At 44.9% G+C, this 144,179-nt stretch overlaps 3 protein-coding genes and 1 non-coding gene across 8 annotated transcripts; 3 read left to right on the top strand and 1 right to left on the bottom strand.

Annotated features, from left to right (window-relative positions):
- Window positions 1-18,755: 18,755 nt before the first annotated feature.
- trnae-cuc (transfer RNA glutamic acid (anticodon CUC)) lies at window positions 18,756-18,827 on the top strand. The gene has a single exon. It is a non-coding gene; the product is annotated as a tRNA-Glu (tRNA).
- A 40,201-nt stretch (window positions 18,828-59,028) lies between these two features.
- Window positions 59,029-104,639, top strand: LOC132388477 (NACHT, LRR and PYD domains-containing protein 3-like). 3 transcript variants are annotated; one of them, XM_059960816.1, is made up of 15 exons: window positions 59,029-59,152; window positions 64,001-64,168; window positions 81,933-82,025; window positions 88,244-88,410; window positions 89,309-89,480; window positions 89,579-89,644; window positions 93,043-93,206; window positions 94,096-94,267; window positions 94,367-94,432; window positions 100,355-102,092; window positions 103,106-103,192; window positions 103,340-103,510; window positions 103,666-103,836; window positions 103,992-104,159; window positions 104,324-104,639. In XM_059960816.1, exons 3-15 carry the CDS (start codon window positions 81,965-81,967, stop codon window positions 104,409-104,411), a joined length of 3,291 nt encoding a protein of 1,096 aa, XP_059816799.1. In that variant the 5' UTR covers window positions 59,029-59,152; window positions 64,001-64,168; window positions 81,933-81,964; the 3' UTR covers window positions 104,412-104,639. The 3 variants fall into 3 exon arrangements, with proteins under 3 accessions (XP_059816799.1, XP_059816798.1, XP_059816800.1); XM_059960815.1 differs by lacking the exons at window positions 59,029-59,152; window positions 64,001-64,168 and adding exons at window positions 71,253-71,320; window positions 87,777-87,886; XM_059960817.1 differs by lacking the exons at window positions 59,029-59,152; window positions 64,001-64,168; window positions 81,933-82,025 and adding an exon at window positions 82,914-83,016.
- LOC132388478 (zinc finger protein ZFP2-like) lies at window positions 78,090-122,427 on the bottom strand. Of its 3 annotated transcripts, XR_009510245.1 has the most exons (3): window positions 122,366-122,410; window positions 95,723-95,839; window positions 78,090-80,916 (listed from the first exon to the last, which is right to left on the bottom strand). XR_009510245.1 is itself a non-coding variant. In XM_059960820.1 (2 exons), the coding sequence occupies exon 2, from the start codon at window positions 114,105-114,107 to the stop codon at window positions 113,145-113,147; it is 963 nt and encodes a 320-aa protein (XP_059816803.1). In that variant the 5' UTR covers window positions 114,108-114,507; window positions 122,366-122,427; the 3' UTR covers window positions 111,784-113,144. The 3 variants fall into 3 exon arrangements, 2 of the variants coding, with proteins under 2 accessions (XP_059816803.1, XP_059816804.1); XM_059960820.1 differs by lacking the exons at window positions 78,090-80,916; window positions 95,723-95,839 and adding an exon at window positions 111,784-114,507 and having other exon boundaries at window positions 122,366-122,427; XM_059960821.1 differs by lacking the exons at window positions 78,090-80,916; window positions 95,723-95,839; window positions 122,366-122,410 and adding exons at window positions 111,784-114,507; window positions 121,182-121,411.
- Window positions 122,428-128,089: 5,662 nt separating this feature from the next.
- On the top strand, window positions 128,090-137,306 carry LOC132388481 (zinc finger protein 585A-like). The gene is made up of 4 exons (XM_059960825.1): window positions 128,090-128,281; window positions 129,239-129,406; window positions 135,269-136,261; window positions 136,346-137,306. Exons 3-4 carry the CDS (start codon window positions 135,671-135,673, stop codon window positions 137,231-137,233), a joined length of 1,479 nt encoding a protein of 492 aa, XP_059816808.1. The 5' UTR covers window positions 128,090-128,281; window positions 129,239-129,406; window positions 135,269-135,670; the 3' UTR covers window positions 137,234-137,306.
- Window positions 137,307-144,179: the final 6,873 nt, after the last annotated feature.

Raw genomic sequence — 144,179 nt, 5'->3', positions numbered from 1 at the left:
TTTGGTCCTGGAATGCGAAAGTGCGAATAGCTTTACAACCCTGTGTAACTGTGCCGCAACTTTCATTGAATTATGGACCTTCATTCCGAGATTAGTTTGTTCTATCGTACCCCTCTGTGTCTTGTTTCTCATTGTGTCAGACCGACCCAGGCTGTTCCGCTCAAAGTGCAAAATCCAACGCTTGTTTGCGTTAACTCCGATCCTCTATTTCTGAGCCATTTTTCCAGCTGTTCCAGATCCCGCTTCATGCTCCGGTACTCTTTCCCGTTGCTGACTACATCGGAAATATTGTTGTCATCGGCAAATTTGCTCATCCGGTGAACAACATTATTATCCAGATCGTTGATATAGATTAAGAATAACAACGGCTACAGCGACGATCCCTGGGACACTCCACTCATCACAGGTCCCCCGTCAGAGAGTCAATCATCCATTACCACACTCTAGCTTCTCCAACATAGCCAATGGCTAATCCAATTTACTACCTCATCGTGAAAGCCAAGCGACTGAACCTTCTCGAGCATCCTCCCATACTGAACCTTGAGAAATTCCTTTCTGAAGTCCCTGTTAGACGGCATCCACTGCCTTGCCTTCCACACCATTCCTGGTAACTACCTCGTAAAGCTCTGTGAGATTGGTTAGACATGACCTGCTACGCACTGGCCCATACTGACTATCGCTAATGTTCCTGTGTGACCAGATACTTCCCTTCATTACCCATGATCAGCGTAGTCTGAACACCGAGGACAATTCATCATTACATAATACTTGGCGAGTCCCTTCCGAGCAAAGATATCGAGATCATCCAGTGTTCGGTACTGATATTTATGGCCTATTATTTCTTTAAATTCTCCTGCACTTTATTATCCGACGCACTGAGAGTAGTCTAGAAAAGGAAGGCGTCATAGCTTTAAATCGACTTGCTTAACTATAGCAAGATACGGTACGCTCGATCGAGCACAGAAGATAGAATATTACAGCACAGTACACGAGGTTCTGATAGGCTTTCAACTAATGTAAGTTCGATCTAACACAACCCCGCTGCATCTGAATCAGAATCAAAGGTTTCAATGGTAAATTTAAAGAATCAGAACCAGATTTAATATCGCAGACACACGTCGCGAAATTGTTAACTTTACGGTAGCAGTACAATGAAATACAGGATAAATAAATCTAGAGAAAACAAAACTGAGATACAGGTGGCAGCGGGGAAAGAAGCTGTTCCTGAATCTCTGAGCCTGAGCTTTCAGGCTTCTGTATCTCCTTCCCGATGGTAACACTGTGTAGAGGGCACGTCCTGTTCGTGGGCAATGTTAATGATGGACGCCAATGTGACATTAATCATCCCTTGTAACAATGATTAACGAGATACAGATAATCTGTATTTACCAACAAGTATCTTTTACTACTTATACTAAAAGCACATAGATTTACACACCATCTTCCTGTGTGCACCCTACTGGAAACCCTGACACTCCATGAACAGTCAATGAAGAGAAAAGGTATTATCCGGGAACAGAGTCTACGCTGGGAAGACATAGAAACACAGAAAAGATAGAAAATCTAGAGAACAATACAGGGCCTTCGGCTCACAATGTTGCGCCGAACATGTCACTACCTTAGAAATGACTAGGATTACCTATAGCCCTCTATCTTTCTGAGCTCCATGTACCTATTCAAAAGTCTGTTAAAAAGACCCAATCGTATCCGCCTCCACCACTGTTGCTGGCAGCCCATTCCACGCACTCACCACTCTCTGAATAACAAAAAACTTACCCCGATATCTCCGCTCTGCCGCTACCCCACACCTTCAACCTGTGTCCTCTTGTGGCAACCATTTCAGCCCTGGGAAAAAGCCTCTGAATATCCACACGATCAATGCCTCTCATCATCTTCCTATCCTCATGTTCCCGATCTCCACGTGTCCGTGTGGTCCTACTTTTCGACAATGGTTGGTCTCTGGCCGCTGGAGAGTTATCTCCCCTGCCTATTTGAAGCTCCGGAATCTTATATTGTTCCTCATCAATGGAACCATTGGATCCCCAAACCATTGGCTCAAGGTCACCAGACCTACCTGGGTCACCTGTTTACTGATCATTTTACAGAGCTACAACAAACATATTTTACGTGGCTCTGCCCACCCCAGACTTATGTATTCGTATCTTTACACCCTGACTGGTCCAAACCAGTTAAATGATGCAACCTGGACAGAGTCTAACGAGACTACAGATTGCTTCTTTGACATGTCTGGCATTTTACATAACAAGTAGCTGCTCCTCTGAGCATGGTCTCTGGTTTATTGCTCTGATTAGATTGTCCCTGAGTCAAGAAACAGTTCAGAGTCCACGCCCTTCACATAACAAAGGCGACTTGTTTGAGAATGGTCTCAGGTTTAGCAGATCATTACCTGAAGCTCCCTGTGTCCACATTCAGTTCCTCTGATTAAATTATTCCAGTGCAAGAATCAGTTCATAGTCCAGAAAATGGGGGGAAACAGAGAAAACTGGTTTGACTGCTTTCCTGTCCTTGATCAGACTGTAGTTTCTTCTGGCCAACAGTGTTTAATGAGCCATTCAATCTGACACGACGGTATCTTTCTCGGGTCTGCTGTCGTCTGAATGCACCAGGGTGGATGATGGAGGTTTTGCTGAAATGCCGTGTAATGTAGGGGTTGGAACGGTTTTGTTACGTACCCCGTAACGGGTTAAAAGAACCAACAGAAATGGAATACACCTGGAGTCTGGTATTGCTACAAACAAAACACTATTCATTAGTATCTACGTAATGTAATGGTATAAAACCAGATACATCAAACAAGTTTGCAGAGTTTATACGTTTATGCAAGAATCAGTTCACAGTCCACAAAATGGGTGGGGCCGGGCGCACAGAACTGGCTTGTCTGCTTCCCCAGTCCTTGATCAGTCTGTAGTTTCTGCTGGTCAACAGTGATTTATGAGCCATTCAATCTGACACGACGGTAACTTTCTCGGGTCTGCTGTCGCCTGAATGCTCCAGGGTGGATGATGGAGGTTTTGCTGAGATGCCGAGTGCTGTAGGTGTCGAAGGGGTTTAGAGAAATGCCCTGTGATGTGGGGGTTGGAACGGTTTTGTTATGTACCCCGTAACGGGTTAAAAGAACCAGCAGAAATGGAACACACCTGGAGTCTGGTATTGTTACAAACAAAACACTATTCATTAGCATCTACGTAATTAAGGGAGATTAAGGGAGCTGGGGCTTCTCTCTTTGGAGAGAAGGAGGATGAGAGGAGACATGATAGAGGTGTACAAGATATTAAGAGGAATAGACAGAGTGCAATGCCTGCGCCTTTTCCCCAGGGCACAACTCCTCAATAAGAGGACATGGCTTTAAGGTAAGGGGGGGGGGTAAGTTCAAGTGTGATATTAAGGGAAAGTTTTTTACTCAGAGAGCGGTTGGTGCGTGGAATGTACTGCCTGAGTCAGTGGTGGAGGAAGATACACGACTGAAGTTTAAGAGACTACTAGACAGTTATATGAAGGAACTTCATGTGGGTGGGGGTGTTACATGGGAGGCAGGGTTTGAGGGTCGTCACAACATTGTGGGCCGAAGGGCATGTAATGTGTTGTACTATTCTATGCTCTATGTTCTATGTAATATAGTAATATAAAACCAGATAAACCAAACAGCTAGCAGAGTTTATGCAAACACAAGTGTGTAAATATAAAACCCCAAACTTGTTTATCTTAGGTGGTAAATGATACAGTCTTACGATGGTACAGGAATAACGTCAGTTCAGCTCTTGACATTAAGTTGAGTTGAATTGAGGAGGGAGAGCGAGAGAGAGGTGATTTGTTTTCCAAGTAAGCCGATGCCGTCGAACTTTCCCTTGTCCTCCGAAGTCCTGTTAAGGTCACCGATTGTGATCACACAAAAGGGTACCGTTTTCTCGCGGTAAAGCTATTAACACAGTCCAGGGTTAATCACACCGAGAGCATTCCACCCGTCACCCCTTTTCCACACTGCGAGCAAAACCCACACTTTAGTGGACAGTGAAAGCTCAACCAGTGTCTATTTCTTCTGTATTTCTGTCCTTGTCTTCCGTGTGTCTGTGTGAAAAGCCAGCTGATCTTGTACGTATCCCAAACATGCTGAACGCGAGCTGTCCATTATATAGCCCCGACTTTCCGTAACCATGGAGACTCACGAGCTGCTCGGTGCTCTCTCACTCCCTGAATCAGTGTACACACACACTCTCTCTCTTTTAAAGGCACATTTCATATTGAATAAAGCTTAGGATCTCGTCACACCTCCCTACTGTTGGGGAAAAAAGTTTGAACATGGAGCAAAATTTTTGTCTAACTTTAGATTACAGAGTATAAAGCAATGCTTACCTGATTAACATGTAGCACACTACAGAAGCGTATAAAAATACTAGCTTCTATATCGTTCTTAAACTTAACATCCAGACAATCAATCCACCATGTTATTGTCTTCACCTTTCACATACTTTGTTACAAAACCAAATCCTGTTATCTTCAAACTAGCGTTTGATCTCACATTTTCTCTTTTCCACATCACCACAGAACAATTAACCATCACGTGATCAGCTCCAACAGCGCTTTCAAGGGCGGCCTGAACTTATTCTGCACAGGTGCTAATTCCTCACTCATGTTTTCTAAACTAAGCCCATTCGCTGAACTTCCAAAGAAGTCCTTTCTTCCAAACAAGTCATTAATTCCACCTCCAAGATCTTTAGTTCTATATGTTTCCATAAGAACACCTGCAGAAGGCCTCTCTTGGTCAAAACAACACTTCCCTTTGTTTTGAGAAGTCTCCGGACCCTGTGTCTCCAATTCACAAACTTGAACAACATCACCAAGGTATTTATCGTTAAATTCCAAAATATAGCTAATCAAATCAACGTGTACTGTCTCCGCATCTGAGAGAACTGGTTCTGTCAGCAAGGTCAAAGGTCCTGAAACCAATCCAGACTTCACAGTTACTTTGTTCAAAAGTCCAGAGACAGCACCCTTCTCAATATCTTCAATAACATTCACCTCACCAGTGTTCATCTCATCACAAACTTTTAGATCACTGTCTACTCAAGTGACCGAGAATCCTCAATATCCACTGCTACCAAGGCTAACCCATTATTCACTGAACCAAGTCCATCTGACACAAAAGAACTGCATTCCTTTTCAACCGGATCAAACACCTCAGACCTTAACTGAGTTTCAACACAAGTTTCAGCACCCTGTGAATTCACAGGTGCTTTAACAACCTGAACACAGGCAATCGGGCCAACCTCCTCTTCTACGCTTTCATTACTAGTCCCAATTCCAAATTCCAGTTCACCCTGGTTAACCCAGCTACTCTTTTTGAGGCTCTCATTCAGGGAAAACTTAACCTCATGGGTTAAAGCAAACTCGCCTGCTGACTCTCAGCCACTTTCTCATCATCCCATTAATTTTTCTAAGCGAAGCTGAACCTCAGCCTCAGTAGGTTTACTTTCAACAACATTTCCCGCACATCCTCTTGAAACGTCCCCTTGCATATATAATGCTCTGCTATTAACGGTTGTATTATCGAAATCCTAATTCCAGTGCTCACCTTAGGTTTTAACTTATGAGTAATTCCCAACAGCAAATCCCTCTTAGATCATCTCATACTTCAGGGGATGGTTCCACAGAAACCTACCAACCTCAATGTTCATTGGTGCTGATTTTCCACTCAAGTAAATAAAAGAGTTATTCTACTATAAGATCAACCACTAATCACTCAATTAAGCCCACATCAAATTTAAAATGGCTACCACAAATTTTGTTATTTCCCAGACGAGTCCGCAATTTTGTTACATATTGCGTAACAGTTTAAACGAACTATCAGAAATAGAACAAACTGGAGTCTGGTTTTAGAACATAGAACATAGAATAGCACATCACAGTACAGGCCCTTCAGCCCACAATGTTGTGCCGACCCTTAAACCCTGCCAAACACCTTAAATTGTAACCCCAGATCCCTCTGTTCCCCCACACTGCCAAATTTCCTGACATTTACTTTGTAATCTGCTTTTTAGGTTGTCTTTCCAAAGTGTGCCACCTCACACTTTTCCGTGTTGAACACCATCTGCCACTTCTCAGCACACTTCTAACACTTTGGGTGATTCCAGTAAACCAATCTTCGATCCGTGCCGGCATCTTTCCTGTAATACCTTGAGTTGTGATCTTGTTTGGCAGCCTCATGTGCGACAAGACGTTAAAATCCATCTGAGAATCCAGGAGAAAAACAACAACTGCCTCTACTTTGTCTATTCTGCTTGTTATTCTGTCAAAGAATTCCAAGAGATTTCTCAGGCAATATATACCCTGAAGAAAACCGTGCTGAATTTGGCCTATTTTAGCATGCACAATGTACCCCGAAAAATCAGCCTTAACGTAATCCAACCACTGAAGTTAGACTATCTGTTCCACAATTTCCTTTCTTCTGCCTCCCTTCCTTCTTAAAGAGTGGGGTGATATTTGCAACTTCCTAGTTTGGCAGAAACATTCCAAAATCAAGACAATCTTGAAAGATGATTACTCATTGTTTAAGAGAATCATGAGGGGGAACATCTTCACTGAGAGGTGGTGAGAATATGGAATGTGCCGCCAGAGCAAGTGGCAGGGTCGATTTTCAACATTTCAGAGAAGTTCCGATGGGTATATGGATGGGAGGGAATGGATGACTATTGTCCCGTTAGAATTTGCTTGAACGAGGCAGATTAATGGCTTGACACAGACTAGACTGGCCGAAAGGCATTTTCCAGCGTTTTAATGTTCCATGACTCTAATACCTTCACAAGCTCTTCAGCTACCTCTTGCTGTACCCTGGGGTGTACATAATCTTGTACAGATGTCTTATCTACCTCCTGTTGTTCCAGCTTCCAAAGCACATTTCCTCATTAGTAATGGCATCTATACTCACTTCTGTCCACGATACTCTTGAATTATTGTTTTTTTTTTAAAGGAAGATGATAAGTCAGAGTAAGTACTGTAGGGGGCAGTGGAGGAAGAATAACATGGAGGTACTTCACCGGTGAAACTGGGAGAAGGGGAGTGTTGTAAATTTAAAAAAAAATCTCCTCAAGATATGTTTTTCTTAACGAAACCAGAATTAAGCACTGCATGCCGGCATGTGTAAAACTAAAACAAAATTCACACCACTACACTCAAATGAGAGCACAATCCAGAAAAATGAAGAAATGGTCTCTATGGAAGATCAAGTCAACCACTCATGTCCGTCCATAGAAGACATCCCAGCGATTTGAGCACATAATTTCCCAACAAATTGAGAAATGCGTGTGTTTCGCGACCGCTGTACCTCAGGTTGTACCAGCTCGAGCTAAGAAACAAGTAAAATATAATAATAATTTTTAGAGGTTGACAATCCCTGTGTAGAGAGTCGATAGCTCCTTCATTATTAAAGGTAGAATAATTAATTAAATAGTTGAACTATATTCTAAAGATATAATCATGAACTTTAGTCAGGATCAGTGCAGAGCAACGTTATGAAAGTTGCAATAGAGCTGGTAGTGTATGAACCAGATCAGCCAAATACAATGCAACTTAGAGATGGATATTAAACATAAGACTAAAGACGTGGGAGCAGAGTAAGGTTATCGAGTCTGCTCCGCCATTTCATCATGGCTGGTCCAATGTTCCTCTCAGACCCAATCTCCGTCTTTCTCCCTGTATCCCGTCATGTCCTGATGTCAAGAATCTATCAACCTCTGTCTTAAATAAGCACAAAGTCTTGGCCTCTACAGCTGCCTGTGGCGACGAATTCCACAGATTTTCCACTCTCTGGCTAAACTCATCAATGTTGCAAATGGGCGAACCCCTAATTAGAAATAGTCTCCACTGGTCCCAGACTTTCCCTCCATAGAACACAGCCCCCACCCCCCGCACCACATTCAGCCCATCGAGGACATTCGATAGGTTTAAATTGTATCACCCATCATATACTCTTCATATGACAAGGTACTCAATCCTGGAATCACTTTCATAAACCTCTGTTAAACTCGCTCAAATGTTAGCCCATTTTTCCTAACATCAGCCGCCCAAAACAGCTTACATTCGCTAAGGGAGTTGTCAGTTCACGGCTGGTATGTGCAGACCAAGTGAGGTCCTCGGTGATGTGGATGGCAGGAACTTAAAGCTGTTTACCCTCTCAACCCCAGATCCATTGATGTCAATAGGGGTTAGCCCATCTTCATTCCTCCTGAAATCCACAACCGTCTCCTTCGTTTTTGCGACACTGAGGGAGAGGTTGTTTACTTAACACCATTGTGTCAGAGAAATAACTTCTTCCCCGTAGGCCACTTCGTTATTTTTTTTAATATTAGGCCAATAAATGTAATGTCGTCGGCAAACTTAATTAACAGATTGGAGCTGTGGGTGGCGATACAGTAAAGGGTATACAGGGAGTGAAGGAGTGGACTCAGTATATGGCCCTGAGGGGCTCCTGTGATGAATCAGAGGGGTGGAGGTGTGGGAGCCCACTCTCATTACCTGCTGGCCATCTGAGAGGTAGGGTCAAGGACGAGAACTCTGAGCTTCCTGTTGAGCCTGGAGGGGATTATGGTGTTGGATACTGAACCGTAGTCCAGGACCAGCATTCCTACATATGCATTCTTCTTCTCCAGATATGTAAGGACGGTGTGTAGAGCAGTGGCTATTGCGCCGTCTGTGGATCGGTTGTGTCGATAGGCAAATTATATGGGGTCCAGCACCGTCATTTCGTAAAAAGGGTTACATACACTAATCAGACAGGTCCGCGTTCGTCACCAAATAATCTCAATGCCCCGCTGTGACCCCACAATCTCGAGTCATTCCCCATGCCGATCGCATTGCCCCACGCTCTGCACACTGCCCCGTGTCAGGTTTCAAGTTAATCACTCTACCCGCTCCAGTCTCACGGCCCCATGTCAGTTCGAAAAGTGTCATTTCCCAATGTAATTAACTGTGCAATTGGAATTATGATGATATTAAACTGGAACATCGAAGCATAAATCAGGAATGGATATGTCCTGGGAAATGTCAGTGTTTTTTAGGCTGCACTTCCATGGGGTTCTGGATAGGTTTGCCTCATTCAGGCAGGGAAAGTACTGTAGGGTGAAAGAACCATGGTTGTCAGGAGATGTGAAACATCTTGTCAAGATGAAGAAAGAAGCTTTAGGAAGCTGAGCTCAGTATTAGAAAGCAAGGATCAGACATGACTGTAGATTTACAAAGTAGCCGGGGACAAACTGAAGAATGGAATTATGATAATTAGAAACGTCTACAGAAGGTCTGCAGTAACTTTAAGGAAGGCCCCAAGCCATTCTAGATGTATGTGAAGAAAAAGATGACTGGAATGAGTATAGGACCTGTCGGGGATTGAAGATGAAACAAGCCCCTGAAGTCGGGGGCAGAAGGGCAAGTCCTGAATGAAGACTTTAATTAAGTATTCGCCAGTGAGAGGGAATTCTTGCGGGGAGAGCTACTTCAGTGATGGGCAGATTATTGGAGAACATTCTGAGAAACAGGATTTACGAAAATTTGGAGAAGCATTAACTGATTTGGGGGAATCAGTATGGCTTTGTGAGGGGCAGATCATGTCTCACGAGCCTCGTTTAATTCTGTGAGGATGTGACGGTCATCCTTCTGTTAACCATGGTAGGTCCTTTCGAAAGGTTTGGCATCTTTGCAAAGTTGGCTTCTGGATTCAGGACTGACGCCCAAGAAGGTAGAGGATAGTTGTGGATCGAGCGTTTTCTCCCCGGATGCTGGTGCCAGCGGTATCCTGCGGAGATCTGTTCTGAGACCCCCGGATTTCTGTGCTTTAAAAATGATGTGACCAAGGAAGTGGAACGGTGAGTTATTGCATTTGCAATGATGTGGAAGTTGGTGGAATTATGGATAGTACAGAAGATAGTCAGAGTTTACAACGGGACAGTGACAGGACGCAGAGCAGCGCTGATAAGTTACAGTTGGTGTTCAACCCGGAACGTTACAGACTGATTCACGTTGGAAGGATGAATTTGAAGGCAGAGATGATACTTTCTCCAGTCAACCGACGGCCGCACATTAGTACGAGTTCCACAATTGAAACAGAGTGATGAGACTTTCTCCAACAAGCCGTGCATATCCGAACGAGAATCACAATCGGCACGGAGCGGTGTACTGCAGGAGCAGAAGAAAGTGTGATTGTCAGGTGAGGTTAACCACATCCGCTGTTCTGCACATACTCATAGTGACGCTCGAAAGGCAATATACCTGACAGTGAATCAGGGGGGAAAAAAATACAACTTCGTTACAAGTAATAGAACAACCTGGGAACCTGCAGATAGTTTGCTGATTTCACTTGCTAGTTTTGTTCAAAGACCGAATGGATGGAGAAATAGTAGCAGAATTATGGCTGGTTTGAGATTAACTTTAAAGTGAAATATACTGCATGGCACGTCACGGGTGTGGGGTGTCAAGTCATTCACAGGCAGAGGTCAGGTTCCTGCCAAAATTTGTGCGCTGGAAAACCTGCTCTTCAAACTGTCCACAGCCCTCGCTAATTTCCTGAAGACACGCTCCCTTTTTGCTCAGAAGTCTCTGGAATATCGCTGTGGATCTTTTAAAGTGTTTGGAGGAATATGTGCAGTGTATTTTATTGTAACACATGTCAGCTGTCACTGTGATTTCCATCACTGAAACCGTCCGGAATGACTGAAAAGAACGAACGAAAAGATGAACAAGTGTTCCCCTTTAATAAAGAAGTGTTCTCCATTTACCCTCCCAGAGTAAACTCCTTCCCTCAATTTCAGAAGCGAATGTGCTCCGTCAAATGTTACAATATAAATAGACTTTAAGATAAATGCCTACGTTAAAAGCAACACAGATATAAAAGCATATCCTATTTGAATAGCTGAAGCCAGGTATCATGGAAAATTCGCATCATATGTTGTTTTAGAGTAAATTGATTGCAATATCCCAGGAGGAGTCAAATCCTTAACACGGGAACGGTGAGTAAAAATAGTTTAATGTAAGTGTTTGTACATTTGGTTGTCACTAATGTCCCTGACGTGATCGCCATGCTAATTGCCTCAGTGGAATTGCTCTCACCTCAATAAAAGTCTGCTAAACCGATCACCAGTCCATCTGAGCAGCTGAAACGTTCCGTACAACTGAACGCTGCTTCTGACGGAATATGGGATATGCGGCAATTTACTACATCGCGGCCATTTTCTATCCCACAATTGTAGCGGTTGGTGTCCCCGGTAAGATGCCGGAGCTGGTTACTTTATGTATGGTGCCGTCGTTACTCTGCTGCGGTATCCGCACTGTTACTGAGCGCAGATGCTACAGTCGGCGGAAACGTGTTTCCGGAATGGAGGATTCAGGCATCTGATTGTTTTATTTTGATTTTCATACTTTGATCGAAGTGATTATTCTTTTGTCAAATACGTATGTGCCGATATTGACAGGGTTTCATTATTTCCCCTCGCTAGGCTTTCTGAAGTTATGCTGGTCTCAGCTTTTCTAGGTTGGAGTCTCTATCAGTGCAGACACTTCGACCTTATAACAACGTGGCAGCTTATATAAATGACGGTCCAGTCTATTTTCGACACGTCGATCTGTTCTTATATAAATCAGTAAATGATAAATTGTTTTTCTAACTTTTAATTCCATTTTGTCACCGCAGTAAACAATCCCTTCAACTGTTTCACGCCGAATAATGGAAATGGTGTTCTTCACCATTGGTGTTCCGTGGAACTTAGATTTTTTGCTCTAAACTGTCCAGCCGGAGTGCAGCGACGGAGACCGCACACACTGGACTCCCGCTTTCCACTTCCAAACAGACCGTGCTCTTGGGGGCATTCAGAAATTTGCTGCTGACCATATTTCTATTTTGCTTTCAAATTTCTTGCAGTTAATTTAACGGCGATTGTGACCCTATCTCGGGGAAAATGCGGACTCTCCAAATGCATCACCCGTTACCTGGTTGGAATGGCAACAGCGGATCTGATGGTGGTTATCGTTTCTGCTTTAGTGGAACAGACCAACTATATCTATATTTATTCCAGATCCCTGCTCATCACTCCTGTATGCGCTCTGACACTTGTATTTGCGGCTGTGACGCGGGACTGTTCTGTTTGGTTCACGGTCAGTTTTACCTTCGATCGCTTCATCGCAATATGTTGCCGAAAGCTGCGGGAACGATACTGCACCGAGAGAACAGCAACGGCGGTTATGTTGACCGTGGTTATAGTGAGCTGCGGGAAATGTGTCCCGTTATTCTTTGCCATTGAACCTTACGTCATCATTGACAACACGCCGTGGCGGTGCACCGTCACATATGAATACGCTACTTCACCTGTGTGGAGAGGGTACACATTACTGATCAGCATTTTAACACCATTGCTACCCATCGGATTAATCCTGGTGTTTAACGGGTTAACCGTAAGACATATCGTTGTGGCAAATAGAGTCCGCAGAAGGCTTCGGCACAGCACCGACAATCAGAAAGATGCCGAGGTGGAAAAACGCAGAAAATCGATGATTTTGTTGTTTTCTATATCAGCTAATTTCATATTATTTTGGATTCCCCATGTTGCCCGTTCTCTAAAATGGCAAGCGCAAAACTATTTTTATGAGGATAGATATTTGAATTCCCCAGTATATATCCTACAGCAATTTGGGTTCATGATGCAAGTACTCAGCATGTGCACCAATACTTGTATCTATACACTGACACAGAGGAAATTCAGAGGAGAACTAAGGAATGGAATGAAGTATGTGTTTACATTAAATGGCCATCTGTGTAGATAACGCCCGCGTTTAATGACAATTCAGCGGAGTTTTCAAATAAAGCGGTTTTACAATGAACAGGTTTGGCAAAACAATAGTCGTGAATTCAAACATTCATATGCCTGGTCATCCGGGAATTGCAGAATCGGCGGAAGATTGCTGAATTCATACAGTTCAGGTAGGTAGCAATACAAACGCTCATTGCTGCAGGCGTGATTGTTACATTGGTTGAAATATGTTCCAAACTATCACAGACACTCGACTGTCATAATGGCAGGGATGACTTCAGGAATTACCGTGTTTTAGATGTTTCGAAATGGACAGGGTTGGGTAACAGCGTATAAAAGGAGTGAGATGGGAAACCAGGGATAGTATCGCAGCTGCAGAGCGTTCGTTTGTGAATAGACTGTGAGACGAACACAGAAACATGACAACCTCATATACAGCCGTCCCTGCAACGGGAACAGTGAGGAACCGATCGGGAAGCGGGACTTGGACATTTGCCATTTTATTGGCATGGGGACCTGAAACTTCCACAATGTTCTTTGGCATCTCCCCAGGGTAAAAGGTTTAATTATGGCATAATTTCTCAGTTGTGTCCAGGAATTATTCATGTCACTATGTCGACAGGCGCACTATCGAACAGTGCGTACTGGATCTAATATTAGAAAAGGAAACGGGTCAGGTGACAGATCTCTCGGTGGGTCAGCATTTCAGAACAATAGGACAGGACTCCGCTCTTTTGTCCTTGTCCAGGGATAGGACCAGAGAGTAGGGAATATGTTCAAAAGTGCGTCTGGGAATTATGGCGCTACCTGGCAGGAGCTCAGGAACGTACATTGGGAAATGATGCACTCCGGGTATTGCGCAACAGATATGTGGGGATTGTTTAGGGAGCACTTACACGGGGTTCAGTATAGGCTTGTCTCAGTGACGTAGGGAAAGGATGACAATGTAAAGTAACCCTGGGAGACAAGAAAGTTGGAACAACACGTCAAGAGGAAGAAAGAACGATACTTACAGAACAGGAAGAAAGGATCAGGTAAACCTATAGCAAGTCACAATGCAGACAAGTAGGAATTTAAGAATGGACTTAAAAAGAGTGATAGTGGGATCTGAGAAATCACTGATGAGTTCCACTGTGAAAAACAGGAGGAGACTGGGGAGAAAGTGTGTGCAGGTCAGAGGTAAAAGAGGAAAACTTGTGTCTGGAGCCCAAGGAGGCGGTGAAGCTCCTCACTGAATACATTGATCAATGTGAACACAGCGAAAAAAGGCAGATATGCTCGAACATGCCAACGCTGAGAAAGAGGATGCGCTTGAAACTTGGAAAGCATTATGACAGATGATCCCACGATGCCAGAAGGGATATAGTCTTTGTAATAGATGATTCCCTGATACCGGAAGAGACATTGTCCAGGTAATTTTGGAAAGCGATCCCGGATATTGCTGAGCTTTTGGACAGGATATTTGTGCCTTCGCTGGCCACAGAAGTAGAACTAGATGATTGGAGGGTGGAAAAAGGTATTCATTTGTTGACAAAAGATATTAGGGATAGTTTTCCGAATTATCGATCAGGGAGTCTTTCAACAGTAGTGGGTAAACTACTGGAGAGGATTATTGAAGAAGTAACTTATGAGTATTTGTAGAAACGTAGTCTGGCTACGGAGAGAAAACATGGCATGTTGTCCTTTATGGGTCAGATTGAATTATTTGAAAAAGTGAAACTAAAACAAACAGAAGAATCAGGGCAGTCGATAAGAGTGCATTAATCATGGTCAGGCATTTCATCAATTCCCCATAGTAGACTCATTCAGAAAGTCAGGAAGCATGGGATCCAGGGTTGCTTTGATTCAGAATTGGCTTCCTGACAGAAGGCAGATGACGTAGTAGACAGTGAATTCTGGCTGGACGACAAAGGGCAGCCGTGTTCCGCATGGAGAGTGGAAACTTCGGTACACTTTACAACTCTATTGCGAGTCTGCAGTTACAGTGCTGCAAGAAATAGGGCTGAGGAAATAATCGATTTAATCTGATCACACAGCAGCCCCTGGATAATTAATGGAATTAGTGCTGACGATATAAACAAACCGCTGAGCGACTGACTGCACCAGAGCGTTTTCTGAACTGACCTGTCATTTACTTATTACAGGGAAGATGCTACAATGACATCAAATTAAAACCCTACAAATTAAAACCAGCATTTCACAGTGTTCAGCAGCAGCTCCTGTTGCTTATTAAATGAACCAGCCTTCCAAAATGCCAAATCCAATTTCCCAAATTAAGTACACACCAATTTATCCTGATGCCAATTTACCTGTGAATCGCAGAGCTATCGTAACGAGTGCAGATACGTTCACATTTCGATCCATTTAACCCTGAATCCACATGGCCGGTGTGGAATCCGTGTCTCCCTCCGAAATCAATAATAAATGAAACATTCAAAACTGCACAAACTGAAAACGCAGCGAAGGCAAAGCAAATACTTGTCTTCCTTCAAAACCATCGCAGGCAATTGGAGAATATACATTCTCTATACACGTCATAATGTTGTATACCTCTATCAAATCTACCCTCACTCTTCTACCTGCTCGGGAATAAAGTGCTAACTTATGTAAACTTTCCTTTTAATTCAAAACATTCAGTCCCGGCAATAGCCGTGCAATATTTTTTCTGCATTCTTTCAATCTTATTTGCATGTTTCCTGCAGGTAGTTGAGTCCAACCGCACACAATATTCCAAATGCGGCCCCAATAAATCCTGAAACCACAGCAATGTAACGTCCCGACTCCTGTACTCAGTACTTTGGTCCAGGGAGGCCAATGTGCGAAAATCAGTCTTTTCGACCCTGTGTAACTGTGTCACAGCTTCCATTGCATTATGGACCTGCATTCCCAGATTCGTTTGTTCGATCGTACTCCTCAGTGCCCTATTTCTCATTGTGTCAGACCGACCCTGGCTGGTCCTTCCAAAGTGCAAAATCCAACGCTTGTTTGCGTTAACTCCGATCCGCTATTTTTCAGCAATTTTTCCAGCTGGGCCAGGTCCCGCTTCATGCTCCGGTACTCTTCCTCGCTGTGGACTACACCCATTATGTTGTTGTCATCGGCAAATCTACTGATCCAGTTACCGACATTATTATCCAGATCATTGATATAGATGACAAACAACAACAGGCACAGCGACGATCCCAGGGATACTCCACTCATCACAGGTCCCCAGTCAGAGAGACAACCATCCATTACCACACTCTTGCTTCCGCAACGTACCCGATGGCGAATCCAATTTACTACCTCATTGTGAAAGCCTAGCGACTGAAACTCCTCGAACATCATCCCCTATGGAACCTTGAGAAATTCTTGGCTGAAGTCCCTGTTAGACGGCATCCACTGCCTTGTCTTCCACACCATTGCTGGTGACTACCTCGTAAAGCTCTGTGAGATTGGTTAGACATGACCTCCTTCGCACTGGCCCATACTGACTATCGTTAATGTTCCTGTTTTTCCAGATACTTCCCTTCATACCCCATGACCAGGGTAGTCTCGACACCTCATTTCGTAGTTCTTGACAAGTCCTTTCCAAGCAAAACCATCGATATCATCCAGCGGTCGACACTCACATGTATGGCCTCTTGTTTTTAAGTTCTCCTGCACTATTATCAGACGCATTGGGAGTAATCTGGAAAAGGAAGGCGTCGTAGCTTTAAATAATTCATCGATTGGACTTAAATAGTAAGATACGGTACACTAGATAGAGTACAGAACATAGAATATTACAGCTCAATACAGCTCATTGTCTCACAAGGTTCTGATAACTTTTCAACTAATTTACGTTCAGACTAACACATCTCCCTTCATCTGAATCAGAATCAGAACCAGATTTAATATCCTCGGGATATGTGGTGAAATTTGTTAACCTTACTGTAGCAGTACAATGAAACAGAATATAAATAAATTTAGAGATAAAAATAAACATGTGTTGCAGGTGGCGGAGGGGGAGTGTCTGCTCCTGAATCGCTGAGCGTGAGCTTTCAGGCTTCTGTATCTCCATCCCGATGGTAACACTGTGTAGATGGCGTGTCCTGTTGGTGGGCAATGTTAATGATGGACGCCACTGTTACAAGAATCACCCCCAGTAATAATGATCAGTGAGGAACAGAGAATCTGCATTTGCCAACAAGTAACTTTTATTATTTCAACTAAACAAGCACGTAGGTTCACAAGCCATCTTCACTCCATGACACTCCATGAGCAGTCAATGAAGAGAAAAGTTATTACCGGGGAAAGGAGTCGACTCAGGCCAGCAGGGCGGGAGAGAGTGACTGCGGAGAAAGTGACCGGGACAGAGACTGGTGAGTTAGGGAGAGATAGAGGAGGGTAGAGAAAGACCATGGGGAGGGAGGCCGGGGAAGTCGAGGGATCTGGTGTGGCGAGAAATCGGGGTTGGTGAAAGATTTTAGATGGGGAGAGAGATCGGAGTCAGGTGTTTGGTGTCGGTAGAAAGCAGGAGGGGGATAGACAGGAGAGAGATAAAGTGCGAGGTGATGCATTTTGTAGGCTCAAGTCAGAGCGGGATGTCTATATTATTGATACGGCTTTAGGAATTTTGAGATTTGATTATAAATCCAAAGATCCACGATGGCACTGGCGATACACGCGACGTATTGCCGACAGCTCGCAAAATGTCTGGATGTATTTCAGCAGAACCACTGTGGCTGCAATCTGAAGCCCCTAGTTCCCCTTTAAGAAACGTACTGTTGAGCTGTCTAAATTAATCGGCAGTTTAACGAGCTGCTGAAGGACCAGATGGATTTGACTCTCGGGAATGCAGGTGCGGCACCTTTCAGCGATCAGCGAAGGTCAGCCATTACTATTGCCGGAAAAGAGGTCGGTTCGGAAGACCTCAAGCCGGGCTAAATCGACGGGCTATGAAGCATCCCCTGCCCGGCATCTTCTTCGCGAAAGGCCAATTATTTGAAAACAAGATGCATTACGTCAGCGCAACATTGCAGTTTCGGAGGGAAATGAGGGGCTGCTGTCCTCTCTGTTTCATGGAGACATGGCTCAGTTCGGTGGAACAGCCGGAAGGATTCTCGATCCACCGTTCGAAGAAGATAAGACGGTATTGTGGTGCTGGTGGGGGGGGGGGGGGGTGTGGAACAGCGGTGTTGTTTCATGACTAACTCTTCACCTTCTCCGTACATAGCGGTCTTGCCGCACCAGTGTTCCCCCAATCACAACACCCAATGATTGAGTTCTGTCGGTGCTGCTTACCGAGAGGTTCTCTTCATTGATCCGGACGGCACTTCACATACCGCCAGAGCAGATGTTAAGCAAGCAAACCATGTACTGAGTGCCGCAATCGGCAAACAAAGAACTGCCTACCCTGAGGACTTTCAAATCATTGCGGGGGTTTCTATCAGGCTTGTTTAATGAAATCTAGGCTCATTTGTCACCAGCACATCATCCTCAGTACCAGCGGCTCTCGCACACTCGACCACTGTTAGGGCACGATCAGGAAAGCCTACCATTCCACCCCCAGACCATATTTCGGGCATTCTGAACGTCTGGTTTTCTTTCTCCTACCTCCATCCAGGCAGAGGGTGAGGAACAAGACTCCAGATGTATCGCCAACAATATCGCGGGAATCGGAGGGCCGACTACTGAATTGTTTCGAGGCGATAGACAGAAACAAAAATGACCCAGGGCTCATAAGAGAATATGAATGTTACCATCTTTATAAAGACACTGGCGAACGAGTGTTTCCCACCGATTCATACAGTCCAGAGCGTTGCTTAACCGGAAGCACTGGGTGAATACGCGGTATGCAAAGTGCTGAGCAGTAGATTCGTGACAATATTTATCACATTCATTCATTATTATTATTTATCCATTGACTTTGTTTTGCATTTTTCTGATTTGATAGTGTATGTTGCTCTGATCAGCGCTTCATCAGCTTCCCTGGTTGTCTAGTAGTTAGGATTCGGCGCTCTCACCGCCGCGGCCCGGGTTCGATTCCCGGTTAGGGAATGAAAACATTTCCTGCTGTAAATTAATGTGTTGATTTTAAATTATTTTGTGTGTTCATTGCTTCCACAACAACCCCATTCCTGTCTGTGTTTAACCTGCATCCGCCTGATTCAGCGCCATAAACCCACAAAATATAGGAGCAGAATTGGGCCGTCTGGCCCATCGGGTTTGCTTCGACATTTCCTCTCAGCCACATTCTACTGTTTTCTAATGTGTGTACTACCTCTTTCCGTCTGCAAATGCTGCCTGACCCGCTATACACTGTTTCTGCAGCGATTTGTTATTTGTTCTGTATGACACTTGTTAGACAATGAAAACATGACTTTGAAAAAGAAATATCGCAGGTGCAGTCTCAATAAAGTTGGAAATAACTGTGCGAGGTCTTACAGACAACACCCTGCAATCGATACAATGTAGGTTTGATCTTCTTCACTCCTCACTGCACCTCAATCCACTCAGAGACGCTGTCTCTCTGTAGAAGAGGGTGACCATACATTTCCCATATTGGACTCTGGTCCTACTCACTCAGTTTGCCGACATCTCCTTGACTCATCTGCCCGGGGTCATCACTGCTCAAATCTCAGTGAGTATTGTCAGGTCCAGTCGGGTTTATTGCCGTGTGCACAGGGACGGTGAGGGACAGGTACAATGAAAGACTTGCAGCTTCATTACAGGCACGAAAAGACAGACAGTACGCAAAACATAAATTGTACAATTCTGCATCATGAATAAACGGTAGATATAAATCTTGTGCCAATTTCAGACTTGGAAATGATTCATCAGGCAAACTGATAACATAGATTGCGAACTATTATATCCACGGGGTAGCATGCAGACCCAAAAAAGGCCTGTTTATTCCTTTTCTTTAAACAGACAGACAACAGAAAGAAGGGCGAGTCTATAGTCATCTTCAGCCAGCCCTGGCATTCAATAAGATCAGGCTGGCCCGGACTTTTTCTCAATACTCCCCCCACCCCCATACCGCAGCTGCCGGACAAAAGTCGGCCAGTGTCCTCCACCAAATCTTCTACCGTCTCCCCAGGTGAGAAGAGATAAACTCCTGTCGCCCGCCTTTATTTCGACTCCCTGACAGCGTCCCCGGTTTCGATCTGAAGCATATGGATATGAAAGCTGTATAATGGGACATTGTTCTGAGTTTTGCTTAGTATTGATCGGACTTTGGGGAGGCAGAAGCAGTCAGAGTCTGTGGGAGGGAACAACTCTTGGGTGAAACCCTTTCCGCAATTGGATAACACATTGGATTGACATCTGCATACACGAATGGGAGCTAGGTAGTTGCAAATAGTTTGCCGGGATTGGTTGATGTCGGACCATGACACCGCGTCAGTGACAATTGGCGAGGTTGATTTGACGGAAGGTCAGCGAACCGATTTGTCTATGGCAATAGGCCGGGTCGCTCGCTAGACAAGAGAGCAATGGGGAGTCTGTACAGTGAGTGATATGAAACAGCAAAAGCTTTTCGCATTCAGAGACGGTGCTGCCCACTTCGACGAATCAGTCACAATCTCAATCCCCTCTTCCAGCCGCGGCTGAACAACATATCTTATTGTATATGGAAATATTTTTATAAGTTGACAATTCAAGTGTTTTCAGTTAACCGAAATTTCACATGGTGGTCGTGTCATAACGGAGCACTGAAACAAAGTCCAGGAGCAGATTTGTTTAAAAAATTGCTGCTCCTTCATGTCATTTTACCTGTTCGCCCCGACATTTCAGCACCAGTTTACACCCACTCCCCTGCGCTCCACCCGAGCTGTCTTGTAAAGGAAAATCTATAAACGTCCAACTGCATTCACGCAGTCCTTTCACTGAACACGAATATTGACAGCTAAGCGTTCGCTTCAACTTGGGAGGAAAGTGTGGGAGTGAGGGAGTGAGATGTGGAGAGAGAATGAGAGAGAGAGAGAGAGAGAGAGAGAGAGAGAGAGAGAGAGAGAGAGAGAGAGAGAGAGAGAGAGAGAGAGAGAGAGAGAGAGAGAGAGAGAGAGAGAGAGAGAGAGAGAGAGAGGGAGGGAGGGGGAGAGGGAGAGGGGGAGGGGGAGGGAGAGTGAGAGGGAGAGGGAGAGGGAGAGGGAGAGGGAGAATGTGTGTATGGGTTTGTTAGAGAGAGAGGAACATGGAAGTGAGGCAGGGTAGTCACATCGTAGACAGAACAAGGGAGATTTGAAAGGCAGTTAGAGAGAGAGAGTTGACGGCAATTTATCAATTTCATGTTCACTTTCGGCACTGTTTTCCTCCCAGTGTTTTTTTGACCACCAGAGTAACTCACCTCACCGACAAACCGAAGTGGATATTTCCGTCCCTTCACTTAAACACGAACGCTGCAGGACTCGTAAGTATTATCACCGTTTGTACTGAGGAGGAGAAATGGTTCATGCGTTTACACATTGCCCTTTAACAGAGGGAGCAAGAGCACGTTATACTTATTGATGCCATTCTCCCAGTTTCTTCAATTATAAAGGCAATTAACATTAAATTAGTGCCATTAATTCTTAAAATTCCAAAGTTAGTTCTGATTTAGATAGCAAACACGAGGAAATCTGCAGAAGCTGGAAATTCAAACAACAACAGACACAAATTTTGTGTGCGTTGTTGTCTGATTTGGACGCAAGGATTCTGCTCAGTGCGATAAATCGTCCGCTGTCTAACTTAAGGAAGTACGTTGGTGAACGAAACGGGGAGCTCTGCATCCGTACAGTTGTAGAACAGACCGGCATCAATCGCCCTGTTTCTACTCAGAATCTATTGTTAGACACTCGGTTGCAAAGTGAAAATATCGTAGCGAAAAAGTCTGTATTGGCATGTTGATTTGGCTAGTTTCCACCTGTCCATACCCATCAGCAAGTGTATGTTTCATTGCGCTTGTGTGTACACATAGATGTGCGCATAAATATAAATTTGAGTTCACTTTGACGTAATCACCAATTGCGTATAATGCATGATCCCCTCGGTTACATCCCTCACCAGATACAGATGAATTGAGTCACTGTCAGTTATTTTCGTGTAGTAAAAACTCAAGACGTCGACACCACACACCAGTGAGGGGTGTGTGGTGGGAGAAATTTTCAATGTTTTGCGTTGAAGTACTGAATCAGGACCTCCTAATCTGGTACATATTCTCAGCTAAAAATGCTGCGAAAATTGAACTGACAGAAATATGGGATGTCAACTCCACAAATCCTCGAAACTCCTCAGCCGAAGGAACAGGATTTATTGAAGAACGTGTTACCGGTTCCAGATCTGTGCTGGATACGGTACCAGAAATCAGTACCTCGAAATCCATGTCGTTAGTGAAAATCGAATCGTTAAAGTACCGCGTTGAACAGAGAATCAGAATCAGGGTTATTATCACCGGCACGTGACGGGAAATTTGCTAACTTAGCTGCAGCAATTCAATGCAATACATAATCTAACAGAGAGAGAAAATAATAATAATAATAACAACAAATTAAATAAAACATAATAATAATTACATGAGTAAATCAATTTTCTATATTGAATAGATTATGATAAATACGTAGAAACAGAAAAACTGTATATCAATAAAGTGAGGTAGTGTTCTAAGCTTCATAGTCCATTCGTGATTCTGATTGCACAGGGGAAGAAGCTGTTCCTGAACCGCTGAATGTGTGTTTCTGTTTCATAACCTTAGACTCCCAAGGTCTTCCCTGATATCCGGTGCCATCTGTGTCGACGTTGCTCCTTTGCAGATTGGAAGAATTTTCATCGGCAGTGTCGTGACGGTCTATTATCGCCCCTCATTTATGAGCTGTCCTTACTGTGTGAGGCTGATGACGCGACGTAGCCGGACAACGGGTTGCAATGAGAATATTTAGGCTGCAATTGGTTCGTTCAGTGAGGGCACAAACTGGACAAAAGTGTTTATTTTGAATAAACAGGAAAGCAGGAATGTGTGAGGTCATGTACTTCGTTGGGATTTAAAAAAAAGGATGATCGGTTGCGGTGAGACTGTCAAAGGAAACTGTTCACGAAACAGAGATGGCGAGCCGATGGGTGGATCAGGTATTTTTCAAGGCAACTGCAGATTGTCAACTGAACACATTTGGGGGCAGCACTCAGATAGCATCCAGCGTGTTAAATTTTATTGCTGCGCTGCAAGCAGGGTTCGAACCTGGCGGGGAATCCCCACTGAATTTCAAGTCCAAAGCCTTAACCACTCGGCCATCGCAGCTCCATCAATATTCAGTACCTACCGTAGCACTGCACCTGAAGTGAGCGTTGTACTTGATTTATTTTCGGTAACGGAAATGGTGAATCGATCATGCTTTGGGCTTGTCTTGCAGCCAGTGGCACAGGGAACATTTGGCTGGTAAGAGGAAAGAATAAATTCAATTAAATACTAACAAATTCTGTAAAAAAGCTGAAGATGAAAAGAGGATGGCTTCTACAACAGGATAATGATCCTAAACACACCTCAAAATCCACAAAGGTCTACCTCAAGAGGTACAAGCTGAAGATTTTGCCATGGCCCTCACGATCCCCTGACTTAAACATCATCAAAAGTCTGTGGACAGACCTCAAAAGAGCGGTGCAGGCAAGATGGCCCAAGCATCTCACAGAGCGAGAAGCCTTTTGCAAGGAAGAATGGACACATATCCTCCAAACAAAAATTGAAAGACTCTTAGCTGGCTACAGAAAGCCTTTACAAGGTGTGATACTTGCCAAAGGGGGTGTTACTAAGTACTGGCCACGCAGGTGGCCCAACCCTTTGCTTCGGCCCCTTTTCCTTTTTTTCTTATTTTGAAACTTTAAAAGGTGGAAATAAAAAAGTAATCTTGTTTAAAATATTAAAGAAATGTGTTATCTTTAACTTTATGCCTTTTGGAAATCAGGTCATCTTTTACTCGCTTAGCTGTTGACAGTAACAGAAATTTTGAGCATCGGTGCCCAAATCTTTGTATCCCACCGTATCCTTCCTTCGAATGTGCATCACCGTACCACACGACGATCTATTTGACAAATCCTCCCATTCTCCTCAACTGTCTTTGATCTTAAATGTGTTTTAATCTTTTGAGTTTTTGAACACGTTGAAGTCAGGCTACCTTTCTTATATTTTCTTTTCTTTAACCTCCCTTCCTTCTTTCAGAGTGGAGTGACAATCCCAATTTTCCAACCATCAGGATCTATTCTAGAATGTAATGATACATGAAGGGAAACTAATATTGCCTCGAGAATCTTCAGTTCCCACTTTTAGAACCCTAGGGTGTGGTCCAACTGGTCCCGTTGACATACAGCTTCAGAGCTTTCAGCTTCACAGGCACCTTCTCCAGGTGATAACATCCACCCTCACTGATGCCCTCTGACACGTGTTCATCGGTGCCATTATGCTGGTGTCTTCCACAGAGCAGCCTGGCGCAAAATATTCATTCAGTTCGTCCCTTTTCTTCCCCCGCCCCCCATTACTGCTTCTTCCGCGTCATTTTCCAGTTTTCTGATACCCATTCCGCATCCCTTTTATTCTTCATATGTCTGAAAAAATGGTATTTTCTCTATAATTAGCCATTTATTTTTTCCTCTCATCAAATTTTATTTGCTTTCTTTTTATTTTGAAAGCATCCCAAACCTTTGGCTTCCCACTAATGCTTGCTATATTATAAGCCCTGACTTTTGCCTTTATTGTGCCTTTACTTTCCAGTATCAGCCACTGTTGCCTCATCCTCCCTATCGAATATTTATTCTTATTTGTGATGCATCTAACCTGCGTCTTTCCAAATGCCCCTAGAACACCAGCCCTGCTGGATCTGCCGTTAACCCTGCTCGTTCTCCTTTCCAATCGACCTGGCCAGCCCTAGACTTTGGTCGCTGTTGTTTACTGCGAGTGACAGGGTCCAGGACTGTTATCGTCCCTGACTTTTTTCTCTGCGAATGACGTGGTCGGGAACTGATATTGCTATTGTGTTTCCATGCGAGTGACGGGGTCGAGGATTGTTATCGTCCCTGACTTTTTTTCTGCCAGTGATGTTTTGGGGGACTGCTATTGTCGCTATATTTTTTTTTTTTTTGCTGCGGGGGAGGAGACAGTTTGGGGTTTGTGAGATTTGTTTCATTTCCTTTTTCGTGCCAGGGTTGATGTCTGTCCTTGCATCAACACCCATGGCCTGTTTGTATTCAGTTGTTGTCCGGAGCAGACAAACATCAGAGTTGTATTGTACATGCAGGCTTTGAGAATAATATTAACCGTTTGAACCTTTCTATTCTCCTCACTCGTGCCACTGCAGTTCCACTTACTGCATGGAATACTCATTCGTCTAATTTTAGATTCTCGCTCTCAGACTGCAGGATAAAATCGATCACATTACAATCACTGCCTCTGAAGCATTCCTGTATACTAATCTACCTGGTCAAAGCACAACACAACACACAATCCACAACTGCCTTTTCCTAATGGGCTCAACCACAATGTACTCTAAAAAACTATTCAGTAGGCATTCCCAAACTACCTGCATGTTGAGATCCGACAATGACCATCGTAATGTTGCCATTTTCACATGCCTTGTGCATCTCCCATTGTTATTTGTACGCAAATTCGACTGCTAGAGGCCTGTATATAACTCCCATTCCCTGATCCTATGTTAACTCTCACTTATGATTGTTTTTTTAAATTTTCTGTACATCACTATAAATTACAATAAATAAAATAAATAGAAATTTAAAAAGGGAATTGTTAGGGAGAGTTCATGTGTTCATGTGTTGAGAAATGACTAAGCTGAGCAGAAAAAGCGGCTTTTAATAAAAATGTGATTTTCTATTTTCAGACTCCTCTACATCCACCGCCCCACGCCACACCCCCACTCCCCACTCGCATGGGTAGAAATCTGTAGAGGGCATGTTTGGTCTGGTGACGGCCCTGAATAATGCACCCAGCCTTCTTTTGGCACCATATTGAGAACATGTCCTCGATATTGGCAAGGCGTGCCCGTCACTACAGCACTCTGCCTATTCTTTCGATCCTACCCGTTGGATCCCCGCCCCACACTAGACTGTGAGGCAACGACTCACAATGCTGTCCACGTACGCCCACAAAAATGTATCTGATTCTTCGACAGCACTCTAAATCGCATTAATGAACAATTATGAAGTCTGCACAGTAATCGCGTCAGCATGTTGGGACCAGGATGCAACCGCGGAGTTGTCGACGCCCAGGAACCTGAAGGAACCTAGAAGACCATAAGACCATAAGACAAAGGAGCAGATGTCGGCCATTCGGCTCATCGAGGTTGCTCCGCCATTTCATTATGAGCTGATCCAATCTCCCCTTTAGTCCCATTCTCCCGCTTTCTGACCATAACCTTTGATGCCCTAACTACTCAGAAACCTATCAATCTCTGCCTTAAATACACCCAGTGACCCGGCCTCCACTGCCGCCCGTGGCAACAAATCACTACCCGGAACTCGGCAGGGAATTGGGCAAACCGAGAGTACGCTACTGACACGATGAATGAATCCCTAAACGCTGCCAACTGACAGGGGTGGAGGATCTTCATTGCTGCCCCGAACAGTCAGCGGAGAGACTGGCAGTAAGTTATGAAATTAGTCAGCTCCGTCCTGGGGACAAGCCTCCGTTGTGTCCAGGACATCTTCATGTAGCGGTGACTCAGAGAGGCGGCGACCGTCATTAAGGAATTCATCACCCAGGACCTTCCTCTTCTCACTGTTACCGTCGAGAAGGAGGTACAGAAGCCTAAAGCCACACAATCAGCGATTCAGAAAACAATTCTTCCCCTCTGCCATCCAATGCCTAAATGGATATTGAACCTATGAACACTGCATCACTCTTTTATCTGTTTGTCCTTATTTTTAATTTAACAATTTATTGTGTATGTTTATTTACTCTAATTGAATTTTCATGATTGCACTGCTGCCGCTAATTTAACAGATTTCTCGACATCTGTCCGAGATATTAAACCAGAATCTGATTCTGATTCTGAAGTAAGTCACATCCGTAAGACAGATGCTGGTGTAGTTCGGAACTGAGACTCTCAATCCGGATCAGCAGAAAATCAGTTCAGTGGGAAGATTCCAGCTCTCGAAATCCCAAGCGTTTGGCACAACAATGTGACCGGAGTGAGCAGTTTCGCTTGTCACTTAATTTCTGCCCGCACCGATTCGCAACCCGATGAAGTGTATAAGCCGATATTCTATGCAAGTTAGAGGCACTTGTGTTCTGGTCGGAAAACGAAAGTGGTAAAACTACGAAAGTTCACTTGACAGTTTCTTGTTCTTCCACATTAATGTCGACATCGCTCATCAACATGTAGACCCATCGTTTTCCAAAGACTGCTGCGCTGTTTCCATTTTACACGTATTTGCACAACAGAGTGTGACAGCAACACAGTCTCCCAACTCCTACACTGACCTCCTGAGGCCAGCGCGCTGAACACCTTTCCCACAGTCTCTCTGCACATGAGACGAGTTTCAGCAAACTATGCCCTTCTCCGACTCTCTCTCCCTGCTGATTTGCACACCCCGGTGCTCAAACCCTCACAGAATAAACTCTCAGCTGGTTTGGCATTCCAAAATGTGACACCTCAAACTTACCTGCCTTGAAAACTATTTGCAATTCCTTCTTCAGTGTTTCTGTTTGATACAGCGAATTATCTCGTGTGTCAATGCAAAAAGATAGTGAAGCAAATCGCGGATAATATCCAATAACGTGGCTCGTCGGGGATTTAAACTCGCATATGCTTTTTCACCCGAAGCGAGAATCATACCACTAGACCAACAAGCCTGCATTCGCAGATAGCGTCACAACTGAACTCCGAAGCCATTTGAAGTTAATTGGTAGAAAACCCATTGTTCTTTCCATTGTAGAGGGGAGAGCCTGATGTCCAAATATGTTGGGCCCGTATTCCTTTGAGATTCCAAGAGTATTCGTTACTTGATTCAGTCACAATAAGAATATAACTGTCTCTGATATATTGCACATCAGAATGCGTTTGCCAATGGAAAGGTCCCAAACAAGGGACGCTTGTTGAAAACTCAATTCCGAGCATATTTTTCTTGCACAGGGTGCTGATGCTGTTGGACTTTGGATAATTAGAATTATTCCAGGCGGGCTTACAGAAGTATTTGCTCCATGAACAGAGGAGACGTTTGATAAATGGCACACAATAAGAACTGACAAGAGGATGAATTTTCACACGTGGACTGTACTCTTTTCCAGAGATGCTGCCTGGCCCACCGAGTTCCTCCAGCATGTTGGGCGTGTTTCGCAAGTTCGTCTCACATTCGGCTGAGTTATTTTGATTATCCTTTCACTGACAAACATTGTTCCGTCACGTGACCTTCCAACGCATGTCACGTCACCTCCCGAATTTACTATCAAAATTTATCCCTTTTCGGTGCTTCTAAGTCGAAACTCACAAGAGGATTCCCATTCAAAATGTACAATCTGTCATCCACATGGCCCCACTTCACGTCGACTATGATTGCTATCGCCGATGCCATCACCACATTGCTGTTTGGGTAAAAACTGGTATGGAGCTAGAATGAGAGAGAGTGTGTAAAGGATGAAACATATCTTTCTGACAGCCGAGGGGAAAGGAGAAAATCGTGAAAGTCAACAGACTGGGGATATTTGCTCAATGACAGAAACTTCCCTTCAGCCGTACTGGGTGAAAAATGAAGAAAACAAGGAACGAAAGGGAGGCAGTATGATGAATTGTCATGGACGGGATTGGAAATTACCTCTCCAGTGGAAACTGTGACTTAAACACAAAGTCTTAAATCACCAATTTATCCTAGCCATGGTGGATGATATTGTTGTTAATTTCATTACTGCAGCCAATCAAAGGATCTATGTACTTTCAAGCTTCCGGGGATGGGGTCGGAGAAAAGATTCTTTTTCAGCTTGCTGGTACTGTTTAGAAGGAGGTGTTGTTTGTTTTGACAGAGAAGCTGAGAATAGAATGAAATGAACTTGGTGCGAGCAGATAGGATTAGTCTAATTTAAAATTGTGTTCGGAGAAGACGGGATGTTTTGAAAGGTCCTGCCGATGGTGTTCACCACTGTTTTAGTCAACATGACTACTGCCGACGGTGTTGTCGGTGTTAACTAATTTTACACAATTAGTTCCGCATATGGTATAAAAGTCGAACACATTAAGGTTGTTTGAAATACGTTCAACAAAGTGATACTTCTCACAGTTTCACAGTGAGACGGGGCAAGATACGGGACGACACAGCGTCCGCACACTTGAGACTGAACCCTGGCATCTCCAACCCTATCAGTCTGTCATCGCCAATCATACTTCCTTCACGCTTCCTTTTCTTTCCTCGTCACTCTCCTTCTACCCTTATCCCCCCCCTTGTCTCTTACATGACACTCGCTCCTTCTCAATCTCTCCCTCCCTCCCGACTTTCTCCCAGTCTCTCTCTTTCTTCCTGCGCTTCACTTTTTCGCTCCTCGTGTATCTCCCCGTCTCTGCAAGACTCTCTTCCACTAGTCTCTCTTTTCCCCCACTCTGTCTTTCCTCTGCCCCCTCTCTCACTCTATAACACCTTCACCCACTCTCATTCTCTCTCCAACCAATCTTCCTCCACCGTAGTCTTTCTGACAAAAGAGTCTGCTTCCTTGAAATTTCTTTTCCCTCTAGTTCTTTCGCGTTCCCTTCCCTTGCTATTCCTCCGTCTCTCTGCCTCTCGTTTTCATCTCAGTTTCTCTACCCATCTCTCTCTTCCCCGAGTGTCTCCACTCCGCTGTCCACTGTGCTCTCATTCTCCCGTCATTGCCTCCCCCACGTCCGGTTTTCCTCCAAGGCTTGGAAAATGTTTAACACTCCGGATACATGCTGAAGGTATTAAGTTGCTGCATAAACACGTTTATTTATGGGGTAACTCAGTCTAAATTCAGAGAGCAGTTCGCCAGAGCAGCGAGATACCGGTGATGCCAATTATTCAACTAATTAATAAATAAAATGTCTAAGTTCTTCTCAGTGGTGGTAGAGTGCTTTTTTTCACCTTCTCAGTCTTCAAAGTCAAATATCTTTAAAGTTAAATCGACTGCATTGCAGGTCAAGGGTATGGGTTGGTCAAGTCATTAGAGAGGTCAGGTTCCTGCCAAACGGTCCATGTCTGCGCTGGAAAATATTGTTCTTCAAACTGTCCACAGCCCTCGCGAATTTCCCGAGGACACTCTCCCTTTTTTGATCACAGATCCCTGGAATATCGTTGTGGATCTTTTAAAATGTTTGGAGGAATATAAGTGCAGTGTTATTGTAATGCATGTCAGCTGTCATTGTTTATTCCGTCACTTACACCGCCCGGAATGACTGGAACAAACGAAAGAAAAGAATGAACGAATGTTCCCCTTTAATAAAGAAGTGTTCTCCATTTCATCCGCCAGAACATACTCCTTCCCTCAATTTCAGAAACGAATGTGCTCCATCAAATGTTACAAAATAAATCTATTTCAAAATGAATGCCAACTTTAATTATCATATTTAAATAGTTCATGCCAGGTATCATGGAAAATAACATAGAAAATTCACATCATTTTTTGTTTTAAAGTAAATAGACTGCAATATCCCTTGAGGAGTCAAATTAATAACACGGTGACAGAGTGACTAAAAATATTCTAACTTAAGTGTTTGTGCAGTTGGTTGTCACTAATGTGACTGACATGATAGTTACGCTAATTTCCTCAGTGGAATTGCTCTCACCTCAATAAAAGTCTGCTAACCCGATCCCCAGTCCATCTGAGCAGCTGAAACGCTCCACACAACTGAACGCTGCTTCTGACGGAATATGGGATATGCGGCGATTTACTACATCGCGGCCATTTTCTATCCCGCACTTGTAGCGGTTGGTGTGCCCGGTAAGATCCCGGAGCTGGTCACTTTATGCATCATGCCGTCGTCTTGCTAATTTATACTTCTGCGTAGCAGCCTCAGCTGAAGCCTTCGTAAGTGGTCTGCGCCATTGTGAGCATTTATACCTTCAATTCAACGCCAAAACGTTAGTTGGCGATGGGGTTTCTATGGCACCGTGTAGAGTTTCTTCGTGTACTTCAAACAATGGTGACTGAGCGCATCATGTTGGAGTTGGAGCTGATGAATGTTGAACAAGAGTTACTTTTATTGGAATTACTGCAACGCAGAAAAGAGAGAAAACGTCGGGGTAGATTGTATGTACGACCATTGAAGGGGACTGAAGGGGAGATTGGATTAGCTGATGATGAAATGGCGGTGCCGACCCGATGGGCCAAACGGCCGACTTCTGCTCCTTTATCTTATGGTCTTATGGTTATGGCCTTATGGAGTGAGGCAGGAGGGTGAATTTCCTGTGCTTGTCCGGCCACTGAGAGACATGGACGAGGAAATGTATTTCAAATATTTTCGGATGTCGGTAGGTAGATTTGACGATTTGGTTCATCGTCTCCAACGATTTATTTCGCATCAGTGTACGCACAGTATGCCTACAGACAGCAGGAAATACGATGCAACCAAGCGGACCAATCACAGTTGTTGCCGTTTGAGTCGCCGCGACGCGCAGTTCGATTTTTGGAGAAGTGCGCGTCAGGCTATGGCGGAGAGTAGGGCGTAGTGTACAGCGTGCATGACGCAGCGGTATAAATCAGCCTTTACTCTACTACGGTATCCGCACTGTAACATAGCACAGATACCATCGGCTGAAACGGCTTTCCGGAATGGAGCATAGAGCATCTGACTGTTTTATTTACATGTTCGGTACATTGATCAAAATTATTTTTTATTTTGTCAATTATGCTGATGCCGATATTAACATTGTTTCATAATTTCACCTCGCTAGGCTTTCTGAAATGATGCTGGTCTTTGCTTTTCAAGGTCCAAGTCTCTATCAGTGCAGACACTTCGATCTTATAACTATGTGGCAGCTTATTTAAATGACGGTCCAGTCTATTTTCGACACGTAGGTCTGTTCGTCTGTAAGTCAGTAAATGAGAAATCGTGTTTTATCTCTCCTTAATGCTACCTGGCCACCGCTACAAATAATGGCGTCTGCACTTGCATCACAAATAATGGAAATGGTGTTGTTTGTTGTGGCGATCAACTGTTCACCGGTACGTGAGTCGTGGAACTCGGATGCCTCGCTCTGAACTGTGGGAATGTCGCCAATCGACTGACACTCACATCCGTCATTGTCCTCCAGCCGGAGTGCAGCGACCGAGACCGCACACACTGGATTCCCGCTTTCCACTTCCAAAGAGACCATACCCTGCATAGCATCGGTAGAATGGTGGCAATCAGGGAACTGACCGTATTTCTGTTTTGTTTCTAAATTTCTTGCAGTTAACTTAACGGCGATTGTGATCCTCTCTCGGGGAAAGTGCGGACTCTCCAAATGCATCACCCGTTACTTAGTTGGAATGGCAACAGCGGATCTGATGGTGGTTATCGTTGTTGCTTTAGTGGAACAGACCAACAATATCTACATTTATTCCAGATCCCTGCTCGTCACTCCTGTATGCGCTCTGACACTTGTATTTGTCACAGTAACGACGGACTGTTCTGTTTGGTTCACGGTCAGTTTTACCTTCGATCGCTTCATCGCAATATGTTGTCGAAAGCTGCGGGAGCGATACTGCACCGAGAGAACAGCAACGGTGGTTATGGTGACCGTGGTTATAGTGAGCTGCGGGAGATGTGCCCCGTTATACTTTGCCACTAAACCTTACATCATCATTGACAACACGCCGTGGCGGTGCACCGCCACATATGAATACGCCACTTCACCCGTGTGGAGAGGATACCAATTACTGCTGAGTATTTTAACACCAATGATACCAATCGGCTTAATCTTGGTGTTTAACGGGTTAACTGTAAGATATATCGTTCTGGCAAATAGAGTCCGCAGAAAGCTTCGGGACAGCAGCGACAATCAGAAAGATGCCGAGATGGAAAAACGCAGAAAATCGATGATTTTGTTGTTTTCTATATCAGCTAATTTCATATTATTTTGGATGCCCTATGTAGCCCATTCCCTGAAATGGCAAACACAAAACTATTTTTACGAGGACAGATATTTGAGTTCCCCGGTATACATCCTACAACAATTTGGGTACATGTTGCAGATTCTCAGCATGTGTACCAATACTTGTATCTATACACTGACACAGAGGAAATTCAGAGAAGAGCTGAGGAATGGAATGAAGTATGTGTTTACATTAAATGACCATCTGTGTAGATAACGCTTACGTCTAATGACAATTCAGTGTTTTCAAATAAAACCCTTTTAGATGATCAGGCTTGGCAAATATGTCATTAATTCAAACAATCATATGTCTGGTCATCCGGAAATTGCATAATTGGCGGAAGATTGCTGACTTCATACAGTTCAGGTCGGTAGCAATACAAAAGTTCAATGCTGCTGGCGTGATTGTTACATTGGTTGAAGTATGCACCAAACTATCACAGACACTCGACTGTCACAAGGGCAGGGATGGCTTCAGGGCTTTCCGGGTTTTAGATGTTTGAAAATGGCTAGTGACAAGTAAAGCACACGATTGGAAACCAGGGACTGGATCGCAGATACAGAAAGGGAGGACAACGTGGAGCGTACGTTTGTTAACGGACTTTGAGACGAACACAGAAACATGAATCAACCCATTTGTAATATTCTGTACAGCCGCCCACGAGATATAGAAAAAAACGCGACGGGAACAGTGAGGGAAACGGAATTTGGACATGTAGCATGTTGTTGACTCGGGGAAATGAAACAACTCCAACATTCTTTGGAACCTCCCCAGGGTAAGAGGTTTCGGTATGGCATAATTTCTCAGTTGTGTCAGGAAGGATTCATGTCACTATTTGAAGAAAGGAGGACAAGCGAACAGTCCATACCGGATCTAATATTAGAAAAGGAAACGGATCGGGTGACAGATCTCTCCGTTGGTCAAAATTTCATACGATAGGGCAACATTCCCCTCCATTCACCTTGCACAGGAATAGGACAAGAGAGCAAGGTCAGCGATGCATGGCGCTACCTGGCAGGAACTTGAGAAGGTAAATTGGGAAATGTTGAAATCAAGGAAATGCGCAGGACATATGTGGAGATTGTTTAGGGATCACTTACACGGGGTCCAGTATAGGCTCGTCTCAGTGACGCAGGGAAAGGATGACAGTGTAAAGCAACCTGGGAGACAAGAAAGTTGGAACTACACGTCAAGAGGAAGGAAGAACAATACTTACCGAACAGGAAGAAAGGAGCAGGTAAGGCTGTCTCGAGTCACAAGGTAGACAGGAAAGAATTTAACAACGGACTTAGAAGAGGTAGAAGGGGAGCTGAGAAGGCCTTGGCGAGTTGCACTATGAAGAACAGGAGGAGTCTGGAGAGACTGTGGGCAGATCAGAGAAAACCGAGGTAACGTGTCTGGAGTCAAAGGAGGCAGCGAGGCTCCTTACTGAATACATTGATCAATGTGAACACAGCGTCAAAAGGCAGATATACTCGAACATGCCGACGCTAAGAAAGAGGAAGCGCTGTAAAATCGGAAAATATTATGATAGATGATTCTCTGGTGTCGGAAGGGATATACATCTGGAGATTTACCAGGATGCTGCCTGGTTTAGAGTGAATGCAATATGATCAGAGATTAAGTGAGCTAGGGCTTTACACTTTGGAGAGAAGGAGGATGAGAGGAGGCATGATAGAAGTGCACAAGATATTAAGAGGCATTGACAGAGTGGACAGCCAGCGCCTCTTCCCCAGGGCACCACTGCTCAGTACAAGAAAACATGGCTTTAAGGTAAGGGGTGGGAAATTCAAGGGGGATATTAGAGGCAGGTGTTTTACTCAGAGAGTGGTTGGTGCGTAGAATACACTGTCTGAGTTAGTGGTGAAGGCAGGTACACTGGTGAAATTTAAGAGACTACTAGACAGGTATATGGAGGGATATAAGTTGGAGGATTATATGGAAGGCAGGGTTTGAGGTTCGGCACAACATTGCGGGCCGAAGGGCTTGTACTGTGCTGTGCTATTCTATGTTCTATGACATTTGGGAAAGTAAGTGAAGGGATTGGTAAGCTTTTGGACAGGATATTTCTGACTTCACTCTCCACGGAACCAGATGACTGGAATGTGCCAAATGGTATTCATTTGTTGTAGAAAAATATTAACGATACTCCTTGGAATTGTAGACCGGGTCTTACGTCAGTAGTGGGTAAACTGTTGGAGACGATTATTGTGGAGGGAATTTATAAGTATTTGGAGAAACGTAGTCTGGCTACGGAGAGTCAACATGTTACGTTGTCCTTTATGAGTCAGATTGAATTATTTGAAAAAGTGAAAATAAAACGAACAGAAGAATCAGAACAGTCGATGTGGATGTATTAATTTTGGTCAGGCGTTTGAACAGTTCCCCACAGTAGACTCAGTCAGAAGTTCAGAAGGCAACGGATCCAGGGAAACGTGACTGGTTGGTTCAGAATTGGCTTACTAACAGAAGGCAGATGATTAGAGTGCATTCCGGCTTGAAGACAGAGGGCAGCCGTGTTCCGCAAGGAGGGTTGAAGATTCGGCACACTTCACAACTATATTTGGAGTCAGCAGTTACAGTGTTCGGAGGAACAGGGCTGAGGGAAATGACGGATTTAATCTGCCCATACAGCAACAGATGGATCATTTATGGAATTAGGGCTGACGATGGAAGCAAATCGCTGAGCTATTGACTGCATCAGCGCGATTTATAAACTGACCTGCCATTTACATATTACAGGGCAAATGCTGCAATTACTTCAAAGCATCTTTTCCAGTGGAACCCTACAACTTAAAACGAGCATTTCAAAGTGTTCAGCTACAGTTTTTGCTGCTCATTAAAAGAACAATTCTCCCAAAATACCAATTCCAAATTTCCAGTTCAAGTACACACCAATTTATCCAAATGCCTATCCACCTCTAAATTGTGGTTTTAATGTATCTGAAACATGCAAATCTACACAAACTAAAAACGCAGCGACAGCAAAGCAAGTATCCGGGCTCACACTTGTCTTCCTTGAAAACCATCGAAGGCAATTGGAGAATACAGAATAAACAATTTCCAAAGCTTCTGTTATCTTAAGCTGTAACTATCCATTAACTCAGTCTCCATGCTTCAGTGTGTGCAAGGACAGAGGGATAAAACAGGATCAGCGACTTTCTAGATTGGTCGGTGCTGTGAGACACGGAAGTTCTAACCCAGACATACAGTCAGACAGCCAGAGGAAACCACTGCACAGAAACAGGGTCTTCAGCCCGTCCAGTTAATGAGGAATTACTTAAACTGCCTACTCCCATCGACCTCACCCGGACCGTGGTCATCCGTATCCCAGTACTTATCCAATCATCTCTTAAACGTTGACATCGAAATCACAATTGCTATTTGCCTTGGCAGCACTGTCAACACTCTGACGACCATCTGTGTGAAGACGTTCTCCCTCATGTTTCCCTTAAACATTTCACATTTCACCATTCGTCCAGATCTTTAGTTGTATTTGCCCAATAGCAGTTGCGAAAGCCTGCTTGCATTTATACTCGCCATCCGCCTTATATTGTTGTATACCTCTATCAAATCTCCCCTCAGACTCCTACACGCTCGGGAATAAAGTGCTGACATATGTAATCTTTCCTTCTTATTCAAAACGCCCAGTCCCGGCAATAGCCGGTAGTTGAGCAAAATCGTACACATTATTTTTCCAAATTAGGCCTTAATAGAGTCGTAAATGGCATCAACATAACATCCCAACTCCTGCACTCAGTATTTTGCTCTATGAAGGCCAATGCGCGAAAAGCTGTTTTTACGACCCTGTCTAACTGTGCCGCAACTTCCATTGAATTATGGACCTGCATTCCCAGATCCGTTTGTTCTATCGTACGCCTCAGTGCCCTATTTCTCATTGCGTCAGACAAACCCTGGGGCCCTCTCAAAGTACAAAATCTAACACTTGCCTGCGTTAAATCCGATCGGCCATCGTTAGCCCATCTCTCCAGCTGGTCCAGATCCTGCTTCATGCTCCGTTAATCTTCCTCGCTGTGAACTACACCGGTAGTGTTATCGGCAAATAATACGTCGGCAAAGTTAACGACAGTATTATCCACATAGTTGATATAGATTACAAATAACAACGGGTACAGCAACGATCCCTGGGACAGTCCACTTATCAAAAGTACCCCGTCAGAGAGGCAACAATCCATTACCACACTCTAGCTTCCTTAACGTACCCAATGGCGAATCTAATTTATTACCTCATCGTGAAAGCCAAGCAACTGAACCTTCTCGAGCATCCTCCCACACTGAGCCTTGCAAATTCCTGGCTGAAGTCCCTGTTAGACGGCATCCACTGCCTTGCCTTCCACACCATTCCTGGTAACTACCTCGTAAAGCTCTGTGAGATTGGTTAGACATGACCTATTATGCACTGGCCCATACTGACTATCGCTAATGTTCCTGTTTGTCCAGTTACTTCCCTTCATACCCCATGACCAGCGTAGTCTGAACACAGAGAGCAATTCTTCATTACATAATACTTGGCGAGTCCCTTGCAAGCTTTAAATAATTAATCGACTTACTTAACTGTATCAAGACACGGTACGCTCGATCGAGCACAAAACATAGAATATTACAGCACAGTACACGAGGTTCTGATAGGCTTTCAACTAATGTAAGTTCGATCTAACACAGTCCCCCCTGCATCTGAATCAGAATCAAAGATTTCTAAGGTACATTTTAAGAATCACAACCAGATTTAATACCACAGACATACGTCGTGAAATTGTTAACTTTCCGGGAGCAGTACAATGAAATGCAGGATGAATAAATATAGAGAAAACAAAACTGAGATACAGGTGGCAGCGGGGAGAAAAGCTGTTCCTGAATCGCTGAGCCTGAGCTTTCAGGCTTCTGTATCTCCTTCCCGATGGTAACACTGTGTAGGGGGCACGTCCTGTTAGTGGGCAATGTTAATGATGGGCACCCTTGTACCAATCATCCCTTGTACCAATGATCAATGAGATACAGATAATCTGTGTTTACCAACAAGTATCTTTTATTATTTCTACTAAAAGCACGTAGATTTACACACTATCGTCCTGTGTGCACCCTACTGGAAACCCAGACACTCCATGAATAGTCAATGAAGTGAAAACTTATTACCCGGGTAAAGAGGTCTACGCTGGCAAGGCATTCCATAGAAACATAGAAAACATAGAAAATCTACAGCACAATGCAGGGCCTTCGGCCCACAAAGTTGTGCCGAACTTGTCGCTACCTTAGACATGATCAGGCTTACCTATAGCCCTCTGCTTTTCTAAGCTGCATGTACCTATCCAAAACTCTCTTAAAAAGACCCAATCGTATCCGCCTCCACCACTATTGCCGGCTCCTTATTCCACGCACTCACTACTCTCTGAGTAAAAAACTTCACCCTGACATCTCCTCTGTACCGACTCCCCAGCACCTTCAACCTGTGTCCTCTTGTGGCAACCATTTCAGCCCTGGGAAAAAGCCTCTGAATATCCACACGATCAATGATTCTCATCATCTTCCGATCCTCATGTTCCCGATCTCCACGTGTCCGTGTGGTCCTACTTTTCGACAATGGTTGCTCTCTGGCCGCTGGAGAGTTATCACACCGGCATATTTGGAGCTCCGGAATCTTATATTGTTCCTCATCATTTGATCCATTGGATTTCCAAACCATTGGTTCAAGATCACCTGACCTACCTGGGTCACATGGTTACTGATCATTGTACAGAGCTACAACCAACATATTGTACCTGGATCTGCCCACCTCAGCCTTGTGTATTTGTATGTTTACACCCTGACTGGTCCGAACCAGTTAAATGAGGCAACCCAGACAGAGTCTGACGAGACTACAGATTGCCTGTTTGACATGTCTGGCATCTTACATAACAAGTAGCGGCTCCTCTGAGCATGGTCTCAGGTTTATTGCTCTGATTAGATTGTCCCTGGGTCAGGAATCAGTTCAGAGTCCACGCCCTTCGCATAACAAATGGCGACTTGTTAGAGAATGGTCTCAGGTTTAGCGGAACATTAACTGAAGCTCCCTGTGTCCACATTCAGTTCCTCTGATTAAATTATTCGAGTGTAAGAATCAGTTCATAGTTCACAAAATGGGGGAAAACAGAGAGAACTGGTTTGCCTGCTTCCCTGTCCTTGATCAATCTGTAGTTTCTTTTGGCCAACAATGTTTTATGAGCCATGCAATCTGACACGACGGTATCTTTCTCGGGTCTGCTGTCGTCTGTATGCACCAGGGTGGATGATGGAGGTTTTGCAGAGATGACGAGAGCTGTAGGGGTCGAAGGGGTTTACAGAAATGCGGTGTGGTGTAATGGTTGGAACGGTTTTCTCACGTGCCCCGTAACGGGTTAAAAGAGCCAGCATAAATGGAACACACCTGGAGTATGGTATTGTTACAAATAAAACGCTGTTCAATAGTATCTACGTAATCTCGTAATATTAAACCACATAAATCAAACAGGTTAGCAGAGTTTATGCAAATGTAAGTGTGTAAATATAAAACCCCAAACTTCTTCCGCTTACGTGGTAAATGATACAGTCTTATGATGGTATAGGAATGACGTCAGTTCAGTTCGTGATATTAGTTTGAGTAGAATTGAGAGGAGAGAGAGAGAGAGAGAGAGAGAGAGAGAGAGAGAGAGAGAGAGAGAGAGAGAGAGAGAGAGAGAGAGAGAGAGAGAGGTGATTTGTTTTCCAAGTAAGCTGATGTCGTCGATCTTTCCGTTGCCTTCCGAAGTCTTGTTAAAGTTTTGTGATCACACAAAAGAGTATCGCCTTCACGCAGTAAAGCGATCAAAGGTTAAACACACCGATAAACATTCCGCCGGTCACCCCTTTTCCACACTGCGATCAAAACCCAGCCTTACATGGGCACTGAAGATTCATCCAGTGTCTATTTCTTCTGCATTTCTGTCCGTGCCTTCTGTGTGTCTGTCTGAAAAACCAGCTGACCTTGAATAAATCCCAAACATGCTGAACGCCAGCTGCCCATTATATAGCTCCACCCTTCCGTAACCATGGCGACTCGAGCTGCTCGGTGCTCTCTCTTTCTCTCTCTTTCTGAATCGCTGTACACTAACTCTTTCTCTTTTTAAAGGCCCAGTCTATATTAAATATACATTAGGATCTCGTCACAGTTTTACAGACAGCGAGGGGTGTCAGCACACTTCTCCACCAATGTGGAAATGTAGTTTACTTGTAGTACCAAACTGGCATTTTTGTCTGTAACAAAATGAAACCAGTATTGTGTCGGAGTGTTTTGCTAATAATGTTCGTGCAACATTATGCTGAGTGAACCTGAGTACCTGACTGCAGACCGCAGTCCCTACACTGTATTTCATCTGCCACTTCATTGTCTGTTCTTCAAACCTGTCTGAGTCCTTCTACAGACACCCACTTTGCTCTAAGCTGCCTATCCGTCACCTACCTTCGTAGCAACTGCAAAGTCGGTCACCAAGCCACCAACTCTGTAATCCAAATCGTTGATTTTAACATGAACAGACGCAATCTTCTTACCGACTCCAGAGGAACGCCATTGGTTTCCGGTAGCAAACAGAATAGGCTCGCATTGTTCTAACTCTTTGTCTCATGCCAGTGAACCAATCTTAGATCTGTGCCAGTATCTTTCCTGTAAAACCATGAGTTGTGATCTTGTTTTGCCGCCTCATGTGCAGCAAGTCGTTAAAAACCATCTGAAAATCCAAGAGACAAACATCCACGGCCTCTCCTTTGTCTATTCTGCTTGTTACTTTGTAAAATAATTCAGAGATTTGTCAGGCAATATATACCCTGAAGAAAACCATGCTGCATTTGGCCTACTTTAGCATGCGCCGTACCCCGAAAAATCATCCTAAACGAAATCCACCCACTGAGGTCAGACTAACTGTTCTATAATTTCCTTTCTTCTGCCTCCCTTCCTTCTTAAAGAGTGGGCTGACATTTGCAAATTCCTAGTTCGTCAGAAACATTCCAAAATCGAGACACACTCGGCAGATCATTGCTCATTCTTTAAGAGATGCGTGAGGGGGAATGTCTTCACTCACAGGCGGTGTGAATATGGAATGTGCTGCCAGAGCAAGTGGTAGGGTCGATTTTCAACATTTCAGAGAAATTTGGATGGGTATCTGGATGGGAGGGATGACTATGGTCCCGTTAGAGGTTGCTGGAACTAGGCAGATCAATGGCGTGACATAGAGTAGACTGGCCGAATGGCATTTTCCTGTGTTGTAATGTTCCTTGACTCTAATTACTTCACAAACTCATCAACCACCTCGTTCTGAACCCTGGGGTGTATATCTTCTTGTCCAGGAGTCTTCTCTGCCTCCAGGCGTTCCAGCTTCTGAAGCACATTTTCTCATTAGTAATGGCATCTATACTCACTTCTGTCCACGGTACTCTTGAACTATTGGCTGTTTTGAAAAAGTTGGTAAGTCACAGTAAGATGTCCACAGTAGTAGACAGGAGAGGAGGAATAGCAAAGAGGTACTTTATCGGTGAAACTGGGAAATGGGGAGGGGTGTTAATTTAATAATTTCCTCAGGATATATTATTCTTAACGAAACCAGAATTGAGCACTGCATGCCGGCATGTGTAAAACTAATACAAAATACACACCACGAAACTTAAGTGAGAGCACAATCGAGAAACATGAAGAAATGGTCACTATGGAAAGTTTAGTGAACCACCCATGTCCTTCCACAGAAGACATCCCAGCGATCTGAGCACACAATTTCTTAGCCAACTGAGAAATGATTGTGCTTCCCGACCGCTGCGCCTCAAGTTATACCAGCTTGAGCTGAGAAACAAGTAAAATAAAATAATAATTATTATAGGTTAACAAACCTTGGATAGATAGTCGATCGCTCCTTCACCATCAAAGGAAGAAAAATTAATTAAACAGTAGAACTATATTCTAAAGAAATAAACACGAACTTTAGACAGGAGAAGTGCAGAGCAGAATTATGAAAGTTGCAATAGAGCTGGTAGTGTATGAACCAGATCAGCCAGGTACAATACAACTGAGAGATGGATATTAAACACAAGATCAAATGACATGGGAGCAGAGTTAGGTTATCGAGTTTTCTCCGCCATTTCGTCATGGCTGGTCCAATGTTCCTCTCAGACCTAATCTCCGGCTGTCTCCCTGTATCCCGTCATGTCCTGACAAGTCAAGAATCTATCAACCTCTGTCTTCAATATGCTCAAAGTCTCGGCCTCTACAGCTGCCTGTGGCAACGAATTCCACAGATACACCACTCTCTGGCTAAACTCATCAACGTTGCAAATGGCCGACCCTCAATTCAGAAAATATCCCCTCCGGTCCTAGACTCTCCCACCCATCGGACACGGCCCGTCCACATCCAGCCCACCGGGGGCATTCGATAGGTTTAAATTGTATCACCCATCAAATTCTCTTCATATGACAAGGTAGGTATTCAATCCTGGAATCGTTTTCATAAACCTCTGTTAAACTCAATCAAGTGCTAGCCCATCCTTTCTAAGATCAGGGGCCCGAAAATGCTGACAATCTCGAAGTGAGCTGTTGTGCCTTTTTCACTTCACAGCTGTTATGTATAGGCTACGTGAAGTCTCCGTTGATGTGGATGCCGAGGAACCTAAAGCTGTTTATGCTCTTAACTTCAGATCCATTGAGGTAAGTGTAAAACTAATACAAAATACACACCACTAAACTCAAATGAGAGCACAATCCAGAAACATGAAGAAATGGTCACTATCGAAGATCAAGTGAACCACTCACATCCGTCCATAGAAGACATTCCAGCGATTTGAGCACACAATTTCCTGGCAAACTGAGAAATGAGTCTGCTTCGTGACAGCTGTACCTCAAGTTATACCAGCTTCAGCTAAGAAGCAAGCAAAATATAATTATTATTATTATTATTGTAGATTGAGAAACCCTGCATTGACAGTCGATCGTTCCTTCATCATCAAAGGTAGAAGAATTACTTAAATAGTAGAACTATATTCTGAAAATATAAACATTAACTTTAGGCTGGCTAAGTGTAGATTAAAATTATGAAAGCTGCAATAAAGCTGGTAGAATATGAAACAGATCAGCAAGAAAAAGCTGTTCACCCTCTCAACCCTAGATCCATTGATGTCAAGAGGGGTTAGCCAGTCTCCATTCCTCCTGTAATCCACAACCAGCTCCTTTTTTTGCGGCATTGAAGGAGAGGTTGTCAAAGAGATAACTTCGTCCATGTAGTCCTCCTCGTTATTTTTTTTTTAGATTAGGCCTATCAATTTAGTATCGTCGGCAAATTTAATTAACAGATTGGAGCTGTGGGTGGCGATACAGTAATGAGTATACAGGGAGTAAGGGAGGAGATTCAGTACATGGCCCTGAGGGGCTCCTGTGATGAAAGTCGGAGGCGTGGAGGTGAGGGAACCCATTCTTACAACCTGCTGGCGATCTGAGAGACAGGTTCAAGGACGAGATCTCTGCGCTTCCTGTCGAGCCTGGGGGGAATTATAGTGTTGAATACTGAACCCTACTCCAAGAACAGCATTCTCACATAAGCATCCTTCTTCTCCAGATGTGTAAGGACGGTGTGCAGACCAGCGGCTATTGCGCCGTCTGTCATTCGGTTGTGTCGGTAGACAAATTATAAGGGGTCCAGCACCCTCCTTTCGTAAAAAGGTTACATACACCAATCAGACAGGCCCGCGTCAGTTACCAAGTAATCTCAATGCTCCGCTGTGTCCCCAAAACTTCGGGTCATTCACCATACCCATCTCATTGCCCCACTCTCTGCACTCTGCCCCTTGTCAGTGTCCAAATTAATCACACTACCCGCTCCTGTCCCACAGCCCTGTCAGTCCCCAAACTAATTAACTGTGTAAGTGGTATTATGATGATATTAGTCTGGAACATCAAAGCATAAATCAGGAACGGATATGTCGTTGGAAACGCACAAGGAAAATGTGAAGGTATTTTAGGCTGCACTTACATGGGGTTCTAGACAGATTTGCCCCATTCGGGCAGGGAAAGGACGGTAGGGTGAACGATACATGTTTGACAAGAGATGTGAAACATCTGGTCAAGGGGAAGAAAGAAGCTTCAGGAAGCTGACCTCAGGATTAGAAAGCAAGGATCAGTCATGATCGTAGATTTACAAAGTAGCCGGGGACAAACTGAAGAATGGAATTAGGATAACTAGAAACGTCTACAGAAGGTCTGCAGTAACTTTAAGGATTCTAAATGTCTTTCTAGATGTCATCCAAGCCATTCTAGATGTATGTGAAGAAAAAGATGATTGGAATGAGTGTAGGACAGGTCGGGGATAGAAGATGAAACAAGCCCCTGATGTCGGGGGAAGAAGGGCAGGTCCTGAATGAAGGATTTAGTTCAGTATTTACAGTGAGAGGGACATTTGTTAGGAGAGGGTTAAACAAGCCGATGTGCGACAGCATATCGAGGTTAAGAGAAAGGATGTAATGGAACTTTTGAAAAAAATAATTAGGATAGATAAGTCCTCTTGTGAATTCGGGAGAAACCCTGGGTGACTGCGGGAAGCGGTGAGTCCTAGTTCAGTGACGGGCAGATTATTGGGGAACATGCAGGATTTACAAGTATTTCCAGAAGCAGTAACTAATTTGGGAGAATCAGTATGGCTTTGTGAGGCGCAGATCATCTCTCACGAGCCTGGTTCATTTCAGTGAGGATGTGACTGTCACATGACGGATTAACATGGTCGGACCTTTCAGAACGTTAGAAGACGTAGTATCCTATAAAATGTGGCTTGTGGATTCAGGACTGACGCCCAAAAAGGCAGAGGATAGTTGTGGATGGAGCATTTACTCCCTGAATGCTGGTGCCAGTGATGTCCTGCAGAGATCTGTTCAGAGACCCCCGGATTTCTGTTCTTTAAAAATGATGTGACCAAGGAAGTGGAATGGTGGTTTATTGTATTTGCAATGATGTGGAATTTGGTGGAATTATGGATAGGATAGCAGATAGTCAGAGTTTACAACAGGGCAGTGACAGGACGCAGAGCAGCGCTGCCGTGCATTAGTACGTGTTTCACAATGGAAACAGAGTGATGAGACTTTCTCTAATAAGCCGAGGCCCGCTCATCGGTACGAGAACCACAATCGTCACGAAGCGGTTCACTGCAGGAGCAGAAGGAAGTGTGATTGACAGGTGAGCTTGAACGCATCCGCTGTTCTGCACATACTCATAGTGAGCATTGCTTAAGAAAACAGGTTGCGTGAACCTGGCGTTATCTCCTTGCAGCGACGGAGGATGAGAGGTGATCTGACAGAGGTGTACAAAGTGATGAGAGGCATTGATCATGTGGATAATCAGAGGCTTTTTCCCAGGTCTGAAATAGTTGCCACAAGAGGACACAGGATTAAGCTGCTTGGGAGTAAGTACAGATGAGATGTCAGGGGTAGGTTTTCTACGCAGAGAGTGGTGAGTGCGTGGAATGGGCTGCCGGCAACGGTGGTGAAGTCGGATACGATAGGGTCTTTTAAGAGATTTTTGGAGAGGTACATAGAGCTTAGAAAATTAGAGGGTTATGGGTAACTCTAGTAATTTCTAAGGCAGGGACAATTTCGGTACAAATTTGTGAGCCGAAGTGCCTATATTGTGCTGTAGGTTTTCTATGTTTCTATGTTTGTGTGAAAGACAATATACCTGAAAGCAAATCAGGAGAAAAAAAAAACAGGCAATTTCGTGGCAAATAATAGAACAGCCTGACAACCTGCGGAATGTTCACAGATTTTACTTGATACTTTTGTTCAAACTGAGAAAGGATGGCGAATTACTAGTAGAATTGCAGCTAGTTTGAGAATAATGTGACATCGACTGCATCGCCGGTCACGGATATGGGGTGGTCAAGTCATTCACTGGAAGACGTCAGGTTCCTGACAAATGGCCCATGTGTGCGCTGGAAAAGATTGTTCTTCAAACTGCCCACAGCCCTCGCTAATTTCCCGAGGACACGCTCCCTTTTTGATCACAGGTTTCTGGAATATCGCTGTGGATCTTTTAAAGTGTTTAGAGGAATATAAGTGCAGTGTTATTGTAATACATGTCAGCTGTCATTGTCAATTCCATCACTCACACCTCCCAGAATGACTGGAACAAACGAACGAAAAGAATGAACGAATGTTCCCCTCTAATAAAGAAGAGTTCTCCATTTCACCCGCCAGAACAAATTCTTTCCCTTTATTTCAGAAGCAAAATTGGTCCGTCAAGTGTTACAAAATAAATCGCCTTCAAGATGAATGCCTACTTTAAAAACAACATAGACATTAAAAAAAATCATAACCTATTTAAATAGCTGGAGCCAGGTATCATGGAAAATAACATGGAAAAATAACATCATATTTTGTTTTAAAGCAAATAGTTTGCAATATCCTTTGCGGAGCCAAAAAAAACGACACGGGGACAGTGAGTAAAAATAGTTAAAACGAAAGGTGTTTGTGCAGTTGGTTGTCACTAATATCCCTGACGTGATCGCCACGCTAATTGCCTCAGTGGAATTGCTCTCACCTCAATAAAAGTCTGTTAAACCGATCACCAGTCTATCTGAGCAGCTGAAACGCTCCGCACAACTGAACACTGCTTCTGACGGAATATGGGATATCCGGCGATTTACTACATCGCGGGCATTTTCTATCTCACACTTGTAGCGGTTGGTGTCCCCGGTAAGATGCCGGAGCTGGTCACTTTATGTATGGTGCCGTCGTTTCTCTGCTGCGGGATCCGCACTGTTACTGAGCACAGATGCTACCGTCGGCTGAATAGTGTTTCCGGAATGGAGGATTCAAGCATCAAATTGTTTTATTTCCATTTTGCATACCTTGATCGCAGTGTTTTCTTTTATTTGTTAATTAAGTTGGTGTCGATATTGTAAATGTTTCATAATTTCACCTCGCTAGGCTTTCTGAAGTGACGCTGGTCTCTGCTTTTCTAGGTCCGAGTCTCTATCAGTACAGACACTCCGACATTATAAAAACGTGGCAGCTTATTTAAATGACTGTCCAGTCTATTTTCGACACGTAGGTCTGTTCTTCTGTAGTCACTAAATGAGAACTCATGTTTTATATTTCCTTGACTCCACTTTGCTACCGCTACCAACAATCCCTTCAGCTATGTCACCTCTAATAACGGGAATGGTGTTGTTTACAGGAGCGATCGACTGCTCACCGGTCCGTGAGTCGTGGAACTCGGATGCCTCGCTCTAAACTGTGGGAAGGTCGCCAATCACTGACACTCACATCCGTCATTGTCCTCCAGCCGGAGTGCAGCGACCGAGACCGCACACACTGAGTTACCGCTTTCCACTTCCAAACATACCACACCCTGCACAGCATCGGTAGAATGGGGGTATTTAGGAAGCTGACCGTATTTCTATTTTCTTTCCAAATTTCTTGTAGTCAATTTAGCAGCGATTGTGATCCTATCTCGGGGAAAATGCGGACTCTCCAAATGCATCACCCGTTACCTGGTTGGAATGGCGACAGCGGATCTGATGGTGGTTATCGTTGTTGCTTTAGTGGAACAGACCAACAATATCTACATTTATTCCAGATCCCTGCTCATCACTCCTGTATGCGCTCTGACACTTGCATTCGGGATGGTAGCGACGGACTGTTCTGTTTGGTTCACGGTCAGTTTTACCTTCGATCGCTTCATCGCAATATGTTGCCGAAAGCTGCGGGAGCGATACTGCACCGAGAGAACAGCAACGGTGGTTATGGTGACCGTGGTTATAGTGAGCTGCGGGAGATGTGTCCCGTTATACTTTGTCATTGAACCTTACGCCATCATTGACAACACGCCGTGGCGGTGCACCAACACATATGAATACGTTACTTCACCCGTCTGGAGAGGATATGAATTACTGGCCAGCATTTTAACACCATTGCTACCAATCGGATTAATTCTGGTCTCTAACGGGTTAACCATAAGACATATCATTGTGGCAAATAGAGTCCGCAGAAAGCTTCGGCACAGCAGCGACAATCAGAAAGATGCCGAGGTGGAAAACCGCAGAAAATCAATGATTTTGCTGTTTTCTATTTCCGCTAATTTCATATTATTCTGGATGCCCTATGTAGCCCATTCCTTGAAATGGCAAACACAAAACTATTTTTACGAGAACAGATATTTGAATTCCCCGGTATACATCCTACAGCAATTTGGGTTAATGTTGCAAATTCTCAGCGTGTGCACCAATACTTGTATCTATACACTGACACAGAGGAAATTCAAAGAAGAGCTGAGGAATGGAATGAAGTATGTGGTTACATTAAATGGCCATCTGTATAGATAACGCCCGCGTCTAATGACAATTCAGCGGGGTTTTCAAATAAAGCCGTTTTACATTGAACAGATTTGGCAAATATGTCATAAATTCAAACAATCAATACAAACGCTCAATGCTGCTGACGTGATTGTTACATTGGTTGAGGTATGTTCCAATCTATCACAGACACTCGACTGTCACAAGGGCAGGGATGGCTTCAGGGCTTTCCGGGTTTTAGGTGTTTCAAAATGGACAGGGTCGGGTAACAGAGTGTAAAGTGGGCGCAATAGGAAACCAGGGATAATATCCCAGCTGCGGAAAGGGAGGACAACGTGGAGCGTTTGCTCATTAATAGATAGCGCGACTAACACACCAACATCAAGCTGATCACTCCGTTTGGAGTATTCTAAACAGCCGCCCACCAGATCAACCAAATAAGTGCAACGGGAACGGTAAAGATCCGATCGGGAAGCCGATATTTGACATTGGCCATGTCATCGGCACGGGTAACTGAAACTTCCAGAATATTCTCTGGCATCTCCCCAGCGTAAAAGGTCTCGGTATGGCATAATGTCTCAGTTGTGTCGAGGAAGGATTCATCTGAATATATGAAGACAGACAGACTAGCGAACAGTCCATCCGGGATCTAACATTAGAAAAGGAAATGTATCAGGTGACAGATTTCTCCGCGGGTCAGCGTTTCAGAGCAATAGGGCAGATCTCCCCTCTATTTACTTTGCACATGGATAGGACCAGGGAGTATGGAATGTGTTTAATTGGGGGTCTGCTTTGTATGGCGCTACCTGTCAGGAAGATGGGAACGTAAATTAGGAAATGATGTACTCTGGGAAATGTGCAACAGATATGTGGAGATTGTTTAGGGAGCACTGACATGGGGTTCAGTAAGGGTTTGTCTCATTGACACAGGGCAAGGATGATAGCCTAAAGTAACCCTAGGTGGCAATAAAGTTGGAACAACTCGTCAAGAGGAAGAAAGAAAGGTTCTTAAGGTTTAGGGAGAAAGGATCAAGTAGTGTTATGGAAGGTCACAATGCAGACAGAAGATAATTTAATAATGGATGTAGAACATTTAGAAGGGGATTTGAGAAATCCTTGGCGAGTTGCACTGTGAAGAACAGGAGGAGACTGGAGACAGTGTGGGCAGATCAGAGGAAAAAGAGGAAAACTCGTGTCTGGAGTCCAAGCTCCTCACTGAATACATTAATGAATGTGAACACAGCGTCAAACGGCAGATATGCTCGAAAGTGCCGACGCTGAGAAAGAGGATGCGCTGGAAACTTGGAAAACATTGTTATAGATGATTCCCCGGTGCCGGAATGGATATAGTTCAGCTGATTTGGGAAGGGAAACGAAGATATTGCTGAGATTCCGGACAGGATATTTCTTTTTTCCTTGACCACGGAAGTAGAACTAGAAAATTAGAAGGTGGCAAATGTTATGCAAATCGCTACAATGCATTGATATTTTCAAAATATTTCAGAAAGTGACATGCTCTTATTTGTTCAATGGTTAACAAACATCTGTAATTGCAATCATAAACCATTTAATGAAGCCTTTCGACTCCAAGACAAAGAGGCGCAGAAGGTAACGTATCGTCCACGAGTTAATATTCAACACAATTAGATCATGACGTCTCCAAACCTCCAACGACTTGCAGGATTACTGACCTCCAATTTCTGACCAAGGATAGGATTCGGATTAAATGACCCTTTGTTGTATAGTATCGCGGCTAATCATCCCTTTTACCTACTAGCACCTCTGAAGCAACAGATCTGTTCACCGTACTGAGACCACTGTCACACCCACCCCCAAATCGGAACTACAGTCTTCATTTGTTTTCTGTATTCTTTCAAACTTATTTACATCTTTCCTGCAGGTAGATGAGCCCAACAGCACACATTATTCCAGATTAGACAGCAATGAAATCTTAAACAGCATCAACATAAGATCCTCACAACTGTACTCAGTACATTGGCCTATGAAGTCAAATGAAGTCAAAAGCTTTTTTTTTTACGACCCGGACCGTGGGCATCCACAACTTTCAAAGCAAAAGACCTCAGCACCTATTCTAAAGAAGTTAGGAGAGTGAGATGTGGAGATCTGAGGCTCACAAACACTAACGCTTCATAGCTGAGGCTCACATACATCAGCACTTCACAGAATTTCGGAAAGATATGCAGCCTTCGAATTTCCCATCAGTTCCTGCAAATCACTCTCATCCGTGTTTTTCTCCAGTCATCTCTTAAACATTAACATCAGTATCTCAGTTACCATTTGTGTTGTCAGCACTGTCTATACTCTGACCACCCTCTAGGTGAAGAAGCCTCCCCTGATGATTCCCTTAAACATTTCACATTTCACCCTTCACCCATGATCTCCAGTGGTATTCTCACCCTACGTCAGTGAAGAAAGCCGGCTTGCATTTACACTCTCTATACGCCTCATAATGTTGTCCACCTCTATCAAATCTCCCCTCAGTCTTCTACTCGCTCGGAAATAACGTGCTGACATATGTAACCTTTCCTTTTAATTCAAAACATTCAGTCCCGGCAATGGCCGTGTAACTTGTTTTTCCTGCATTCTTTCAATCTTATTTGCATCTTTCCTGCAGGTAGTTGAGCCCAACCGTAAACAATATTCCAAATTAAGCCCCAATAAAGCCTTAAACGACAGCAACGTAACATCCAAACTCCTGTTCTCCGTTCTTTGGTCTCGGAAGGTCAATGTGCGAAAAAATCACGACGCTCTCTAACTGTGCCGCAAATTTCATTGAATTATGGACCTGCATTCCCAGATTCGTTTGTTCTATCGTACTCGTCAGTGCCCTATTTCTCATTGTGTCAGACCAACCCTGGCTTGCCCTCCCAAAGGGCAACATCTAACAGTTGTGTGCGTTAAATTCGATCTGACAGTTTTCAACCCATTTCCCTGCTGGTCCAGATCCTGACTCATGCTCCAGTACTCTTTTCGCCGTCGACTACACCCGTAATGTTGTTGTCATCGGCAAACTTGCTAATCGAGTTGATGACATGATTATCCAGATCGTTGATATAGATTACAAATAACAACGGTCACAGGAAGGATCCCAATTTACTTCCTCATTGTGAAAGCCAAGCGACTGACCCATCCCGAGCATCCTCCCATGTAAAACCTTTCAAGTTCCTTCCATCCACTGCCTTGCCGTCAATACCATTGCTGGTCACTACCTCGTAAAGCTTTGTACGTTTCGTTAGACATGACCTACTACGCACTGGCCCATCCTGACTATCGCTAATGTTCCTGTTTGTCCATATACTTCCCATCATACCCCATGACCAGATTTAACACCGAGGACAATTCCTCCTTATGTAGAATTTGTCGAGTCCCTTCTCGGCAAAACTATCATTAACATCCTGTGGCTGTCACTGATATTTATGGCCTATTGTTAAATGATCCTGCAATATTATCAGGCGCATTGAGAGTAGTCTGGAAACGAAGGTGTCGTAGCTTTTAATAAATAATCGACTGGACTTAAATAGTGAGATGCGGTACAGTAGATAGAGCACAGAACATAGAACATTACGGCATTGTACAGCCCTTCGTCTCACGAGGTTGTGACATACTTTCAACTAATTCAGAATGACACATCCCCACTGTAAGTGAATCAGAATTAGAAACAAATTTAATATCACAGGCATACGTCGTGAAATTTGTTAACTTTACAGTAGCAGTACAATTAATCTCCCTCCCGGTGGTAACACTGTGTCGAGGGCATGTCCTGTTGGTGGGCAACTTTAGTGATGGACGCCACTGTTAAAAAAAAATCATCACTGTAATAATGATAAGTGATGTACAGAGAATCTGCATTTATCAGCAAGTATATTTTATTATTTCAACTATAAAACACGAAGGTTCAGACGCCATCTTCACTCCACGACACTCCATGAGCAGTCAATGAACAGAAAAGTCATTACCCGGGAACCGATTAGAAGCTGGCCAGAGAGAGAGACTCGGGAGAAAGAGACGGGGACAGAGACTGGTGAGGTAGCGAGAGAAAGACGAGGACAGAGGAAGACCCTAGGGAGGGGGCCGGGGAGGTCGAGGTATATGGTGTGGAGAGAGATCAGTGTTTCGACAGTGACATTAGATGTGGAGTGAAATCGGAGTCGGGAGTTTGGTGTCGGTAAAAAGCGGGAGAGAGATAGCCAGGAGAGAGAAACGCAACGGAGAGGGGGACGGAGCAGAGACCGGAGGCCGATAGATTGACTGGATGAGAAACAGACTGGCGGAGTTAAAGTCCAGAGGAGGGCGAAGGGTTGGGGTAGGGAGAGAGAGAGAGAGAGAGAGAGAGAGAGAGAGAGAGAGAGAGAGAGAGAGAGAGAGAGAGAGAGAGAGAAGGAAAAAGAGGCCGAGGTTATGGAGAGATCAGATAGAGATAATGTGAGAGACGGGTGGGGGGAGAAAGAGACTGGGGAATGTAGAGAGACGGCGGCGAGTGTCTGAGAATAGAAGGACGGTGTGGGGGGGGGGAGAAGAGAGATGCAGCCAAGATTCTAGGAGAGGAGAACTGCAGAGGGAGAGAGAAACTGAGCGAGACAGAGTGGGGTGGGGTAAAGGGAGAATTGTAAGACAGAGCTAGTGTAGAGAGATGAGGTAGAGACTTGGGACGAAATGACTGAGGGGAGAGTCTGGGAGAGAGACCGGTGAAATAGAGAGAGATCGACGGGGAGGGGGCAGGGGGAAGTCGAAAGTTCTGGGCTGAGGAGAGATACTTGGGAATCGGGGTGTGGAGGGAGATTGGAAGAGAACTCAGAAGGGGAGATTCCGAGACGCGGCTGTGTGATGGGTAGAGTAGGAGTGACGGCACGTAGAGAGAGAAACTTGTGGGAGGGAGAGGTGGGAGGGAGAAACCAGGATTGGGAAGTCAATGGAGAGAGAGAGAGAGAGAGAGAGAGAGAGAGAGAGAGAGAGAGAGAGAGAGAGAGAGAGAGAGAGAGAGAGAGAGAGAGAGAGAGAGAGAGAGAGAGAGAGAGGCGGGCTTAGGTACTGGTGGCCAGAGGAGTTGGGAAGATGGGTGAATACAGGGAGACGGGAGATTATAAGAGCTGGGGAGGGAACTAGACACTTAGGTTGAGAGAGAGTGTGAGAGAGAGACTAGGATGAGGTAGGGAAGTGTGAGTCAGAGAATACTGTCCAGAAATACACTGAGCGATTTTGACTTTCCTACCTGCGGGGTATTCTGGGATTACAGCGCTTACATTCTATAGTCCCTCTGACCATTTCTCTGACCTCTCCCACCCCGCCTGCTTGACCCGAGTCCTTCCCACACCGTATCCGCGATCTCACTTTCCTCAACCTGTCTTCGCGATATTCATCCTCCCTCCCCGTCTCTGTGACCACAAAATACTGCTGATGTAACGAAAGCGCAGAGTGGTATGATGAAACTCTCATACAGCGTCATGTTAGTAACGGAACACTCTGGGCAATTTCTAGCGTTTGAGGCAGGAACCGAACTCACCCGAGAAGAAAAATACGGAGACTCGAAAGCCGGCGCGGAGACAGCGCCTAGTATGCACAAGAGGTCCAATCGACCATGGTGGTTCAACTCTGTTTTGCCTCAGGATTTAAATTTTGTTAATTTCATTAAAGAACAAATTGTATTTTTCTTTTCAACTAACTCAACGGAAGAAATTTCCAGTGGAACATTATGGGATACCTTTAAACTATATAGCCGTGGGCAATTTTTTTCTACTTTGCAGGAAGAAAGCAGAGGGTAATAGTGGAAGGAAAGTATTCTGCCTGGAGGTCGGTGACTAGTGGAGTGCCGCAAGGATCTGTCCTGGGATGCCGGCTGTTTGTGATTATTATAAATGACCTGGATAAAGAGGTGGATGGAAGTTTGCAGATACAACGAAGATTGGAGGAGTTGTGGGTGGAGCTGGAGGTTATCGAAGGTTACAGGATGCAGAATTGGTTGAAAAGCGGCAGATGGAGTTCAATCCGGGAAAGTGTGAGTTGATGTATTTTGGAAGGACAAACCAGAAGGCTGAGTGCAGGGTTATTAGTCGGTTACTTAAGAGTGTGGATGAACAGAGGGACTTTGGGGTTGAAATTTATATATTCCTCAATGTCGCTGCACAGGTTGATAGGATAGATAAGAAGGCCTATGGGATAATAGGGGGATTGAGTTCAAGAGTAGTGAGGACATGTTGCAAATCTACAAACCTCTGGCGAGAGCACACTTACAGTATAGTGTTCAGTTCTGGTCACCTCATTATAGGAAGAATGTGGAAGCTATGGAGACAGTACAGAGAAGATTTACCAGGATGTTGTCTGGATTTGAAATCAAGTCTTATGAGACAAGGTTAGCAGATCTGAGACTTTTCACATTGGTGCGTAGAAGAATGAGAGGGGATTTGCTAGAGGTCTACAAGACTATGAGAGGTATAGATGAGATGGATATTCAGTACCTGTTCCCCAGGGCACGTATAGCGAACACCAGAGGGCATAGGTTCAAGGTTAAGGGAGGGAAGCTTAGGGGAGACATCAGGGGTAAGTTTATTACACAGAGGTTTGAGAGTGCCTGGAATGACTTGCCAGTGATGTTAGCGGAGGCTAAAACATTAGGGGTATTTAAGAGCCCCTTGGTCAGGCACATGGATGAACGAAATATAGAAGATTACGGGGTAGTGTGTGTTTAGTACATTTTAAAGTAGTATATGGGTCGGCACAACATTGAGGGCTGAAGGGCTTGTACTATGCTGTAGTATTCGAGTGTCTAGTGTCTAGAAGTCCCACTCATAGCAGATAATTCAAAGGTTAATTTATTATCAAAGCATGTATCCATATACAACTCTGATTTTTTTCTCCTCCAGACAGCCATGAAACAAAGAAAGAACATGAACGCCGTTCAGAGAGAAACATAACCCCCCCACACACACATACACAAACATAAATAGAATGGCAAACCGATCGTCAACCTCAAAAAACTCCTCTCCCCTCAAAAAACGCAACAAGAACATCAACACCCCCTCTCCCCCAAAATAAAACCTAACGCCGCACAAATGTGGAGGAGTTGGTGTCACCAGTGTAGAGGAGGCTGCATCGAATTAGGCGACCACAAGGGGATTCGCAACTGAACTGTTGCCTCATCTGGAAGGATGTTTGGACAATGGAGAGATTTCAGCCGTCCGGCTCTTTCACTGTGACATCCCGAACTCCAAACTAAATCCATCCAACCAAGTCTGTGCGAGGTTTTATGACCAATAAACTTAATTCTTTTCTGCGCTCAGCTGTCCAAAATATTCACTGACTTTTAGAGGACGGGATATCTATGGTCCACATGTTAAGGTTGTTGAGTTTACCAGGAGACAAAGACTGCAGGGACGGGAGGTTTTCTGTTGACTAATACACTGTGTGTGGACCCCGCTGCCAATTCTGGTGTTGTGACCCGAATCGAGACAAACACCACGCTGCCCACTCCACCAACAACACGGCACAACCGGACACATAACCGGGGACTTTACATCCCACAAAACTGGATTCAGTGATGAAATCCGTGATTAATGTCGTTGTCCCACTGAAATCATAAGAATCGTCCATTCAGGTGTTTTTAAATACGAGCTCTCAAGTGGCGTCACCCACACACTGCCGTCAACAGGGATTCTGGAGCTGAGCTGTCCCATTGGTGCGAAGTGATATCAATCACTGGTTACACCCAATAGCGGATGGAGAGCATCCAAGAGTGCGGTAACCCCGCTCCCTCAGCGAGCACCCCGTCAAAGCGGAGCCAACCCCAAAGCAAATGTCCCTCTTTTTGATGTATTTCCATTTCCCTCCGAGGGAATTTTCGGCTCTTGTGAAGTCTCTCCTGTGGCCGGAGTCTGATGTATCGCTGAGAGTTTGGAGGAAACCGCTCGGCCCATCAGCTTGAATCAGCTCCCGGGGGAGTTAGGGATCCCGGCAGAAGACGGAGGGGAGGGGGATTTTATTGAAAGGATACCGGTGGTGTGAGAAGGAGCAAAGACGATATCTGTCCCTGTGGGGATAGGAGGGGTTCAGCTTGGAAATGTCTGAAACCATGGTGGTGGTGAGCTGGTGGACAAACACCGAAAGACTGTTGACCTCCAGGACGGGCCAATGGTCTGGGAAAAGTGGGGATAGGAGTGGTGTTGTGGGGCAATGATGGACTGGCCCGGGATCTTATTGAATGACAGTACAGGCTGGAAAGGCCGAGTGGCCTGCTCCGGTTAGTCTGTTGTCTCTGTTTTTAAGGAGATGGAATAACCAAATCCTTCCTGGGTCTCTGAGATGTTTTAGTGTGTGTTGTAATGACCGGTGGTTGGAGCCCAGTTTTTTACAAACTCTATCAGCAATCTGACCGAGGGACCAAATCCAACATTTCTAAGTCTGTTGTAGACATGTAAGTATAGTTATATACTGATAATGACACAAATGTATATTAAGATATTGTTAAGGACCTAAAACTTATATCTCTGCATTGTTGATGGGATTTCTGTCTGTTATTGATACATAGTATTATATTATATATTATTGATGCATAATATATATTATATCATTTCATTGAACCTGTATTTAATGACATAAAACACATTTCGATATTGTTAATGGCACACTTGTTTAATTTATGTTCCGTGTTTTATCTGAATGTACTTGCCTGCGATGCTGTTGCAGTTCAGTGTTTCTCTGGACCTGGGCCTTCCCGTAGTTGTGCACTTCGTAATGAATTCAACAGGACCCCACAAAACTCAGTGAGATTTGATTATCATCTTGTCATCTCAGTGGGTCAAATGTAGAGACAGAACACTGTTAAGTACAAGAACCTGACCATTGTTGATAAGCAGAAGTATCTTGCAGTCCAAGATCACCGCTCCCTGAAAGAGATGACTCAGATCGACAGAGTGGTTAAGAATGCAAATAGTATGCTTACCTTTATAATCGAGGCGTTGATTTCAAATGTCAGGAAGTTATGTTAAAGCACGAGTTAGACCACATCTGGAGTATTTCATACAGTTCTAGTAACCTCATTCTCGGAAGGATGTCGTGGTTTTGGAGCGATTGCAGACGAGCTTTACCAGGAAATTTCCTGGATTACAAGGCATGCATAATTTCAAAGGGCATATGCCAAAGTGTACATTGGTTCGTTCTAGCGTTTTCACTTTAGGATCATTTATATCATTTATACTGTTAATTCAGTAACTATTTCTGTAGGACCATCAGTGATTGTCCTTGATGTCTTCTTCAATCAAGTTCTATCTGCTCATTCCGTGCTGTATTGTTCATATTGTACCTGTATCTTATCAATAATTATACATCAGCAATCTTTCTCCTACTCTCACCTCATTGTGAAGTATTCTGCCTCACTGAGTTATTACCGCACTCCGTGTTTGTTACCTTGAACTAGAAGAGGATTTATTGAACGCCGCATGAGGTAGGGTAAAGGCAGCCATTTCAAATTTTAGTTTCAACGGTATGAAATGGCAGCTGTGTTAATTTTATATAAAGGCACTTTACAGGACAATATCAGGGTAGCAGTCTGTCACCTGAAGTTTAATTGAAGTTGGATAACGCAACAAGACAATGGTCCGAAAGACAGGAGAAAATAAATAAGACAATAATTTCAAAAGAAAATTTCGCGTTTTGGAATGGCCGAGCCAAAGCCCTAACGTTAATCCCATAGGAATGTTGTGGAATGGCCTGAAGCAACAGTTCAGGCAAGGAATCCCACCAACATCCCAGAGTTGAAGCGCGTTGACTGTGTGTACTGAATGAAGAGAAAACTAATGATGATCCCTTTTCCATTCTGGTTCCACCTGCTCATTCCCCGCACATCTTGTTTAAGCACTGTCCAGCCTGTAACCCACCATCCCAATGACATGCATCAACCATCTTGTTGAACCTCTGTCCAGTCTGTGTCCACCATCTCAATGATATGTATCAACCATTTTGTTCAACCTCTGTCCAGTCTGTATGCCCTCACTTCAATGAAATATATATCAAACTTCTTGTCAATTTCTGATCATTCTTTATCGCATCAATAATTACAATTTTAGGTTCAACGTTACAAAATGGCGAAGTGTTAATCTTGACAGCTTTTAAAGTGAGTCTGTTATAGCATTTTTTGTCATTTTTGGAGAGCCACTTTCTCCGTTACCAGGGTAACAGCCCATATGACTTGCAGGGAGTGGTGCACATTTTTATCTCTCTCTGGTCACGGTCCCTCAGTGAGAGACATGGGCCTCGGGAGCAGATGTAACAGACAGATAGTGGGGTGGGGAGGATTTTGTGAGCAGTGAATGTAACGACTGTATTAACTCTGTGTTGTAATGAAGACGAAACTAATGAATGTGGGCATTACATTTCTGCAACTTTGTTCAGGCCGTCACAAACATCCTGTAACCAGTCAATAATTGTGCATAATTTAAAGTAACCAGAGAAAATGCTGGAAACGTTCAGCAAATCAGGCAGCAACTTGGACAGTCCCAGTCCTGATACCGGGTCTTCCACAGTTTCTCTTTCCACAAATCTAATCTGAGGAAACAAATTTCCAGCACTATTATTTCAATTTTATATTAAAAACATTTTATTCCTGTTAGCCTACAGGAAACGTGATGACCAGTTGTGTTGGGCAAGACCTGATTTATCAAAAAGACCATGATAAATTGAATTCGGTTTAGTTGCAGGAGACAATGTGAAACGTATCCCCAGTATCTCGTGACTCACGCCCAGGTTTTCCAGCCTGATCATTGGTCCAGTCAGATGACCATCAGGTTCCCATTCTGCCATAAGTTGACGCAGTATTAGGTTTTGAACTCTGATTGGCCGAAACACTGCATCATATTACTGGTAGCAAGGAGTCCTGGGAGAGTTGCTGTTTGAGCTGTAATCCTTGAAACTATTACTGTCGCTTCATTGTGAAGTTTTTTGCCTCAATATCAGTGTTTGTTACCTAAGAATGGCAGAGGATTTATTGAATGCAGCCTGAGGTAAGGTAAAGGCAAATATTACAATTTTAGTTTCAACGTTATAAAATAACTATGCGTTAATTTTATATCAAGACACTTTACAAGAGAATGTCAGGGTAGCACTCTGTCAACTGGTTTAATTGAATTTGGATAACCCAACAAGTCAATGATCCAAAAGACAACAGTAAATCAATAAGAAAATAATTTCAAAAGAAAATTAGAATGGCCGAGTCAAAGTCCTAACGCTAATCCCATTGGAATATTGTGGGATGGCCTGAAGCAGCAGTTCCGTCGAGGAATCTCACCAACATCCCAGAGTTGAAGCAGTTTTGTAAGTCGGAATGACATAAAATTCTTCCAAGCCGATGTGCAGGAAGATCAACAGTTACCGGAAGCATATGGTTGAAGTTATTGCTGTACGGGGGATTGGGTGCGCGGCGGAGGGGCGGGGGGTCACATCAATTAATGAAAGCCAAGGTTCGCAGACTTATTTTGAATAAGTACATGCAATATTGAATGATGTTAATATTGTCATAACGAGACTCACAGCGTTTGAAATTGACTCTGTTTACATTTTCGGTCATTTTTGGAGAGCCGCTTTCTGCATTGCCAGGATAACAGCCCATGTGACCGGTACGGAGTGGTAAACATTTTTATCGCGCTCTCGTCACCGTTGCTCAGTGAGAGTTAGTGGCGTCAGGAGCAGATGTAACAGACTGATAAAGGGGTGGTGGTGATGCTGTGAGCATTGACTGTGTGTACTGAATTATTCCTGTGTTGGAATGAAGAGAAAACTAATGATGATCCCCTTTTCCATCCAGTTCCATCTGCTCATTCCCCGCGCATCTTGTTTAACCTCTCTCCGGGCTGTAACCCACCACCTCAATGATATATATCAATCATCTTGTTCAATCTCTGTCCAGTCTGTTTCCCACCAACTCAATGATATATAACAACCATCTTATTCATCTACTGTCCATTCTGTATTCCACCACCTCAGTGATATATATCAACCATCTTGTTCAGCCCCTGTCCATTCTGTATCCCACCACCTCAATGATATATAACAACCATCTTGTTCAACCTCTGTCCAGTCTGTATCCCACCACCTCAGTGATATATATCAACCATCTTGTTCAGCCCCTGTCCGTTCTGTAGCCCACCACCTCAATGACAATCTGTATCGCATCAATAATTACAATTTTATTTTCAACGTTACAAAATGGCGAAGCGTTAATCTTGACAACATTTAAAGTGAGTCTGTTATTTCTTTATTTTTTGTCACTTTTGGAGAGCCATTTTCTCTGTTGCCAGGGTAACCGCCCATGTGACTTGCAGGGAGTGGTACTCATTTTTATCGCTCTCTGGTCACGGTCACTCAGTGAGAGACAGCGGCCTCCGGACCGGATGTGACAGACTGATAGTGGGGTGGGGAGGATTTTGTGAGCAGTGAATGTAACGACTGTATTAGCTCTGTGTTGGAATGAAGGCGAAACTAATGAATGTGGGCATTACATTTGTGCAACTTTGTTCAGGCCGTCACAAACATCTTGTAATCAGTCAATAGTTGTGCATCATTTAAAGTAAAAAGAGAAAATGCTGAGACCGTTCAGCAGATCGGGCAGTAACTTGGACAGTCCCAATTCAGATACTGGCTCTTCCACAGTTTTTCTTTCCACACATCCTATCTGATGAAACAAGTTTCCAGCACTATTATTTCAATTTTGTATCAAAATCATTTCAATCCTGTTAGCCTACAGAAAATATGATGGCCAATTGTGCCGGACAACTCCTCACTTAACAATAAGATAACGATAAATTGTGTTCAGTTTAGCTGCAGGAGACAATGTGAAACGTATCGCTTGTATCTGGTGACTCACGCCCAGGCTTTCCAGCCCGATCATTGGTCCAGTCAGATGATCGTCAGGTTCCCGTTCTGCCATAGGTTGATGGAGTGTTAGTTTCTGAACTCTGATCGACCGAAATACCGGTAACAAGGAGTCCTAGAGTTGAGGTTTGGGCTGTAATTCTTAGTACTTGTACAGATGGGACACGATGTTCCTCCTTCCAAATGAATCAGCAGTCTCGGGCATTTGGACATTGGTTGTGGGTATATCCCTGAATACACCACGTTCTGTGAGATGTGTGGACGATGTGCGAGGCTTCTGGCGTCGGTAAGTGACAGGATCATCTGTGTGACACTATGAGGTTGGGTCATGGGATATCCTAGTTTCAGATCAAGTAAAATGGACCCGGGGGGTCAACTTGCCCAGGTTTATAAGGTGTTGAGCGAGTATTTCTGGTCTGTAAAATAATTGTTCAAACCGTGTTTGTAAATTCCCCCTCACTGTCACACGTCTGCCAGGCAGTGGAAATCTAACAGAAACTAAAGATGCTGGAGATCTGCAGTAAAAACTGAAAATGTTTGAAGTAATTGTGACGAAAGGTGTAAACCTGAATCGTCAAATTTGTTCCTTTCCCCACAGCTGTTCCTTACCTGCTGAGTGTTCCTGGTAATTCCAGTTTCCTTTTATTACATTCACCCTGGACTGGTTTATATTTCCTGAAATTAACCTGATTTAACCTGGGAATGGAAATGGCACTAAATTGTTCTGGTATCCATTTGCCTGTTGTTCCTGGGAATCTGTTCAGTGTATTTGTTAATAACAAGGTTCACATGAATAATCTCAGAAATGATCGGCTTTATGAATGAGGAGCATTTGATGGTTCTGGACCTGTGCTCGATGGAGTTCAGAGGGACGGTGAGGGTGGTGGAGGGATGTATGGTTAATAAACCTACCGAATGCTGAAAAGCCTGGATACAGTGGACATGGAGAGGATGTTTCCATTAGACAGAGAGTCTGTGATCTGACAGCACAGTCTCAGAATAAAGAAGCCTACCTTTAAAATTGTGTTGACAGAAAGGCAGACAGACAGACAGACAGACTTTACTGATCCCAAGGGAAATTAAGTTTCGTTCCAGTTGCACCAACCAAGAATAGAGTAGAAATATAGCAAAATAAAACCAGGAATAATTAAGTAATGATAAATAAATTATGCCAGTGGAAATAAGTCCAGGACCAGCCTGTTGGCTTAGAGTGTCTGACACTCCAATGGAGGAGTTGTAAAGTATGATGGCCACAGGCAGAATTGACTTCCTGTGACGCTCAGTGTTACATCTCGGTGGGATGAGTCTCTGGCTGAATGTACTCCTGTGCCGAACCAGTACATTATGGAGTGTTTGGAAGTCATTGTCCAAGATGGCATACAACTTGGACAGCATCCTCTTTTCAGACACCACTGTCAGAGAGTCCGGTTCCACCCCCCACAACATCACTGGCCTTACGAATGAGTTTGTTGATTCTGTTGCTGTCTGCTACCCTCAGCCCGCGGCCCCTGCACACAACAGCAAACATGATAACACTGGCCACCACAGCCTCGTAGAACAACCTCAGCATCGTCCAGCAGATGTTAAAGGGCCTCAGTCTCCTCAGGAAAATGAGACGGCTCTGACCTTTCTTGTAGACAGTCTCAGTGTTCTTTGACCAGTCCAGTTTATTATCAATTCGTATCCCCAGGTACTTGTAATCCTCCACCATGTCCACACTGACCCTTTGCATGGAAAGGGTTCACTGGTGCCTTGACGCTCCAGAGGTCCACCACCTGCTGTTTAGTTTTTTTTTCCACAGTAAGCTGCAGATGATTCTGTACGCACCAGGTGAGAAAGTTTCCCACCGTAGCCTTGAGCTCAGCCTCACCTCCCTTGCTGATGCATCCAACTATGGCAGAGTCATCAGAAAACTTCTGAAGATGGCAAGACTCTGTGCAGCAGTTGAAGTCTGAGCTGTAGATGGTGAAGAGAAAGGGAGACAGGACAGTCCCCTGCGGAGCCCCAGTGCTGCTGACCACTCTGTCTGACACACGGTGTTGCAAGTGCACGTACTGTGGTCTGCCAGTCAGGTAATCAATAATCCATGACACCAGGGAATCATCCGCCTGCATCACTGTCAGCTTCTCACCCAGCAGAGCTGGGCGGACGGTGTTGAACGCACTGGAGAAGTCAGAAAACATGACCCTCACAGTGCTCGCCGGCTTGTCCAGGTGGGCGTAGACAAGGCTCTGCAGGTAGAAGAAGTCATTTTCAACTCCTCGTCGGGACTGCTAGGCGAACTAGAGGGGGTCTAAGTGTGGCATAACCATAGGCCGGAGCTGCTGCAGAACAAGACTGTCCAGCGTCTTCATGATGTGGGAGGTCAATGCCACCCAGTCTGTAGTCATTGGAGCCACTGAAGCGCGGCGTCGTCGGTACAGGGATGAGGCAGGACGTCTTTCACAGCCCAGGAACCCTCTGGAGACTCAGGCTCAGGTTGAAGACATGGTGAAGTACCCCACATAGCTGGGGGGAGGCACAGGCTTTGAGCACCCTGGGGCTGACACCATCCGGGCCTGCAGCCTTGCTTGAGAAAAATCTCTTCAGTTAAAGGATGGCTGCTGTGTGGAAACTGTTGCCGCAGAGGGTGGTGGAGACTGCCCTTTGAGTATATTTATGGCAGATTTTAATATGTTCACGATTGCTCAATAGCAGGGTGAAGGCAGGAATATGGTGTAAGAATAAAAATCATGTTTGAATGGTGGAGCAGACTCGATGGACAGAATCATCTAATTCTCCTCCTACATCTTGTGTCGGACCATAACTGAACGATAACTCCTTCGTATCCCGTATCAGACATTGGGAAGTGCGAGGGGAAATTTCAGATTTGTTCTTTGAGATCGTTATATTTGTCTTCAACATTTAAACTTCGATATACGGAAATAGTTTTTTTTTCTCATTTGTATTGTTAATGTGCTTTATTATCTCCCTAATTAAAGTTAGACCTGCGGTGAGAGATTTATTGGAAGAAAAACCCCAACTGGAAGGAAACCGAGACTGAAAACGAGGGAACAGCAACAAATGAACCAGCCCGAAGACTGAGAGCATCAACTGGACAGAACCCTCCTGACTCAGAGTTTCCATTGATTCGTTCAGCAGAAAGTCTGGTGAGTCTCCTTTAGTCAAACACTGGTCATTTAGACATTACATATCTATACAAAGGAAGGTAGGAAACAATTGGAATGAGACTGAATGTGCCAGTTATTCCTCTGCCAGACCCAGTTGCAATCACTCCAAGTTTGGTAATGTGTTGTCCGCAGCCCAGCTCTTTAAAGCCACTCACATTCCCTCAGTGTTTGCTCCTTTCAAACTTTTGCGTGTTTTGAAGCAGTTTTTGGTCAGTTCTGAGTGGGGAGAGGGAATGTCTGCGGTTTGTTTATACTTACTGTCTTTCAGAAATGTAATTGTTTGAACTTAATTTGTGCCGACTCACTAACCATATCCTGTACCTTCTGAACCAAATTATCGATTTACACGACAGGTAGGAATAGGTGTCACCCCGGGAACATCACTAAGCGCGTAACTCAAGTCCAAGAAACAGCTTCTCACCGTCAGCTTCTACTTCCTAACAACCACCTGTTTGCAGACTCTGGGGCCCTGTAACAAACTCAATGTTAACAACAAGATTAGACAGTATCTAATATAAAGAGGAACTTGTGCTTCCTGGGGGCAGGTCTGGCACATGTGACGCTCGCAAGGAAAACCTCAAGGAGGGCGATCAGCGGGAAAGGAAGAATGGACGAGGGTGTCGCGTAGGGTGCGGATGTGTGGGGTTGGGGGGTAAGGGAAAGATATGTTTGTTGCTACTATCCCGTTTGAGATGGCGAAAGTTACGGAGAATTGGGCGCTGGACGCAGAACCTGGTGGTGTGGTAGATGAGGACCAGAGGAAACCTCTCCCTTGTGGAGCCGCGGATGGATGGGCTGAGGGCAGACGGAAGATGGGCGGAGGAAATGCGGTTTAGGGCAGCATTGCTGGGGAAGAAAGGAAGAAGGAGGACATCTCATTAGTTCTGGAATGAAAAGCCTCATCCTGAGAGCAGATGCGGCGGGGACAGAGGAACTGAGAGAAGGGATGGAATAGGTATAGTGCAGGTAGCTGAGAGAATCAATGGGTTTATACAAGATGTCAGTGGATATACGACCTCCTGAGATGAAGAAAGATAGTTCGAGAAAAGGGTTCGACGAGTCAGTAAATGGACTAAGTAAACTTGAGAGCAGGCGCAGGAAGAAGCACCAATGCATTCTGAAGTGTTGTGTCAGAGGAGTAGGAAAGCGATACCGGTGCAGGCTTGGAACAAGGATTATTCCACATTCCCGGCAGTGGGTAGCGGTTAGGTCGAAGGTACATTGTGCTTATTGTAAATGTTATTGAGTAAGGGAGTGACATGACTTCACTTCTTTGTGCTTTGTTTAGATTGTACCTGTATTAAGGTGTAAAATCCCGCTCCCCATACTAACACTGGTTATCCAGACCAAAGAACAAACTGCCGCAGGAACTCAGTGGGTCGGGCAGCATCTGTGGAGGGAAATAGACCGTCAACATTCCGGGCCGAGACCCTCCCTCTGGAATGAGAGTGGACGGGAAATAGTCAGAGAAAAGAGGTGAGGGGTGGGGATGGGGCAAGAGCCGGGGAGTTAGAGGTGGATCCAAGTGAGGGGGGAGGTGGGAAAGTGGAAATAGTGAAAAGGGTGGGGGTGTGAGTGGTTGGGGCAATACGAGGCTGCAGAAGATGGAATTTAATTCCATAGAGGATTAACAAAGTGGTTAGAGAGTATTTGTTATAGAGAGTGCGATGAAGATTCGCCAGACTGATCCCTGGAGTGGTGGGTATCGGCAAAGTGAAAATTATTTGGGATTTGATGAGATTTTACCTGGAATATGGTGTAATATCCTGCTCCTCATAAAAACACGGGTTATACAGACCAAAGAACAAACTGCGGGAGTAACTCAGAGGGTCGTGCAGCATCTGTGGAGGGAAATGAACAGTCAACATTTCGGGCCGAGACCCTCCCTCTGGACTGAGAGTGGACGGGAAATAGTCAGAGAAAAGAGGTGAGGGGTGGGTATAAGGGTGGGCTGGGGAGAGAGAGGTTGATCATGGTGTGGGGGAGGCCGTGGGGTAGAAGTGGCGACAGTGGTTGGGAACTGAGTGGTGGAGTCAGAACAGAGCTGCAAATGATGGTGCCAAGATGAGGCCACCCTCGCGGTGGACGGTCAGCTCGTTAACTTCCGGCTGGGTTCCCTCACCTCATGGTATGAATATCGAATTCTCAATTTGGTGATCAACATTTCCAATTTCCACACTTACCCTATTCGCCAGTCTGACCTTTTACTGCTTTTCACCTGCCCACTACTTCTTTGTGGAACCCTCTTACTTATCTTCAGTCCAAAACGAGGGTCTTGGCCCGGAATGTCCACTGTTTGCACATTTCTATGAATGCTATCTGACCTGATGCCTGCCTGCTGCATTTTGAGGAAATTATTTTCATAGAGTATTGACAAAGAGGTTAGGGAGTATTTGCTACAGAGAGTGCGATAAAAATTCAGCAGACTAATTCCGAGGCTGTTGGAATTCTTAAATGAAGAGCGATCAAATTCGAAAACTCTTCCATTTGGGGAATTGAGGACTGACAAGTGAACACACTGAAATACCAAACATCTTTAACGAGTGAACTGAGGATCCGAGTCTCTGAGACCGGTGACGACTGTTCGAGACTGAGATGAGGAAATGTCTCCACTTGGAGGGTGGTAAATGTTTGCAAGTCCCCAGCACAGAGGGCGGTGAAGACTCAATGACCTTCTTTACATAAAACAGTGGCCGGCAGATGTGTGGAGCCGAAGGGATCGAGGAAATGAAGATCGGGCAGAAACATGTGGCTGAGATGGAAGAAAAGCCTCCATTTGTTGATGGTTAGACGGGCTGAATGGCCCCTGCTGGTGTTTCTGACTTGATGTTTCAGTGTTCCTGTACATTAAGGCCGGAGGATTGTGAATAGAAATTAGTGTTTATAAACATAGACTGATTTACATCAAACCTGCACAGTTCCATTCTGTGTATAAATTCTATGTGAGCCCGGCATGGGGATGAGCTCTTGACTCTATGACCAGGGAAAGTGGAAAGGGGAAGTGTACAGAGCAAAGCGTTGAAATGTATCTGCTGTCAATATGAAATACTGTGGAAAATGCAGCATGTGGGTCGGGCGGTATGTGATGGGCCATTCAGCGGAGTCACCGGTTCAGTAAGGAGAACCCCCACAAGTCACCTGATCCCGTTTCCCGCTCCCATTTTACCTCAGATCTGCAGCATCTGCGGATCACCCCCCCCCCCCCCCCCGTGTATGTGTAGATTCATTTTCCGTCCGTTCAGACAAGGCAGTGAGATCCCGATCTGTCACGTTCACTCATTGAAGGCTTTTTTTTTCTTGACTCCACTCCACTATTATGACCTGCTAAGCGTAGCCAATGTTTCCCGATGTTTGATCGTATTTCTGAGAGAATTAAGCTTTTTCCAATCATCTGGGCTTCTCAAAAATTTTTAAACTTCTGTTAAGCCTCCCTCTAGAAGTTCAGAAATAGCAATCTAGGCCGAATACCATTTCCACACGATTAAAACGGGCTATCGGTTTATTAGTTTTCTGTTGTATTTTTGCGCTACTTAGTTAATTATATACTTATTGCATTTCATTGTGTCCGATATTGTTATGTATTGCATTCTGGTGCTGCCGCAGATTCATTTAAATGCATTTATCAGAAAATGAAGTTTCCCTCCTGAATTGCCAAAGGAAGACTCCAGCTGTCTTATACTTCCGCACAATTAAAATGGGGAAACAGTTTATTATTTTTGTCATGTACCGAGGTTCAGTGGAAGTCTTGTAATCGGTAAAATCCAGGCAGGTCAATACAGTATATTGAGGTGAAATCGGGTAAATCAATAACAGCGTAACAAATTATTGTGGTTAGAGAGAAAGTGCGGTGCAGGTATATATGTGGTGCAAAGTCACATCGAGGTACATTGTGGGGTCAGGAATCCATCTCGTCACACTGGGAACATTCAGTTCGCTTATAACAGCAGAATGGACACGGTCCTTGAGCCTAATGTTATGTTTCTGTTCTATTTTATCTTCGACCCGATGGGAGGTGAGAAGTGAGAATGTCCAGGTCTGTGGGGATCTTTGATTATGTTGCCTGCTTTACTGAGGCTGCGGGCAGGACAGAGGGAGTCCATGAAGGGGAGACTTGTTTCTCTGATCTGCTCAGCTGTGTCACAGTTCTCTGCTGTCTTCAGTCCAGCAGGTATCTCATCAGCTCAGTGCTATACTTATATCAACAACGTTTCTTCCAACAGTTGTCTTCATTGTGAAGTATTTTCTTCCGCCTTGTACCTCATTGAGTTTTCCAGGAATTGCTTTTTGTTGGCTAAAACTACCAGAGGTTTAACTGAATCAACACGCGGGGTAAATAGAGCCATTAAAATTTCAGTGTTTCTGTTACAAAATGGCTGCTTTGTTAATCTTTGTCACAATGTAACTCATAGCGGATGATGTGGATTTTGTTATTTCCTCTCTCAATTATCTTTTGGCGAGTTACTTCCTCCGTTTCCACGGTAACAACTGGCCAGAACTGCAACAGGAGTTGCACAATTTTATCGCTCTTTGGTCACTGCCTCTCAGCATCCTGTCAGTGGCCTCTGGAGCAAATGCAACAGAGTGACAGTGGGAGGAAAGGAGGCTGTGGGCATTGACTGTGTGGAATGTATTACACCAGGGTCAGAGTGGACTGAGAACTAACATATTAATGGTTGTGGCGATGGCATTTTCATCACACGGCCGAACAGTTTGGGGTGACACAAACATTTCTACAATCAGATTGTATCTGTGTGTTCAATAGAGAGGAAATACTACTGTTGCAGGGAACTTAAAGCAAGAAGAAGAAAATGCAGGATACGCCCAGCAGGTCGACAGCACCTTGAGCAGCCCCATTTATGAAACCGGGTCTTCGACTATTTCTACTTTCACAGATGTAGCTGAGATCCCAGCATTTTCTATTGCATAATTTTACATTATGAACATTTTGTTCCTGCCACACTGTGGAAAAAATGGCAGCTAACAGTGCAGGGTTAGATCCCACACAGCGATGACACAGGGATCAAATGTGCTCGGTTTAGCTGCTGTGGACAGGCTGAAGGACATCCTCATCCTCTGTACCGACCGGGGAACCAGCCTGAGCACCGGCACCGGCAGAGGGTCATTAGGTTCCAATTCACGATAGTTTGTGAATTGGAAATGTCCAGGAACACCACGGCAAATCGCTGGCACCAAACATCGCAGAGTTGTGTGTTATTATATTGGGACGAAGTCTCTGAGAAAATGGAATGGGCTGTTTGGGGCTTCAGTCCACTTGGTAATTATACAGGTGTTTATTGGGAACTTCTCAGTCTGCAGTGAAGCCGAGGATCCGGGCGTTTGGACATTGGTTGTACGGATATCACCGACTACAACACGTTTTATCTGTCAAGCCGACTCGATGACAGGAAGCAGAGAGTGAAGACTGAAGATTGATTTATTGAATGGAGGTTTGTGACGAGTGGCATGCAAGTGATAGCACTGAGGCCTCTATAATTCATTAATCAGGACATTTACTTGAATGTGAATGTGCATGGCATCGTCAGCAAGTTTGATATGAAATTCGGAAGTATGCTTGATATTACAACAGGATACAATGAATTTAAAGAGATCTTGATCAGTTATAGAGTTGGGATGTGGAATGGCAACTGTTTTTCAAATTGGACGAGTGACTGATGGTGCATGATGGACAGTCAGTCCATGGTGGGACTGAAATAGTGAATGGTGGGACACCGAGTGTGTGGAACAGAGAAACCGGGGAGTACAATTGTACGTTTTCCTGAAAGTTCAGCAAAGAAGGCTTTAACCATGCTGGCCTTCATCAGTTGTGGCATTGAGCTTTGGGTTATGGGCATTATATTGTGGTTACATAAATTACTGGTGAGGCTATTACAGGCCTATTCATAGCCAGAGGTTTGGCCAAGCTGGATCTTTATTCCGCTGAGCACAGGAGAATGAGGTGGTATTGTAGAAGTTTATAAAATCAGGAAGGGACATAGATAATTTGGTTGGTCGTGGTATATTCTCTCGGATTCAAGATCCAAGTTATTTAATGTCATTCCAGTACACAAGTGAAAAGGAGAATAACATACTCTGGATCTGACGCAGGAACAATAGAACAAACACAGGAAGATAAAGAGCACAATTATAAAAACACACACTACATATGATAGCTTTAAACATTGAACGTATGTCCATGAAATGATAATAGGAAGAGGAGTGTCTGGACATATGGTGACTGACAGGAAATTTTAAAATAGTGGTGATGGGGGTGTGGAGCGGTGAGTTAGTGGGTGGAGGTGTTGATTTCCTTCACTGTTTGAGAAAATAACTATTTTTGAGTCTACTGGACCTGGAGGTGATGCCACGTAGCCTTTCCTGTTGGGAGTGGGTCAAAGAGTCCATGCGCAAGACCGGGTGGGACTGTTGCCGGCCTCTTTCCCGCATGCACTGCACATAGTCCATTCTTTGCAGCCTTTTTAGAAAGTAGAGATGTTGGGGAGCGAGCATTGTGGAATGTGTTCTGGGACCATGAGGGGTTGTGTGAGATGTGCACGCCCAGGAGTTTGAAACTGCTTCGGGTTTCCACAGCTGCTGATGTAAAGACGTGTGTGAGTGGTGCAAGTTCTCCTGAAATGGACAACCATCTCCTTTGTCTCGTTGACGTTGAAGAAGAGGCTAACCAGTAGTCATTTGCTTCTGAAGGTATAGATTTGAAGACACATGAGTGAAGTGTTGACGATGGCCGTGAAGTCATCAGTGAGCTGGTGTCCACACTGACGGAGTACATGGACTGGGATGTTTTCTGGCCCGGCTGCCTCACAGGGGTTGAATCTCTGCACAGTCCTCTCATCTGCTGTTGTTACATTGTGTGGCTGTTCTCCTCGGAGAGTGCAGCTTTCGTGACTTGCTCGAGTTTCGAGCCTCGAAGCATTGTTTAGAGCGCACGGGAGGGGAACGTGACTCATGCAGTCAGCGCCATTTTTCCCAACGTAGTCTGTAATGCCGTTGATGCCCAGTCAAATATACCAAGGATTCTTCCCCAGGGTTGGGGAGTCCGAAGCCAAAGGCCACAGATACAATGGAGCGGAGAGACCAGAGACACCTGAGAGGCCATCTCAAAACACAGTGCGTGTGAGTATCTGGAACGATCTGCGCAGTGTTTGCATCGTTGGTTCTCTGCCTCTGGTTCAGCTTTCTCACCATGTTTGGAAATTCCCACTCATTTTCAGCTGTCTGTGACTCAAGTTGTAGGAGACCTGAAATCAAATCAGAAAATGTTTGAAGCCATTCCGACACAGCGAGTTGGAGCTGAAACATTAACTTTGTTTCACTTCACAGATATTCCTTATCTATTGACTGTTTCTCGCATTTTCATTTATTTTTAGAACATTACATTGGAATGATTTACGTCTCCTGGGAAATGGAATTGTATAGGACACACAACGTAATCATTCCCTTACAGAAACAGGGCTTTCAGACAATCTAGTCAGTGTCATTCTCCGCCTAGGCCCATATACGTGCACCCAGACCACAGCCCTCAATACCTCCCTTATCCATGTACCCATAGAAAATTCTCTTAAATTTTGCAATTTAACCTGAATTTGCATTCGTGAATTCTGATCGAAATAGTTCCTCCTCAGATTCCCCCTTAATATTCCACTTTTTGCCCTAAATCCATGACCTCACCAAACCTGAGGGGCAAAAAACTACATGAGTTCACGCTATCTATACCATCATAGTTTGTATACCTCAAGCAGGGGTATCCTTTGTAAACCTCTGGCAGGGGTTCGCAGTCTGGGAGCCACGGGCACCACGGTTAATGGTAGGGGTCTGTGGCATAAAACAAGTTTCATCACAATCTCTTGTGCTTCACAGATTTCTAACTTGTTCAATCTACCCCTGTGACTCAGCTCCTTAAATACTAACAACATCCGTGACTGCCAGGCCTCCTGCCATCTCTACACTTGCCTGCCAAGAGCTATTTAGAGTAAGCTGGTCCATCTCTGACGCATCCGTGCGCTTTCCTGATCTCTCCATCTCCAGAGACAGGTTGTTAACCAACATCTTTTATAAACTTACTGATTCCCGTGATAATCTCGACGATAACTCTTCCCAGCCTATCACCTGTAAATTTTCTCAGTTTCATTGCTCCCCCGGCATCTGTTCACAGTGTCCTCCCCCCACTATTGATGCAGGCCTCAGTCACATTTACCGTACTTCCGTGCTCACCCCATCTTCCTACCACCGTAACAGTGATAGAGTTGCTCTTGTCCTTACCTACCGCCCCTTCAGCCTCTGCAACTTCCACCATCTCCAAAGAGATCTTACAGCTAAACATATTTTCAACTTCCTCGCCCACCCCAACCTCTTCTTTCAACAGGGATCACTCCCTCCATAATTCCCTTGTTCATTCATCCCTCCTCACTAATCTCCCTCCATCCACTTATCCCTACAAGTGGCCTAAGTGCTACAACTACCCGTACACCTCCTCCCTCCCCTCCATTCAGACACAAAACAGTCCTTCCAGCTGAAGCGACACTTCACCTGCGAATCTGCTGGTGTCATCTATTTTGTCGAGTGCCCCCGATGCGGCCTCGTTTACATTGGTGAGAACAGCCATAAATTGGGAGACCATTTTGCCGAGCATCCCTGTATCATCTGGCACAAGGGAGACTTTGCAGCGGCCAAACATTTTAATTCTGATCCCCATTCCGACGTCCCGGTCAATGGCCTCTTCTTGTGCCAAGATGAGACCGCCCTCAGGGTGGCGGATCAACATCTTATAATCCATCTGGGTCCCCTCCAACCTGATTGTATGAATAATGAATTCTCCTTCCAGTAAACAAAGCCCCCCCCCCCTCCCCCCCCCCCCATTCTGAACTTTCATTTCTCCCTGGGTCCCCTCATTCCCTTTCTCCTATTGACAACGCTCTGATTCTTTCCTCTCCAGCCCTTGAACTGACCATCACTTGACTTCACCTATCACCTTCCAGCTCCCCACTTTATCCCCACACCCCCCCCGACCTTTGTATTCAGATCACTTCCCCCTCCTGCTCAGGAATGAAAAAGGCTCGTGGTCCAAACTGTGGACAGTTTACTCTTTTCCATAGCCACTGTCTGCTGTGGTGAATTTCTCCAGAATTTTGTCTGTGTTACTCTGGATTTCCAGCGTTTGCAAGCTTTCTCGTGTTTAAGTGTGGCAATGACCGTAAGAATTATTTGGGCTTTGTTAAGATTGTATCTGGAATATGATGTAAAATCCCGCTCCCCATACTAACACGGGTTATACAGACAACAGAACAAACTGCCGGAGGAACTCAGTGGGTTGGGCAGCATCTGTGGAGGGAAATGGTCCGTCAGCATTTCGGGCCGAGCCCCTCCCACTGGACTGAGAGTGGACGGAAATAGTCAGAGAAAAGAGGTGAGGGGTGGGGATGGGGCAAGAGCTGGGGAGTGAGAGGTGTATCCAGGTGAGGGGGGAGGTGGGAAGGTGGAAATAGTGATAGGCGTGGGAGGTGAGTGATTGGGACAACACGGGGCTGCAGAAATGGAATCAAATTCTGTGGAAGATTATCTAACAAGTAAGAGAGAGTTTGTTTTAGAGATTCACCAGATTGATTCCTGGAGGACGTTGAAGTCTCAGTGATCGTCTTCACATAAAACAGAGGCCGGCAGTTGTGTGGAGACCGAAGGGATCGAGGAAATGAGGATAGGGTATAAACATTTTGCTGAGATGGGAGAGCAGCCGCCATCTTGTTGATGGTTTGATGGGCTGAATGGCCACCTCCTCCTGTTTCTCACTTGATGTTTCAGTGTTACTGTCCAGTGAGGCTCCGGGGGAATGTGAATAGAAATTAGTGTTTATAAACGGAAAAGTGATTTCAATGAAACCTGCACAATTCTTCTTCGGGTGGGAATTCAGTGTCGGACCGGGATGAGAATTGATCCAGTAACTCTGAGAACCGGGTGGTGGAGCGATGGGGACGGCGAAGATGCAGAGGGAGATATTAAAAATGTAGCTGGGCTAAATATGAAATAATATGTAAAATGCGGCCTGTAGATCGGGCAGTGTGTGAGGGGCGAGGAGCAGAGTCACCGGTTCAGACGGGAAACCCTCCACCCGTCACGTGATCCAGGTTCTCACTCCCATTTCAAACGCAGATCTGCAGCATCTGAGGGTTTCGCTTCCGAAGCCCCGCCCCCACTCTCACAGTCTCCGGATGGGCGGGGGTTTTCGTTCCGTTCTCTGTTGAAGCGGATCATCGTTTGGGAACCGGAGGACCGATCGCTTTCTGCGGGAACAATTGATCAAGTTCTCATCGGTGGGTATTGATAACCGGTCACTACGGGTAAACGTGACCTACATTTTCCCATCGGTGAGTACGGAAGTCGATCCCGGGGGAAGTTGGGCACCTGATGATGGGCAGGGAGTCCCGTTAACATCCTCGAACCGGTGGTCTCGTCCCGCTTCCAGGACACAACCTGTCGTGGTCGGTCCAGGTTATGGGACCTTTACACCGAACCGCCTGAGATGAGCCGCCGCTCAGCCCCTGGTGTTCTGCGTCCCGGGAGCGGGATGAGGTGGTGATGCCGAGACTGAACCCATCCATTAAGATGTACCTGGTGAACTTTACCTCCATCACCCGGGCCGGTACTGGATCCAAACTTCACTTGTATGGATGCCTGGGGTCGATAATTGTTTTACATATTTGCAGCACACTGGAAGCGGCCGTTCGGCCTATTGTGTTCTTGCAGACCGCGAGGGTTAACCAGAGTAATCGCACCCTCGGGAAACTCCTCCACGTGTATGAGTAGTTTCATCTTTCCCAGTTCAGACAGGACAGAGAAATCCAGATCTCTCACGTCCTCTCGGGGGACTGGGAAGTTTATTTCCATCTTCTTTCCATTACCACAACTTGCCGAAATGCTGACAGTGTTTCCCGATATCTGGCCCTATTAATGAGAGAATTAAGTCTTGTTCATTTATCTGGGTTTCTCGGAAAAGTGTCCACTCCCTCCAAAATTTCCAAAGGAGCAACCCAGGCTGTCTAATATTTCCACACGATTGAAATGTGGAATGTTTTCCATGTACCGAGGTGGAATAAAAATCATGTCTTTGGTATCATCCACAGAAATCAATACATTGCAGCAGTACATTGAGGTAAAACAAATCATTCTGGTTACAGAGAAAGTGCAGTGCTGGTAGTTATGTGGTGCAAGGTCACATCGATTTAGACTGTGAGGTCAGGAGTCCACTCGTCACGCTGTTCGCTTCTAACAGCAGAATGGACACCGTCCTTGAGCCCAGTGGCATGTTTCTGTGTTATTTTATCTTCGCCCCGATGGGAGGGTGAGAAGTGAGAATGTTCAGGGTTGTGGGGATCTTTCATTATGTTGTCTGTTTTACTGAGGCAGTGGGAAGTATAGACAGAGTCCATGGAGGGAGGGTTGGTTTCTATTACGTACTCAGCTCAATCACTGTTCTCCGCTATTTCATTCAATTAAAGGAAGAGCAGTATCCATATGAAGATGTGAAGTATCGAATGGGATACTTTCTGCGGTGAATTGATAAAGTGTGTCGAGTAGAAAATGACATATACCAAAATTCTTATTGTTTGTTCTGGCTTTGTTATATTGGAATCTGTTATCTACCAGTGTGTACTATTATTATCTATTATCTGTGTATTGCGGGAGGAACATCAGAGACCGCCCTTGATCCCATTCTCCCATCTGGCTCCATCTGCTCATCACCTGCCGATCTGGTTCAACCTCTGTCCCACCAAGTCAGTGTTATATATCAGCCATCTTGTTCAACCTCTGCCCAGTCTGTATCCCACCACCTCAATGATATATATCAAACATCTTGTTCAACCTCTGTCCAACCTGTATCCCATCACCTCAGTGATATATATCAACCATCTTGTTAATCCTCTGCCCAGCCTGTATCCCACCACCTCAATGATAAATATCAACCATCTTGTTCAACGTCTGTCCAGTCTGTATGCCATCACCTCAATAATATATATCAACCATCTTGTTTAACCTCTGCCCAGACTGTTCCTATTGCTACAATGATATATTTCTACAAACTCTCTTTTAAACTTTGTCTTCACAATCAAGTTTTGCTTTCCATCTTTTCCAGAATTGTTTTTTTTTTTGACAGTTAGGACTACCAGTGGTTTAACTGAACACAGCACGTGGCAGGGTAAAAAGCAGTCATTTCTATTTTAGTTTCACCTTTACAAAATGGCTACAGTGTTAACCTTTGCCATAATGTAACCCATAGCATCTGAAGTTGTGTTTGTTATTTCATTTTTTGTTTATTTTCAGTGAACCATTTCCTCCGTTTCCAGGGTAACGGCCCGTCAGAGCTGCAGCAAGTGTTGGACTTTTTATCGCTCTGTGGTCACCGCCTCTCAGCGTAGAGACAGTGACCTCAGGAGCAAATGTAACAGAGTGATTGATAGTGGGAGAAAAGGATGCTGTGATCATTGACCGTACGAAATGTGTTACACCAGGGTCAGAATGAACTCAGAACTAACAGAGTGGTTGGGGTGGGATGGTATTTACAGTTTAGGATGGCAATCAGTTACTATCTGTGCATTAAAATGAAGAGGGAGAAAATACTACAGTTGCAGGAAATTTAAAGTAAGGAGGAGAAAATACTGGAGACGCTCAGCAGATCGGCAGCATCTCGGACAGTCTCAGTTCTGGAACTGGGTCTTCCACCATTTTTCCTTTCAGAGATGTATTCTGATGTACTGAGTTCTCAGCATTTTCTACTGTATAATTTTACATTTTGTTCCTGCTACACTGCAGGAAACGTGGCAGCCAGCTGTGCTGGGCAAGATCCCACACAGCAGGAAGATTGTGATCAAATGTGCTCGGTTTAGCTGCTGGGATCAGGCTGAAGTGTATCCGCATCCTCTATACAGACCGGGGAACCAGCCTGAGCACCGGCCCCGGCAGCATTAGGTTCCAATTCCAACTCAGTTTGTGAATCGGAAATGGCAGGAACTCCACGGCAAATCACCGGCACCAAAGCGTCTTTGTATGGGTGATGATATTGGGCTGGTGACTCTGAGGATATGGAACTGGCAGTATACAGGCTTCAGTCCAGGTTGGTATTTCAACAGCTGGGATCGGAATTTTCTGTCTGCAGTGAAGCTGAAATCCCGGGATGTTGGACATTGGCTAACGGAAGATCACCGTCTAAATTGCCCACTAGGACATCATCAGTCAAGTAATTTGGAGATTATTTAAGAGTTAACTAGGGAGTTAGGTGAAGTTGGGCAGTGACTTTGTTCATCTGAACTTTGTTAAAGTCTGTAACAAGATTCCGCATGGCAGCTGATCGGGAAGGTTCGGTCACGTGGGAGTCACGGGGAGCTGGCGAGGTGGATTCACACCGAGCTCGAGAACAAGAAGCAGAGGGAGATGATTGAAAATGGTTTTATCGAATGGAGGCATGTGACCGGTGGGATGTGTGTGTCAGTGTCGAGACCTCTGTAATTAATTCATGACATTGATTTATATATGAACGTACATGGCACGGTGAGCAGGTTTGAATTGAATTAAAATGAATTGATTTCCTAAATCCTTCACATACATGTGGAGTAGAAATCTTTACGTTACGTCTCGATCAAAATGTGCAATGAAAGTAATTTATAATATATTGAACAGTCCATATAATACAGAGTACACTCAATTGAGCGTGAGTTAACTAGTCTGATGGCCTGGTGGAGGAAGCTGTTCCGGAGCCTTTTGGTCCTGGCTTTTATGCTGCGGTACCGTTTCCCGGATGGTAGCAGCTGGAATAGATTGTGGTTGGGGTGACTCTGGTCCCCAGTGATCCGTCGGGCCCTTTTTACACACCTGTCCTTTTAAAGGTCCTGAATCATGGGAAGTTCACAACTGCAGATACGCCGGGCTCTCCGCACCACTCTCTGCAGAGTCCTGCAATTGAGTGAAGTAAAGTTCCCATACCAGATAGTGATGAAGCCAGTCAGGATGCTCTCAGTTATGCCCCTGTAGAAAGTTCTTAGGATTTGGGGGCCGATACCGAACTTCCTCAACCGTCTGAGGTGAAAGACGTGTTCTTGTGCCTTTTTCACCGCACAGCTGATGTGAACAGACCACGTGAGATCCTCGGTGATGTGGATGCCGAGGAACTTAAAACTGTTCACCCTCTCAACCCCAGATCCATTGATGTCAATAGGGGTTAGTCTGTCTCCATTCCTCCTGTAATTCACAACCAGCTCCTTTGTTTTTGCGACATTGAGAGGAAGGTTGTTACTTTGCCACCACTGTGTCAGAGAGATGACCTCTTCCCTGTAGGCCACCTCGTTATTGCTTGAGAGGAGGCCAATCTATGCGGTGTCGTCGACAAACTTAATTAGCAGATGAGAGCTGTGGGTGGCGACACAGTCATGTGCAGACAGGGAGACTAAATTCGGGAGACCGGCTTATCAGGCAACAGGTGACAATGAATTTCAAAGACATCTTGGTCAGTTATGGAGATGGGCTGAGCAATGCCAAATGGTTTTCAACTTGGACAAGTGAGCGATGGTGCATTTTGGACAGTCAAACTAGGTGAGACTGGTGTAGTGAATGGGAACACAACAAGTGTTGTGGAACAGAGCAACCTGGGAGTACAAGAGTACAGTCACTGAAACTGGACGTGCAAGTATAGAGGGTGGAAAAGAAGGATTTAGTCATGCTGGCCTTCATCAGTTAGGGCATTGAATTCCGGATTATGGGCATTATATTGTTGGTGTGGCGACACAGAGTATTCTGTACAGTTGTGTTGACCCTGCTGCAGGAAAGATACTATCAAGTTGGATCGGGTGCAGACGAGATTGCTGAAGATGCTGCCTGGACTAGAGGGCCGAGTCATAGGAAGAGGTTGGCCGAGTTGGATCTTTATTCCAGAGGAGAATGAGGGTGACATTGTAGGAGTTGATGAAATCAAGTGGCATAGATAATATGGTTAGTCGTGTTATTATCCCCAAGGTTCAGGATTCAAGATTGTTTACAAATGTAAAGGAGAACAAAATAATTGTTATTCTGGATCCAAAGCAAGTCCTTGTAAATTTCCTCTGTGCTCCCTCTATCGTTTCCTGTGGTGAGGTGACCAGAACTGAACACAGTACTCCCAAGTGGGGTCTAATCAAGGTCTTATATTTCTGTAACATTACCTCATGCCCTTGAACTCAATTCCATGGTTGATAAATGTCAACACAATATGCTTTCTTATCAACACTGTCAACGTGTGCAGCAGCTTTGAGTGTTCAATCGTCACGAACCCCAAGATCTCACTGATCCTCCAAATTGACAGGAGTATTACCATTAATATTATATTATCTTGAAATTTGACCGAAAAGAACCACTTCACGCTTATCTGTATTGAAATTCTTCTGCCACTTCTCTGCCCAGTTCTGTATCCTATCGATGTTGACCTGTAACATCTGACAACCCTGCAGACGATCCACAACACTCCCAACTTTTGTGTCTTCAGCAAACTTACTAACCCATCCTTCAACTTCCTCATCCGGGTCAGTTGTAAAAATCACAAAGAGAAGGGGTCACAGAACAGACCCAACGGAACACTATCGGTCATCATCATCCACGCAGAATACAAAATATCTACAACCGCCCTTTGTCTTCTGTCGGCATGCCAATTCTGGATCCACAAAGCAAGGTCTCCTTGGATCCCATCCCTCATTATTTTCTAAATGAGCTTTCCATGGGGAACCTTAGCTAAACTCTTACTGAAATGCATAGACAGTACTTCCACTGCTCTACCTTCATCAGTGTGTTTTGGTACATTTCAAAAAATTCAATCAGGATCATAAGGTGTGACCTGCCTTCGACAAAGCCGTGCTGACTACCCCTAATCAGATTATGTCTCTCCAAATGCTTACTGGTCTATAATTTTCTCAGTTATCTACTCCCTTTCTTAAACAAGCGAACAACATTTGCAAACTTCCAATCCTCTGGCACACCTCCCCACCTCATTGATGATGTGAAGATCGTCGTCAGGGGATTAGCAATCTCCTCCCTCGATTCATACAGTAGCATGGGATTATCTCGTTCAGTCCCAGCGACTTATCTAACTTAAAACCTCTCAAAGGATCCAGTGCATGCTCGTTCTTAAAGTCCATACACTCATGTGTTTCAGTCTGCTGTAAGTCATCCCCACAATTGCCAGGGTCCTTTTCACTGGTGAAAACTGAAGCAAAATACTCAGCATCTCAGAATAATCAAATGATCGGCAGGTTGAGAAACATCTGTTGAGAATGTAGCGGTGAAATGTAACCAAGCTAATTTGCCATTGCTGGCGACCCCCCACAAATTTGTTCTACTTACATGACGTGCCCTCAAATCCAATAATGATTGTTACAAATGTCAGTGATAAGTATTCGATCCTTTATTAGAAATCAGTAAACATACAATCTTGAAGCGATGAAACTGATCTGAACCCAAGTTTAAGTTCAGCGTATTTGAGTGGATAATAACAAAATATATGACATCCGTCAGTCCCCAGCTGGGTAGTGTAGTTGGCCTCCGTTAGTCTCCATAGACATGGATTTGCACCTTGGGAAGTTTCCAGGGCGCAAGCCTGGGCAAGGTATTTTTCTTATGGAAGACCGGCAGTTGCCCAAGCTGTAAGTCTCCCCTCTCCACGCCACCGATGTTGTCCAAAGGAAGGGCGTTAGGGCTGTGTACTGCATGGAACAAAGCACAAATATATAACTGACTCCCTTTGCGTGTACTACACCCCTACTGATGCAACTAGTTACCATAAAAACATCATAAATACACAACGCAGGATGCAATGCTGATAGAGAACAGATACATGGCTCCTACACACAAGTTCAGCTCTGATACAGGGTCTGCCACCTGAAATATTAACATACTCTCTGTCTTGTTGAATAACTCCAGCATCTTATTTTACTTATTTTAATGATTTTTCCCAACTTGTTGTTCTGGATGTATGGCATGTTGACATTGTGTTTACCAAGGTGTTTAACTAACTATCTGAGAATAGCCAGGTGATATGCTCAAAGAAATATTAACCGAGTTTTGGTGCTAATAATGGCCTTAAAAGTCCTGCCGGAAAAAAAAAAAACTATAGTGGTTCAGGACAAAATGTTACGATGCTATAGGTAATATTGCATTGTTCAGGATGTCACTCTGTAGACTCAAATCCTATATTGCTGTAGGTGTCAATGCCAGACGATGTTAACCTGAAAGGAGACAGTGAGAATCAGGAGTGACTGAGAAATCTGTATAATCCAGTGACGAGAGGAATCGTCAGCATCGTCTCATCATCAGCAGAAATGTTTCAGCTCACACTGTTGTAACACTTGTCCATTACTCACCACAGCGCCACCAGTGGTAGGAGGACCAAAGCAATGGGCGCTGTCTGCTCAATCTGCCTTGCCATTCCGTAGAAGCAACAGTCCTGGTCCGGGACACAAGATTGGTTCCAAAAAGGGAATTGCCTGCAATGCAGAGAGTAGATACCCTGGAGAATCCTGGTCCAGTGTACAATCCATGGAGAGATCGGAAATGGACATTGTGTGACTGTGGGTGAATGGGCACAGGTGGATCCGGCCATGTCAAGGCTTCAGTAGATCGGCCCAAGATGTTTGGAAGTGTTCGCATCCGTTTAAAAACAATACAGTATTCTCCTGTAATTAATGTCTGACCCTCCTGTTGTTGTTTTGTTTTGTTACAGAACAGTAAAAACTGATCACACCTGTCCCCAAAATGCATCAAGGTTCGAGCAGTGGAGGAGCTCCAGTGACGTCAACATCAGGAAAGGACACGGGTATGTTGGCGAATTATTTAAATTTATAAATACTCTGCGGATTCTGCGTCTGAGTTTAATGCAATATAGGCAATTCACAAAGTATTTGTGAAAACTGAGCAGGGAGATTAGAGAGAGAAAAAGAGAGTTAACATCTCTGGGGGAAACTCAGTCACACATGGAAGGAATACAGTTACCGTCTGCTCCTGCTCCTCTAACAGATTGTGATGCACATTAAAATAGCGAGTTACACCAGGAGACAAGACATTCTGCAGATGCTGAAAGTTTTGGGCAACAAAAAGACACACAAAATATTGGCAGAATTCAGCAGGTTAGGTAGCATCCATGGACAGGAATAAACGGTCAACATTTCAGATCAGGACCACAAGGAATAGAAAGTAATGTGACAATATCTAGAATTTCTGTCTCCTCATTTCCAGTCCGATGAAGGGCCTTGGCCCGAAACATTAATTGTTTATTCTCCTCCATAGACGCTGCCTGACCTGCTGAGTACCTGCAGCATTTTGTGAGAAATCCCAGAGATTTGCTGAGGAAGGGGTTGACCAGGCAGGCAGACAGTAACCCAGAGCAAAGCGGTGGTGATGGACAATACCAGGAGAGTGATGGTGATGGGTTACTATATTCTCAGCAATCAGCAGAGTCCTTTCCAAACAGAGAGGTGTATTCCTGGGGTCACGAAAGAGCAGACTTCAACAGATGGAACTATACTACCTCCTGCACCCCGGCGACCCCTACCCTCTGACCCAAACCTGTTCTCTCCCATATATATATCTCGGACTGTGTTTTGTTTTTTTAAAAAAAATATTGAGTTTTCAAATGATTACAGAAAGAAAAAAATATCTACCCTTTCCCCCTCCCCTTAACCCCTCCCCCCTAACATCCCTATAGAAGAAAAGAAAAAGAAAAAGAAGAAAAAAGAAAAAAAAAAGAAAGAAAGAATGCCTGGATATTGGAAGATCCCACATGCTCCACGGAGTTCATAATAACTTTAGTATATATATTTATTTATTTCCCCAAATAACCAATGTTTTTTATCTTCGGAGCACCTATATAGTTAATCCTGTCTTTTGTAAATAAGGGCGCCAAATGTTCAAAAATGTTTCATATTTATCTCTTAAATTATATGTAATTTTTTCAAGTGGAATACAGCTGGAAATTTCATTCTTCCGACGATCTATACTTAAGTATGAATCCGATTTCCAAGTAACTGCAATAGCCTTTTTGGCTACTGACAGTGCAATTTTTATGAATTCTTGATATTTATTCAATTTGGGTTTTGGTTTTAACCCGTCAATATCGCCGAATAAAAATAATATAGGGTTATGTGGAAGTTGTGTTCCAATAATTTTTTTTCCAGTAAAACTCTTAAATTTGTCCAAAAAGTTGAATTTTAGAACAAGACCAGGTAGAATGTAAAAAAAGTACCAATTTCTTGGTTACATCGGAAACACTGAGCTGATAAATTTGGGTTTAATTAATTTATTTTTTTTGTGGTGTAATATATAATTGATGTAAAAATTACATTGCACTAATCTTAACCAGACACTTATTGTATTTGTCATACTATCAAAACATAGTCTTGACCAATTTGTTTCTTCAATTTTAATATTCAAGTCACTTTCCCATTTTTGTCTTGACTTATGGATGCCTTGTTTAATTGCCTGTTTTTGAATCAAACTATACATACGAAAAATATTTTTTTTAGTTTTTCCTTTTTGAACTAAAGTTTCTATTTCATTAGATTTCGGCAATAACGTTGTTTGACCCAATTTTTCTCTTAAAAATGCCCTTAATTGGAAGTAACAAAAAAGAGTGTTGTTTGATATTTTATATCTATTCTTTAATTGATCAAATGACATTAATATACCTCCTTCAAAACAATCTCCTATTTATCTAATCCCTTTCTGAAAACAATTATATAAAAGTTGATTATCCATTGTAAAAGGAATAAGTCTATTTTGAATTAAAGATCTCTTTGCTAATAAAGATTTCTTTATCTCATCATCAACATTTATCTTATTCCAGCAATCAATCAAATGTTTTCATATAGGAGATTCTTTCTTTTCCCGTATCCATTTAGATTCCCATTTATATATAATATCTTCTGGTGTATTTGCTCCTATTTTAGCTAGTTCTATTCTAATCCATGCCGGTCTATCTTTCTCAAAAAAAGATGCAATAAATCTAAGTTGATTTGCTTTATAATAATTCTTAAAATTTGGAAGTTGTAACCCTCCTAGATCGAATTTCCATGTCAATTTTTCCAAAGATATTCTTGACATCATACCTTTCCAAAGGAACCTCCTCACATATTTATTTAACTCTTGAAAAAACTTCTGGGGTAATTGTATTGGTAGTGATTGGAACAAGTACTGTAATCTAGGGAATATATTCATTTTTATGGTATTTACTCTACCTACTAATGTTATTAGTAATGTCATCCATTTATCAAGATTTCTTGAATTTTTATCAATAATGGTAAATAATTTAATTTATATAAGTTCTTTATATCATTATCAACTCTTATACCTAAATATTTTATACCATTTATCGGCCATCTAAATTGATTTATTAATCGACATTGACTATAATTTCCTTTAGTAAGAGGTAAAATTTCACTTTTATCCCAATTTATTTTGTAGCCTTGTAGCGGTGTGCTACACGCAGCACTACAATAACGACACGGAGTCGGTAAACTTTCCCATATTCTTCTAATCTAGAGGATAATTTACGCAACGAGTACAATGGGTTTGTTAAATAAAACAGAACATCATCAGCAAATAAGTTAATCTTGTATTCCTCCTGGTTAACTCGGAAACCCTTAATATCTGGGTCCATTCTAATTAATTCAGCTAATGGCTCTATCGCCAACACAAATAAAGCAGGTGATAATGGACAACCTTGCCTCGTTGACCTTGTTAACTGAAATGGTGTTGAAAATTGACCATTTGTCACTACTTTAGCTTTGGGATTAGTATTGAAGGTTTTAATCCATTTTATAAAGGACATTCCTAATCCATATTTTTCCAATACCTTAAATAAAAAATCCCATTCCAATCTATCAAATGCTTTCTCTGCATCTAAAGCAACTGCCACACTCATTTCCTCCCACTTTTGAGCCAAATGAATTATGCTAAATAACTGAGTTACATTATCTGCCTATTGTCTATTTTTAACAAATCCTGTTTGATCCATATGTATTAATTTTGGTAAGCATTTAGATAATCTGTTAGGTAAGATTTTTGCTATTATTTTATAGTCAGTGTTTAACAAAGAAATAGGTCTATATGATGTTGGCTTTCAAAGATCTCTATATTTTTTTGGCAATACTATTAAAATAGCTGTCGAAAAAGATTCTGGAAGTTTATGCATTCTTTCCGCTTGGTGTATTAACTCCATAAAAGCAGGAATTAATAAATCTTAAAATTTTTAATAAAATTGAGGTGGAAAACCATCCTTTCCTGGGGATTTATTACTTTGAAATGATCGTAGAGCTTCTTCGACCTCTTTTAATGCAAAAGGCACATCAAATCGCTTCTGTTTTTCTGAACTCAATTTTGGAAGAGTTATTTGTGATAAAAACCTTTCTATCTTGACATTATCATGTTTTGGTTCTGACTTACACAGCTCAAAATAAAAATTCTTAAAAGTTTCATTAATTTCTAATGGTTTATAAGAAATTTCATTTACTCTTGTTCGAATTGCATTCATCATTTTAGAAGTCTGGTCTGTTTTTAACTGCCAAGCAAGAAACTTATGTGATCTTTCACCTAGTTCATAATATCTCTGTTTAGTTCTCATAATTGCGTTTTCTGTTCCATATGCCTGAAGTGTATTATATTGTAACTTCTTGTTAACAAGTTGTCTTCATTTTTCTTCTGTCATATATCTTTGAGATTCTTTTTCTAATTTTGTAATCTCTTTTTCCAATTGATCTATTTCTATCATATATTCCTTCTTAGTTTTAGAAGTATAACATTATCTGATCTCTCCAATATGCCTTCTTTGATTCCTCTTTATCTATTATCAATGTCATTATCAAAGGAGAATGATCTGACAATATTCTTGCTTTATATTCCATATTTTTCACTCTGTCTTGAATATTCATTGTTAGTAGGAAAAAATCTATCCTTGAATAAGTTTTATGTCTATTTTAATAAAATGAATAATCTCTTACTTTTGGACTAATACTTCTCCATATTTCAATCTTTTATCAATGATAAAGTTAATTTTGCTACTTTTGATTTTGTGACAACCTTTGTTGATCTATCGAAAACTGGATCTAGACAAAAGTTAAAATCTCCGCCTATTAATATTTTGTCATGTGCGTTAGCTAAATTCAAAAAGACCTCGTATAAATTTTACATCATTTTCATTTGGTGCATAAATATTCATGAGTCCATATTTCTGAAAAAAAATGGCAATGTATAATTACATATCTCCTCGTCAAATCAATTAATACATTTTGTATTTTAATTGGTAATTTTTTATTATCCAAAATTGCAACTCCTCTCGCCTTTGAGTTAAATGAAGCTGCAATAACATTTTCAACCCAATCTCTTTTTAATTTCTGATGTCCTTTCTCTATTAAGTGTGCTTCTTGTAAAAAAGCTATATATATTTTCATTTTTTTAATGTGTGTTAAGATTATTTTTCTTTTCACCGGTCCATTAAGCCCATTAACATTAAAACATTAAAAATATAGTAAATTAGTCATTATTTTTAATTGGGTTACTCCAATCTATAATAATACCTAATCTTTCAACTTTCGTGGAACCTTGGGGAATCTTCTTAAAATTCTCCATGCTGCTATGTGTGTCCCCACCAAACATCCAGGCAAAAAAAGATAGAAGAAAAATAGAATATAAAGAAAAAAACAAAATTCCCCCCTTCAAATGTTGTGGGTAAAAAAGAACACAACATTACCCCTATCTGTTGTACGGGTCATGGCAATCTCCATGATTACACACGTCAATCCCGTAGCAATCGATCCAAAGCTCCTCCAGCTCCCCCGCGACATAGAAAAGTATATACTTAAGAAGAAAAAAAAAATCACTGGGTTAAATTCCTTTTTTCTCTTCAGAAGGTTATAACTTATATCAGGATAGAAAAGAACTGCTTTCCCTTCTATCATCAATGTCCCTTTACTCTTTCTGGCACAGTGGGCAGCCTTTATCTTGGTATCTTAAGCATTTTATCAAATTTGATTGCGGATTTTGATCAGCTTGAGGTCTTGATCTTAAGGCTCTATGAGTCCTTTCAATTTCATTTAGACTTTCTTCCATTTCCAAGTTTTCAGGGGTCCATTTTTGAAAAAAAACTATTGGATCTTCTCCTTCTATATCTTCTTTAAGTCCAACAATCTTAATATTGTTTCGTCTACTAAAATTTTCTAGCTTATCCACTTTTTCCAACAATGGTTTTCTTTCTGATGTCCAGGCAGAGATATTATCTTCCGTTTTGTTCATTCTTTCAACCACGTCTTCGGTTGTGGCTTCCAAGTCTGTAATTCTCTTTCCATTTTCCTGTCTTTTTATCATTTTATCAAACATAATCTCCATATTTACCTTTTTCTGATTTCTTTTAATGCGTTTATTTTTTCTAATTTACGCATTATTTGCATCAAAGTTTTTTCTATATTTCCAGAAAAACTTTTACCTCCATCTTCGTCTGATTTATCCAGAGAATCTGAATCTGCCGCAGATTCACTTTCACTTCCGGTTTCAATCGTAACTTGGATTTGTATTTCAGGTTGTTCGCGTTTGCGCATGTTCCTTCCTTCACGTTTGCGCAGTTCTTGTTGGACTTTTTCTTTGGAAATGGTCGATGTGGCCGCAGTTTCCTGGTCTGTATCACCGCAGGTAAAATGTACCTGAGCCGCGGTTCTCTGGCAGCAGCGGGCCTTGATTCTGTTCCAACTTGCGTTGTCTTCACGGTAGTAGTTTTCTTCATCTTCTGTTTGTGAGACACAGTTTGAAACAATCCGGAGTAGTTTATAAGTAACTTTTAGAAAGTATTTACTAACTTTTCTTCACGTAAGCATTAATTTACTGATTTTTTACGGGAGAGCTGGTTTCCCGCGTCTCGATCCTACGTCATCACGTGTCCCCCCCCCCCTCCCCCGGACTGTGTTTTGTTGTGATCTTTAGGTTCCAGAGAGAAAGTTACCACCCAGTATGGTGTTGAAATTTCTTTAATGCTCCCCATTTTCCCCACAGGTCCGAGCTCAGTGATCACCAAGCTCCTGGCAAGTTGTAACGATTCCCAGCTGCTGCAGTTGACGGATTTCTACAGGGACAGGCTGGAGCAGGCGATGGAAGGAGGGGGGCACGAAGTGAGCCTGGCGTTAATGGCCAAGAATCAGTTCAGTGTACAGGAACATCGGGTGAGTGAGAGAGAGAATGTGTTTGAATTTTTGCAAATCACAGGACTGATGGGTGCCGGAACTCTGACTCATCGGATATTATATTAGATAAAGGAACAACTGGGAAATAAATAATGTACATACAATCCCAGACATGTGAATCTGAACCAGTGATAGAAAGGGGTGAAAAGACCCCGCGGAATGGTGGGTATCCCCTCAATGTTCAGAGTGAGTTGAGTTGTGTGGGCTTACAGTATTAAATTGAAATATTACGGGAAGTTTTGGTTTGGGAAGAACGTGCAGCGTGATGGCAGGATGACAGTGAGAACTGGGACATCATCTGTGGGTGTTACAAGAGCTTGAATGTGTTCTGTTCTGAGTGGAGATGATAGTGTTTCAATCCGTAACTGCAGCCAGTGTGGATCGGGGAATACTGCCATGTTGTAATGTGTAATCACTGAATAAACCTCCACTGGAAAAGGCAAAGGAAAGGCATCAGGTGTCAGCCGGTAATCCGCTGTCATGTTGGACCCTGGCGGACTGAGGAGATGAATCACATCATCTTTTCTGAAACTTCCCAGAGACTGTTCACGCTGATACAAAAACCCTCCTGACTTCTTTCTTCATCTGTGATCGTTATTTTCTGATTTCTGTTTTACACGGTCAAATCCGGTGAGGAATTATTTATGGATTTGGAGCCACGTTAACAAAGCGGTCACAGACCAGCCAGGATCTCATTGACTGGTGGACCAGGTTCACGGTGAATGTCCCTCTGTGTGCTCTGCACTCAGAATGTACAGTCCATGTCCAGACAGGATCAGCACCCGTCCGGGTGATCCCGTTACAGAGCACATCATTTACTTCTCATTCTCTGTGTGAATCTGTCAGTCCCCAATATGTTCACTGTTACTCTTCACAGAAAATCTCTGATCTCGCTGATAAGGGAGAGCGGGCGGACAGTTCTAAACTCCTCCTGAGCCTGGTGATGGAGAAAGGCTCCCGCGCCCGGAGGGTGATGTGGGAAACCTTTGTGAAAATGAGGATTGGTGTTCCAGAGATGGACAAAATACTGAAGGAAATACAGGAACATGGTGAGATAATATCAGCGATTAATTCAAATTTGGATTGAATACCGTACATGTTACAATTTGACAAAAATGATTTCCTCAATTTGTTTAAATTCAAACAGGTTGTGATCCTTCCCATCAACCAATTCCCGCTCAACATTTACTAAAGGTTCTCAGTGAGCTGGAAGGTAAGTGACCATGCATTGAACATTGAAGAGTATAACACAGGAACAGGCCATTAGGCAAATAATATTCTGCCAAAACAGCTAAGAAATAAATCAAACACACCCAAACTCTAATCTCTCCTTCCTTCACCGTGTCTATCTGCCTCCATCTTCCTTACATCCATGTGCCTGTCCAAACGTCTCTTAGAAGTCTCTAAAAATTTGTCTCTACCACCTTTCCAGGCAGTGTGTTCCAGGCATCCACGACTCTCTGATTTAAAAAAAAACTACCCTCACATCCCCCTTAATCCAACCCCCGCTCACCTTCACTGCACACCCTCTAGTAACAGATATTTCAAACCCAGGAGACTGATTCTCTCTGCCCTCTCTAACTAAGTCTCATAATTTCGGATAGTTGTCAGAGCTCCCTCAATCTCTGATGACCCAGAGAAAACATTCCAATTTTATCCAGGCTCTCATGATAGCACATGCCCTCTGAACCGGCAGCATCCTGGTAAACCTCTTCTGCCCCCTCTCTAAAGCCTCAACATCCCTCCGGTAGTGCGGTGATCGGAACGGTACGCAATGGCCCAGATGAGGCTGAAGCAGAGTTCATCAAGTCGAATCTTGTCCTCTGTTTCCACCAACGGTTGTAATTTGCGTCGGGCGGTTCAGTTGTTGAGCCACAAGGAAATGAGCAGGTAAATGTTGACACTGTGACAGAGAACACAGTGAGACACAGGGAAACGTGTTTGCTAGAGGGAGAGTTTTCAAAGGACATTTTGAGGAAAGAGGCAGAGAGCTGGCGAGTTTGAGGAAAGTGGTCACAGCACTCTGAGTCCTGCAACTACAGATCCCCACCGGAGTCTGAGTGGAGAAGTGGTGATCTGGAGAATGGAAAAATAATCTTATATTTCTTCACACCAAAAAGTCAAAACCTTCTCTTGCCAACCACTGCCCCTTCCTGAACAGCCTCATCCTGAACCATTTTCCAAACTCCCCCAGTTCCCGCAGATGATCTTTTCTCAGAGTTGGGCGTCCACTGAAGTTCCAGTCACAGAATAGTAATAATAGCATCACTTTAATTAGAAAAGCAGGGAACATCCCAACTGGTCTGTTCAACCACAGAGCAGCAGATGAACCCGCTGTGTTCACATCTGCACTCACTAGTGCAAACACTGCTACAGTGTTAGAGAGGGTGAGACTGGGGGACGTATTCCTCAGCTCAGTCCACAGAAGCTGAGATTCCTGTCTGCCGGTGTTGTGTGATGGACACTGTGGAAGGATGAGAGATGGGAATTAGGACAGGGAAACCGAGGGTTCTGGGATTGCGGCAAGGAAGGTGCAAAGGACTGGAAATATCTATAAATAATATTGCAATTAGTTAAATTGTGACCATCTGGATGGGAAGCTGACTACATCCATAAGCCCATCATGTCTGTGAAAATGGAGCCCGGGCCAGTGCATGAGCTCAAGAGATTGTAAGACATCTTCAGCGCAGACTGAGTTGGATTACTCAACTGCACATATAACAGAGGAGAGAGCGTAGGAAAGACAAATATCACAAAACTTATTAATATTGCATCAGACCATGTCCTATCTGATTATTCGAAGCTCTCAACAGAAATATAAGGAATCTCGGCCAGAACCTTGGTTTAGGGTCTCTCATTTACAGGAACAAATCCCAAAGATGATAATTTAAACTCGGGACCAGAGATAGACGAATCAGGAAATTTACAGACTACTCATGCCTCTGTCACTTCTGTCAATGCTGTTCCAGTCCACATCTGCTCAAAGAAACCCCACACTTTCCCAGCAACATGGATTTGGTAAATCACTACAAGCTTGTTCGTCACTATTCCTCATGTTGTTTGTCAAGGGAACAGGCACAGCAGTGAAATTCTCACACCCTTTTCTGAATATGAAGCAGAAACACTTCCCGATTATTGAAGAACATCATTTCTACCACTATCACATTCTCTAAAGTAAATATGTCCACAATCAATGTTTTCCTACGCTCCCTATCACAACCGAGTACATTGAATGGAGACCCCACACTCCCCTGACAGGGTCCTGACACACTGTGAGACCTCACACACCCCTGACAGGGTCCTGACACACAGTGAGACCCCACACACCCCTGACAGGGTCCTGACACACTGTGAGACCTCACACACCCCTGACAGGGTCCTGACACACAGTGAGACCCCACACACCCCTGACAGGATCCTGACACACTGTGAGACCCCACACACCCCTGACAGGGTCCTGACACACTGTGAGACTCCACACACCCCTGACAGGATCCTGACACACTGTGAGACCCCACACACCACTGACAGGGTCCTGACACACTGTGAGACCCCACACACCCCTGACAAGGTCCTGACACACTGTGAGATACCACACACCCCTGACAGGGTCCTGACACACTGTGAGATACCACACACCCCTGACAGGGTCCTGACTCACTGTGAGACCCCACACACCCCTGACTGGGTCCTGACACACTGTGAGACCCCACACACCCCTGACAGGGTCCTGACACACTGTGAGATCCCACACACCCCTGACAGGGTCCTGACTCACTGTGAGACCCCACACACCCCTGACAGGGTCCTGACTCACTGTGAGACCCCACACACCCCTGACAGGGTCCTGACTCAGTGTGAGACCCCACACACCCCTGACAGGGTCCTGACACCCTGTGAGACCCCACACACACCTGACAGGGTCCTGACTCACTGTGAGACCCCACACCCCCCTGACAGGATCCTGACACACTGTGAGACCCCACACACCCCTGACAGGGTCCTGACTCACTGTGAGACCCCACACACACCTGACAGGGTCCTGACACACTGTGTAACCCCACAGACACCTGACAGGTTTCTGACACATTGTGAGATGAGAAAATCTGTAGTATCGGGAATTCTAACCATCAGACACAAAATGCTTGAGGAACTCAGTGGCCAGACATCAGCTATGGGAAAGAGTAAAGAGTCGACGTTTTGCAAAGGATCTCGGCCCGTAACATCGACTGTATACACATTTCCATGGTTGCTGCGTGAACTGTTGAATTCTTACAGCAGCTTGTGTATGTCTCTACTCACGTTTGGATTTATAACATCCAATGTATCAAATATTTATTTACACCCCTAACTCCACGTGACACCACTTTCAATCATTTAAAATCCATGGGGTCATATCCATGTTCCTCAGTTCACTACTCACTGCCCTGTCTTTCGCTGTGAAATTCCTTCTCTGATCTGTCCTTCCAGATTGTAACACTTCTGTGTGTCTATTTCTGATTCTGTTTGGCAACGTGCTGCACAGAATCCCCGTCTTTAGGCTCCAGAGATAAATTTGTGGTCCATTAGGTGTTCGATAATGTCTTTAATTTTCCCCATTTTCCTTCACAGATCTGAGAGTGATCACCGAGCTCCTGGCAAGCTGGGACGATTCCCAGCTGCTGCGGTTGATGGACTTCTACCGGGACAGGCTGGAGCAGGCGATGGAAGGAGGGGTGCACGGAGTGAGCCTGGCGTTAACGGCCGAGAATCAGTTCAGCGGAGAGGAACATCGGGTGAGTGGGAGAGAGAAAGGGTTTGAATTTTCACACGTCACAGGACTGATGGGTGTCATAACTCTCACTCATCGGATCATAAAGCTTAAAACAAATCAGAAATAAAGAAATTCTTAAAAATGTGAATCTCAAGCGATGGTTGAAAAAGTTGTAAATACCCCTGCTGGTGGCTCAATGTTCAGAGCGAGGGGAGTAGGCAACAGTTCTATGATGTTGCAATTAAAGAGCTTAAATGGAAGTACGGCAGGAATCTTTATTTTGGGAAGAGTGTACAGAGTGACGGCAGGATTCACTGAGAACCGGGGCATTACGACTGGATGCCACAGGAGCTCGAGTGTGTTCTGTTCCCGCTGGAGATCATTCTGTGACAATCTGTAACTGCAAACAGTGTGGATCGGGGAATACTGCCATGTTGTAATGTGTAATCACTGAATAAACCTCCACTGGAAAAGGCAAAGGAAAGGCATCAGGTGCCAGCGGGAAATCCGCTGTCATGTTGGGCACTGGCGGACTGAGGAGATGAATCACATCATCTTTTCTGCAAATTCCCAGAGACTGTTCACGCTGATACAAAAACCCTCCTGACTTCTTTCTTCATCTGTGATCGTTATTTTCTGATTTTGTTTTACACCGTCAAATCCGGTGAGGAAATATTTATGGATTTGGAGCCACATCAATGAAGCGGTCACAGACCAGCCAGGATCTCATTGACTGGTGGACCAGGTTCATGGTGAATGTCCCTCCGTGTGCTCTGCACTCAGAATGTACAGTCCATGTCCAGACAGGATCAGCACCCGTCCGGGTGATCCCGTTACAGAGCACATCATTTAATTCCCATTCTCTGTGTGAATCTGTCAGTCCCCAATATGTTCACTGTTACTCTTCACAGAAAATCTCTGATCTCGCTGATAAGGGAGAGCGGGCGGACAGTTCTAAACTCCTCCTGAGCCTGGTGATGGAGAAAGGCTCCCGCGCCCGGAGGGTGATGTGGGAAACCTTTGTGAAAATGAGGATTGGTGTCCCAAAGTTGGACAAAATACTGAAGGAAATCCAGATTTATGGTGAGATAATATCAGAGATTAATTTAAATTTGGATTTAATACAGCACACTTTAAAATGCTACGAAAATGATTTCCCTCAATTTGTTGATATTTAAACAGGTTGTGATCCTTCCCATCGACCAATTCCCGCTCAACTTTTACTAAAGGTTCTCAGTGAGCTGAAAGGTAAGTGAACGTACATTGAACACTGAAGAGTATAACACAGGAACAGGCCATTACACAAATTATATTGTGCCGAAACAGCTAAGAAATAAATCAAACAAACCTGAAGACTAATCTCTCCTTCCTTCACCATGTCCACGTGCTTCCATCTTCCTTACACCCATGTGACTGTCCAAAAGTCCTTTAAAAGCTTCTAATAATTTGCCTCGACCACCTTACCAGGCAGTGCATTCCAGGCAGCCACGATTGTCTAATTTAAAAAATAAGCTGTCCTTCACATCCCCCTTCATTCTACACCCTCTCACCTTCAATATATCCCCTCTGGTAATAGACATTTCAACCACTTCAATATATTCCCTCTGGTAATAGACATTTCAACCGTGGGAAACGGATTCTCTCTGTCCACTCTATCCAAGCCTCTCGTAATCTTGTGAACCTGTGTCAGAGCTCCTCTCAGCCTCCGATGAACCAGAGCAAACAACCTAATTTCATCCAGCCTCTCATGATAGCACATGCCTTCTAAACCAGGCAGCATCCCGGTAAACCTCTTCTGCTCCCTCTCTTAAGCCACAACATCCCTCCGGTAGTGGGGCGATCGGAACGGTACGCAATGACCCAGATGAGGCTGAAGCAAATTTCATTAAGTTGAAACTTGACCTCTGTTTCCACCAACGGTTGTAATTTGCGTCGGGCGGTTCAGTTGTTGAGCCAACAGGATCTGACCAGGTAAATGTTGACACTGTGACAGAGAACACAGTGAGACACAGGGAAACGTGTTTGCTAGAGGGAGAGTTTTCAAAGGACATTTTGAGGAAAGAGGCAGAGAGCTGGCGAGTTTGAGGAAAGTGGTCACACCGCTCTGGGGCCTGCAACTACAGATCCCCACCGGAGTCTGAGTGGAGAAGGGGCGATCTGGAGAATGGAAAAATAATCTTATATTTCTTCACACCAATAAGTCAAAACCTTCTCTTGCCAGGCACTGCCCCTCCCTGAACAGCCTCATCCTTAACCATTTTCTAAACTCCCCCAGTTCCCGCAGATTATCTTTTCTCAGAGCTGGGCGTCCACTGAAGTTCCAGTCACAGAATAGTAATAATAGCATCACTTTAATTAGAAAAGCAGGGAACATCCCAACTGGTCTGTTCAACCACAGAGCAGCTCTTACCAGAAATACAAGGAATCTTGGCCAGAACCCTGGTTCAGTCTCTCTCATTTACAATAACAAATCCCAAAGATGATAATTTAAATATGGGAGCAGAGATAGACGAATCAGGAAGTTTGCAAACTACTGACGTTTCTGGGACCTCTGTAAATATTGCTCCAGTCCAGACCCGGTCAATGAAACCCCTCAGTGTCCCTGAACACGGGTTTAGAAAATCGCGACAAGCTTGATCATCATTGTCCTTCATCCTGTTTGCAGAGGGAACAGACAAGACAGAGAAATTCCCAAACCCATTCCTGAATATGAAACTGATACACTCCCTGATTATTGAAGAACATCATTTCTGCCACTGTCACATTCTCAAAAGTGAATATATCCAGGATCAGTGTATTCCTACGCTCCCTATGACAGCCCAACACATTGAATAGTCACACCACACAATCCTGACAGGGTCCTGTCACACTGAGAAACCACACAACTCTGGCAGGGTCCTGACACACCATGAGACCACACACAACTCTGAGAGGCTCCTGAAACACTTTGAGACACCACACACCCCTGACGTCCTGACACACAGTGAGACACCACACACCCCTGACAGGGTCCTAACGCACTGTGAGACTCCACACACTCCTGACAGGGTCCTGACACACTGTGAGACTCCACACACTCCTGACAGGGTCCTGACACACTGTGAGATCCCACACACCACCGACAGGGTCCTGACACACCATGAGACCCCACACAACTCTGGCAGGGTCCTGACACACCATGAGACCACACACACTCCTGACAGGGTCCTGACACACTGTGAGACCCCACACACCCCGGACAAGGTCCTGACACACTGAGAGACCCCACACATCCCTAACAGGGTCCTGACACACTGTGAGACCACACACATCCCTGCCAGGTTCCTGACACACTGTGAGACCCCACACACCCCTGACAGGTTCTTGTCACACTGTGAGACCCCACACACCCCTGACAGGGTCTTGTCACACTGTGAGACCCCACACACCCCTGACAGGGTCTTGTCACACTGTGAGACCCCACACACCCCTGACAGTGTCCTGAGATACTGTGAGACACCACACAACCCGACAGGGTCCTGACACACAGTGAGACGCCACACACCCCTGACAGGGTCCTGACACACTGTGAGACCCCACACATCCCTGCCAGGTTCCTGACACACTGTGAGACCCCACACACCCCTGACAGGGTCTTGTCACACTGTGAGAACCCACATACCCCTGGCAGGGTCCTGACACACTGTGAGACCCTACACACCCCTGACAGGGTCCTGAGATACTGTGAGACACCACACAACCCGACAGGGTCCTGACACACTGTGAGACCCCACACACCCCTGACAGGGTCCTGAGATACAGTGGGACACCACACAACCCTGGCAGGGACCTGACACACTGTGAGACCTCACACATCCCTGACAGGGTCCTGACACACTGTGAGACCCCACACACCCCTGACAGGGTCCTGACACACTGCGAGACCCCACACACCCCTGACAGGGTCCTGACACACTGTGAGACCCCACACATCCCTGACAGGGTCCTGACACACTCTGAGACCCCACACACCCCTGGCAGGGACCTGACACACTGTGATGCCCCACAAACTCATTTTAGGTTCCTGACACACAGTGCGAGGCCACGCACCCTGCCAGGGTCCGGATGCACTGTGAGATCCCACACACCCCTGGCCATGTCTTGACACACTGTGAGACACCACACACACCTGACAGTGTCCTGACACACTGTGAGACCCCACACACCCCTGGCAGGGACCTGACACACCGTGATGCCCCACAAACTCATTTTAGGTTCCTGACACACAGTGCGAGGCCACGCACGCCTGCCAGGGTCCGGATGCACTGTGAGATCCCACACACCCCTGGCCATGTCTTGACACACTGTGAGACACCACACACACCTGACAGGGTCCTGACACACTGTGAGACCCCACACACTCCTGGCAGCATCCTGACAAACTGTGAGACACCACACATGCCTGACAGGGTCCTGAAACACTGAGACCCCACACACCGCTGGTACTGTCCTGACAGGATGTGAGACCACACACTCCTAACCGGATACTGACACATGCTGAGACCCTCACACCCCTAAACAGGTTGACACACTACGAGACTCCACATATTTCTGACAGGGTCCTGACACACCGTGAAACACCACACATGCCGGTTAGGGCGCTGACAACCTTTACGACCCCACACTCCCTTGACAGTGTCCTGATACACTGTGGGACCCCATATGCCCCTGACAGGATACTGACACACTGTGAGACCCCACACATCTGACAGGGTCCTGACACACTGTGAGACCCCACACCCCTGACAGGGTCCTGACACACTGTGAGACCCCACACCCCTGACAGGATACTGACACACTGAGACCCCACACACCTGACAGGATACTGACACACTGTGAGACCCCACACCCCTGACAGGATACTGACACACTGAGACCCCACACACCTGACAGGGTCCTGACACACTCTGAGACCCCACACACCCCTGGCAGGGACCTGACACACTGTGATGCCCCACAAACTCATTTTAGGTTCCTGACACACAGTGCGAGGCCACGCACGCCTGCCAGGGTCCGGATGCACTGTGAGATCCCACACACCCCTGGCCATGTCTTGACACACTGTGAGACACCACACACACCTGACAGGGTCCTGACACACTGTGAGACCCCACACACCCCTGGCAGGGACCTGACACACCGTGATGCCCCACAAACTCATTTTAGGTTCCTGACACACAGTGAGAAGCCACACATGCCTGCCAGGGTCCGGACGCACTGTGAGACCCCACACACCCCTGGCCGTGTCCTAACATACTGTGAGACACCACACACCCCTGACAGGGTCCTGACACACTGTGAGACCCCACACATCCCTGACAGGATCCTGACACACTGTGAGACACCACACACCCTTGTCAGGATCCTGACACACTGTGAGACCCCACACACCCCTGACAGGATCCTGACACACTGTGAGACCCCACACACCCCTGACAGGATCCTGTCACACTGTGAGACCCCACACACCCCTGACAGGGTCCTGGCACACTGTCAGACGCGACACTCCCCTGACAGGTTCGTGATACACCATGAGATGCCACACACGCCAGATAGGGTCCTGATACTCTGGAATTTAGAAGGATGCGAGGGGATCTGATTGAAATATATAAGATTTTTAAGCGATTGTACACACTAGAGGCAGGAAACATGGTCCTGATGTTGGGGGAGTCCAGAACAAGAGGCCACAGCTAACAATAAGGGGTAGGTCATTTAGAATGGAATTCAGGAAAAACTTTTCACCCAGAGAGTTGTGGATCTATGGAATGCTCTGCTTCAGAAGGCAGTGGAGACCAATTCTCCAGATGGTTTCAAGAAACAGTTAGATAGAGTTGTTAAAGATTGCGGAGTCAAGGGATATGGGGAGAAGGCAGGAACGGGGTACTGATTGTGTCTGATCAGCCATGATCACATTGAATGGCGGTGCTGGCTCAAAAGGCTGAATTGCCTGCACCTGCACCTATCGTCTATTATCAATTGACAAACCGTGAGACCCCACACTCCTGGCAGGATCCTGACAAACTGTGAGACACCACACATGCCTGACAGGGTCCTGAAACACTGAGACCCCACACACCGCTGGTACTGTCCTGACAGGATGTGAGACCACACACTCCTAACCGGATACTGACACATGCTGAGACCCTCACACCCCTAAACAGGTTGACACACTACGAGACCCCACATATTTCTGACAGGGTCCTGACACACCGTGAAACACCACACATGCCGGTTAGGGCGCTGACAACCTTTACGACCCCACACTCCCTTGACAGTGTCCTGATACACTGTGGGACCCCATATGCCCCTGACAGGATACTGACACACTGTGAGACCCCACACCCCTGACAGGATACTGACACACTGAGACCCCACACACCTGACAGGATACTGACACACTGTGAGACCCCACACACCACTGACAGGGCCCTGACACACTGTGAGACCCCACACCCCTGACAGGATCCTGACACACTGTGAGACCCCACACCCCTGACAGGATACTGACACACTGAGACCCCACACACCTGACAGGGTCCTGACACACTGTGCTCTCCCCATACATCCCTGGCAGAGGCCGGACACAGTGCATAACCCCACACACCCGACAGGTTTCGAACACAGTTTGAGATCCGACGCACCCCACCCACCCACCCACAGTTCATGTTCTGATCAGCAAATCTGCTGCTTTGTATTTTGATTCAGTGATGGTGGAAGGGGAGGGTGAGCTGTATTTCCCCGACCTGTTCCTTTGACAGAATGACCACCACCTTCTTCTCTATCTCCATACGCCACATCAACACAAGGGATTAAAAGATACTTCCTTAGGAGCAATGATATCTGTGGCAGTAGTGAGATGTTGTCCAGTACGGGACAGTTGGGGGTCAGTAAACTACCAGCGAAATACTCACCTTCACAGCACAGTTAATGTGGAAATGTGATGATCTGGTGTTTATCTGGAACAGGCCTCTCTGTCCAGTCAGAGGTCTGTTAATCAAATTTACTTTACTGTACGAACAACCATTGATGAATCCATCAATGCAACAGCTCTGAGCTAACTCTTGTGTGCTTAAATACTGAGTTCTGAGCTGAGGCATCTAACAGTTTGTCCACTGTCTGTTCCCATGGAAGATGTCCAACAGAAACACAAGGAGACTCTGCGGGCACAAACTGAAACACTGAGAGTGAACACGATCCTGATGAGGGAGAAGGTGAAGGTTTTCCAGCTGGTTGATCGATACGCTGAGCTCACGGTCATTTCTACTGTTCGAGACCGGCTAATGGTGGAACATGAGCTGCTGGCAAGAGGCAGAGACCACGAGGAGTGGAGAGAAAAACATCTCTGCGGAGAGCTGGAGAAACTCCAGATGGATCAGTTGTTCCAGAGCAGCTTTTCCCAAACTAACTCCAAATCTGGGAGTTCAGCAGCAGTGGCCGGAGTCCCAGGGATCGGGAAAACAACAATGGTACAAAAGATTGTTCATGACTGGGCCACAGGGAAAATATACCAACAGTTCCAGTTTGTCTTCAGTTTCAAATTCCGCGATTTAAACACCATTAACTGCAGAATAAACCTGAAGGAACTGATCCTGAATCAGTATCCTTACTTTGGGAATATCCTGAGAGAGGTCTGGAAGAACCCAGAGGGATCGCTGTTTATATTCGATGGTTTGGATGAATTCAATGACCAAATTAATTTTTCTGACAGTCGGAGAGACACGGAAACTCGGTGCACGTGCACAGATCCTGAATACAAGTGCAAGGTGTCTGACATTCTGTACAGTTTAATCCAGCACAAGCTGCTCCCAGGGTGTTCAGTGCTGGTGACCACCCGTCCCACTGCGTTACATTTATTGGAAAAGGCTGAGATCGGTACCGAAGCTGAAATCCTGGGATTTTCAGGTGAGGAACGGAAGGAATATTTCATCAAACATTTTGAAGATCAGACGGTGGCGGAAGCTGTTTACAAACACGTGGAGGAGAATGAGATCCTGTACACCATGCGCTACAACCCCTCCTACTGCTGGATCCTCGCTCTGGCACTGGGCCCCTTTTTCACACAAAGAGTCAGGGACCCACAGCGAGTTCCCAAGACCATTACCCAACTGTACTCCTACTACATTTACAACATCCTGAAAAACCATGGCCGTGAGATTGAGAACCCCCGTGATGTGTTACTCAGGGTTGGTCAGTTGGCCTTCAGAGGAGTGTCCGAGAGGAAGATTGTGTTTACAGATGGAGATTTGATCAACTACAATCTGCAGCCTTCCCGGTTCCTGTCCGGGTTCCTGATGGAGCTTTTGGAGAGAGAGGATTCTGCCCGGAGCGTGGTGTACACATTCCCACACCTCACCATCCAAGAGTTTGTAGCTGCAGTCGCACAATTCCTGATCCCAGATGGCAGAGATATCATGAAACTCCTCACTGAAGCCCACTGTGTGAAGGATGGGCGATTTGAGGTATTTCTCCGTTTTGTTGCTGGTCTCTCCAACCCAGTGACAGCTCGGGGCCTGGAGGAGTTTCTGGGTCCATTTCCCAATGAAACAACCTGCCGGGTGATTGACTGGGTGAAGGAGGAGGTTAAACGCCAGAGTGGAAACACAGAGAGTAAAGCTGGTAAAAGGAGCCTCCTGAACACATTGCACTACCTGTTTGAGTTTCATAATCGTGGACTGGCTCAGGCCGCACTGGAATCTATGGAAACACTTTCATTCTGTGGAATAACACTGACCCCGATTGACTGCGCGGTCCTGTCTCATGTCATCGGACTCTGTGATACAATAAAACACCTCGACCTGGAGTACTGCCTCATTCAAAGTGAAGGAAGCCAGCGACTGGGACCCGGGCTGCACAAGTGCCAGGATTTGAGGTAACGACTTATCTCTCACTCTGATCTGTGAAACTGTTCCATTTTGCTCTTTCAATGTCAAGGGATTTGGTTAAAACTATAGTAAATGAGCTTCTGAAGAATTGTGACAAATGCCCTTGTGATTGGCCACTAATTCCCCAAGTACAGGAGGTTACTGTGATTCCTTGTGAAGGGCTGTTAGAGACTTTGTCAGTTCAGAGAACACCGGCCTTTGGTTTAATGATAATAAATCACAGGACTGGCCGTGTTTTTCTCAGCCTGTGACACGTCCATTGACAATGTTCCTTCTCACTGCTACTGACACCCAGACCGACACTGACTGCAGCAGGTGGGTCAGAGCTTCACACCCCCTTCCCGGTGAGGGACAAGAGACCGTCAGCAGACTGCCCCAGTGAGAAGTAAAGAAATACCATTGTGAGATTGTCCTCCCCTGCCCGTCCCCTTGTGTGACTATCACCATCAGTCCACCTGTGTGACTGTGCTCACTACCAGATACCCCGACACCATGGGCACATCTTCTCTCCCGACTGTGGCCCTCAGTTCAAACCCACCTCTTCCTTGCAATCTTTTTCTGCATCCTCTCGTCTTGTAGGATTAACTTTTCCCATCCTCCTTCCTCCTGTGGGATCTCTCTTCCCATCGAGTTTTCCTCAGGTGCGGGCTCTTCCACCATTCCCATCGACAGTCTCCCAATCATAAATTTTCCTCACTGTGGGACTTTCTTCCATCATTCATCCCTGCCCCTTCTGATGCTCTCAGGCCAATAACACTTTTCTAACTGCCAGAAATGAGACAGAATATGTGTATTTTACAGGGTCACAACAACAGATTAAATTACTGATATTCGGTGAATACCCTGGAGCTGGGCAGAGAGGGACGTTGACAGTGATGGGAACACCGATCAGTGATTTACTGAAGGGTATCGTGGTTCCTGAAATACCTGATTGAGAGTAATTCCTTCAGACCCTCATCAATTCATCCATTTGTTCAGCAATCTGTCTGTTTGTGTTTAGACTTGCGGGGAATGAACTGGGAGATTCAGGAGTGAAACTGGTTTCTGCGGCTCTGAGGAACCCGGAGTGTAAAATACGGAAACTGGGGTAAGTACCAGTCTGTGGGAGATTGTGTTTACAGTCACTGGGTGTCTGACACTGAACATTAATGTGATCAGTAATTGAGATACAGGTAAACTCTGGGAATTTGTACTACCTCCTCTCTCAGTGTCCTTCACTTTCTCTCATCTCCAGGTTGGACAATGTCGATCTTACAGTTTCTGGCGCTGAGAATCTTGCCTCCGCTCTCGGAACAAACCGATCACTGATGGATTTGAACATGGATCGTAATAAACTGGGAGATACAGGAGTGAAACTGGTGTCTGTGGCTCTGAGGAACCCGGAGTGTAAAATACAGAAACTGGGGTAAATACCAGACTGTGGGAGATTGTATTTACAGTCACTGGGTGTCTGACACTGAACATTAATGTTATCAGTAATTGTGTTACTGATAAACACTGGGGATTTGTACCGTCTCGTATCTCACTGTGTACTTCACCCTCACTCTCTGTCATCTGCAGGCTGAGAGATATCAGTCTCTCAGATTCTGGTGTCGAGGATCTCGTCTCCGCTCTCAGAACAAACCCATCACTGACGGAGCTGGATCTGAGTGAAAATAAACTGGGAGATTCAGGAGTGAAACTGGTTTCTGCGGCTCTGAGGAACCCGGAGTGTAAAATACAGAAACTGCTGTAAGTACCAGACTGTGGGAGATTGTGTTTACAGTCACTGGGTGTCTGACACTGAACACTAATGTGATCTGTAATTGTGTTACTGATAAACACTGGGGATTTGTACCATCTCCTGTCTCTCTGTGTCCTTCACCCTCACTCTCTCTCATCTCCAGGCTGTACAATGTCGGTCTCAGGGATTCTGGCGCCGAGGATCTCGCTTCCGCTCTCATTACAAACCCATCACTGACGGAGCTGGACCTGGGATTAAACTCACTGACAGACCGATCTGTCCCCGCTCTCCGCCGCCTCATATTGACCCTCCCGAGTCTGGAGCGGATCTGGTGAGTGTTTGTGTTAATGTTCAATGTGATGAAATATCAGCGGATCCGCGGGTTTTCTGGTGATATTTGTCTGTGAGTGTTGTTGAAACATTAACCCCGGTCCCCTGTTACTGACACTGTTGTGTAATCAGTTTATTTCATCTTTATTCTCCCATCTGTTTCAGGCTGCACTGGAATCGGTTCAGTCCAACAGGAGAGAGGGAACTGAGATCACTGCAGGAACCCAGACCAGGACTGAGAGTGGAGTTGTGAAGATCTGAATGTGTGAACAGCCCTGCTCGCTGGATGAGGACATGTTGGCCGATTTCCTGCAATACACGTTTACTTTCTAACTGTTCTAACAGATCCTGGCTTCAGCCGAGCTCTCTGTGATCTCAGAGGCGGTGCCGCAGTGACATGATTCCGCGTCCTATCCAGTTCACACATTCCTTAATTTGCATTTGTCATGATGAAATCAATAAACCGCTGTAACTTCCTGCATTCCTGAGTCTCACTAGAGGAGACCTGGAGTTACTGCTGCCCCCCGCATTCGGTGAACTGCAATAATGGTTCTGAGCTCCTCACACTGGTACAGCAGCGTCTCAGAGATTAGGCGCCCACAGACAGTTAATGCCTGTAATGTCTGTAATTCTGTAATGTCAGACGTGATTTCACTGGGTTCCCAAGTACGAATGGGATGCGGGATGGAATACCGGCATTCAGCACAGGGTGAAGCTCCAACCGCATCGTCCCATCACACGCTCCCGGGGTCAGACCCAGAGTGAAGCTCCCTCCACACCGTCCCATCACACCACAGGGAACCACACACACATTGAAACACACACACACACACACACACACACACACACACACATACAGAGGGAACCACACACTCACAATGAAGTGGTACAGCTGCGCCTCAGTTCCAGGCTGAGATTGTCCAGTCCCCTGGATCTCTTCAGTCCCCATCCCCATCAAGGCTGACCACCGCTTCCTCGCACCCGAGATACACCCACTCTCCGGACCCCAACCTTAATGAGCACTCTCCTGGCTTTGCAGACAAAATCAACAAAAGAGACTGGAAGCTCATATACGGTATACTATCAGACTTGCGTCCACAACGGTCAGAAATAGCAGAGGGTCAGACACAGAGTGTATGCCCCTCCGCAGGGCCACATCACGCTCTCCACGGATCAGATAAACAGTGAAGATCCCTCTGCAATGTCGCATCACACAGTCTCTGTGTCAGACGCAGAGTGAAGCTCCCTCCGCATCGTACCATCACACAATCTCTGTGTCAGACAGAGAGTGTGGTTTACTCCACATCGTTCCATCAGAACCCTCCAGGGTCAGACACTGAGTGAAGCTCCTTTTATATCCTCCCATTACATACACCTGGGGGTCAGAAACACAGTAAATCTCCCTCTCCACCATCCCATCACACACTCCCGGGTTCTGAGACAGTGAAGTTCCCTCCGCACCATCCCATCGCACACTACCGGTGTCAGACACAGAGTGAACCTACCTACACCTCGTCCCATTACACACTCCCAGCGTCAGACATTGAGAATCTCTGTCCACACCATGAAATCACCCACTACCCGGGTCAGATACCAAGAGAATTCCCTCCACACTGTATAATAACACAATCGCAGGTCAGACATTGAGAAAATCTCCCTCCAGACTGTCCCATCGCACAATTCCTCTGTCAGACACAGAGTGAGGCTCCCTCCACATCACCCATCACACACTCCCGGGGTCAGACACAGAGTGAATCTCCGTCCACATCATCCAAACACACACTCGCAGGGTCAGACACAGCGTGGAGCTGTTCTGAATGAGCTGGGAGAAATCGGGGAAAATCTGCTGTATAAGTTCGTGAGAAACTTTGGAGATGTTTCGAATTGTCTCTTGGACATATAAGTGAGCGGCTGTTTTAGCGTGGATGCTTCGCTTGGAGTTTTTCTGCCAGTTTGGACTGGGTTCGTTGACGGCTGCTAAATGCCGGGCTCCCAGCTGCAGCTGCTGGCAATTCGCCAGGAGACCGGTTTGCTCCAAACAACGGAGACAAACGCCATTGTTCTCCCATTAACATCGGGACAACGTCCCTCCTCTTTTATTGTCGTGATTCTCGTTCGGTGTTGGAGCCGGAGCATCTGTTGAGAAGTCTTGACTCCTCACGGCCTGAAGTTCTGTAGGACTAACGGAGCCTTTCCTGGCGTTGAAATTTCTGGCGCCGAGCCTGCAAGATACTGTCGAGTACAAACTTTTCCGGCCAGTTACTCCACTCGCTCCAGGACTTTATAACCGGCACATCCGTATATCTCTAGATTTGGACGTAGTGTCAGCATGCCGGTCCGTTCTCCACGGAGTTGCAGGCCTTCGGGGAGTTGGACAAAGGCGGCTGCAACTCCAGCCTCGGACAACGCCTTGTTTTGGTCGGTGAAAGGGGAACGCGAGTGCAATGTATTTTGAATCTAAGAACCGCCCTGCAAAAAATATGTGGCGTCTATGGAGGACTTGTTTGGGAAAGGTGGTATTTTGGCCACAGAGAATGAGTTCGGGAAGGTAGTGTTTTATCTAGAGAATGATGAGTTAGTACACCGGGATCTTAGTTGGGGGGATCACGGTGGAAAACATCCTTTTAAACATGAAGCTGGTGACATTTCCACGCAGCTTAACGGACACGTTTAATCCCCAACGATGTCCTGCTTCCCGCACTAGACAGCTTGGGACAAGTGCGGTCAGATATAACTGACATCAGACTCAAATTTAAGAGACGCACCCTCCGTAACGTAATCTCTTTCCGGCGTCAGGTGTTCATGCAGCTGGAAATGGAGGACGACGTTGAGGGCCGGTTTACTGTCCGGCCCGAGGGGGTAGACTATCAGGTGTATTGGAACTCTGAGTGCCCACGGTACCATGCGTGCGGGGAGGTGGGGCACTTTCGGAGGGACTGTCCTAGCACTCGAAAACCCAGGGAGTCCACTTCGGGAACTAGTGCCTCAGCTATCTCTGCCCCTGATCCCATCCCTGCTCCTACACCTGTGCCGGCCCCTGCTCCTGCCCTTGACCCTGTCTCTAACCCTGTCCCTGTTCCTACGTCTATTCCAGTCTCTGCTACTACCCCTGTGATTCAGGCGGGTGCTTCTGGGGCCCCATGGGTCAGGTGGGGCACTTTCGGAGGGACTGTCCTAACACCCGAAACCCTAGGGTGTCCACTTCGGGCACCAGTGCCCCAGCTACCTCTGCCCCGATCCTATTCCTGTGCCTGCACCTGACCCGACCTGCTTCCTGCTCCTATTCCTACGTCTGTTTCAGTCCTCATCTGCTCTGAACTGGGATCCAGGCACTGGCGCTGTGAGAACCAGCTGCTGGAGGAAAGCCGACTCCGAGCGTTCTTGGTCGCCTGGAGGGAAAGACAGGGTTAATTGTTTTTATGTCGGGAGTACACTGAGACTGAACGGTTTGAGAGAACATTTCCTGACCCAGTGTATCGGAGGGGTCGTGACTGTCACGTGACATCACTGCCCACTACCCGGTCGGAAGGCACGTCACCTGCCAATCAAGGTTTGACCCCTCCTCGCCCATCAATGCACCGTTACGGACCCGCAGGTTTCGTTCACTGTGGACTGTCACTTTAACAGAGCGCTTCAGTGAGGCAGGACTATGATGTTGTTCACTGACCGACTCGCAGCTTGTTTACCTTTAAAACAAGGACGCAGACAGTCACGGTCAGGAGTCGGAAGAAGAGAGAGAGAGAGAGAGAGAGAGAGAGAGGAGCGAACCTGGAAAAGGCAGCAGTTCCAGCTTGTCGAGGCTGGGGATTTGGAACTCTGCTAAACCCACAAGGGTGCGGTGATCATCGATCCGGAGCACTTCGGATGTGTGGCTGTCACTGCATAATCCAAAGGAGTGGATCTGGGAATGTCCTGTGGGGCCACTCGAAGTTACCCCTTGCCTGGGTGTGTGATGTGGGAACCCCTTGAAGACGGCATCCCTGTGACAGATCACTCTGGTGGTAATTCGTGTGTGGATTTGGAACGGCTCGACGGAGGATCTTCCACCACTGATATTTATTAATTACCACCGTGGAATTCGGCGTGATTGCCTTCTCTCTACGTTTTACCTCTCGTTATCATCGCTGTGTGTATGTTATGCTGTGCTTGCCAAACCATTCCGAGCACGTCTGCCTTTCTTTAGTTCTGGACAGTCACATACAGCGTTAACCTTAGAAATAGTTAAGTGTAAGACTTCCATTAAGATATATCACTTTCCTTCTCACTCTGTTACATGTAATGCTTGGCGAGTGGCGTGGATCCGAGGGGTAGACTGTATTGGAGGGGTCGTGACTTTCACGTGACAAACCTACGCACTACCTGGTCAAGGCACACCACCTGCCAAATACACACCTCACCATTGGCCCCTTTAATTAGCCTTGTACTTGGCCTCGAGCAATTGGCCTTTGTAATCTGCTTAACTCTGCTGGCACGGAGCCTTTGGCCCCTCTATAGATTACCTGGGCTGGACCCTCCATCCCTGTGCACTATAAAGGGTGCCGCGTGTGCTTTCCCTTTGCCATCTCCGAGAGACCACCCTGCTTCACTCCAGGCTGAGAACCGTGGAACGGCGCTGGAGAAATTGTTAGTGAGCTGTGCATTGTAGGATGGGAGCGTTGATTACTCTCTTTAATAACACAGAGCTGTGCCTGCACAGGGTCAAGGGCTGGCGGATATCGTATAGAATTTTCCTTTGTGTGTTTGCGTGTGTGCGCGCGTCCACTTTGTTCCCAGGCGATTTTCCCACGTTCGTTAGTAATTGTCCGTGTGTGTTTTATTGCCGAACCGACTTTCCCCACGACTGCTGTAAATTGTGCGTGTTGCTTCTGTTGCCGTTTTCCCACGTTTGCCTTCTGTAAATAAAATCATTTTCTGTCCAAAGTCCTTGCTTCTGAGACGTATCGAATCTGTTTCCCCACTTACAACACTTGCTCAGCCAATTTACATTTTTTTACGTTCATGCAATATGGGTGTTGTTTAATCGGTTTGGCTTGACCAATATCTACGTCATGTACTGCAAACGCGGTTTGCTTGGGAACATCGGGAAATAAATCCTTAAACTTCAGAATTAATTCTTTCAGCTGTTGTTGCTTTGGCTGCAGATGAGCCAACTTGTTATCAATGTTTTCCAGAACAACCGAGTTCATTAGCCTAACTGGGACCACGTTTGGCTTGTGAAAAGTCTCAGACGAGTCGATTGTTTCATTCTCAGGGTTGCCAGATTCATTTGTTTTGACAACAACACTCACAGACGGTGCCTGCTTGTCAAAATTAGGCTTTATCATATTTATGTGTACCAACTGTGTTAGTTTATGTCAGTCGGGCGTTTTAATAACATAATTCACATCATTAATCTGAGAGACTATTTCATACGGTCTGTTGAATTTCGCCTGAAGTGGATTTGTCAACATTGGAGATAAGGTAAGCACCTTATCTCCCACCTGGTATTTTCTTTTGCAAGCCCGCTTATCAAACCAACACTTCATTTTGTTTTGAGAAATCATTAGGTTTTGTCTCAATAGACTACAGGCTTGATGTAGTTTATTTCTGAACTTCAAAACATAGTCTAACAAGTTAACAGGTACATCCCCATCAATCCACTGTTGCTTTAACAAGGTCAAAGGTCCCCTCACTCTCTGAACAAATACAAGTTCAAATGGACTAAAGCCCAGTGATCTCTGTACCGACTCTCTTACTGCGAACAAAAGCAAATGTATTCCTTCATCCCAGTCTTTTCCATTTTCAACATTTTAATGTCATAATCATTGTTTTGAGGGTAGAATGAAATTTTTCTAAAGCCCCTTGTGATTCTGGATGGTATGCAGATGTTGCAATTTGTTCAGCTCCCTGCTGATAAACTACCTGCTGGAATAATCCAGATGTAAAATCACGTCCTTGATCAGACTGGATTTCTTTAGGCAAACCAGAAAATGTAGAAAACTTGGTAAGAGCCTTCACCACAGTTTTAGCTTTAACATTTCTGAGAGGTATTCCTCTGGGAATCCGGATGCAGTACACATAATAGTTAGTAGATACTGATGGCCAGCTTTAGTCTTTGGCAATGGGTCAACACAATCCACTATAAATTTTGAAAAGGGTTCACCGAAAGCAGGTATAGACCACAGTGGGGCACTGGGGTGACCTGATTAGGTTTAGCCACAACTTGACAAGTGTGACTGGTTCTGCAAAAGCTCATAACATCTTTCCACAGATTAGGCCAGTAGAATTATTTCGTAATCCTGTTTACCGTTTTATTCACTCCAAAATGGCCACCTAAGGGTATACTGTGGGCCAAAGTTAAAATTTCAGCCCTATAAACTTAAGGAACTATAACTTGGTGAACAATTGCCCATTCCTCACTCGCTGGTATAGCAGGTGGCCTCCACTTCCGCATTAACACACCATCCTTGAAATAATACCCTGCTGGCACTTTGATAATCTCATCATCTGAGAGAGCTGTTTCTTTTAAAGCTTCAATCTCAGGGTCTTGGTTCTGTTCTGCTATCAGCTCGTCTACATCGGCAGACAATTTAGCCAAACTTCGAGTTCCTGTGCAGGAAGGAAAAATGTTAAAATCCATCTGTGGGTCGTCAGTGGTTGGGTTAGTTGTTAACTGCACTGCAGGAACAACTTTACCATCTGCCAGTTCATTCCCTAACAGCAAACTAACATCTTCCACCAGTAAACTGGAGCATAATCTGATCTTAACAGGTCCTGAAACGAACCCTGACAGTAAAGTTACCTTGTGCAATGGCACGGAAACCATGTCGCCCCCAATGACTTTAATAAGACTTACCTCACCAGTGTTAGAATCATCACCAAACTTTAGAACACTGTCTGATATAAGTGACTGAGAAGCCCCAGTAACTCAAAAAATGTTCACTGTTACCGGGGTTGACACTTCCTTTACTAATATAAACCCATCTGACATAAAATGATCTAATCCCTTCTTAACTCGGTCAGACCTCTCAGACCTTAACTGAACCTCAACAGCATGTTCAGAACCCAGTGGGTTGATAGCTGCTTCAACATACTGACCACGGGCATTTGGGACTGCCTCCTTTTCCTTTTTCATCTTCAGGACAGAACAGTCAGCCATCACATGACCAGCTTTCTTACAATAGTAAGAAGTAACCAGAATATTTCTCCTTCAACTGTTTCCCAGACTCCTGCGAAGTGGCAGCATCCTTTTCATCTAAATATGTCTTTATGTCATCAGGGACGCACCTTTTGAATTCTTCAATTAAAGCCAACTCTTTCAAGCTGTTAAAATCATCATTCACATTTTTATATGTGCACCAGCGGTCAAAACACACAATCTTCTCATAAGCAAATTCCATAAAAGTCTGGTTCACGGATTTCCTCAAATTTCTAAACTTTTGCCTGTATGATTCTGGGACCAACTCGTAGCTTTGAGCACAGCCTGTTTCACTATGTCATAATCAGCTGCTTCATCAACTGTCAAAGGAGAATAGGCTTGCTGAGCCTCCCCCTTAATTACACTTTGTAAGAGAATAAGCCAAACCTCTTCTGGCCACTTTAAACTCTGAGCAACCTTCTCAAAATGATGAAAGTATTTATCAATCTCTGCCTCGTCAAATGTAGGGACCAATTTAACTTCCCAACTGGCCTCAAATTTATCACCAGAGAAAAACGCTGGACTCCTTTGCTGCAACCTCTTTATCTTTTCCAGCTCGAACAGCCTCTGTCTTTCTGTTTCCTCCCTCTATTTTTCTGCCTCTTCTCTGTTTTTCTGCTTCTCTAGCCTCAAACTGCCTCTGCCTTTCCGCAGCCTCCAGTTTAATTTTTCTCACTTGTACTGGAGCTCAAGCTCACTAGGTTTACTTTCAGGAAACACCTCCAACTCCTCCACTTTAAACACACCCTCAGATACATAATGTTCAGCTATTATCCTCTGCATCTGTGCCCTCCTCATTGTCAATTTCACCTTAGCAAGTTTTACCCTTCTAGCAAGGCTCAACAACTCAACCCTTCTGGCATCCTCTAATGCCTCACAGGTTGGTCAGCATCCAGACATCTAACAGCATCCATTGCTGCTGATTTTCCACACACCAATAAATGAAAAGGGATGAAATTGATAATTAATGAATACGCCCCCAAATCTGTTCATATACTGGATGCAGGCCCCAATTTTGTTACGAATCATAACGTTTTAGAAACGAACCAGCAGCAATAGACTATACCTGGAGTCTGTTTTTGATCTTAAAACTATCTGTATTAGAATCTACTTGTAATATAGTAACTAAAGCAAGATAAACAAAAGTTAACAGTGTTATGTGTATATATGTGTTTAAATAAAACTCCCAAACTATTGAGCTCTGGAGAAACAAGGCTTGGATTCTTGAGATAGCAAAGTATGAAAGTTCAGGTGATGAGAGAGATATTTGTAATCCAGGGTAAATGTTGAGAGAAGGCAATTATGTTGAATTCCACAGGTTCCATGGTGGTAAAACCACACAACAGTCGCTGTCGATTTTATTTGTCGTCATTCCAAACCCTCATAAGATTTATCACCGAAAGTGACTTGTCACAAGCGGTATCGTCTTCAAGTGAATTACCACACCACACCCAGGGAAGGGTTAACACATCTGTGGTCTTCATAGGACACCCCAAATCAGATCCACTCCTATGGATCAAACGCGGTGACAACTACATATACGATGTATGGTGAATCGATAATTAACCCACCCTTGTGGGCATAGGAAAGTTCCAAACAGTGACCCTTGGCCTCTAGTTCCCTGGTTTCGATCCTTCCATTTTTCCTCCTTCGTCTCCGTCTGACTCTGATTGTCTGTGTCCTTGGTTAAAAGGAAACAAGCTGCGAGCAATGTAAACAAGCTGCAAGTCAGACTGATTCACCTTCTTAATCTCTCTCGCTCTCTCTTAAAATGACAGCCCACAGCAAACGAAACCCAGAGATTCATAACTATGGCCACTCCCCATTGTGAATTGACTGGTGAGCCAGTAGTTGGGACGACTGAGTGAATCCCTTCCCACAGACTGAGCAAGTGAACGGCTTCTCCCCAGTGTGAACTTGCTGATGTCTCTGTAAGTTGGATGATCCAGCGAACCTCTTCCCACATTTTGAGCAGGCGAACGGCCGTTCCCCTGTGTGAACTCGCTGGTGTTTCAGTAGTTGGAATGACAGAGTGAATTGTTTCCCACAGACTGAGCAAGTGAATGGCTTCTCCCCAGTGTGAATTCGCTGGTGTGCCTGTAGGGTGGAAGATTGAGTGAATCTCTTCCCACATTCTGAGCATTTGAATGGCTTCTCCCCAGTGTGAACTCGCTGATGTCTCTGCAGGTGGGATGACTGAGTGAATCCCTTCCCACATTCTGAGCAGGTGAACGGCTTCTCCCTAGTGTGAACTCGCTGATGTACCAGTAGGCAGGATGAATCCGTGAATCCCTTCCCACATTCTGAGCAGGTGAACGACTTCTCCCCAGTGTGAACTCGCTGATGTTTCTGCCGGGTGGATGAATCAGTGAATCCCTTTCCACAGACTGAGCAGATGAATGGCTTCTCCCCAGTGTGAACTCGCTGATGAACCTTCAGATGGGATGACTGAGTGAATCCCTTCCCACATTCTGAGCAGGTGAAGGGCCTCTCCCCTGTGTGAACTCGCTGATGACTCAGTAGGCTGGATGACTGAGTAAATCCCTTCCCACATTCTGAGCAGGTGAATGGCCTCTCCCCAGTGTGAACTGGCTGATGATTCTGTAGGTTGCATAAGTGAGTGAAGCTCTTCCCACAGTCTGAGCAGGTGAATGGCTTCTCCCCAGTGTGAACTCGCTGATGACTCAGAAGGTGGGATGATTTAATGAATCTCTTCCCACAGACTGAGCAAGTGAATGGCCGCTCCCTGATGTGAACTCCCTGGTGAGCCATTAAGACTGAGTGAATCCTTTCCCAGAAATTCAGCAGATGACCAGCTTCTGCCTGGTGTGAACTGACTGGTGTGTCCACAGCTGGGAAAACTGAGTTAATCCTTTCTTACCCACAGAACAGGTGAATGGCCTTGCCCAGTGTGAACTTGCTAATGTACCTTCAGTTGAAATGACCGAGTGAATCCATTCCCACTGTCTGAGAAGGTGAATGGCCTTTCTCCTGTGTAAAATGATGGACATGCCAGTTGGTCAGTTAACCGAGTGAATCTGTCCCCACTGTCTGAGCATGAAGAATGGTCGATTGAATCCCTTGCTCCACTTCTTAAATATCTAGACAGAGACAACAAAACTGGCGTGTCATGTTTGAGCTTCCTGGAGACAAATTCCTTCTTGTATTTAACCTGTAAAAAGATTTGCAAAATCCATCAATGGGTGTAGGACAACATTTCAGATGAGATTACTTGAGTTGCCAAGGTTTGATCTGGTATCACACTGTTACAGTGAGGTTCAAAACAAGCTGGACAGAGATATCATCTCCTGACTGGGCAGAGTGCTGGTATCTGCAATGACCATCAATTCTCTGATGCTCTTCCTGTCTCTATAAGAATGGGGCTTTTGGCCATCTCCAATTTGAACCCTCGCTCAGTTTGACTCTCTCCATTGGTATTATTACCTCCTCCTGCTGAGCTGCATGGGTGCCTGGCCCCACAGTAACTAAAACAGTCTCACACAAATAGTCTTTCTTGACGTGCAACTGTGATTTTCTTTTATGTATTATTAACTTAACATGCCACAGTTTTAACACCATATAAAAAATTCCTGCTGAGATGAATGGTTGGTCCGCACATCTGTTAAAAAGGATTTAGAGTGAATTTTTGTATTATTTCAAGTTTTTGTCACAGTCATTGAAAATTACAACACAGAAACAGGCACTTTGGGCCATCTAGTTTATGCCGAACTATTTAAATTGCCCACTCCCATACCCTTACCATCCAGGTACCTACACAAACCTCTTAAATGTTGAAATGGATCTCGCATGCACCAGTCGTGCTGGCTGCTCATTCCACACCCAGATGACTGTCTGTGTGAAGAAGTTTCCCCTCATGTTCCACATAACATTTCACCTTTCACCCTTAACCCTTGGCCTCTGGTTGTAGTCCCACCCAATCTCAGTGGAGAAAGCCAGCTTGCATTTACACTATCTATGCCCTCTATCACAATCAAATCTCACCTCAATCTTCTACATTCCAAGGAATAAAGTCTGGACCTGTTCAATCTTTCTTTATAACCCAAGTCCTCCAGACCTGGCAACTTTATTGTGAATTTTCTCTGAACTCTCTGAACCTCTTTTACAGCTTTCCTGTAGGCAGGTGACCAAAACTACACACAATACTCTAAATTAGGCCTCAACAATGTCTTCTACAAGTGAACATAAAATCCATCTATTGTTGTCAGTACTATGGTTCATGAAGGCCATTGGGCTGAAATCTTTTTTTCTGTCTCTATCTGACTGTGATACAAATTTCAGTTAATTAAGGACCTGTACTCCCAGGTCCCTTTCTTCTACAACACTCCTCCGTGCCCAACCAGTAACTGTGGAAGACCTCCCTTGGTAGGTCATACCAAAGTGCAATAACTCACACTGGTCTGCATTAAATTCCATTTTCCCTTTTTCAAACCATTTTCCCAGCTGGTCCAGATCACACTGCAAGCCATGATAGTCTTCCTCACTGTCCACTACACCACCAATCTTGGGTGTCATCCACAAATCTGATGATCCAGTTAACCACACTATCATCCAGATTACTGATATAGATGACAAACAACATCAGATCCAGCACTGATCCCTGTGGCAACCACTAGTCGCAGGTTCCAGTCAGAGAGGCAACCATCTGCTACCACACTCTGGCTTCTCCCAAAGACGGTGTCTCATCCAATTTACTGTCTCATCTTGAACGCTGAGTGACCGAACCTTCTTGACAAACCTCCCATATGAGACTTTGTCAAGTGCCTTGCTAAAGTCCATGTGGACAACATCTGCTGCTTTGCCTTCATCCATTTCTCTGATAACTTCCTCGAGAGACTCTATAAGATTGGTTAGACATGACCTACCATGCACGCTGTTTATCCTTAATCAGTCCACATCGATCCAAATACTTATATATCGGGTTCCTGCACATAACATTCCAAGACCTTTCCCACTACTGATGTCAAGCTCACCAATGTGCAATTTCTCAGTTTATTTTTAGAGCCTTCCTTGAACAGCAGAACAATATTGGCTGTCCTCCGATCCTCCAGTACCTCACCTGCCACTTAAGATTATTTAAATATCTGTCCTTGTGCCCGTACAGTTTTGGCACTTGTCCTCCGCAGGATCCTAGGGAACAACTTGTCAGGCCCTGGGGATTGATCCACACTAATTTACCTGAAGATAGCAAATCCCTCCACCTCTGTAATCTGTACAGGGTCCATGAAGTTGATGCTGCTTTGCCTCACTTCTACAGACTCTGTGTCCATCTCCTGAGTCAATACGGATGCAAAATAAATCTCCCACATCTATTTTGTCTCCTCATATGGATTATCATTCTGATCCTGCAGAGGATTAATTTTTTTCCCTTGCAATCTTTTTGCTACTAACATATCTGCCGAATCCCTGAGGATTCTCCTTCACCTTGTCTGTTGGGGCAACCTGATGCCTTCTTTTATTTCTTTCATAAGTGTTCACTTGAATTTCCTGTATTTCATAAGTACTCCATTTGTTCCTATCTGCCTGTACCTCCTTTTTATCGATCTGGGAGCAGAAAGCCAAAGGGCTGATAGAGCTGCATGCTGGGAGGTGAGGATAAGGATGGTTAAACCAAAGTTGCAGGGGGAATGGGAGCCTGAATAACAGAACAGGTAGTGGAGAGGTTGTGGAGGCAGATGTTGTTCAGTCCTCAAAGACAGGAATGAAAAAGTTGAGCATGGTGCGGTGAATATGCTGAGGCCTGTATATTTCAATACAAGGAGCAGCGTAGGAAAGGTGGATGTGTTCAAGACATGGATCCACACCTGGAATCAACACTAGGATCTGGCAACTGTGGATTGGGACAGGCTGCTTTATGGCAAAAGTGTGCTTGGTAAATGGGAGGCCTTCAAAGCGAAATTTTGAAAGTACAAAGCGGGTATCTCCTTGCCAGAATAAAAGGTAAAGATAGAAAATGTAGGGAACTTTGGTTTGCAAGAGATATTGAGACCCTGGTGAAGCACAAAATGGAATTGCATAACAGGGATCGACAGGCAGTTTCTTATGGAGTATAAGAAATGCAAGAGAACACATAAGAGATAAATCAGGATGGCTAAAAGAAGGCATGAGGTTGCTGTCACAGAAAAGATGAAGGATAATCCTCAGGGATTCTAGAGATAGATTAAGAGCAAAAGCATTGCAAGGCACAAAGTTGGTCCTCTGGAAGACCGGAATGGCAATCCACGTGTGGAACCAAAGCAGATGGGGGAGATCTTAAATAATTTTTCATCTCTATTTATTAGGAGATGGACAAAGATTCTATGGGAGTGTGGAAAAGCCGCATTAAAATCATGGACCCTGCACAGGTTAAAGAAGAGAAGTTAATTGGTTGTTCAACATAGAAATCTACAGCATATTCCAGGCCATTCAGCCTAAGATGTTGTGACAGCCATGTAACTTTCTCTAGAATCTGCCTAGAATTCCCCTCTAGTGTTCTGTGCTATAAGAAATAAATCAGGATGGCTAAAAGAAGATGCCGAGCGCATCATTGGAGCCTCCCTGCCCTCTATTGTGGACCTGTACTCTTCCAGGTTGAAGAAGAGGGCGGGGAACATCATAAAGGACTCCTTCCATCCTGCGCACGGACTGTTTGAACTGCTTCCGTCTGGAAGGCACCTCAGATCCCTCCGGACTAAGACTAATAAGCACTGGAGAAGTTTTTTCCTTACTGCGGTCACTTTGCTGAACAGTTGACTGCCAGTTAACTGTCGGCTAACTATTACTTGGATTGCACTACCTGTATGTATAATCTATATTTTCATTTATATTTATCATTATTATTGTTATGAGCAGGGAGGCAACATCTGCTGGAAGTAAATTCCTTGTGTGTGTACAGGTACTTGGCGATTAAAGTCTGATTCTGATTCTGAGGTTGCCCTCACAGAAAAGATGAAGGATAATCCTAAGGGATTCTACTGATAGATTAAGAGCAAAAGTATTGCAAGGGAGAAAGTTGGTCCTCTGGAAGACCAGCGTGGCAATCTTATGTGTGGAAACAAAGCAGAGAGGGAGATCCTCATTTACTTTCATCTCTGTTTCCTCAGCAAATGGGATACAAAGTCCATGGAAGTGTGGAAAAGCAGCATTAACATCGTGGACCCCATACACACTAAAGCAGAGGAGGTGGTTCCCATCCTGAGGCAGATTAGGGAGGATAAATCTCCAGGGTATGGCCAGGTGCTCCCTCAGACCCTGTGGGAGGCAAGAGCAGAAATTGTAGGGGCCCCAGCAGAGATAATTAAGTCATCTTTAGTGATGGGGGTGGTAATAGAGGATCGGCGAATAACCAAAGTTGCTTTGCTCCTTCACATAGAACAGAGATATCTACAGCACATTACAGGCTCTTTGGCCCACAGTCCTGTGCCGACCATTTAACCTACACTAGAAACTGCCTAGAATTTTCCTAGCGCACAGCCCTCTATTTTTCTATGCTCCATGTACCTATCCAAGAGGTTGTTAAAAGACCCCATTGTATCTGCTTTGTCAACCACTGCTGGCTTACATTCCACGCACCGACCACTATCTGTGTAAAAAAAAACCTTACCCCTGACATTGCCTCGGTATCTATTTCCAAGCACCTTAAAACTATGCCCCCCTCGTGTTAACCATTTCAGCCCTGGGAAAAAAACCTCTGGTTATCCACACGATCAATGCCCCTCATCATCATATGCACCTAAAAAAGGCTCCAAACATACACTAAGAAATTATACATTGGATGGACGACTTGTTAGAAGTATATAGTACCATGAGAGTATAGATAGGGCAAATGCAAGCAAGAGCTGAGTGATCAATATATCCCAAAGAACTGTAAAAATTGAGGACACAACAGTGGCTGGAATGAGAAGCCAGAGCCAACATAAAAGTCAAACAGAGGGCAAACAAAAGAGCAAAAACTATTCGGAAGGTTTTAGAACCTAACAGAAGATGACAACAAAAAAGTCAGATGAGCTCAGTGTGTGGAATTGTGATTTGTAGTCATTAATGGATCTCAGTAGCACCCAACATTCTGAGGCTTTTAGAGGAACAAAATATCCGGGGCTTCAATTTCTCTTGAAAATCAAGGTTCCCTGGACCAGTTACCTTTCAACTTTTACTTTGGCTGGCACATGCAAGCTCTATATCCTCAAAATTTCACTTCTGAAGGCCTCCCACTTGCAAATACTCCGTTGCCAGGAAACAGCCTGTCCCAAACCACACTTGTCAGATCCTTTCTGATACCATCAAAATTGACCGTTCTCCAATTTAGAATCTCAACCCGTGGTCCAGACCTCTCTTTTTCCATCTTTACTTTGAATCTCATGGTATGATGTTTACTAAATTCTGTCAGCAGCCCTGGATCATTTCCTAACAGATTATTGCACACTTCTACGTCGGGAATTCTACGTACTAAGGGCACATTTGACAAACTTTACTTCATCTAGTCCTTTTACAGTATGGGAGTCCCAGTCAATATATGGAAAGTTAAAATCACTTACTGAATTATCCTTTGTTCCTTGGCATGGTCTGTGATCTCTCTACAAATTTGTTCCTCTAAATTCCTCAGACTGTTGGGTGTAAACAAGTCCCAATAATGGCTACAATATCACAATTCCCTGTCCTGAGCTCATCTGGCTTTCTTACGAGGCTTCTTGCATTGTGACATACACAGCTCAGCACATTCATCGCCCCATGCTCAACCATTTGATTGCTGACTCTGCCAGCAATTATTCTGACTGGTGTCAAGAAAACAAACTCTCCCGCACTGTCACCAAAACAAAGGAGCTGATTGTGGATGACAGGAGGAATGGAGACAGGCTGATATCATTGGATCTGCGGTTGATACTGACATCATTGGATCTGCGGTTGAGAGGGTGAACAGCTTTAAGTTCCTCAGCATAAACGTCACCAGGCATCTCACATTGTCTGTACATACCGGCTGTGTTGTGAAAAGGGCACAGCAGCACCTCTTCCACCTCAGATGGCTGAAGAAGTTCAGGATGGGGCGAAATCCTAGGAACTTTCTACAGGGAAACAACTGAGAGCATCCTAACTGGCTGCATCACTGCCTGGTATGGGAACTGTACTTCCCTTAATCACAGGATCCTGCAGACAGTGGTGTGGACAGCCCAGTGCATCCGTAGTTCTGAACTTTCTGCCATTCAGTACATTTACACAGACACGTGTGTAAAAAGGGCCCAAAGGATATTGGGAACCAAATTCACCACAACCACAAACTGTTCGTGCTGCTACCATCCAGGAAATGGTACCACAGCAAAAGGACCAACAGGCCCTGGGACATCATCTTCCACCAGGCCATCAGACTGATTAATTCATGCTGATACAATTGCATTTCAATGTTATATTGACTGTCCTATGTACAAACTATCTATTATAAATTACTATAAATTACACATTGCAGATTTAGAAGGAGATGTAATCCCCCTCATGTTTATGAAGTATTTATGTAATAAAGTCAATTCAATTCCATTCACCCTCTTCACTATCCGTTCTGTCATTCTGGCTCTCATTCCCCCTACAACTTATTTTAACCATATCGCCCCCACCCCCCCACACCACGCTACATCTAGCAAGCCTAAGATATTAGTCGCCTTTTGTTCTGTCCCCCTAACGAATCCCCTATCACCCCTTTGATTTTCCTTTGCCAGTTAATTCCCCCCACAACACATTCTAAAGTGGTCTACCTGTTGTTGTGGGGGATGGCCACGATTATTCAATGATGACCATTTAACCGCATTCCCCTTCCTGACTCTCACACAGTTTCCTGTGCCCTGCACCTTAGGTGCAACTCACCTCACTTCATGTCACATCCATCACCACATCCAACTGCCGGATGATGTGGAATTCATCTACCTCAAGTTCCAACACCTTAAAGTGCAGGGTTACAAGCTGCAGCTGGATGCACATCTTGTAGGTGAGGGCATCAGGGACACTGGATGTCTCCCCTCCTTCCCTTTAATATCTCCTCTAATTTGGAATAACCAGTGTACACATAAATCTTGTACTGTGCATTTTGTTGCCAGTGACAATATGTGCACAGTGAGTTTTATACAGAGAGGTTTTCATCTTAAGAGCTAGCAAATCACTGTCAATAGGAACTTTGATCTCCTCAGGGTTCAGTCCAGTTCATCTGCACTCTCACACAACATATGTAGCAGGCTTGTAACCGGAAATGAAGGATTTTCTTACCAAAGCTTTTGCATACTGTCCTAATGTGGTTTGTTTGCTAAATTATGTTTAAAAAGTCAGATTTCCAAATATAACTCCACTTCTTCCAACTTGCAAATTCTCCAGCAACTTTTCATCACCAACAATGCACACAGGTATCACCAGTTTCTGTATTCTACATAAATATTTTCCCTAAAGTCTCCCCCAAGTGACTGACAGTGATGGTAATGCCAATGAATATGAAGGGAAGGGCAGTAGTCTGTCTCATTGGAGTCCGGCACATTTGTGATGTGAAAGTTACTTGTTGCCCAAGACAAAGGTGTTTGATATCATTATGTACCCAAAGAGAATGGGACAAAGCATATTTTCACCGGTAGAAAAGTCCAGAACAGGAACAAAATGCTGGACGAACTCAGCAGGCCAGGCCGCATCTATGGAAAAGTGTACTAAAGCTGAGTTCATCCAGTAATTTGTGTTGCTTGGATTTCCAGCATCTGCAGATGTTCTCTTGTTTGTGTTTGGAGGTAGAGCAAAGGTGATTTTCTCAACTGGTGATGTAAAAGCTTTTGTTCCTTTTCTCCGAGTTCCTAATCCTTGCGTTTAGATAGCTGGAGCTCAGCTCTGTCTGAGAGATCCATTGGCTCCCATTCCCTCATCAGCCGGAAGCTCCCCGGGGCCCGTGTACGGATCGTGGGGCTGAGAGGAGAGAGAGAAGGACAGTCCCGGGATTGCGGGTCACGGTGTCCGGATTTCACAGCAATCGTCCCTCAGTCGCTGTTTAAGATAAAAACGTAGAGAATCGCTCTTACCTGCACCTGGTGTTTGCAAGGCCTTCTGTGTACTGTGCGTATGCGTGGTACTTGGGGACGTCATCAACCCTGACGCTTGCGCATTTGTTCGGTGCTTCAGAGTAAGCGAAATTTTAAATGCACTGCCTTATGGGTAATCACACTGCCATTAAAGATTTCTGCAGGCACTGTTTCAATATACATACCTCATTTTTTTCGTGTGTGTACAGAAAAATCTGCAGCTGTTTTAACACAGAAAGCGTCTCCCATAAACAATATACTCAATATTAACGTGTATCAAATGCCAAAGTAAAATGCAGTTATAAAACACAGGAGATTCTGCAGTTGCTGGGAATACAACGACGCACACACACACAATGCTGGAGGAACTCTGTAGTTCAAGTAGCAACTAAGCAGCGGAGTACACAGCCTAAGCGTGCAGAAGGGGCTCGGCCTAAACGTTGTCCATTTATTCCTCTCCACATTTGCTTCCGGATCTGTTGATTTCCTCCAGAGTTTTGCAGAAATTAACCACATTTTTTTTTCGGTCAACCAGTTTCCAAATGTTTCTGATCTTTCTTTTGTAGCCACATCCTGCTGGTTTGATTCCTCCTCCTCTTAAACTCTAGACCCCATCTCTCTCTGGAGCCCCAAAGCCCTGACTCAGGCTGGCAACTCTTTGGTTTCTGACTCGAAGTTTCACTCGCTAGTCTGCTGTCAGAATTTAGTGGAGCATTGTCTTGCGAGACCGCAGATTCGTTCACTGTGAATGTCGCTTTAAGTGCCTGAGTGAGGCGGGACTGTGACGTCAGTCACACACTGCGGCAGCGAGAGAGAGAGAGAGAGAGAGAGAGAGAGAGAGAGAGGGAGAGAGAGAGAGAGAGAGAGAGAGAGAGAGAGACAGAGAGAGAGAGAGAGGGGGGGAGAGAGAGTGAGAGAGAGAGAGAGCGAGAGAGAGAGAGAGGAGAGAGAGGGGGAGAGAGAGAGAGAGAGAGGAGAGACAGACACACACACAGGCACAAGCTGTTGGACCTTCAGCTTGCCACTTCTAAGGTTGGAGCTCTTCCACGCCCAGAAGATCGGGTTGATTATCGGCACGCAGTGCACAACGGATGTGTGACTGTCACTTCGTATTATCCATATGTGTGGATTTGCTGGAGTATCCTGTGGTATCACTTTTGTTGGCCCCTACCTGGAATCCGAGTGTTCTGTGGTAACCACTTGGAAACGATATTCCTGTCACTGTCACCTGGTGATATTTCTAAGTGGATTTCGGAACTAATCGACGGATAAGATCATCGGCGACTGTTATTTCGTTTACCCAGCGTGGAATGTGTGTGGAATTCTTCGTAATTGCCTTCTCTCTACATGATCGAGTGGATTTACAAATCTCTCCTCTCACTCACTTATTCCGTGGATTACTGAACATTTCCACTTTACCATCTGGAGACTTTAAGCATTGTTTCCCAAGCTTGATAGTTTGGGAGCTATATATACGCATAACACTGTTAACTTCTGTTTATTTCCTTTAATCTTTTATATTTGGAGTAGATACTAATAAAGATAGTGTTTTTCACATCGAAACCAGACTCCATTAGTGATCTATTGCTGCTGGTACGTAACAATTGCAACAACCCAGCTGTCTGAGGCACAGTCCTTTAAAATTGGTGAAAATGACCCAAAACGTTGAAAAGAGCGGGGAAGAAGGAGTTTAACCAACTTCGTCCGGAGCCCTGAACAACGTCACAACCACAGTGAGCTCATCGTCTTGTTCAGCCCAGAGAAAATCATGCAGGGAATTCATGTAGGTGGATAAGATGATGAGAGGCATTGGTCTGGGGATAGCCAGAGGCTTTTTCCCGGGGCAGAAACGGCTAACACGAGGGGGCATAGGTTTAAGCTGCTTGGAAGTAGGTACAGAGGAGATGTCAGAGCTAATTTTTCTTAAGCATACAGTGGTGTGTGTGTGGAATGCACTGCCAGCGACGGTGGTAGAGGCGGATACAACAGGGTCTTTTAAGAGACTCTCAGATAGGTACATGGAGCTTAGGAAAATAGGTGGCTATGCGGTAGGGTAATTCTAGGCTGTTTTTGGAGTAAATTACATGGTCGGCACAACATTCTGGACCAAAGCAGCGGTAATATGTTATAGATTTCTGTGATTTTATGAAATTCAAGGGAAATCTCCTGTCCCACAGAATGATGATTAGTTGCCACCTGTAATCTCAGGGAGAGTGAGAGGGGAATGGCATATACTGAAATGGAAAAGAAACTTGGGCAGGGACCAGATGGGCCGAGTGGCCTCCCTAGTATACAGTGTGAGTGTGGTAGAGACAGTAAGTACCTGAGACACGGGATTTGATACAGAACTGATTTATCATTCACAGATCCACAATATTAAACACCAGTCTAGTTTAAGGCTAACATCAGCAGAACAGACTCCTCCAATGCTCAGGGACCAGGGTTCAGTCCTGGGTGCGATGAGCAGCCGCAAGAACTGCAGAATCTGACAGTAACAGTCCCTCATGAACCTGCAGTCACCGTGATGGTTAAACATTTAACACGGAGCTGATTTGAACTTCCTCCCTGATGTGAAGTTGCTGGTGTTGCAGCAGCTGGGATGATTGAGTGAAACTCTTCGCTCACTCCGGACAGAAATGTGGCCTCTATTTATTGTGAACTCACCGGAGCATCACAAGGTGGGTTAACTGAATGAGTCTCTTCGCACACACGGAGCAGGTGACGGCCGCTTCCCAGTGCGAAGCTGTTAGTGTATCCGCGATGCCCGACTGAATCCCTTCCAAAATGAGAGCCAGTGATTGACGTCACAGTGCTCGGAACGTCATGGCGATGTATCCAATCAGATCACGGACATGGTCACGTGTTCGGGCTCTCCTTGTAGCGAGTGGGGCGCTGTCTTCTCCAGCATTTCCGCCTCCACATTCAAGGATCGGTGGCATTCAAGCGCTGGTGAACTGACAGATACAGCGGAACTATCGAGCTGTTGTGTTTGTGATTCCCATACACAAATCCTTTGTATTTTCTACACTGTTAAAAGCTTACAAAGCACGTCGGTGGGTGAAGGACAACATTTCCACTAAGATTATTTAGTTTCCATGGTGCCTTCTGAGAAAAACACTGTCACAACTCAAAACAACTTGGGGGGACAAGACTTCATCTTCTAACTGGCCACAGTTCCGGCATCAGGAACAATATCAAACTCTCTGCCTCCCTCTTTGTATCAAAATGGATCATTCCTCCCCTTCATCAGTCTGTGACTTGGCTCAGTTTGTCTGTCTCCTTCGCATTCTGAGCATGCGCCACACACCTACTGAGATCACATTTTATTTACACGGCTGCGACTGGAGACTTTCTGATTATGTCCCTCCCGGCATTTGACGGAGATAAACTCAGAGTTAGCAACGGTATTGAACATCGGGAGTAGGTGATTAGGCTTTTTCGTTGGAGATCGATAAACTGCCGGTCGTGTGTGGCTGTATGAGTGGGTCGTTTTCAGACTGGAAGGGGGTAGCGTTTGGAGTACCCCAGAGATCAGCCCTGACCACAGTTGTTCACAGTTTAATGTCCTGGCGGAGGCAGCGAGATGAGAGATGTCCCAGTCTGCTGGTGAGGCAGAAAGAGTGGAGTTGGGGGAGGGGAGGCTATTCACATGCAATTTCGTAGCTTTGCAATCAGTACATAGTGCACTGTGGGGCTGCAGTGGCGGGTTCCAATCTGCTAATTAAATTTGCTGACGGCACTACATTGATCGGCCGAATCCCAAATAATAACGAGGCAGCCGACAGAGAAGAAGTCATCACCCCGACACAGTGGTGTCAAGAAAACAACCTCTCCCTCATTGTGACAAAACCACAGGAGCTGGTTGTGGATTACAGGAGGAATGGAGACAGGGACCAAATTCAACATTTCCAAGTCTGTTATTGACACAAAATGCACATTTTAATAGTGATCATGACGCAATGTATTTTATATATTGTTGATGACATAAAACATATTTATAGATTGTTACTGACAGAGAATCATATCATTTGTGTTCCGTGTGTTATCTGAAAGTACTTGCCTGTGATGCTGCCACAAGTCAGTGTTTCTCTGTACCTCTACCTTCCCATACTTGTGCACTTGGCAATAAATTCAACAGGACCTGAGAAATCTCAGTGAGATTTGATTAATGATGATCATCTTGGCAGCTCGGTAGGTCGAATGTATGCGACAGTACACTGTTAAATGCAAAACCCTGAACAGTGTCGATGGTCAGAGGGATCTTAGACTCCAAGTTCATCGCTCCCTGAAAGAGACTGCACAGATTGATCGGGTGGTTAAGAAGGCAAATGACATGGTTGTCTTTATTAGTTGAAGCACTGAGTTCAAAAGTCGGGAAGTTGTGTTGCGGCTGTTACGAGCCTGCGTTCCTACTGTGACTGTTTCTTTAAGAGCGCCGGCGTGAGGAGGCGGGACTATGACGTCAGTCACAGGCTGACAGCGCTGATTGTGGACTGAACCATAAGAGAGAGAGAGAGCGATCTGCAGACAGGCAGTCGGCCAGTCTAAAGAGAGAGAGAGACTGGAAAAGCTGATCGCTTCAGTTAGTTGCAGCTGAGGCTTTGAACTCTCCTATGCCCGCAAGAGTGGGTTGATCATCGGTACACGGAAACACAACGAATGTGTGTGGCTGTCATTTCGTATAATCCATAGGAGTGGGTTTTGGAATATCTTGTGTTAATCCTTGCCTGGGTATGCCGTGTGGTAACCCCTGGAAGACGGTATTCCTCTGACAGGTCACTTTCGCTGATAACTCGTATGTGGACGGATTCAACGGATAAGAACTTCGTCGACGGTTATTTTGAAGTAACCGCCTTTTCTCTACATTTCACTCCGGATCACAAATATCTCTCTCCCATCATTTATTCCGTGGATTACTGAACTTTCCTTCTTTACCATCTCAAGACTCTAAGCTTTGTTTCCTCAGGCTCGATAGTCTGGGGAATTATATTTACACATATATCCACTGAACACTGTTAACTTTCGTTAAGTTACTATGTTATAAGTAAATACTAATAAACAGAGTGTTTTAACCATCAAAACCAGACTCCAGTGTGAAATTTATTGCTGCTGGTTCGTTTCTAAAACTTCACAGTTCGTAACACAGCTTTATAAAACTAGTTAGACCACATCTGGAGTGTTTCATATAGTTCTGGTCGCCCCCATTCTCGGAAGGATGTCGGGGCTTTGGAGAGGGCGGGGAAGAGTTTTACCAGGACACTGCCTGGATTAGAGGGCATGAGCTATAACGAGAGATTGGACGAACACAAAGTACACTGCTGATGCTGTGGTCAAATCAACACGTACACACACGCTGGAGGAACTCAGGACTGACGAAGGGTCTCGGCCCGAAACGTTGACTGCTCGTTTCTTCGGATGCAGCCCGACCTGGTTGGACAAACTTGTGTTGTTTTCTCCGGAGCAGCGCAGGCTGGGGTGAGACTTGATGGACGTTTATAAGATTACGAGAGGAATAGACAGAGTGGACAGATGATATATTTTTCCTGGGGGTTGAAATGTCTAACACATTTAAGGTGTGCGTCGATGTGAGCGGCAAGTTTGCTTCTTTCCACAGAGTAGCGGGTAACTGGATCTCTCTGGGGTGGGAGACCAAAACCGGTCACGTGATGCAGTTAACCCCCCCCCCCCCCCCCAAATTAAACCGTAGGTGGGCAACATCGCGCTGCCGTTTCTGTGGCCCCGCCCTCCTGATGACGTACCACACTTCGCGCATGCTCACTGTCTCCGGGTGTGCGGTGTATTCCTTAACGCTCGGTGCTGAAGTCTGCGGGATCGAGAAAGGCTTCTCGTCTCGTATATCCGGGAGCCGGGGCTCTGGATTACTGTCTCCGGGCTGAAGATATCACTTTCCTATTGGTGAGTACTGAGACCGATCCCGAGCAGGGAGGTCCGATGTTGTCCGTGAGCCCCGAACTGAGGGCCAATTACTCATTTATTTTCCAGTTATATGGGCTCGGCAAAAATGTGTCGACTTCACTTAATCTGCATTGAACGATTCAAACCAGGAGCCCAGGCTGTCTGTTTCCGCAGAATTGAAATGGGAGACCAACCAACAGGTCACGTGAGGCTGCGTGCCGCAGATCCGCCCCGCCCTCCGCTTTGTTACGGAGGATCACGTGGCGTGTTGGTAACAAGGTTGGCATGAATAATATCAGGAACGATCGGCTTCATGTATGAGGAGCATTTGATGTCTCCGGACCTGTGCTCGATGGAGTTCAGAGGGACGGTGGGGGTGGTGGAGGGATGTATGGTTAAGTAAACATACCGAATGCTAAAAAGCCTGGATACAGTGTACATGGAGAGGATGTTTCCATTAGACAGAGAGTCTGTGATTTGACAGCACCATCTCAGAATAAAAATACCTCCTGTTAAAATTCAGCTGAGAAAAATCTTTTGGCCAAAAGGTGTCTGAAGTGTGGAATTTGTGAAGTTTGGTAGAGGCTGCCGTTTGGGTATATTTATGAGGGAGATTAATACATTAAAGATTGTTAAGTAGCTACAGGGTTACAGGAGGAAGGCAAGAATATGGTGTTGGAATAAAAATCAACCATGGTTGAATGATGGGGCAGATCAGAAGGATTGAATCATCTGAATCTGTTCCTTCTGCCTGACCATGACTGAATGATGGCTCCTTCTGATTCCATATCGTTTTGTGACGTGTGTGGGACAATAAAAGATTGCTCACTGAGATCATTACTGTATATTTGCCTTCAATATTTAAATTTCAGTGAGTTTTGTTCTTAATAACATGAATCGGAAATGTTTGGTTCTCTTTGTTATTGTTAATATGCTTCAATATCTTTCAATTTGAAGTTAGACCTGCAGTGAGAGATTTATTGGAAGAAAAACCCCAACTGGAGGAAAACCACGACTGATGACGAGGGAGCAGCAACAAGTGAACCAACCCGAGGACTGGGAGCATCAATCAGAGAGAACCCAACTGACTCGGAGATTCCAGTGATTCAGTCAGGAGAAATTTTGGTGAGTCTTACTTCCTGTTCTTTAGACATTTCATACCTGTACAGTGGAAGGTAGCAAATAGCTGGAGTGAGACTGAACATGTCCAGAAGTACCAGTTATGCCTCTGTCAGACCCAGTTGCAATCACTCCAGGTCTGGTAATGTGCATCCAGCAACCCTTTGAAACCACTCCCATTATGTGGAAGTCGAATCTGGATAAAGTCACTGAGAGACTGTATAAGTACAAACTCTTTATTCCAAGCATCGGGCTTACTCAGTTAGTCGCTCAAACAGGAACAGTTGATGACTGTTCCCGCCCAATCCACTAACTGACTAACAATTCCCCTTACACCACTGATATATCCGTCCAGATACCCTCCACACAAGACATGCTGGAGCCAAAGTTATTTACTACATGAGAAGCTGGAGCCCCTAAAGACAGAGAACAAAACAGTCATAATGGCTTACACACACAGAACAGACTGAAGCTGTCCTATCTCTACACATGAGTGCACAATTCAGATAAGCATCCTGAAACCCTAGCTAGCTACCCTCAAGAAGAAATATGGCTCAGCATGGCTTAGCACATCTGTTGATTATCAGCAGTTTCTTTCAGAAAAACAGGCTGCTATTTTTTAACAAAGTGTTAACCCTTTTACACATTTTGTCATTCCCTCCTTTTGATCATTACATGATCAACAAAGCAGTAATTTTTTTGCAGGGAAAGCAAATGAGTACAACATTGACTTATCAGTGGGAAAAAAAAAACAGTGTACAACAGTATTTATAACAATGATATGGACAACTATTAGGTCATAATGCAATATCCTGTTCCATGTATTACTGAACATACCTTCAAAGACCACCACTTCGATCCTTCAGTGAACCGATGTAAATCATGCTCTGCTTTCTATCTAGTAGCTATCAATCACCTTGGCAGTGTGCTTGGAGAGGGATGTAATGTTAGTAGATTCATCAAGGATATAGGTGCAGCATTCTGTGTCAATAATAGCACAGGTTCCCCCTTTCTCAGCTGGGTTAAAGTCTACAATTTTGTTGGACTGTTTGCCAGATTGCAATCATTTCGGTGGATATTTCTGTTACTTGGGCCTGTGTTTCTGTCAGGGTCCCTGCAGTGTTGTGGCCAGCTCCTCAAGTGCTGTAGGTAAATTGATGGTCTCTCGTGAATTCCTGGCTGCTCCATAGGTGAGAAAAGCGATCATCCAAAAGCACTCAATCTGTTATTCCTCTCTGCTGCTGGGCACCTGCAACTAAGACCAGGATTCATGTTTCCCAGTGTAGGAAATTCCATTTGATGGGAACTTGAGATACCATCCCTCAAAACACTGACAGCCACTGTCATCTCTGACTGGACCGCAGTTCCTCACCTCACTTCCCCGGGTGTTATTTGAGAAATCCCAGGCTTAGAGTTCCTCACTCTGGTTGAGCGGAATTACTGACATTGGAAAAATAGTTTTACCATGCTGTGAAATTGCAGCACAAACGCAGCAGGCCCCTAGTTCTGCCTATATGGCACAGGTGTGACAGAGAGACAGAAAGGTGTTAACATGGGGGCCCACAGATATTGTTTGAGCAATAAGGCAAAACACAAAGACCACTATCAACGAATACATTTTCCTTAAGTCCGAGAGAGCCCTTCTCCTCAGTTCCTTCTGTAACACATTTTCAGTATGTTCAATGTATCCATCGAGATTGCCCCTTCGGTTTCACAGCCGTGGGAGTGGTCAGTAGCACCTGATATGGTCCTGTCCACTGAGGTCAGAGTTTTCCTCAATCACAGTTCTTGATTAAGACAAAATTCCCAGGTTCTATGGTGGGATAGTCACTCCTCTCTGTGGGGTAGTTCTCTTCCTTGTAAGCCTGTCATACCTGTGAATGTAATTCTTGGAAAATTTTGGTTAGTTGGCATACATATTTCCCAATCTCTTCCCTTCAGATATGCATATCCAATTTTGCTGGTAGACTTTCTGGGAGCAATGGTACACAAGGCCTTAGTTCCCAGGGTGTCTTCATGGGCCATCTGGAAATGATTTCAGCTGGTGACAACCCTGTTTTCCCATGTGGGGTAACCCTCATGTGGAATCAGGCTAATGGTAGGACCTTCAACCAAGTGAGTCCAGTCTCCGCTGTTAGTCTGGCCAGTTTACTCTTCAGAGTGCCATTGGCTCTCTCCACTCTGCCAGCGGCCCGTGGGTGGTGTACACCGTGGAATTGTTGCTTGATAGCTAGTTCATTTGGTACCCCTTCGTATACTTTCACCACAAAGTGTGGGCCATTGTGAGAGCTCAGCATCTCTGGCAGGCCATACTTGGGAATTATTTCCCATAATAATAACTTCACAACAGACATAGTAGTATTATTGGTAGTTGGAATAGCTTCAATGCATCTACTAAACACATCTATAATATCTAAGCAGTATCTATAGCAATGTACTCTAGGCAATTCAATAAAATCAACTTGTAGACACCTGGCAAGGAACTCGTACCCAGTGTGCAGGGTACAGGTTACCAACCATTCCCCCCTTTCCCGGGTGTGTCAAATCATGTATATGATCGACCAATATTGGTAAAAACTGTGTAGGAACACAAACCTGTCCCGCTGGAGTAATACAAATAGCTAGGTTGGGTTCTTTCTAGCACCCCATCTGGGACCACAATTTGCGCTGCTGCTCAGAGATGTCCCCATGAAAAGTATGTACCTCCCATGTCTGGCAAACCTGTTCTGCTTATGTCACAGAGGGTTGCCTGATGGGAACCCGAGGAGACTACAACTACTAGGATTGTGCCACACTTTTCGCTGTCTCATCCGCTAAAGCATTGCATTTAGTGACTCAGTCAACATGTGGGTGTGGGTCGCTCATTAAATAACAGCCAAAGCTCGAGGTAGCTGTAGAGCGGTGAGTAAGTTGTTTACAAAGGTGACATTACTAATGGGGTGGCCAGAGGAAGACAGGAATCCCCATGTTCCCAGAGAGCCCCGTAGTCATGTACAATTCCAAATGCATAACGGGAGTCTGTGTAAACGTTCCCACTTTAGTCTGTTGCTGGGATACAGGCACGAGTCAGAGCAAACAGCTCAGCCTTCTGGGCGGAGACAGCTGCTTCAAAAGAGGCCTTCTCAATTACTTCACTGTATGTCACTATTGTATAGTCAGAATATCATTTTCCTGATGGATCCACAAAAGAGCTTCCATCCTCAAGGAACGTTACCTCAGGCTAGAGGGGGTTTTGAGGAAGGGATGGGAGAGTCTGTCCTTCTTTCACGGTGATCCAGACCGGGGGCAGTTGGTGCAGTCAACTTCATTGCCTGAAATTGAGCAGAGATTGTGTGCAATGTCTTGGGTTCAGTCAATTTTAAAAGAGAGTCTTACCAGATGTCCCGTCTTCACCTCAATGTCCTTCCAGTATCGGAGTTGGCCCACGGCCAAGTCTTGCCAGTCTCCCTTGGTGCTGGAGGCTTGTTTCCTCAGGGTGAAGGCAAGGAACTCTGGGCTCTTTGACTTGAACCCAGGGCAAACCCTAACGATGGTACGGGGAGCCACCAGTCCTGTCTGCCTCCAAAGGAAATCCGGAACTTCGGCCAGTAATGTGCTGCCCTCTTTTCCTTAATCCTGTCCAATCACCATGACTGGGAACTTCTCTCGCTCGAGGGGTGCATAATATTGGCTTTCCTCAATGAGCACCCCCTAGTGTCATAGCACAGAATCACATGAGGGTCGGCCGCTGACGGAAGGGGTTCAAACGCGGTGGAGTCCAGATTAAGTGCCCACCACTGGGGATTCGGAAACTGGGGAAGCTGTCGGTTGGTCACTAGTCCCAGGGTGATGCCCTTATCTGTGTCTCCACTCCTCCTGTCCTCCACAATCAGCTCCTTTGTTTTTGTGATAATGAGGGAGAGTTTGTTTTCTTGATACCAGTCAGATATTGTTCAGACCTCAGACAGAGTCAGCAATCAAATGGTTGAGCATGGTGCGATGAATGTGCTGAGCTGTGTATAGCACAATGCAAGAAGCATTGTAGGAAAGCCAGATGAGGTCAGGACAGGGAATTATGATATTGTGGCCATTATAGGGGTTTGGTTGCACCCAACAGTCTGAGGGATTTAGAGGAACAAATTTGCAGAGCGGTCACAGACCATGCCAAGAAACAAAGGTTGAGATTGTAAGCGATTTTAACTTTCCATATATTGACTGGGACTCCCATACTGTAAAAGGACTAGATGGGGTAAAGTTTGTCAAATGTGCCCTTAATTGGTACGTAAAATTCCTGATGTAGAAGTGTGCAATAAGCTGTTAGGCAATGACCAGGGCTGGTGACAGAAATTAGTGTTCATAATGCCATGAAATTCAAAATAAAGATGAAAAAAGAGAGGTCTGGACCATGGGTTGAGATTCTAAATTGGAGAGAGGTCAATTTTGATGGTATCAGAAAGGATCTGACAAGTGTGGATTGGGACATGCTGTTTTCTGACAAAGGAGTACTTTGTAAGTGGGAGGCCTTCAGAAGTGAAATTTTGAGGGTGTAGAGACTTTATGTGCCTAACAATGTAACAGTTGAAACGTAACTGGTGCAGGGAATCCTGGCTTTCTGGCTATATTGAAGCCCCGGATATTTCGTTCCTTTAAATGCCTCAGACTTTTGGGTGCTAGCAAGACTCATTAATCATCATCCATGCCCTGAGCTCATCTGAACATTTTCATTGTCTTCTGTTGGTTTCTCGCTTCCCAATAGATTTTGCTCTTTTGTTTGCCCTCTCTTTGGCTTTTATGTTGGCTTTAGCTTCTCAATTCAACTATGGTTATGTCCTCCTGGTTTCCAATGTTTTCACTTCCTTGGGATATGTCGATCACTCAGCTCCTGAATTGCTCCCAGAAATTCCAGCCATTGCTGCTCCGTTGTCACTCCAATCTTTTCCCTTCCAAACAAGTTTGTCCAGCTTCTCTGTCATAGAATAATGGAGACGTTCAAAATAGAAACAGGCCATTTGGCCCATATAGTCAATGCCAAAAAAACATTTAAGCTGTCTATTGCAACTAACTGCACCGAGACCATCGCCCTCCATACACCTACCATCCAGGCTTCCATCAAAACCTCTTTGAAATGGTGAAACCGAGCTCGTATTCACCACTTGTGCTGACATGTCATTGCACACTCTCACGACCATTTCAGTAAAGAGCTTTTCCACATGTTCCCATTAAATTCACCCATGACCTCTGGTTGCCATCCCACCCAACCTCAGTGGAAAAAGCTGCTTGCATTTACCCTATCTATACCCTCATAATCTTGTATACTTCTGACAATTTCCCAAAGCTATGTATAATGTCCTTGTTTATGTTTAGAGCCTTTTTTACGTGTATAGGATGATGAGGGGCATTGATCATGTGGATAGGCAGAGGTTTATTCCCAGGGCTGAAATGGCTAACACGAAGGGGCATAGTTTTATGGTACTTAGAAATAGATACCGAGAGGATGTCAGGGGTAAGATTTTTACCCAGAGAGTGGTGGGTGCGTGGAATGCACTGCAGGTTATTTGTGTGAGAGTGTTTCAGTTACTGTGGGGCCAGGAGCCCGTGCTGCTCAGTGGGAAGAGGGAGCAATACCAATGGCGAGAGTCAAACTGAGCCAGGTCACAGATTGGAGATGGGAGAGATGCCCCATTCTTAAAGAGACAGGAAGAGCATCAGAGAGTTTGATGGTCATTCCAGGTACCAGCACTGTGCCCAGTTAGAAGATGATTTCTCTCTCCAACTTGGGTTGAACTTCACTGTAAGAGTGTGTTGCCAGATCACACCGTGACAACTCAAGTGATCTCATATGAAAAGTTGCCCCACACACATTGATGGATTTTGTAAATCTTTTTACAGGCTAAAAACAAGGAATTTATCTACGGGAATTTCGAACACAACATGCCAATTTTGCTGTCTCTGTCCAGATATTTAAGAAGTGGAGCAAGGGATTCACTCGATCATCCTTCCTGCTCAGGCTGTGGGGAGGGATTCACTTGGTCATCTGACCGACTGGCAAAGCGGAAATTTTACACGGGGAGAGGCCGTTCATTTGCTCAGACTGTGAGAATGGATTCAGTGGGTCTTCTCAACTGAATGTACATCAGCAAGTTCACACTGGACAAGGCCATTCACCTGTTCTGTGAGTGAGAAGGGATTCAGTCGTCTTCCCACCTGTGGACACACCAGTCAGTTCACACTGGGCAGAGGCTGGTCATCTGCTGAATTTGTGGGGAAGGATTCACTCGGTCATCTGACTTCATGGATCACCAGCGAGTTCACACTGAGGAGAGGCCGTTCACCTGCTCGGAATGTGGGAAGGGATTCACCTACTCATCCCAACTGAAGATACATCAGCGAATTCACACTGGAGAGAGGCCATTCACCTGCTCAGACTGTGGGAAGGGATTCACACAATTAGCTGGCCTACAAGCACACCAGTCTGTTCACACTGGGGAGAGGCCGTTCACCTGCTCAGACTGTGGGAAGGGATTCACTTCGTCATCTCAACTGAAGGTACATCAGCGAGTTCACACTGGGGAGAGGCCGTTCAACTGCTCAGACTGTGGAAAGGGATTCACACAGTTAGCTAACCTACAAGCACACCAGTCAGTTCACACTGGGGAGAGGCCGTTCTCTTGCTTAGACTGTGGGAAGGGATTCAATTCATTATCTAAACTGAAAGTACATCAGCTAGTTCACACTGGGGAGAGGCCATTCACCTGCTCAGACTGTGGGAAGGGATTCACACAGTTAGCTAACCTACAAGCACACCAGTCAGTTCACACTGGAGAGTGGCCGTTCAACTGCTTAGAATGTGGGAAGGGGTTCATTCGGTCATCTCAACTGAAGGTACATCAGTCAGTTCACTCTGGAGAGAGGCCATTCACCTGCTCAAACTGTGGGAAGGGTTTCACTTTGTCATCTCAACTGAAGGTACATCAGCGAGTTCACACTGGGGAGAGGCCGTTCACCTGCTCAGACTGTGGGAAGGGATTCACACAGTTATCTGGCCTGCAAGCACACCAGTCAGTTCACACTGGCGAGAGGCCGTTCAACTGCTCAGACTGTGGTAAGGGATTCACACAGTTATCTAGCCTGCAAGCACACCATTCAGTTCACACTGGCGAGAGGCCATTCACCTGCTCAGTCTGTGGGAAGGGATTCACTCTATCATCTTGCCTACTGACACACCAGTCAGTTCACACTGGAGAGTGGCCATTCACCTGCTCAGACTGTGGGAAGGGATTCACTCGGTCATCTCAACTGAAGGTACATCAGCGAGTTCACACTGGGGAGAGGCCATTCACCTGCTTGGACTGTGGGAAGGGATTCACTTCGTCATCTCAACTGAAAGTCCATCAGCGAGTTCACACTGGGGAGAGGCCGTTCACTTGCTCAGACTGTGGGAAGGGATTCACTCAGTTAGCTACTCTACAAGCACACCATTTAGTTCACACTGGGGAGAGGCCATTCAACTGCTCAGACTGTGGGAAGGGATTCACTCGGTCATCTCAATTGAAGGTACATCAGCGAGTACACACTGGGGAGAGGCCATTCACCTGCTCAGACTGTGGGAAGGGATTCACACAGTTAGCTGGCCTACAAGCACACCAGTCAGTTCACACTGGGGAGAGGCCGTTCACCTGCATATTCTGTGGGAAGGGATTCACTCAATCATCTCAATTGAAGGTACATGAGCGAATTCACACAGGTGAGAGGCCATTCACCTGCTCAGACTGTGGGAAGGGATTCACTCAGTCATCTCGCCTACTGACACACCAGTCAGTTCACACTGGAGAGAGACCGTTAACCTCCTGTTAATGTGGGAATGTATTCACTCAGTCATCTAACCTTATGTAACTCTCACTCTGGCTAGCAGCTTAATATAGGGGGTGATAGCCCCCTAGCTCAGACAAATGTGTGTGGATGCTGTGCCGCGTCCCCTGTTACAAATCAATACCCCAAAATAACGAACAGTACATAAGATGTGATTCATAATTCTTACTTTGACTAAAGGGTTAGTAAAGTAAAAAAAAAGGGCCCACTCTCCCCATTTGTAGCTTCTCATCTCTCCACAGCAAAAGCCCATGAAATTCTCTCATTCAGACTCACAAGAAAGAACATTTATGTCATTGGATAGCCCAGCACTCCAAAACCCTGTTATCTCTAGTTGTATCCTAAACATTGCTGCTGCAGAGAAACCACTACCTCAGCAGTGAAACATTACAGAGAGGTCATTACATTAGCAGTGAAACCTTACAGTGTGTTACACTTACAACACACTACCGGATTCACACAGGGGAGAAAGTTTCAATAAGCTTCATGCTGGATATTTGTCCATCACCATTGCTGAATGCTATTTTGAGAGTGATTGTAAGTGTTGAACTCTGCAATTATTGCTGCTGCTCACCACACCCAGTTCTGCACCCTGGTCACTGGGCATGGGAGGAGTTTCTTCTGCTGCATATTCACTTTTAATGGGACTAGATCTGTGACAAATGAATCAGTTCTATCTTAAGCACTGTCTCTGTTACTTAGTGAATTTATAACACACCTAGTGTACAGTAGAGAGTCAACTCAGGCTGGCTGAACCCTGCCAGTGATTCTGTTCCACAACAGATCTTTCAAATCCTCCCCTGTTGTTCACCTCTCACTCTCCCTGGGATGAGGTCCAAATAGTCATCACTCTGTGGGTGAATATGTTTCCCTTGAATTTCTTGCAGACTGAAGAAGTCGAGCTGACTGCGCATCTGTCTGAGATGTTCTTTGCCCCTCTAATCTCTGGGCTGAGGAAGAATGACATTGGGAGTTAACCTCCTTAATCACGACTCATGTCCACATTATGGGTCACTTTCCCCACTTCTAAAATGTTGTTAGCGAACACCACTGTCCTCTAAAGACTGAAAGCAGAGTGGGAAGTCATCAATTGGATTTTCAATGAAGCTGGGTCAGAAACCAGAGGGAGGTCTGCACAGAGCAGAATTTGGGGCCCTGGACGATGTTCGGGGTAAGAACGTATGATGAGGAGAGGGGATTCAGCAACAGGGCATGTCAACGAATGACATTTGGAAGCAGATTGACAGAGAAAGTAATTAGGTTATCTGACTGACGACACAAACACTACCTGTGGTGAGGTGTTCCACTGGTTGAGGAACATGTGTGTTAGGAATGGTTTTATCTATTGGGGGAGTTATTCCTGCTTGTTTATCCTGTAATATTATAACCAGATGGATTGACCTATCTGAAATAATGTATTGATGATCATATAATTTGCAAGATTTTGGCTCTAAAACTGGATCAGGCTTGAATTTATGGTGTTTTCATGAGGTGATGGAGGGCATTCATGAGTTTGTATTTTAAAGCAAGATTTTGGTGAAAGATATTTGCCACTTGATTGTACCTGCGTAAGTAATCAGATTGAGTTAAGCTGCTGCAGGATCCTAGAATGTGTTGGACTGTGTCTGGTTTCTCTTGGACTTTTCTGCACTTACTGCTTTGTTTGTTTGTATTTCATGAAGTTTCGATTTGTTTTACTTTTGTTACCCACCTCGTCCTGTATTTCAGCAAGGAACTCCTCTGTTTCTGGGAAGAAGTCTCCAACTCTCAGTCAGGTGCTCGATGCTTCCTTGTCACCATCTCGTCTGCTCAGATCATTGGGATGTCTCCCATGGAGGGTCATACACATTTCACTGGTTAATGTTTTCATCCAGAGTGATGATTTATTTTTCTGAGCCAGCTTGTCATTTAAGTTTTATGGTCTGTATTTCTTATCATAATTGCATATACACACATGGAGTCAGTTCAGTTCCTCAGCCATATCCTTATCTCCATTTACAATTTCTCCAACATCATTTTCTTTCGGTCCTATATCTACCTCACCTGTTTTTTTTACTCCTTATATACTTGAAAAAGATTTTAGTATCCTTTTTGATATTATTTGCTATCTTTCTTTCATAGTTCTTCTTTTCTCTATTAATGACCATACTTTTCTTTCGTAAGTTTTTAAAAAAAACTTCCCAATCCTCTGTCTTCACACTAAGTTTTGCTTCCTTGTATGCCCTCTGCTTTGCTTTTACTTTGGCTTTGACTTCTCTTGTCAGCCACGGTTACATACTTTATCCATTCGAAAACTTAGTTTTCTTTGGAATATATCTGTCTTGCACTTTCCTCACTTCTCGCATAAACTCCAGCCACTGCTGCTCTGCCGTCCTCCCTGCTAGTGTCCCTTTCCAGTCAACCTTGGCCAGTTCCTCTCTCATGCTACTGTAATTTCCTTTACTCCACTGAAATACTGACACATCTGATTTTGGCTTCTCTTTCTCAAATTTCACAGTGTACTCAATCATGTTGTCATCACTAAGGGTTCCTTCACTTCCATCTCTCTAATTACCTCTGTTTCATCACACAATACCCAATCCAGTACAGCCGATCCCCTAGTGGGCTCAACAACAAGCTGTTCTAAAAAGCCATCTCATAGACATTCTAGAAATTCTCTCTCTTGAGATCCAGTGCAGAACTGATTTTCCCAATCCACTCTTCCAGTAGCGATCTGATTTTCCCAATGATTTTCCTTGCTTTTGACCCCCTGTCAAAAGTTCTGCTAATGTGAATAGATCAGCGAGTAAAAGACAACCTGATTTCCAAAAGGCATAAAGTTAGAGATGACACATTTCTTTAATATTTAAGCAAGATTACATTTTTATTTCAATCTATTACAGTTTCAAAATAACAAAAAAAGGAAAAGGGCCAGAAGCAAATGTTTGGGCGCCCTACATTTTCAGTAGCACCCCCTTTGGCAAGTATCACAGCTTGCAGACACTTTTTTTAGCCAGCCAAGAGTCTTTCAATTCTTGTTTGGGCAAATTTCTGGGTTCGGACATTAGTAGCAATGTACTAACTGTGGAATTACAAACCACAATATTATTAGAATCACAGAGCCAAGCAGCAATGAAACAGGCCTATCAGCCCTTCTAGTCAATGCTGACCTGTTTTTGTTGTTACTGCCCATTTCCAGCTACCTGCATCAGAGCCTCCATACACCTCCCACCCACGTCCTCACCCAAATCCCTCTTTAGTGTCTAAATCAAACCCACATCCTCCACTTCCACTGGCAGCTCATTTCACACTCTCACCAACCTCTTCACCAAAGTGAAGAATTCCCCTTCAGATTCCCTGAAAATAATTCACTTTCACATGGAACTTATGTGAAATGTCAGGATGAGAGAGTGGACGGGGCAGAGAGGGAAGACAGTAAAGGGAGGGGTGGTTGAATGTGGAGAGGGAAACAGAGCGGAGTGTTTATACTTAATATTTTTTGAGAAAAATTAATCGTTTTAACTTGCTGCAAACCTACTCTCCATATCCTGTATATTCTTAACCAGATTACTGATCCAGATGACAAGTAGCAATGGTTGATGTTCAAAGTAAATTTTATTATCAGAGTACATAACTTTTATATAGTCAGATACCACATAAAACCATGAGATATCTTTTCCTACAAGAATACTTAGCAAATCTTTAGAATAGTAACATGATCGATGAAAGATCAAGTAGAGCACAGAATTCAACCAACTATGCAAATCCAAATATAATTAAATATCAATGAATAATGAGAGCAATGGGGTGTAACCCTGAGGAACCTCATTGGGCTCGGGCCTCGAGTCCAATAAACAGCCTCCCACCATCACTCTCTGCTTCCTACCATCAAGACAACTGTGCATCCAGTTAACCAGCTCTCCCTGGACCCCGTGTGATCTAACTTTCGACAGCAACTTACCATGCTGAACCGTATGAAAGAACTCACTGATGCCCATATCGGCCACGATCCTGGGACAGAGATGTCACCGATCAGAGGGCATGGATTTAAGCAGAGGATGAAGTGGTTCAGAGGGATCTGAGGAGGAGATTTCTCACTCAGAGGGTAGCTGAAATCTGGAACTCACTGCCCGAGGTGGTGGTGGAGGCAGGTCCCTTCACAACATTTACGAAGAGGATGAGCATTGAAACTGCCGAGATACAGTCGGCTGTGAACCAAGTGCTGATGAATGGGACCAGTGTAGACAGTGAGTGGATGGTCAGAACAGGTATGGCCGGCCAAAGGCCTGTTTCTGATCTGTGTGATCCACCACTCCGGACATGCTAAATTACCGATGGTGGCACCGCAAGGCATTGATTTCAAAACTCCACACCCCTCTCCAACCTGAAATAATCCAGACTGAACCCCTTTGTCACCACTGTGAGTGTCAGTTTCAGTCAAGGTAATATAGAGATTGATCACTTCTGCTAAACAACTGGCAATTGATGAAGTTCCTGTGTCTTCCATTAATGTTGCTGCCTTACAGCAAAACTAACCCTCTCACTGTGTCAGAATCAGTGATTAAATCCCGCACCAAACACTGTGCTTTCAACCCTGCACTTGAACCATCTCACTGAGGTTCTGTAGTCACAAACCCTGCCCTCTGCACATGTGATCACATCTCCCCTGCTTCTGACATTTCAAATACCCTCAGAATGGTTTTCTGATTCAGTCTGAAGGTTATGGTACATTCAGCTCATCGTCAGACCTGACAAACCATGTCTTCCCACAGCTGGTTCCACCTGTTGGTGTGTCCTCTTTCCTCCACCTCCAGGGAAGCTGCATCTCCACACAAACTCCTCACTTGAGACGACTGTCTATACCCGTGACATAGGAAATCACATCTCTGTCACTCTATTCCAGCTGCTACCACCATAACAGCATAAAAGCCAGGACCAACAGGCTCTGGGACAGCTTCTTTCACCAGGCCATCAGACTGATGAACTGACGCTGACTTGAATGTACTCTATATTACATTGTCTGTTTTAATTATTATAAACTCTTATAAATTACTATGATTGCAGGTTGCACATTTAGATGGAGACATACTCCTCATGAATGTATGAAATAAAGTCAATTCAATTCAATTCCTGATTCTGTGCCTGACCTGCTCGCCTCTGGGTATCCTCCGTCAACAAGCTTCTTCCTCAGTCACCTTCTGTGAGTTCACACAAACAAAAAATAAATAAATAAAATGATCTATTAGACAGCTCCTGTACCCCTTTACCCCTGAACATGTTCTTCTGTTAAAACTCTGTCCTGAGCCCCTTCCCGATTCCCTTTCCCTTTCAGACTCCCGATATGCCAGCATATCCGAATTCACTGTAAGGACATTTATACCTCACAGGAGGATGTAGAAACCCGTGTCCCCTGATGCAAGGGTCACTGACACACCCTCCCCCTTCCCAATCTGCACTCGCAGCCCATGACGGAGACAGCTGTCCTGGACTCTGGGGCTCTGTAACACACAATCTTGTAACTCATAATCTTGTGAACAGCAAGCTTAGACAGTCATTAATATGAAGAGAGAATTGTTTCCTGAAAGGACACGCGAGCTAAGCTGTCTGATCCAGTTCACCAGATCATCCCTTGTTTACAACTTAGTTTGTCTCGGTACCCTCCTCCCTGTATCACGGAATGTCCAATCATCCCACTTTCTCGCAACAGAACCCAACACGCTTACAACCCCACGCCCACGCTCCACTGATAACCTCTACCCACACACACGGACAGATCCCCTTCACCCCTTGGAGAACCACAAGGAATTGATCCCACAGCCCGGGCTCGGTCGCAAAGTTAAAACCGGGGCTGAGGAGTGCCTGGAGCCCACAGCCACCCGGCAGAGCTTGGGCCAGGCCCTTTCTCACTGCTACCGGCCCCCGATTTACACAAACCCGACATCGGCCCCGGCTCACCGCCGCTCGGAGTTGCGAGGCTTAGTGTCGGCAGCGCGCCTGCGCGTCTCCCTCTGCTCAAGACACTGGCCGGGGGTCCCCACAGCGCCACCACTGGCCGGAGCCGGAGGGACAGTGCAGAGAGCTCGGCCGTTCGGCTGTTTCACGGGGACACGCCGAACTCTCCATCAACTCCATCCAGCTGGAATGTAATGACCAACAAATATAATTCCTGTCAGTGATTAGCCGTCTGAGTGATTCGATGACTTTTAGAGGAAGGGGTATCCATGGTCCACATTGTCAGGCTGTTAGTTTACCAGGAGACAAAGACGCTGCCTGAGGAACTCAGTGGGTCGGGCAGCATCTGTGGAGGGAAATGGACCGTCAACATTTCGGGCCGACACCCTCCCTCTGGACTGAGAGTGGACGGGAAATAGTCAGAGAAAAGAGGAGAGGGGTGGGGATGGAGCAAGAGCTGGGGAGTGAGAGGTGGATCCAGGTGAGGGGGGAGGTGGAAGGTGGAAATAGTGACAAGGGTGGGAAGTAAGTGGTTGGACCAACACGGTGCTGCAGAAGATGGAAATTAATTCCACAGAGGATTAACAAAGAGGTTAGAGAGTATTTGTTATAAAGCGTGCAATGAAGATGCACCAGACTAATCCCTGGAGTGGTGGGGTCATCATATGAAGAAAGATCAAATGCGATAACTCTTTCATTTAGAGAAGCGAGGACTGAGAGGTGAACACACTGAAATGCACAACATCATTACCGGTTGAACCAGAGATCCCAGTCTCTGAAACATGGATGGACTTTCCGGGACTGAGATGAGGGGAAATGTCTCCACTCTGAGGATGGTGAATGTTTGTAAATCCCCTCCACAGAGGGTGGTGAAGACTCAGTGATCGTCCTCACATAAAACAGAGAAAAGCAGATGTGTGGAGACCGAGGGGAATCGAGGAAAAGAGGATCGGGCAGAAGTTTGTGGCTAAGAAGGGAGAGCAGCCGCCATTTTGTTGAT

The sequence above is a fragment of the Hypanus sabinus genome, unplaced genomic scaffold, assembly GCF_030144855.1.
Source record: "Hypanus sabinus isolate sHypSab1 unplaced genomic scaffold, sHypSab1.hap1 scaffold_333, whole genome shotgun sequence".
Classification (NCBI taxonomy): Eukaryota; Metazoa; Chordata; class Chondrichthyes; order Myliobatiformes; family Dasyatidae; genus Hypanus; species Hypanus sabinus.
The sequence above is the reverse complement of the archived record's forward strand: the minus strand, read 5'-3'. Positions and strand labels throughout refer to the sequence as shown.

Coding starts and splice junctions, on each gene's coding strand:
- LOC132388477 (XM_059960815.1), top strand. CDS start 71,268: ATGGAGCGGAGAGACCAGAGACACCTGAGAGGCCATCTCAAAACACAG. Junction 87,887..88,243: donor CCTGGTCTGTATCACCGCAG/GTAAAATGTACC, acceptor TTTTCCCCACAG/GTCCGAGCTCAGTGATCACC. Junction 103,837..103,991: donor TGTAAAATACAGAAACTGCT/GTAAGTACCAGA, acceptor TCTCATCTCCAG/GCTGTACAATGTCGGTCTCA.
- LOC132388478 (XM_059960820.1), bottom strand. CDS start 114,107: ATGGCTCACCAGGGAGTTCACATCAGGGAGCGGCCATTCACTTGCTCA.
- LOC132388481 (XM_059960825.1), top strand. CDS start 135,671: ATGGATCACCAGCGAGTTCACACTGAGGAGAGGCCGTTCACCTGCTCG. Junction 136,262..136,345: donor TTCGGTCATCTCAACTGAAG/GTACATCAGTCA, acceptor TCTCAACTGAAG/GTACATCAGCGAGTTCACAC.